Source organism: Staurois parvus, unplaced genomic scaffold (genome assembly GCF_062004578.1).
Source record: "Staurois parvus isolate SC_StPar_1 unplaced genomic scaffold, SC_StPar_1.0 ptg000075l, whole genome shotgun sequence".
In the NCBI taxonomy this organism is placed as follows: Eukaryota; Metazoa; Chordata; class Amphibia; order Anura; family Ranidae; genus Staurois; species Staurois parvus.
The window spans coordinates 1824497-1968675 of record NW_028317871.1 but is presented as its reverse complement, the minus strand read 5'-3'; the positions used below and the strand labels follow the sequence as shown (position 1 = coordinate 1968675).

Genomic DNA, 144179 nt, shown 5'->3' with positions numbered 1-144179 from the left:
GGCACTATTCTTCCCACTGACACCAATGTTGGGACGCTATCCCCTTCCCCCACTGACACCAATGATGGGGCACTATTCCTCCCCCCAACTGACACCAACAATGGGGCACTATTTCTCCCGCCACTGACACTAATGATGGGACACTATTCCTCCCACTGACACCAATGATGGGGCACTATTCCTCCCACTGACACCAATGATGGGGCACTATTCCTCCCACTGACACCAATGACGGGGCACGATTCTTCCCACTGACACCAATGATGGGGCACGATTCCTCCCACTGACACCAATGATGGGGCATGTTTCTTCCCACTGACACCAATGATGGGGCACGTTTCTTCCCACTGACACCAATGATGGGGCACGTTTCTTCCCACTGACACCAATGATGGGGCACTATTCCTCCCACTGACACCAATGATGGGGCACTATTCCTCCCACTGACACTAATGATGGGGCATGATTCTTCCCACTGACACCAATGATGGGGCACAATTCCTTCCATTGACACCAATGATGGGGCACTATTTCGCTCCATAAGACACACTTGGGGGGAAATGTCTGTGCGTCTTATGGAGCCGCCGTTGTATGTCCGCAGTCTCTGGTCATCTCCTGTACTGTGTCTGCAGTCTCTGGTCATCTCCTGTACTGTGTCCGCAGTCTCTGGTCATCTCCTGTACTGTGTCCGCATTTGTTCATAGTTTTTTTTTTTTTAAACTATAGTCCGGGCCTCCAACGGTCTGAGGGACAGTGAACTGGCCCCGTGTTTAAAAAGTTTGAGGACCCCTGCTCTAGAATATAGGTTGTTGGTTCGAGTTTAAATTATCTACTCTATACCTGGATGCTATTCCCTGGTCCCTGACTTGCTGATATCTCATTTGCCTATTATTATTATTCCAGAATAGATCTACTCTCTCTATACAATAATTTTTTTTTTTTTTTTTTTTATAAATATTTATTAATTTTTCAAATCATATACAAAAACATTTCAACATTTCTATTAAACTCGTTGTCTAAAAAACATTATTTTCTCCTCATAATTTTTTTATATATAACTTCCATTTTTTACCATCCCCCTCGCCCAAGAACCTCCCCCCCCATCCTCTTAACCCCTCCCTCCCCCCATACTCCACCTTTTCTCTTCTCGGATTAAGTCCATATTATTCTGTTATTCCTAAACCCGTTTCTAAACCTCTTCCTGGGAAATTATCTCATCATATATTTTTCCTTTTCTCTGTATTCTTCCCAGCCTTTCCATTTTTTATTGTACAACTCCAACTTGTCCTCATGCGTATAAAACAATTTTTCTGTCTCTGAGATCTGGTTTACTCTACCCCTCCAATCCTCCTCAGTTGGCACCTCTTTTCTTCCAAAACCTGGGAATCAGACTCTTTGCTGAGGTCAAATAATACCATATCCCCAAACTCTCATATGCTTTCACTGAGAGTTCTGAGATATGGAGGAGACATAATTCTGGATCCAATCCTATTTTGATTTTAGTGATTTTCCCTATCAAATACACTATCCTCCGCCAGAACACCTGTATTTCTGGACACTCCCACCACATATGATACCACGTGCCCACCTCTCCACAACCTCTCCAACACGTCTGTGAAATTTCCATATTCATCTTGTGCTCCACATTAGGGGTAATATGCCATCTATTCAAACACTTATAATTTATTTCTACTTCCCGCATGCTAATATTATCGTGAATTAGTGTAAGCATTTTCCTCTGTTCCTCCTCCTCTATCTTTCTTCCCATATCTCTTTCTCATTTCTCTATGTGAATTAATTTTGTGTCTGTGTCAAGATCCATTAATATCTTATGTATTTTTGCCATTCCATGTCTACCATTTCTCCGTGACTCAAATATTCTCTCAAATGGATTCCAGTCTTTTCTAGTTCTTATGGGCTTTGGAAGGCTCTCAAAAAAATACTTCAGTTGGTAATATCTTAGTCTATCCATCTTATTAAAGACTTCTCCCTTTCTTTCCTCCAAATCTTTGTATGACCCAATTTCCTCTCCTACCATTATATCGCTCAGTTGCGCCTCCTGTTTTATAATCCATTTCCCTGCTATGTTATCCTTACCTGGGGTGAAGAATTTTGTATTCCTAAGTGGTATTATTTGGGAATTATAAACCCACCCCTTTTGTCTGTGTAATAAATCCCATTCTTTTAAAACATTAAGAGTGTATATACTAGTGCTCTCCTCTAATTCCCTATATTGTGCGGGTAACCAAATACTTTTACTTAAACTTATTCCACTCAGTGCTTTCTCGATTTCAACCCAACTTTTATCCGGATTATGAATCCAGTTGAATATTCTCGCAATAAAGCCCGCTTTATAATATCTCCTGCAGTCTGGTACCCCCAGTCCTCCTCTTTCTTTACTTCTAGTCAACAGTTCATAGCTTATTCTAGGCTTTTTATTCCTCCATATGCATTTTATTATCATTTTCCTAAGTTCTTTAAAGTATGCCTCTGGGAGTTTAATTGGGATCATTTGGAATTTGTATAATACTTTGGGGACAATTACCATCTTTATCAAGTTTATGCGACCAATCCACGATGGGTTTCCATTTCCCACTTTCCTCAATTCCTCAATCTCATTTAATAGTGCTATGTAATTGGCTTTATATAAGATCTTAATTGAGGCTGATAATTGTATTCCTAGATATTTCAATTCTTTATCTCTCCAGAGGAACGGAAATTCCTCTTGTAATTTTTCCTTTTCGCTGTTTTTAAGGTTTATATTTAAGATTTCTGTCTTTGTCGGGTTAATTTTCAGGTTCGACAGTTCTCCATACTCCCTCAGTGCTTTCATTAAGTTTGGAAGTGATGTTCTAGGGTTTCCAACGTAAAACATCAAATTATCCGCATAAGCCACTACCTTATGTTCTCTATCTCCTATCTTTATTCCTTTTATGTCTATGTTCTTCCTAATCGTGGACAATAAGGGTTCCAATGATAGCACATACAACAATGGCGACAGTGGACATCCCTGTCTTGTACCGTTTGACATTTTAAAATACTCCGATCTTCCTCCATTTACCAATATGGTAGCGGTAGGGCTTCTGTATAACTCTCCAATCCACCCTCTCATTCTATTTCCAATTCCTAACATTTCCAGGGTATCCATCATAAAGCCCCAACTCAGCCTGTCGAATGCCTTCTCAGCGTCTATCGACATTAGTATCATTGGGGCTTTCCCTTTTTTACCCTCCTGTATAAGCAACAGTGATCTCAGAGCATTATCTCTACCCTCTCTTCCTGAGACAAATCCCACCTGATCTCTATGTATCCATTCCGGCATCAACTTTTTCAGTCTGTTTGCCAAAACCTTTGCAAATATTTTGATGTCTACATTTAGCAGCGCTATTGGTCGATAGCTCGCACATTGCGAGGGATCTTTATCTTCCTTCTGTATTAATACTATATTAGCCTGTAAAGATTCTCTCCTTATCTCTATCCCCTTCCCCAAGGCGTTCATGTAGATCTTCATCTTGGGTATTAAAAGCTCTTTATATTTTTTTTAGTATTTGACCGTATATCCATCCGGACCCGGACTTTTCCCTCCCGCCATGCCTTTTACCGCTGTTTTTATTTCCTCTGCCGTAATTTCTGCTTCTAGAGAATCGAGTTGTATTTCTCTTAATTTCGGTAGGCCTGCATCCTCTAGGGATGTCCTTTTTTTTTCCCTCTATTTACTGTTTCCGTTTTCTCGAACGTGTCCTGAGGTATGATATTATACAGCTCATTATAATACTCTTTAAATGTACTAGCAATATCCTTGGTTGAGTGTACAAATTCCCCCTTGGGATTTCTTATTTTCTCAATATAATTTTTATTTTTCTTCTTTCTTAAAGTTCTCATTAAATACTTTCCCGGCCTATCTCCCCACCTATACCTTTCACATGTTATTTTATTAAAGACTCTTCTTTTTTCCTCCTCCATTACATTCTCTAACTCTTCTTTCTTCTTCATTAACAACTGCATTGTCTCCTTAGATCTTTCCCTTTTATGCACTTGTTCAAGATCGTATATTTAATTTATTAATCTATCTATCCTCTCTCTCCTTTCTTTTTTGTCCCCAATGCAATGAGTAGACCTCTAATGTAGGCTTTATGTGCTTCCCACACCGTTGCAACCGACACATCCTCCGTTTCGTTCTCTTCAAAAAACCATTCAATTTCCCTCTTAATTCTCAGATCGAACTCTTCATCTGTGAGAAGAGCCTCATTCATCCGCCATACATACCCTTCTCTCCCTTCTCTACCCCATCTTAACTTCATTGCAACTGGGGCATGATCTGACAGGGTGCTACCTTCAATTTTTACTTCCTCCACCCACTCTATCATCCGATGTTCCACTAACATGTAATCTAATCTAGAATATGTCTTATGTACATGCGAAAAGAAAGTATAATCTCTCTCCTTCATATTCCTGATTCTCCAGATGTCCACCAGTTGACACTCATGCAACATTTTCTTTAACATTCTCAAGGACTTGCTTTCCTCCCTCCTCACACAGGAATTAGTGTCAATCTGCGGATCCATACAGATGTTAAAGTCTACTGCTACTATCATACACCCCCTTTTGAAATCCATTAATCTCTTCAACACTTCTCTCATAAACATCTCCGGCCTCTTATTTGGACTGTATATGTTTGCTATTGTACACTCAGTTCCCCGTAATTTACCTCTCAAAAACAAAAACCTTCCCTCCAAATCTGTTAATCTCTCCTCCACCTCAAACCTTATATCTTTTGCAAAGCCTATAGCAACTCCTTTTGCTCTTTTAATTGGTGAGTCCGCATAAAACCATGTTGGAAAGTGTCTAGTCCTCAATCTAACCTTTGATTCTATCTCTAAGTGTGTTTCCTGCAGGAATACTACTGAGGATTTTCTGTGATGTAGTTCTTTGAAAAGTCTGAATCTCTTTCCTGGGCAATTTAACCCCTTTACGTTATAGGTTATATATTGAATTTCTTCCATCTTACTTTTTTTCCTACGGGTTTATCCTTCCTCTTCCATCCTTCTCTTATCTTGCAGAGTATTACTACCCCCCTACCCTTTACCTTTCCCATGTCCCTACCTCCCTTTTCCACCAGCCCCTTCCACCCCCCCTCCCCTCACCTCCCCCCCCCCCCAGGCCTCCTTTGCCTTTGGATCATAATCCACTTCTGATCCCTATCTTAGGGGTTCGGCTCTGCCTATGACCTCTCACTTTCCCACCCTCCTCCCTGGTGTCCCTTTATCCATTGACTCTCTATTTCCTTTTCTGACTAGCTGCCACTTTCCTTCCCCAGGAGCGTATAACTCTCCTTCCTCTACTTCCCAGCCCAGTATATCTGGTCTCTGCAGTCCAAATTTATCACAGAAATCTTCCATATCTTCCGGAAATCTTAAAATTGCTGTAATTCCATCCCTCCAACTGATTCAGCTCATTGCACGACCCCATCTATATTTCACATTATGTTTTTTCAACACTTCTAATAGGGGTTTCAATGATCTTTTCCTTCTCAGAGTCTCTGCTGTTAAATCCGCAAACATTTGAATGTTTTTCCCTCCATATACAATACTTGGTCTTCCTTTAATCTTTTTCCATATTTCTTCTTTATCTCCATAGTTATGGAATTTAACAATTACCGTATTTTTCGCTCCATAAGACGCACCTGACCATAAGACGCCCCTAGGTTTTAGAGGCAGAAAACAGGGAAAAAAAATTCTGAACTAATGGACTGCATACACAGTACAGGGGATGACCAGAGACTGCGGACATAGTACAGGAGATGGACCAGAGACTGCGGACATAGTACAGGAGATGGACCAGAGACTGCGGACACAGTACAGGAGATGGACCAGAGACTGCAGACATAGTACAGATGACCAGAGACTGCGGACACAGTACAGATGACCAGAGACTGCGGACACAGTACAGGAGATGACCAGAGACTGCGGACATAGTACAGGAGATGACCAGAGACTGCGGACATAGTGCAGGAGATGACCAGAGACTGCGGACATAGTACAGGAGATGACCAGAGACTGCGGACACGGTACAGGAGATGACCAGAGACTGCGGACACGGTACAGGAGATGACCAGAGACTGCGGACACGGTACAGGAGATGACCAGAGACTGCGGACACGGTACAGGAGATGACCAGAGACTGCGGACACGGTACAGGAGATGACCAGAGACTGCGGACACGGTACAGGAGATGACCAGAGACTGCGGACACGGTACAGGAGATGACCAGAGACTGCGGACACGGTACAGGAGATGACCAGAGACTGCGGACACGGTACAGGAGATGACCAGAGACTGCGGACACGGTACAGGAGATGACCAGAGACTGCGGACACGGTACAGGAGATGACCAGAGACTGCGGACACGGTACAGGAGATGACCAGAGACTGCGGACACGGTACAGGAGATGACCAGAGACTGCGGACACGGTACAGGAGATGACCAGAGACTGCGGACACGGTACAGGAGATGACCAGAGACTGCGGACACGGTACAGGAGATGACCAGAGACTGCGGACACGGTACAGGAGATGACCAGAGACTGCGGACACGGTACAGGAGATGACCAGAGACTGCGGACACGGTACAGGAGATGACCAGAGACTGCGGACACGGTACAGGAGATGACCAGAGACTGCGGACACGGTACAGGAGATGACCAGAGACTGCGGACACGGTACAGGAGATGACCAGAGACTGCGGACACGGTACAGGAGATGACCAGAGACTGCGGACACGGTACAGGAGATGACCAGAGACTGCGGACACGGTACAGGAGATGACCAGAGACTGCGGACACGGTACAGGAGATGACCAGAGACTGCGGACACGGTACAGGAGATGACCAGAGACTGCGGACACGGTACAGGAGATGACCAGAGACTGCGGACACGGTACAGGAGATGACCAGAGACTGCGGACACGGTACAGGAGATGACCAGAGACTGCGGACACGGTACAGGAGATGACCAGAGACTGCGGACACGGTACAGGAGATGACCAGAGACTGCGGACACGGTACAGGAGATGACCAGAGACTGCGGACACGGTACAGGAGATGACCAGAGACTGCGGACGGCACAGGAGATGACCAGAGACTGCGGACGGCACAGGGATGACCAGAGACTGCGGACAGCACAGGGGATGACTGCTGACCTTTGGGGAGGGGGGGGAGCGGGTACCTGAATTTGACAGATACCCGCTCCCACTTCCGCGGAGTTGTTCTTTCATCTTACCTGTTCCTCTATCCAGCCGCGCGCTGTCTTCCCGGCTTCTGTAATGGCGCTCGGCATGACAGCCGGGTGCCCAGTGCGCATGAGCGAGAAGCACTTGCGCTTTGTGATTGGTCCGGCGGCTTCTGGGATCTGTCATGTGTCTCAGGTGCCGCCTTACCATTCACAAAAAGCACCGCTTCCTGCGCATGCGCACTTGGCACCCGGCTGTCATGCCCACACTACAGAAGCCGGGAAGACCGCGCTGCTGGATAGAGGAACGGGTAAGATGAAAGAACAACTCCACGGAAGTGGGAGCGGGTATCTGTCAAATTCAGGTACCCACTCCCCCCCCTCCCCAAAGGTCAGCAGTCATCTCTATAAGGTCCCGATGTAGAGCTGAGCGGCCGGCCCGGTATTCTGACACGGCGGCAGTGGAAATACCGGACCGGCTGCTCCATATTCGCTCCATAAGACGCACTGACATTTTCCCCCCTTTTTTGGGGGGAAAAAAGTGCGTCTTATGGTGCGAAAAATACGGTATATCTCTTGGTTTCTCTAATCCTTTTTCTTGTTGGTATTTCCCAATTCTATACACTCCATCCAATTTAAACATCACCGTATCCGATTTGTTCATTATGGAGTTTGCCAATTAACTCTTTCAAGTCTTCCCCCTGGGTCGGCTCTGGAACTCCTCTTACTCTAAGATTATTTCTCCTTTCTCTGTTTTCCTGTTCTTCCATCATATAAAGCAATCTTTTTTGTTCCTTTCTATTATCTGTTATCCATTTCTCTAATTTTGGGAGAATTTGGGTATGAATTTGAACTTTTTCCTCCGTTTCCTCCACCCTGGTTAACAATTGCTCCATATCTTCCCGTAATGTCCCCATCTCTTGCTTTATTGATTTTTCCAGGTTTTTAAACATCTTCTCCATTTCCTTTTTATTTGGTATTTGCAGGTCTCTTTCAATTTCTCTCGACTCTATACCTTCCGTTAAATGTTGACTATTATATACCGGTCCCAGGGACGGTCTCGGACTATTATCCAAACTTATTTCCAATTCACTCTTTTCACTTGCTCCCCGAGATCTTTCTGGGGTCAAATTCCCTTGTGACGTGTACTTCTTAATTGTACCAGTTTGGGGATTCTTAGCCCCACTCCCTTTAATATTTTTACCTTTCATGATGTTTTATTTTTTAACTTTTATTCTGAGAATTCCTCTTCTTCTTCTCCTCCAGGCCCTCCCAAGGGAGCCTCTATTTCCTTACTTCCAATAAGCTGTTATATATAATGTCTTGCTTCAAGCACTAGGAGATCCAATGCACAAATCCCATATATATATATATATATATATATATATATATATATATATATATATATATATATAAATAATCCAGCATATAAATCCAGTATATATAGGGAGTGTATAAAGAGAGTATAAGGGGACCTGCAGCGAGGCCGCAGTGATCACTCACCCTCCACGTTGGAATATGCAGTCCTCTCCTGTCTTTTCTTAGAGGAATTTCTGTGGGTCTCTTTAAACTTTGTCTTCCTTTCCGTGTTCTCCTCGGTTAAAGATAGTATTATGGTTGGAAATAGTATGCAGGTGATGGTATGAAAGTAATATGGAGACAATATGAAGATAATGATATAGGTATGGTGGTAGTATGGCAGGAGTATGGAAATGCCGGTATAGGTATGGAGGTAGTATTGAAGCAGTATGGAGATGTAAATATGGAGGTAGTTTGGAGGCAGTATGGAGTTGATGGTATGGGAATGGAGGTGGTATGGAGGTGGTATAGAGGTGTTATTTAGGCGGTATGGAGGCCGAATGGAGGCAGTATGCCGGCATTTCCCCCTTACATCGGTCGCCCGGCTACCATGGACGCCGGGACGCCGGCAATTTCCCCCACTCCCAGAGCTCCTCCGCAGCAGCCCATGTGTCTGAGCTACTGCGCCGCTGCGCTTGTCTCCTGGGCAACCCTGCGCTTCCTCCGGAGTTGTCGCGAGAATCACCAGGGGATCACCAGGGAAGAAGGAGAAGGAGCTCGGGCGTCTCACTTCAGGCTCACCACCACATCGTCCCCGCACCAGTTAGACAGAACTCCGCTCACCCGTTCGCTCTCCAATGCAGCCAGTCACGGTATTGGGACATCACAGGGAGGATAAACGGGGGAGGCTAACGAGGAGTGCTTAAACTACACTCTCCCGTGCCGCCATGTTCAGGATCCACCCCCCGACCCTCTATATACAATTATAACTACATTGTATATGACCACAGTGCATCTGAACTTATTATCTATTTTTTTTTCTTTTTCCCTCTTTCTATCATTTCCCCTCCATTCTTTCCCCTTTCCTCCCCTTATCTTTCTCTTTTTATTTGGTATACCTCAGTGGTTACAGTACTTTACCACAAATACAGGATCACCCACATATTAGCTGACTATTAGACATGTGTGGTTTGTTTCATTCCGAAACGAATTTCAGACTAATTTTTTTTGTTATTTGGACATTCGGGTATATCAGATGTGCGAATTACAAAAATAATGAATTTAATCGAATCCGAAATAACAAGACTAAATTCTGCCAAAGCTCTATTCAAAAAAAATTTGAAAGCTAAATCAAAAACAAATTTGAAAACAAAATCAAACAAACAAACATTCAAAAAAAAAAAATTTAAAGTGGAGCTCCACCCAAAAGGGGAAGTTCCACCTTAAGGACTGGTCCCCCGCTCCCCGTTAAGGATTGGCATCTTTGGGAAGGGGGAAAGCAGGTACCCGAAATTGACAGGTACCTGCTCCCACTTCCTCTGTAATCGCCTAGGAGAATGGAAGTGGAAGATATCCTCCCCCCTCCCTCCCTGTAGTCTTCTGGGACATGTGACAGGTCCCAGAAGACTATGGGACCATTCACAAAGTGCAGCGCTACTCACACATGCGCAGTGGGCACCCGGCTGTGAAGCCACAAGCTGTCACAGCTGGGTGCCCACACTGCAGATGCCGGCGCCGGGAACACAGGGCAGCTGGTAAAACGGGCTGCAGGGAGGACAGCATGGGATCGAGGTACAGATGAGTGTCCATTTTTTAAAAGTCAGCAGCTATAGTTTTTGTAGCTGCTGACTTTTATTTTTATTTTCACTGGAACTCCACTTTAAACTCAAATTTGAAAACAAGAATACAATTATAAAATCAAACGAAAATTCTTGAAACAAAAATTCTCAAATGAAAATCTATACCTGTATGGCCAGCTTAACGATTCAAAAATCAAATGAATATTCTTGAAGTTCTGAAAATCTACATGTTTATGGCCAGCCTTAAGCCCCGTACACACAATGATCATTTGCATTTTTCGAATGATCATCCGCTTTTTTTCGCATGCTAGTCTCACATTGAAAGTGAAAAGTGAAAAAGTTGTATTGTATTTTCAGATGACTTCGAATATTGTCACACAAATTGTCATGATCAGCTCCCGAAAGTTGTGTACTAACGATCCGAAAATTTTTGTACGATTTTCTTATCGTGTGTACGAGGCATTAAGCTGGCCATGCACATGTAGACTTTCGGCCGAGAATATTCCTAAGAAAAGTCGTTTGAAAATTCTTTTCACATTCAATGAATGGACCAATGTCATTTGAAAATTGTCTTTTGCTTTTAACATTCAATTTTAAAATGAATGTAATTTCTCAAAGAACACCACATACAGTGGCCAAAAATTCTTTTGATCGAGAAAAGTTTTCCTTTAAGCCTCTTCGAATTTTTCCATCACTACTGTCAAAAACAAACATCGATTTTACCCCACTAACAGTTAGAGAATCAAATGAATATTCTTGAAATTAATATTCATGGATGAAACTATACACGTGTACGGCCAGCTTAATTTTTTGAATTCGGTCATATATTTTCAAATTCGGTTGAAATCTTTTCGATTTCGAACAACTTTTCGAATTTTGTTGAATCAATTTCGAATTCGGTTGAACCAATTTCGAATGTGAACAATTTTTCAAATTTGGTTGAAATGTTTTTTGAATTAGTATACAAATTACCGAAATGAATCCTGAAAATGAATTGAATGTATTTACCGAATCCAACTACACACAATTTCTTAGATTTCGAATTGAAAATAAACAAATGTTTTTGTTTTCACATGTCTACTGACTATACATCATATTCATGTTGTACATTTATTGTATACTTATTGTCAACCCTGTACCAATGGTTCTTCTTGCTGAGAGCCTTACCAACTGATATTTGTATTTCTTTTGAGTTTTACAATCAAAACTTATTGAACAAATTGCACCCAGGGGCAGCACTCTCATTCTACCCTAGCAACAGGTGTTGTACTACACTGAGCTCAGTTGCTGCTGCTAGAGGAAGATAGAGAGTACACACTGCACTTGCATGAAATTTCAGTGGGCCAGAATGACTGCTCAGGGCTTACTTCTAACCTAAGGCTTTTCCTACCTTAACAGTGTGGAGGGGGGGGGGGGGGGTTGGATATCTGGAAGTTTTTGAGGGAAGGCAACACAAGGCCTAAAGAAATGAAGTGTAAAGAAAACATCTATAAAGTTTTGATTTACTGGTATAAAACCCCCACTTTTTTACATTCTTTTATCATGGCAGTCTCAGAGACTTGCTGGAGATGTATGGGTGATAGGGGGACACATATTCTGATTTTGCTCTCAAATCCAGGGACTTTGGCCTTCGGTCCAGAATATCCTGAATATGGTTCTGGAGATATCTCTACCACTGGATACCCTTCACTATCTTTGGGACTGCCATTTACTGAAATATCCAAAGGTTCTAAAAAAACGCAGTGCTCACATACTAACAGCAGCCAGGAGATTGATTCCTCGTTACTGGAAATCTAGCCCCCCTCATACAGGGTACAAAGTTAGGTATCTTTTCATATACCTAGTACCTTTCTATTCTATATGTCAATTATTTTTTTTGTCAAATTTGGTAGATTAACCCACAATATATCTTGTTATAATATTTCAGGTATTGGATCTACTAGATGCTTTATGACACAATTTATTTGCAAAAATCTGGTTTACTCAATCTAAGTCTAGTGACTTTTACTTATGTATTTATTGGTGTGTCCATGTAATGTTTATTGAACTGCATACATTATATTTCCACCATTTTTATTCTCTTTTCAGCCATTGTTTTGGCTTTTATTCCTGTAACTTTTTTAAAATGCTGAGTAGTGTAACAGTGGAAATGTACAAATGTAATATTCAATAAAATTATTTTATAATTGCAGTTTGGACATGAACATTTGTACAGCTAACCAACATCAACAAGGGCTATACATGAGTTTGTTAACATTTGACTAGTAAGACCCCATCCCCAACACCTGGACAGTATGGTTACTGAAGGGGGAAAGGTGAAATGGGCATTCTGAATACTAGGCAAAGTAGGCGATAGTCGGATATATTGGGATAGAGTGTTCCAGAGGATGTGGGAGGTTCTGGAGAAGTCCTGGAGACATAAATGGGGGGAGGAGACAAGGGAGCTAGAGAGAAGGAGGTCATGGGAGGAGCAGAGAGGACGGTTTGGGTGATATTTGGAGACAAGATTGGTAATGTAATTTGGGGCAGAGTTATAAATGGCTTTAATTGGTATTGTTAATGTTTTTAATTTTATTTGTTGGGCAATGGAGGGATTGACAGAGGGGAATGGCCAATATGGAATGGTTAAGAAGGTGGATGAGTCTGGCAGCAGCATTCATGATAGAATGAAGAAGGGATAGCCTGTGATTAGGAAGGCCAATGAGGAGGGAGTTACAATAGTCAAGGTGAGAGATAACAAGGGAGTGAATAAGTTTCTTCGTGGTTTCAGAGGTTAAGAATGGGCGTATCTTGGAGATGTTGCGGAGGTGAAGTCTACAAGATTTGGACAGTGATTGGATTTGGGGCTGAATGGACAGATGGGAGTCTAGGATTACACCTAGTACCCTGGCATGATAGGAGGGACTGATGGTTTATATTATTAATCTTGAGGGAGAAGTCAGGGGAGGGGGCTCAGGATGAAGGAAATAGTATGAGCTCTGTTTTGGAAAGATTTACTTTGAGGAAGTGGAGTGACATCCATGCTGATATGTCACTTAGTAAGTTAGTAATTTGAAAGGAGACTAAAAGGAGCATGGTGAGGAGTAGAAAGATATATTTGTGTGTCATCAGCATAGAGATGGTACTTAAAGCCATGGGAGTTTATCAAGTGACCAAGGGAGGAGGTGTAGATGCAGAAGAAAAGGGGTCCAAGGACAACCTTGAGGGACCCCTACAGAAAGAGGAAGTGGAGAGGAGGAGACAGAGTTGTAGGCAACTCTGAAGGAGCAGTGCGATAGGTAGGAGGAGAACCAGGAGAGAGCAGAGTCTCAGAGGCCAAGAGAGTGGAGTTTTTTGAGGTACAGAGTTGTAGGTAACGCTGCAGGAGCACTGCGATAGGTAGGAGGAGAACCAGGAGAGAGCAGAGTCTCAGAGGCCAAGAGAGTGGAGTTTTTTTTTGAGGAGGGGATGGTCAACAGTATCAAAAGCCACAGAGAGGTCAAGTAGCAAGAGTATGGAGTAGTGGCCATTGGTTTTAGCAGTTAGTAAATCATTAGTGAGTTTTAGAAGGGCAGTTTCAGTGGAGTGTATTGAGCAAAAGCCAAACTGTAAAGGGTCAAGGAGGTTGTTGTCAGTGAGGTAGGAGCTCAGGCGATTATAGACTAAGTGTTCTAAAACTTTAGAGGTAAATGGGAGCAGGGAGATGTTAAGTTGTTAAGTTGTTCAGATTGGTGGGGTCCAGCGAGGACTTTTTAAGTATGGGTGTGATCTGTGCATGCTTTAGAGGGGTGGGGAAGGCACCATTAGAGAGGGAGAGATTGAAAATGTGAGTGAGGGAGCATAGGACAGAAGAGGGTGACCGTAGTAGTTGAGAGGGGACAGGATCCAGGGAGCACGTGGTGAGACAGGCTTCTGAAAAAACTTTTGTGACCTCTTCGGTTCAAAAGAGGAAAGTGTTGAGGGAGGTTTAGTATAAGGTATGCTAAGTGGGATAGATGTCTGTGCAGTGGAGATTCTCCAACGAATTGCATCAATCTTGTTTTTTAAAGGATTTGCAATCTCATAAGCAGTGGGTGAGTTACTGGGTGGAGGTGGAAGTGGAGAAAGTAGAGAGTTAAAAGTAGAGAAGAGATCACGAGGATTGGATGACAAGGTATTAATAAGAGTGACAAAGTAGGCTTGTTTGACAGCATGGAGGAAGGAATTGTATGTGAAGAAAGCAGATTTATATAGGGTGAATGCTTGCTGTGATTCGGTTTTACACCACAATCGCTCCAATGCACGACTATGTCTCTTAAGATTTCTGGTGTCATCAGTCTGCCATTGTTGTAATGGTCAGGGCTTGATACTTTGTGTAGCAAGTGAGTCTAGTGTGGATGAAAGCGAACTGTTGTAGACAGCAGTGGCCAGGTCAGGGCAGGACAGGGGAGAGATTATTTCATAGCGGTGGTCAGTTGCAGAAGGGAAAAGAGAAGGGTTTAAGTTGTGAAGGTTTCTGCGGGTAATTGTTTGCTGCTTGGAGGGATAAGTATTTGAAGATGAGGACACTGTGAAGGTGATGAGATTGTGATCAGAGAGAGGAAAGGGGGTGTTTGTGATGTTTTAGGGAGTGCAAAGATGGGAGAAGACAGTCTAATGTATTCCCATCAGAGTGAGTGGAGGACTGTGTCCATTGTGTTAAAGCAAAAGATGAGGTTAGGTTGAAGAGTTGGGATGTAGCTGGGTTGTTGTTAGGGATCTGGGTATGACCAGAAATGTGTGGACTGACACAGGGAAGTAGCAGGCTTCAGGAACACAGGCGTAGTCAGGCTGGAGAGGTGGAATGGTCAGGCGGGCCGCAAGGTACTGTCAGGCACCGCCCGGCGGGATCTCTAGTGACCCACAGAACAGGATTCCCCAGGGCGCGGAGTCTAAGCCCCAGTCTGCCTTTTCACCAGAGCCCCTGATGGTGGGGATGGACTTGGCGCAGGACTGAGACCAGGTCGCGGCCCCTGAGTGCACCCAACTGTGGTAGAGGGGTCCGCCGAGGGTATGTACCGGGGGAAAGCCTGATGTGAAGGGGCTGGCAGGTTTGGACAGTAGTGACTGGATCTGTGCGGGATGGATGGATCGTCTGTGTAGCGTGAGGCGTAGTCAGGCAGGCCAGGTCAGCAACGTGCGGGCAGCGAGGTACCGGAGGAGCAGGCAGAGAATAGTCAGGGTCACAAGCCGGGTTCAGTAACTCATGGGCAGCACGGTACAGAGGATCAGGCAGAAGGATGGTCAGGCAAGCCAGGGGTTCAACAGGAGATGGTCAGCAGAGGTCAGGATCAAAGCAGGGTCAGCAACTAGGCAGGAACACAGGATACCAGGTACAGGGCTCATGGGAAACATTACACCATGGCCCTGATCACAGGCCTGGTCATTCCTTAAATACACCTCCTGCAATCAGCCCCAGGTGTTTGCTGACTGCAGGAGTGAGCTTCTGGCTGCTGAGAGCACCCGCTGGTCAGCCCTGGTACTGCAGCCCACACAGCAGGTGAGTCCCACCACCAGTGCTGAGTCCATTCCTGACAGTTGTTCACATTAATGAGGATGTTAAAATCTCCAAGAATGATAGTGGGTATTTCAGAGGAGAGAAAGTAGGGTAGCCAAGTAGAGAAGTCATCAAGAAAGCGCGACACCAGTCCAGGAGGCCGATAGATCACTGCAATCCTCAGATAAATGGAAGAAAACAGCCGAATGTAGTAAGTCTCAAAAGAAGAGAAGGATAAAGAGGGAGGGTTAGAGAGGACTTGAAAGGTGCTCAGTGGTGATAGAAGCAAACAACTCCACCTTCTTTCTGACCACTGGGTCTGAGTGAGTCCAGAAGGCCTCTATAGGAAAGTGCTGAGGGAGAAGCAGAATCTGATGTTTGAAGCCAGGTTTCTGTAATTGCTAGTAGGTTAAGAGAGTGGGAGACAAAAAAGGTAATGGACAAGTGTGCCTATTACAGACAGAGGGCATTCCAGAGAGCACATGAAAAAGGGAGGGTGGTTTTTAGACGCATGGGAATTGCGATTAAATTGAGTGGATTGCGGCTATTCCTGGAGGAAGGAGGGTGCCTTGTGGGGGGTGTGAGATACTCGAAGATAAGGGTTCAGGAAGATATCTCCAGAGGGTAGGAGAAGGAGGGTGTTTTGCACTGCAGCAGAACTGCTGTGTTCAACTGCCGTTTTGCACTCCAGCAGAACTGCTGTTTTGCACTTCAGCAGAACTGCTGTGTTCAACTGCTGTTTTGCACTCCAGCAGAAAATGCATTCACACAGGACAATGCCCCCATCTGCGACTGTACTCCACGTCTGATCTCCCCCATAAGCTGGTCTAAATTTATAGAGGGATGATCAAATGAGCAATTCTTCTCCGCCCCAATTAGGAACTGATAAGGAGCACATGAATTTGGGGGGAGGTTGGTCAATACCAGACCAGCCACAGGCCAAAGTAATAAAAGATGATTGATTCTCTGATCACAGAAAGGCAAAAAGGAGGAGGTGAGAATTGATCACCACAAATAGACAAAACGATATAGGACTAATTATCCAGAGTTATGCAGAAAGTAAGTGTGTAGCAGGCAGACAGGTAGATAGTTTAAGGTGTAGATCACACAGCAGAATTTAGCTGTGAAAAAGCAGAGAGGACAAGATCAGGAGGCTCTGTTCAACTGCTGTTTTGCACTTCAGCTATTGTACCTATAGCTTCGAATCAGACTAACAGTTTGATTACAATCCATGATAGACTTACTTTGTGCCAAATTCTGGGTTAATTTAATATTCTGGAATTATCAGTGAGTCTGACCAATAGATTTGAGGCTCTAGTGGTTAGATACCATTTGAGTAATGATGATGCATGCGCTCTTCTAAAAACATGGCTACCAGGACCTTTGGCAGTCCAGTTATCTACACAGGTTAATGATAACTTGGCCAATGCAGAGAAGCAATGGAAAGAGTTGCAGCATATTGTGAACAGGGAGGATAGAGATATGAATTATTTGCAGCAAATTAAATTTAGGAGAGATGACCCAATATTGTTCTGCAGTGAGTATCATGCATTGTATAAGAAAGTGTACAACTGTCCTGATTTATTGGGGGATAATGTAAGTTTTATATACTCTTTGGCCAATAAGTGCTATGTAAACTATCCCACTAAGATGGCTCTGAGGAATGCTAGTTCATACCAAAGTTTTACCAATATTCTGCAGGACTATTGTCAAGAGTCCAGTGATAAGGGAAATAGATCAAAAGCAGATGTATCAAGAAGGCAGAAAAAATTAAGCAGTTTTAGATGGGGTAAAATGGGAAACTTTTGTAGAACGCCTAACATTGCTAGCCTTGTGCAAGGAAATATAAAAATATCTGAGATGAAATCCCCCACCCAGGACAAGCACAGCATAGGACACAGGTCTGATATCATCAAAGATAACAGCCAGGAGAGATAACACCATTTTGAGGAAGAGATAATAAAAGATATTCCATATCCTCCACACAGCCAGCAGCAAGACTGGATGAACATTCCAATATTTGCCCCCTGGGCTAATCTACCCTTATGGTTTATATGCGTTTGGGAACAAGTTGCATTACCATTTTTCCTGAGTAATGTGCAACAGTTTAAAAATACTATCTGCTATAGGAAAATATGGCTAGTTTGGATAATGTAAGTTATGATTTTTTTTTTTTTTTAGATTGGCTGTCAGTACTTCAGGATTGATCAATTTTCAGATATATCCCATAGTTATGATTATTTTTTTAATTTTTTTGTGAATTTTTTTGATTGTTCTTAGGATCTATTGATGTTCACCTTTAAGACCCATTGCTTGTGTAAGAAAATATTTTAGTGGTCAGGTATACTCTATATGCTATGGCATGGTACCAATGTATTATGGTACCAAGGAGAGGAGACAATTTTTGGGATATTATACTTTTTTGTTAACTATTTTTATCATACTTTTTGTTTTGACATAACAACTATTTATTTTTGTGAGAAAGAATACTAGGGCTAGGACAAATTGAGACCATAGCCTGGTCTGAGCCTTGGGATAAGAGGGAGTTCCATGTGGGTATAGAAAGATATTAAAAGCTAAGAGTCTGATGCTGTGCTTGTGCTTTTATTTTCAGGACTCATGGGGCGACTAGACATATACATTTTGGGAACCTTGAAAAAGGAACAGCAAGCCATACTTGTGCTGGCAATTGGAATATATATGCATAGCTTTATATGGATGGCATAAGTAGAATCGCTTGTCGGGAAAATCTCCAGGAACACCTACTGTATATTACCACTTCCCGCCCAGCCAATAGGAAAATTATGGCTGGGCAGGGCTCTCATTGATCCGGAAGGGCAACATATGACATCCTTCCTGGATCGCTCCTTGCAAGTGCCCACAGAGCAGCGCTGTGGCGAGATCTGTCACAGGCTGTGTACTGGCCCCATTGCCAGTACCATGTGACCTGCTGTAAACAACCTCAACAGGTCACATGACAGTTGTAAACAATGGATGGCTTCCTTTCATACCATCCATTGTATACAAGTGTGTCTAGCTGTGAATGGTCACAATGATCACATGCACAGGTTGGACCAATCACAGCCCATGTGATTAGCTGTGGTCAATCACAGCTAATCCCAACAAAAAAACCTGAATGAATCGATTTCATTCAGTTAAATGCTTGCTTATAGCAAATAAATTCTTTGCTATAAGCAATCAAATTGTGTAAAAAAAAAAAAAAATACTGATCACTTCCCCAAAGTAGTACAATGTTACTATGGTAACATTGTACTACTTTGGTCATAGTGTAATATAAAAAAAAAAATCTTAAAAAAAGAGAATTTAAAAAAAATTAAATAATAATAATAGCTTTTTTTTTTTAAATTATCAATTTTGTTTCCTCGTACTGTCACCAGTCAGTGTCCCTGATTGCTGCCACACCAGTTATATGATGATGCTGTACTGCACTGGTGACAGTATGTAAAAAACAAATTATGAAAATAATTTTTTTAATTTCTTAATTTTCCAAAAAATTATGCCAAAAATATTACAACTTCAAACAACTCGCCATGTCTCTTATGAAATACGTTGGACTGTCTACTTTGCAAAAATGATTCATTTGGGGGATATCTGTACAGTTCTGACATTTTTGGGCCTCAAGAATTAGATTGGCTGTCAGTACTTCAGAATTGATGAATTTTAAGATATATCCCATAGTTTGCGAACTCTATAACTTTCCTACAGACTAAACAATAAATACTGATTTGGGTTATTTTCAAAGAAATGTAGCAGAATACATCTTGGCCTAAATTTATGAAGAACAATTATTTATTTGTAAACTTTTATAACAGAAACAAAGAAAAAAGTCTTTTTTTTTCCAAAATTTAGGAAAAAATAAAAACCCCAGTGGTGATTAAATAAAATAAAGCTCTAGTTGTGTGAACAAAATTATAAAAACTTTGTTTTGGTACAGTGTTGTATGACCGCGCAATTGTCATTCAAAGTGCGAGAGGGCTGAAACCTGAAAATTGACTTGTGCAGGAAGGCGGTAAAAGTGCCTGGTATTGAAATGGTTAATGCAGAGTTTATAAATGGTCTAGCCCAAGGAATACAATAAGAGATTTGGACTTTCCTCAGGCTCTGGCAGCATTGCTGGAAAGAACATAGTTTCCTGTTCTACTGTGTAAGTACATCACCTGGGAGATCCTGGATGTCTGATATGGACAATAGCGTATTTATAGCAACTGGTGAAGGAGATTATTAGACACAACAACTACCAATAATTAGAACGGTGCTTGGTAGTATGTGGAAGCAGGAAAACTGTAAACGCTGATTGCGAAGGACTGGTTAAATGCTTAAATATTTGTAATAATGAAGTTTAGTTTGGTATTATTATTGTCATGGAGGAAAAGGTATTTAACATACTTTAAGTGGTACCTAAGGGTAGGAAAAAAAAGGTTGCACAGTTTGTATTCTTCTCTTCATCGTACTTGCATCTTTTTAGGAAAATTCATGGGTGAAAGTGGAAGGAAGAGGAGAGGTTTAAAATGCTTGCTTAGGCATTAAGCAAAGAACTTAGCACTAGTGGTCAATACTTTGATATGTCCATGCTCAGCTTATTGTTGGGTACCTCTAACGGCCACAACAGTTATCTCTTGCAGTAGCTAATTTACTCTTTTGGGTAATGCAAAATGCGAAGAAGAAAATCACAAAATTCTCCAGTACACTGGAAAGTTTTGATAGAGGCACCAGACGTAAATAGCTGGTGTGTGGTTGCTGGCATACTCAGTGTGATCAATTGACATAAGTGATAGCTTAAAATATTTCCATCTATTGTGAGAATCGTGCTAGTATGGTTAGTATTGACGACTATTTATAATTCTCCCTTATGTTCATTGGATGACGTAATTCGAAAGGTATATTTTATATATATATATATATATATATATATATATATATATATATATATATATATATATGCACATATATATATATATATATATATATATATATATATGTATATAGGTTTAATATCATGTATATATTGTTTAAGTATGCATTGGGAGGGTAAGATTGGCGTTTTAAATGTATATAATGCATATGTAATGTTGGTGTGATTTTCATAAGGGAGAGGAGGGCATGGTAGCTATATCCATGTAGAATTGAGTGAATGTTAAATGAATGGTTTTCTTACATAAGGGCTTTCTGTCCAGAAAGGGACTACAATGGTAAAGAGGTCATCTTCAACGGAACGCCATCAGCCTAGGATCGGAGTGAGGTCGATATAACTTTTTTCATGTATCTTGTGGCAAATATTTGTGTACATTCAGACAACAGACCAGAAGATGTAATATTTGATAAAAATGTATATAATTGCAGTTTGGACATGAACTGAAATATGGACATTTGCACAGCTAGAGAACATCAACAAGAGCTACAGTATATACATGGGTTTGTTAACATTTGACTAGTAAGACCCCAGCCTCCACACCTGGACAGTGTGGTTACTGAAGGGGGAAGGGTGGCATGGATAGTCTGAATACTAGGACCCACTGCAGGGATATACTGCCCAGATGTAGCTAGAAGGACGGTTTACCTCCTGAGTTAGGAGATCTTGTAGCCATCTGAGCAAGAATTCAATTATAAGCCTTGGACAGGAATGACTTTTATGACCATTTGTTCAAGATATCACTAACTGCCATTACCAACCCCCAGCTGTGGGTGTGGGTCTCAACTGTAGTCAAAAATGGCCCTGGTATAAGGGATTGGAAGAGAATGAGTGAGGATGTGTGTGTAGGAGTTTATAGATCCGCCTCCTTCCCAGGTCCATCTCGCTACCCATTGTATTACCCCAATTTCTTATTTGTAAATATTATGTAGTTACAGGTGAAACTCGAAAAATTAGAATATCATGCAAACGTTCATTTATTTCAGTAATGCAACTTAAAAGGTGAAACCTAATATATGAGATAGACTCATTACATGCAACGCAAGATAGTTCAAGCCATGATTTGTCATAATTGTGATGATTATGGCTTACAGCTCATGAAAACCCCAAATCCACAATCTCAGAAAATTAGAGTATTACATGCAATCAATAAAACAAGGATTGTACATAGAACAATATTGGACCTCTGAAAAGTATATGCATGCATATTTATTTATTTCAGGTACTTATATAGCACTGTCAATTTACGCAGCGCTTTACACATATATATATTGAACATTCACATCAGTCCCTAACCCTCAAGGGGTGTACAATCTAAGGTCCCTAACTCACATTCATACATACACATACTAGGGCCAATTTAGACAGGAGCCAATTAACCTACCAGCATGTCTTTGGAGTGTGGGAGGAAACTGGAGCACCCGGAGGAAACCCACGCAAGCACAGGGAGAACATACAAACTCCATGCAGGAGGCGCCATGGTTGGGATCAAACCCATGACCCATTTACTGCAAGGCAGACGTGCTAACCACTAAGCCACTGTGTCTGTACTCGGTACTTGGTTTGGGCCCCTTTTGCAGCAATTACTGCCTCAATGCAACGTGGCATGAAAGCTATCAGGCTGTGGCACTGCTGAGGTGTTATGGAAGACCAGGATGCTTCAATAGCGGCCTTCAGCTCTTCTGCATTGTTCGGTCTCATGTCTCTCATCTTTCTCTTGGCAATGCCCCATAGATTCTCTATGGGGTTCAGGTCAGGCGAGTTTGCTGGCCAATCAAGCACAGAAATCCCACGGTCATTGAACCAGGTTTTGGTGCTTTTGGCAGTGTGGCCAGGTGCCAAGTCCTGCTGGAAAATGAAGTCAGCATCCCCATAAAGCTTGTCTGTGGAAGGAAGCATGAAGTGCTCCAAAATCTCTTGGTAGACGGCTGCGTTGACCCTGGACTTAATGAAGCACAGTGAACAAACACCAGCAGATGACATGGCTCCCCAAATCAACACAGACTGTGGAAACTTCACACTGGACTTCAAGCATCTTGCAGTGTGTGCCTCTCCATTCTTCCTCCATACTCTGGGTCCTTGGTTTCCAAATGAGATGCAAAAGTTGCTCTCATCAGAAAAGAGGACTTTGGACCACTGAGCAACAGACCAGGTCTGTTTTTCTTTAGCCCAGGTAAGACGCTTCTGACGTTGTTTGTTGTTCATGAGCGGCTTGGACAAGAGGAATACGACATTTGAAGCCCATGTCCAGGATCCATCTGTGTGTGGTGGCTCTTGATGCACTGACTCCAGTCTCAGTCCACTCCTTGTGAAAGTCCCCAACACTTTTGAATGGCCTTTTCCTGACAATCCTCTCCAGGCTGTGGTCATCTCTGCTGCTTGTGCACCTTTTTCATCCACACTTTTCCCTTCCACATAACTTTCTATTAATGTGCTTTGATACAGCACTTTGGGAACATCCAACTTCTTTTGCAATTGCCTTTTCAGGCTTTTCCTCCTTATGGAGGGTGTCAATGATGGTTTTCTGCACAACTGTCAGGTCAGCAGTCTTTCCCATGATTGTGATTCCTACTGAACCAGACCGAGAGACCATTTAAAGGCTCAGGAACTCTTTGCAGGTGTTATGGCTTAATTAGCTGATTAGAGTGGGACACTTTGAGCCTAGAATATTGCTCCTTTTCACAATATTTTAATTTTCTGAGATTGTGGATTTGGGGTTTTCATGAGCTGTAAGCCATAATCCTCACAATGACAACAAATCACAGCTTGAACTATCCTGCTTTGCATGTAATGAGTCCATTTCATATATTAGTTTCAGCTTTTAAGTTGCATTACTGAAATAAATGAACTTTTGCACGATATTCTAATTTTTCGAGTTTCACCTGTATATCCCTATTTGTAAATAAACCTAACCCTTGTTGTAAGAGTTAGTCATCCTTTTTGGAATCAAGACACCCCAAACAGAGCACATTTTGAAATAGAAAAAGTAAACAAACCCTTTAATTGCATTAATGTTAAGAACAAAATTGTTATATCAAGATAATGTTCCTACCCATTCTGCAATCTATTGTATATTGCAGGGTGAATCTAATTTTTACTGCTGTACACACTTTTTATATGTGTTGCAGGTGGGCGACAAAGGCAGCATTAGTCTTTCTTGGCACATAATCACTACTACTGTCTCAAGACTAGTTTGCCTTAAAATATGTGGCTCACATTTCAATCTAGGTCATTTTTGCTAGAGCGGAGCATATATGAATATAACAAGCAAAAATCTTTGTTTTTTTACATTACTGGGAATATAATCATCAGAATGTGCTTTTCAAAGGCCAGAAATACAGAAAGATTTGGGCACGTTCATGCATATTTAATACAGACCTAAATTCACCAGAGGGAGATACAGATACCAGACATTTTCAGCTTTATCTCGTACTATAAAGACGTTTTTCTTCAATGTTTCAACAAAATAAAATAGGAGCAATGTTGCATTATTTATGGTCTTTTTTCATAAAAAGTTTAATTTGGCATGTTGCATACATTATTTGAGAAAGTAAATTGTGCTATGCTGTAATACATTTCTTTAGTGATTTAATTTTTCAAAGTTCATGAAGGATACTTAATAGAGGGCAGTACTGTTGTCATGTCAGCTGATGGCATGGTGTTTATGCCCTAATTGAGAAATAATAGTGCTTAAATAGTTTAGACTTTGCAGGTTAATTTTTTTCTGATCAGCATGACTTCTAGCTTTTAGCTTCTATAGTTGTGATAACAGTTCATCACAGAATTTATTTAGGTTAAACATACTCCATTCTAATACACTAGAGTCATTATATGTAAAAGTATGAGTTAAGTCTGGCAGTCTCTCCTGATCTCTTAAAGTGATTTAACGGCTAATGCTAATTAGGTCACTTATATTGGATGCTACTTCTTGATGCTTAAAAGGTTTTGGTTTTTCAGAGTGTTGTCCTGTTATGTCCTAAGGTGGCTCCTCTCTCTTGTAAGGTTCATTTGGAGCCACACTTATATTTGTGCTTGTAGGCTGTGTGTGTCTCCACAAACACACAGGCATGGCATGCCATTTCCCTGCTCCCTGTACCTGCCTTTTCCAAGCTAGTGGATGGACAGCTGTTAGGAGACTGCCCTGTCCTTTATTGAAAGAAGGTTCAGTGAAGCAGAGCTGAGGATGTTAGAGCCACTTGTTTGGAAACATGAAGACTGCAAGTGCTTGGGCAAAAATTTAAAGAAATACTTCACTTTGTTTGATATGGAAATGCGTTTGAGTATTTGTTTTATTTTTTTTTAACTTTTATCTCATACTTTCGATTTGTGTTATTTCCTTTTCCAGAATTTTTAGAACCGTGTTTAACTTTCCATCTAATGATAAAAATATTTCAGTCCCTTCAAACGTTTCAAGCTCTGTGTGCTTTGAATTTCTGTATGTAAATCAGTAAATCCTTTAGCATACCATGTTTAAAGGGTATTATCATACTCATAAATCAATGCCACCTCCCATTCCTTTTTAAATTAATCAATTTTACCTCAAAGTGTAAATATTATTTTACCATGCTTCCCACCTGGGTATTATCATCACCACACCAGTGCAATGTTGTCTCTGCCTGTAACCTGTACTGGCCCTTAAATACATAAAATATATGTGTGTAACTTGCGAGCGACTAAAATATTTCTCTGGATCGCTAACATTTATGATATGCTCAAACTGTGTAAAAAAGACCATATAAATAAAAAATGTTGCACTCCCAATCTCTAACAAACTTACAAATTAGTGACTTCAAATTATATATCCATGAAATGTTCATTGACCATGTTTCTGCCTGCTCTCTGGACTGATTCTTTACCTGTTTGCTTATCACATCTCTGCCTGTCACCTGAACTGACCCATCTGCATGCCCCACTGAATATGTCTCTGTGATACATCCGCCCTGACCATCCTATGTGGATAGCTGCACTCCTGTTACCACAGAAACTCTTTTGTTCACCATTTGTGAGAGGTAGTCAAGAAATTATTAAATGTATGCCTCTGGAAAGCCTGAAGGTGCTTCTTGGAATTCGGGCCCCTCTATATGGCTATGTTGTGAAAATGTCTCATACATGTGATATCCTCATATTCAGAAGAAGCAGCAGAATGTGTTTTGTATGTTGCATGTTAGAATATCCTATTAATTTACAGTTTAGTTTAAAAAAGCTAAAATTATTTTAATGCATTTTCTAATAACTTGTAGCAAAAAATGAAGTCTTCAAAAGACTCACCACAACTCTTAGAAGATACCTTGGGGTGTTTACTCTCTAAAATTTGGTCATTTTGCAGGTGTTTCCATGGTGCTCTGTGGCCTCCAAAAATGTGTTAGGTAGTCAGGAAATGATGTGTATTTAACTGTATGCCCCTAGAAAACCTGACCCTAAAAAGCCTGAAGGTGTTTTGGAGTGTAATTCTAAGTATACCTATGCTGTGTTAGAAATAATTTAGTAATTGAATACATTTTAATTTTCTTTCTGCATTTTTCAAAAATTCGTGGCAAAGTATGACATTTTCAATACTCACTATGCCTTTCAGAAAATACCTTTGGGTGTTTGCTTTCTAATTGTAGTCATTGGGTGTTTCTCCTGTACTGGTACCTCAGGGACTCAAGAAAGAGTGAAAGGTAGTTAGAAAATTAGATGCATAATTTACTGCATGATTCTTGAAAGCCCAAAGGTGGCCCTTAGATTTTGGGGTCCTCTATGCATCTAGTCTGTGAAAAAAGTCTCACACGTGTGGTATCTCCATACTCAGGAGAAGTAACACAATGTGTTTTGGGGTGGGATTGTAAATAACTTCTTAAAATAAAAATGTTGTGAAAATAAATATTTAACTTTTTCCAAAAAATAGTGACAAAAAATTACTACTTCGAAAAGCACACCATCAAAAATGTGCGGTGCCGTGTCATGCACTGACCACATTCCGCATGCCATCTAAGCAAGAAATAGCAGAGAGGAGCAGAGGAGAGACATCAGCGGCGGCGTTCCCATGTGGGGGAGACTACAATGCACCAGCGTACAACGGGTGCAACAAGGAGGAAGCCAGCTCAGACCTCTCAGCAGCCCTGATTGGTACACCAGCATCCTCTCCTACAGCAGGCCAAGATGGCGCCGTTGTAGAAGGGGACGCCGTGAGGCAGTGGTCAGACTTCTAGACGGCAACAGCTTGCTTCTCCCCCATCTCCAGCCGAGCTAATGGGAGATCCCTTCTCACAATCTCAGGAGGATTCCCAGCTCCAGCAGTCACTTCAGGTGGGTGGACAGCAGTTCTCTCCATGTCACCAGTCCCTTGAGGGAGACATTATTATTATTATTATACAGTATTTATAAAGCGCCAATAGTTCGCTCAGCGCTGTACATTACAAAGGGGGACAGAACATGTGACAGAACAATACCAATACAATGCAAAACATCAGGGGATTGAGGGCCCTGCTCTTTCAAGCTTACAATCTAGGAGAGAGGGGATGGTGGAACAGGAGGAGATAGCTGTCGGGGATGGAGTGGTAGGAAGAGTGGAGGAGGTCGGCAAGTTAGCAAGGGGTGGTGTAGGCTTCCCTGAAGAGGTGGGTTTTCAGGGTGCGCCTAAAGGAGAGGAGAGTAGGTGATAATCTGATGTGTTGGGGCAGGGAGTTCCAGAGGATGGGTGACACCCTGGAGAAGTCCTGGAGGTGGGCATGGGAGGAGGAGACCAGGGAACTAGAGAGAAGAAGGTCTTGTGAGGAGCGGAGTGTGCGTGCTGGGCGGTACTTGGATATTAGGTCAGTGATGTAGTTCGGGGCAGTATGGTGGACAGCTTTGTACTTCAGCGTTAGGATTTTGAATTTGATCCGTTGCGCAACCGGAAGCCAGTGGAGGGATTGGCAGAGGGGGGTGGCGGAGACGGAGCGGTTGGAAAGGTGAATGAGTCTGGCAGCCGTATTCAGGATCGACTGAAGCGGGGATAGCCAGCGGCGAGGCAGGCCAGTGAGGAGGGAGTTGCAGTAGTCGAATCATGATATGATGAGGGAGTGGATGAGCTGTTTAGTGGTTAGGAACGTGCGGATTTTGGTGATGTTGCGGAGGTGGAGTCTGCACGAGTTTGTTAAAGATTGGACTTGGTGTCATTCTGGACTCCAACCTATCCTTCCAGCCCCAAGTACTCTGGCCTGCGGGGCGGGTTTGATGGTGGCGTTGTTCGATGTGATAGAGAAGTCAATGGGGGGTGGTGTCTGGGCTGGGGGCAAGACAAGAAACTCGGTTTTGGAGAGGTTCAGTTTAAGGAAGTGGAGCAACATCCAGTCTGATATGTCGCTCAGCAGGTGTGTGATTCGGGCGGAGACCGAGGGGGTGAGGTGGGGGGTTGGGAGATAGATTTGTGTGTCCTCAGAATAGAGGTGGTAGTTGAAGCCGTGAGAGTGCATGAGTTGGAGAAGGGAGGAGGTGTAGATGGAGAAGAGAAGGGGCCCGAGGACGGAGCCTTGAGGGACCCCAACAGAGAGGGGGAGTGAGAGGGAGGTGGTAGCATTATAGGTAACGCTGAAAGAGCGTTGTGACAGGTAGGATGAGAGCCAGGAGAGAGCAGAATCTCTGAGGCCGAGGGAGTGTAGTTTTTTGAGGAGGAGGGGGTGGTCAACTATGTCAAAGGCCGCAGAGAGGTCAAGGAGTAGGAAGCCGGACTGTAGGGGATCGAGGAGGTTGTTGTCATTGAGGTGAGAGCATAGGCGGGTGTAGACTAGGCGCTGGAGGAGTTTAGATGTAAATGGGAGCAGGGAGATGGGTCTGAGTTTGTTCGGGTCATTGGGGTCCAGGGAGGCCTTTTTAAGTATGGGGGTGATGTGTGCATGTTTCAGAGGGGAGGGGAAAGTGCCGGAGGACTGGGAGAGATTGAAGATGTGGGTGAGGGAGCGTAGGATGGAGGGGGAGGGAGGTCGTAGGAGTTGTGAGGGGATAGGGTCGAGGGGGCATCAGAGAGGATCTTGGAGACTTCCTCGATGGTAGTAAGGTCAAAGGTGCGGAGTGTTGGGGGGGCTTCAGTATGAGGAATGTAGGGTGGGGTGGAAGAGGAGGTCAGAGCAGTGGTGGGGACACGGGAGAGGGGTGATGAGGGGGTAGCTGAGTGAGGGAGAAGGGGTTGGAGGGAGTTTGAGCAGCGACGAAGTCCCTGCGGGTTATGTCGAGGGGGAGGGGGGATGAGGGGGTAGCTGTGTGAGAGGGGACGGGTTGAGAGGGCGCGGGAGTTGCGGCGATGTCCTTGTGAATTGTGTCAATCTTGTTTTTGAAGTGATTGGCAATCTCAAGGGCAGTGAGTGAGGTGCTGGGTGGAGGTGGGGGTGGCGAGAGTAGAGAGTTGAAGGTGGAGAAGAGTCGGCGAGGATTGGAGGAGAGGGCCTTGATGAGGGTCAGGAAGTAGGCTTGTTTGGCAGCGTGGAGAGAGGAGGTGTAGGTGTGGAAGGCAGATTTGTAGCGGGCGAAGGCTTGTTGGGCTTTGGTTTTGCGCCTTAGTCGCTCCAGGGAACGACTGTGTCATTTGAGGGTTTTGGTGTGATCGGTCTGCCAGGGCTGGAGCGGTCGGGGTCTGATGTTGCGTGTGGTTAAAGGCGCTAGTGAGTCAAGGGCTGTTGAGAGTGCGTTGTTGTAGGTGGTCATAGCCAAGTCAGGGCAGGACAGGGGGAGGATACTGTCATGGAGTTGATCAGCTGCAGAGTGGAGGGGGGCAGGGTTAAGGTTGCGGAGGTCACGGCTGGTAGTAGTGTGACATTTGGAGGGATAGGCGTTGGAGGACGAGGAGATAGAGAAGGTAATCAGGTCGTGGTCAGAGAGAGGGAAGGGGGTGTTAGTGAGGTTGTGGGGAGTGCAGCGGTTGGAGAAGACAAGATCAAGCATATTACCATCAGAGTGGGTGATAGATTGTATGCACTGTGCAAGTGCAAAGGAGGAGGTTAAGTGGAGAAGACGGGGATGTTGAAATCCCCAAGGATGATGGTGGGTAGCTCAGAGGAGAGGAAGAAAGGTAGCCAGGAGGAGAAGTCATCCAGGAAGCGGGGTATGGATCCAGGAAGCCGGTATATCACAGCAATATTCAGGGGGGTTGGGGAGAATAGTCAGACGCAGTGGGCCTCAAAGGAGAAGGATAGGGAGGGGGGGTCTGGGAGGACTCGGAAGGTGCTCTGCGGTGACAGGAGCAGACCAACCCCACCACCTTTATGACCGTTAGGCCTGGGTGAGTGGGTCCAGGTGAGACCGCCGTAGGAGAGTGCAGCAGGGGAGGTAAAGTCAGTGGCCTGGATCCAGGTTTCTGTGATCGCTAGGAGGTTGAGAGAGCTGGAAACCAAGAGGTCGTGGATGGCGGTAAGCTTGTTGCACACCGATCGGGCGTTCAGGAGTGCACATGAAAACGGGGGGGAGATTTTAGGGAGCAGGGGGACAGATACTAAGTTGCGGTGGGACGTGGAGGCGGGAGGGTGTTGTGCGGGTGAGGGAGGTGGTGAAGGGCCAGGATTCGGGGAGATGTCCCCCGCGGTTATGAGGAGGAGAAGGGTGAGAAAGGTGGCATGGGAGCGGGATGTGCAGGAGCGTGAGAAACTACTAGTGGAGTTGTTCGGGTCAGTGGGAGAGTGGAGTAATAGGAGGAGGTGGTGGGTGCCGTAGAAGGGTGAAGGAAGCAGTGAGGACACAATATACAATTGTTTGGGAGGAGCTGAGGGATATAGTGAATGGATTTTGGGAACGGAAGAGAGAAAAATGAGAAGGAGGAGTGGAAGAGGCATTTTGGGGAGGTGATGAGAGCAATAGTAGGGAGATGATAGCAATGAGGGGGAGATGTACAAGTTTTGGGGTGGAGCAGAGGGGCAAAAAAATGAGATTTGGGAACAGAGGATAGTAATATGGAAAGGAGAAGAGCGGATGTATTGTATAAAAGGTACACGGAGTGGGTCTCAGGCATGTAAGAGAGGTTTCCCAGGGTGTTTGCTTGAAGTCTGTCCAGCATGCAGTAGAGTTTCTTGCTGTTGTTGTGTCTTCCTGCTGCTTGAGTTCTCCTGCTTTAGTTCAACTGCTGTGTTTAACTGCTTCACACTTGTTCCAAGCCGCACTCAATCATAAGCAGCACCCCCATCAGAGACTTGGCCCCCATCAGTGATCTCCCCCCATGAGCTGATCTAAATTTATAGGGAGATGCTCAAATGAGCATTCAACTCTGCCCCAATTAGAAGCTGATAAGGCTCACATGAATAGTGGGGGATGTTTCTTAGGAACCAGGCTACAGTCGTAAACCTGAGTGCACCTAGAGGTGAGGACTGGTCAACATACACACAAATATAAATACACCATTTGTTCAGAATTTAACAGGAGTCAATGCGTTTTTCTAGTTAAGAGCGGAGGTAGGAGATAGATGCAGTTACCCAGAGAAGAACAGCAGGAGTCAATGCGTTTTTCTAGTTAAGAGCGGAGGTAGGAGATAGATGCAGTTACCCAGAAAAGAACAGCAGGAGTCAATGCGTTTTTCTAGTTAAGAGCGGAGGTAGGAGATAGATGCAGTTACCCAGAAAAGAACAGCAGGAGTCAATGCGTTTTTCTAGTTAAGAGCGGAGGTAGGAGATAGATGCAGTTACCCAGAGAAGAACAGCAGGAGTCAATGTGTTTTTCTAGTTAAGAGCGGATGTAGGAGATAGATACAGTTACCTGTGAAAGTAGAGAAGGCATAATTAGACTGCTGTGTTTAACTGCTTCGCACTCCTTCCAAGCCGCACTCAATCATAAGCAGCACCCCCATCAGAGACTTGCCCCCCCCATCAGTGATCATGGGGAGCTCAGACTCCCCAGCATCCTCTATGGACAGAAATATGGCAGAATTGGAACACATTATACTGAGCAAGACTAGCTCAGCTGAACAACCTCCTTTGGCACAACCAGTCACATACTCGGGGGACGTGGTTCTGATAGCGAGATTTTCCACATTATTACAGCAAGAATTATCTAAAGCATGCACCATTATAACCACAGACATTAAAAGAGACTTCCAAGGTATAGGGGATAGGCTGGACTCTATCGAATCCAAAATGGATGGTACGATTAAAAAGGTTAATCAGAACTCTAATTTGATCACAACTTTGCAGGATCAACTGGATCAGGCTCAGGCTAAGATTGAAGACCTTGAAAATAAATCCCAACGCTATAACTTCAGGATCAGAGGCCGTCCGGAATCGATCGTGGATCTAGAATCAGCGATACACAGCCTGATACAGAACCTGATCCCAGATATCTCGCCACATCAGCTGGAATTGGATCGTTTTCACAGGGCCTTAATGGCTGCAAGACCTGATGGTTTACCCAGGGACATCATCATTAAACTGCATTTTTACAGAATCAAAGAAAAAATAATGATGTCGGCCAGGACCAGACAGGATCTCCTCCTACAGGGACACCAGATTCAACTTTTCAATGACATGTTTCCACAAACCATCCAGAAGAGGTGCTCGCTGAAACCACTGTTGTCCCAGCTTATGAATCCCCAAATCAAATATCGTTGGTTATTTCCCTTCAGGTTTTGCTTTACATACAAGGGAAAACCATACTCTTTTTCTAGCCTTCAAGAAGGGGAAAGGATCCTCATGGATCTGGGACTGATCTCGCAGAACTCTCCCCCTGACAGATTACCTACATCTTCTCCCAGACCGGTCTCTCCTTTATGGTCACAGCCCCCAAGATCGACCAATAAAAAGGCTTGGATACCTCCCTGAGTACTTTGGAGGGGACTGCCATACTATGTCAGCCGCCTTAGGCGGAATTGTTGTTGAGGATGTTACTGGCCGAGGTTCAGGGTGCACTCGCCTCTAGTATGCAGGTTCAGGTGGTGATGGAAGGGATGGACCCTCCTTATAATATAGGATTTACAGTTCTTGTAATGGTTATTATCACAGTTGTTTAAAAGATCTCACATGTTCATGAGTGAGGAATGCTCTTACTGGGAAAGATAAGTTTTGACAAAGTATGTTTCTGATGGCTTGAAGCCTGAGTGGGCATATTTAGCCTCTCCCTGTGGGTAGCTCTCTTAATATGTTGAAAGTTAAGATGTGCCAGGGCGGAACTACATGCCACTTACTGCGAACTTGCGATTAGCCATTTGCTGAAGGCAACTTTGCACTTGATCTTGGGGTGCTGGTCCCCACAACCAGCCTTTGGCTTTTGCATTATAAAAGTATAACTTGAGAATGCTCTGTGGCCTGCTTAACGGCAGGAGACGGAGCAAAATTTTTGCTATTCTTCATGATCTTTTTTTAAATTTTTTTCCATTCTCTCTTTCTCTTAGCCTATTTTCATGTTCTCTCTCAGTATCTTCTTTTCTACAAGGATGCAGTGATTTGGGGGTCTATGAGGCGGTCCAGGGCAGAGGTTGAGGAGACTGTAACAGGCGAGTACAAACTGCCGAACCATTATGACTAAAATAGCCCCGATGGATTTTAAAGTACTCACGCACAATTTCCAAGGGTTTAATCCCCCTAACAAATGCACTATGGCATTTCAACAGTACCATAAACTAGGGATAGATGTCCTTCTGCTGCAGGAAACAGATTTTTCCCGGAAATCATACCCCAATTATCTGAACGCTAAGTATCCCACATATTTCCTATCCAATGGTTGCAATCTGTTTTGCCAAACATGTGCCCTTCACTCCTAAAGTGGTCATCTGGGATAAATAGGGAAGATATATTCTAACAACTGGGAAAATTAATGAACATGTAGTTACATTTATATCATATTATGCCCCTAATGTCAGTCAAATGTCTTTTTTCAGAGATATGTTGGGAGGTTCTGATGCCACATGCAGCGGGTCATATCATCTTTGGAGGTGATAGTACTACCTCATTGGACCACATTTTAGACAAATCTAATGGCCTCAAGCCTACATTGAAGCATTCCCCAAAACAGAGTCGAGTTTATATAGTGCCAAAGGGTTTGCTCAGCGCTGTACAATAGAGGGGGAACAATACATGAAACCGTACAGCAACTACAAACAGCACACGAGGGGTTAGAGGGCCCTACTCTTTCAAGCTTACAATCTAGGAGGGAGGGGGTAGTGGGTAGTGGTACAGGAGGAAGTGGCTGTGGGGGATGGAGTGGTAGGAGGAATGAAGGAGAATGGCAGTTAGGTGAGGGTGGGGTAGGCTTCCCTGAAGAGGTGGGTTTTCAGGGAGCGCCTGAAGTTGAGGGAAAGTGACAGTCTGATGGATTGAGGTAGTGAGTTCCAGAGGAAGGGGGAGGACCTGGAGAAGTCTTGCAGACGTGCGTGGGAGGAGGAGACCAGGGGGCAAGATAGAAGGAGGTCCTGTGAAGAGCGAAGGGTATAGGTTGGGTGATACCTGGGAATCAGGTTGGTGAGGTAGTTAGGGGTAGTGTTGTGAATGGCTTTGTAGGTCAGAAAGAGTAGTTTGAATTTGAAGCGTTGGGCGATAGGGAGCCAGTGGAGGGATAGGCAGAGGGGGGTGGCAGAGGTGGAGCGGTTGGTGAGGTGGATGAGTCTAGCCGCTGAGTTCAGGATGGTCTGAAGCAGGGAGAGCCTGCACTGGGGTAGGCCGGTGAGGAGGGAGTTGCAGTAGTCGAGGCGTGAGATAATCAGGGAGTGTACGAGTATTTTAGTGGTGTCTGGGGTAATGAAGGTGCATATTTTGGCGATGTTGCGAAGGTGGAGCCTGCATGTGTTTGTAAGTGATTTGACATGAGGTTGGAAGGAGAGGTTTGAGTCCAGAATGACGCCAAGGACTTTGGATTGCGGGGCGGGATTGATGGTGGTGTTGTTGGTAGTGATGGATAGGATGGGTGGGGGCGCGGGCAGGGGGGAAGACAAGAAGCTTGGTTTTGGAGAGGTTAAGCTTCAGGAAATGGAGCGACATCCAGTCAGATGTCGTTTAGGAGGTGAGTGATGCGGGCGGAAAATGTGGGGGTGAGGTGGGGGGTGGAGAGGTAAATTTGAGTGTCATCAGCGTAGAGGTGGTAGTTGAAGCCGTGGGAGTGTATGAGTTTGCCAAGGGAGGAGGTGTAGAAGGAGAAGAGAAGGGGTCCAAGGACAGAGTCCTGGGGGACCCCAACAGAGAGGGGGAGGGAAGGGGAGGTGGCACCATTGTAGGAACCGCTGAAGGAGCATCGGGATAGGTAAGAGGAAAACCAGGAGAGAGCGGTGTCTCTGATGCCAAAGGAGAGTAGTTTATTAAGGAGGAGGGGGTGGTCGACTGTGTCAAAGGCTGCGGAGAGGTCCAGGAGGAGGAGGACAGAGTAGTCACCTTTGGCTTTGGCGGTTAGTAGGTTGTAGATGATTTTGAGGAGGGTGGTTTCGGTGGAGTGTAGGGGGCGGAAGCTGGACTGTAGTGGATCAAGGAGGTTGTTGTCAGTTAGGTGGGCGCTTAGGCGGTCGTAGACTAAGCGCTCAAGGAGTTTGGAAGTGAGTGGCAGCAGGGAGATGGGTCTGAGGTTGTTTGGGTCAGTGGGGTCCAGGGAGGGCTTTTTGAGTATGGGGGTGATGTGTGCATGCTTTAGGGGGGAGGGGAATACGCTGGTAGAGAGGGAGAGATTGAAGATGTGGGTGAGGGAGCTGATGAGGGGAGAGGGGGGTGACCGGAGGAGTTGAGAGGGGATAGGGTCCAGGGGGCAGGTAGTGAGGCGGGCTTCTGAGAAGACCCTGATGACTTCCTCAGTGGTAGCGGGGCTGAAGGAGTGCAGAGCTGGGGGGGGTTACGGTAAGCGGGGACTTGGGTGTGGTGGGGGGGCAGTGCGGTTGCGAGGTCAGAGGAGGGAAGAGATGAGGGGGAGATGAGGGGGGGGAGGCTAGGTGGGGAGGTAGATTGCGAGTTGACTATGTCCTTCCGGATTGCATCAATCTTGTTGTGGAAATGAGTGGCAATCTCGCGGGCGGTGAGTGAGGTACTGAGTGGAGGAGGGGGGGGGGAGAGAGTAGGGAGTTGAAGGTGGAGAAGAGTCGGCAAGGGCAGGAGGAGAGGGTGTTGATCAGGTTTACAAAGTAAGCCTGCTTGGTGGCGTGGAGGGAGAAGGTGTAAGTGAGGAAGGCAGATTTGTAAAGGGAGAATGCACGAGGGGACCTGGTTTTATGCCATAGTCTCTCTAGCGCGCGACTGCGGCGTTTGAGGCATTTAGTGTGGTCATTCTGCCATGGTTGGAGCGGTCTAGGTTTGATGTAGCATGTGGTTAGGAGTGCCAGAGAGTCTAGGGTAGCTGACAGTGAGTCGTTGTACGTGGTGGTGGCTAGGTCAGGAGATGACAGTGGAAGGATGCTGTCGTGTAGGCGGTCGGCGGCCGAGTGGAGGGGGGCCAGGTTCATGTTACGGAGGTTGCGGCTGGTGATGGTTTGGCGCTCTGGGGGGGGGGGAGTTAGGTGAAGGGGAGATGGAGAACGCGAGGAGGTGGTGGCCAGAGAGAGGGAAGGGGATGTTAGTGAAATGGTTGAGGGTACAGAGGTGGGAGAAGATGAGGTCCAGGGTGTTCCCATTGATGTGGGTGGAGGATTGAGTGTGCTGTGTGAGCGCGAAGGAGGAGGTTAGGTGGAGGAGTTGGGAAGTAGCCAGGCTGTTGTCGTTGATGGGGATATTGAAGTCCCCAAGGATGATGTTCGGTAGCTCAGAGGAGAGGAAGAAGGGAAGCCAGGCGGCGAAGTCATCCAGGAAGCGGGCTATGCTGGGAGGCCTGTAGATCACTGCGATCCTTAGGGGGGTGGGGGTGAAGAGCCGGATGCAGTGAGCCTCAAAGGAGGAGAAGGTTAGGGAGGACGGGTTAGGGAGGACCTGGAAGGTGCTCAGTGGTGATAGGAGCAGGCCGACACCACCACCTTTGTGACAGCTCAGTCTTGGTGAATGGGACCAGACGAGACCTCCATAGGAGAGTGCCGCAGGGGAGGTGGAGTCAGTGGCCTGTACCCAGGTTTCGGTGATGGCTAGGAGGTTGAGGGAGTGGGAGATAAAGAGGTCATGGATGGCGGTAAGCTTGTTGCAGACCGAGCGGGCGTTCAGGAGTGCAACCGAGAGAGGGGGGATAGATGCGGGGAGGAGGGGCACAGGTATGAGGTTGAGGGGGTTACGGCGGCTGGCGGGAGCAGGGGGGTCCCTAGAGGAGGGGTGAGGTGGTGAGGGGCCAGGGTTCGGGGAGATGTCCCCAGCGGATAGGAGTAGAAGGGTGAGGAAGGTGGCATGGTGATGGGAAGTGCAGGAGCGTGTAGGTCTGATAGTGGTGGCACGTGGGTCGACGGGGGAGTGGAGTAGCAGGAGGAGGTGGTGAGTGCCATAGTGGGGAGAGGGGAGAAGTGAAGGGGCAATGTAGAGCTGTTTTGGGGGGGTAGGCAGGTAGAGGGAGGTGATTTTTGGGATGGTGGAGAGGAAAACGAGGAGGAGGAGTGCAGGTGGCATGTTGGGGTGCGTGGAGTGATGGTCGGGTCAGGGGAGGTGAAGGGATACAGGTCAGGGCAAGGTGATGTGGGGAATCTGTATCACCGTGGAGGAGTCCATTTGAGGCCTTCTGTAGGGGGAGAGTGAGGGTGGAGGGCGGCAGCTGGCTGACTGCAGTCTGTGGGTGCAGTATGCTGGCGTCCGTGGGTGCTGCGGCACGTCTTCAGTGGGTCCGGTGGTTCGGCGAGCGGAGGGGTCGTAGGGTGGGGGTGTTGGTAGGCACGGCGACTGGTGATGCTGGTGGCTTGGTGACTGGAGATGTTGAGGCCAGGCGTCAGGTGCTGAGGGCTCGGCGTCGGGAGGCGCTGAAGGGTGCAGCGTCAGGAGGTGTTGAAGGGTCGTCGTCAGGGTCGAGCAGGGCGTTGCATTAGCGATCGTCGGCCCTACGTGGTTTGCACTCCTCTGTGATTTGTTGCGGCCGGTAGGAGTTACCGTGGCTTCAGGGGTCGTGGTGGGCCACGAGTCGCCGGGGCTTCGCCAGAGGCAATAGCGTGCCGGAAGGCAGGGTGGTGGGCTAGCGGTCCCTGGTGGGGTGGTTGGCTGGTACTACCAGGTGGGGTGGTGGGCAGGCGATCCCTGGTGGGATGGTGGCCGTGCTATCCCTGGTGGGGTAGTAGTGATCCCTGGAGGGATAGTGGCTTAGGGTCCCTGGTGGTTTGGGGTTTCCGGTGGATGGTGGGATCCCTGAGTGTGTCCCTGGTGGCTGGCGGTGTGATGGTGGTTGGGCTCCCTGGTAGGTAGTGGGTGCCTCAGGTGTCCTGGGTCCTGGAGCTGGAGCGTCGGGGTGGAGGTGGATGGTGGGATGGTGGGATCCCTGAGTGTGTCCCTGGTGGCTGACAGTGTGATGGTGGTTGGGCTCCCTGGTGGGTAGTGGGTGCCTCAGGTGGAGTACCTGGTGTCCTGGGTCTGGAGTGTCTGTGGCCCCTTCAGGGTGTTGGTGGGGACCTCGGCAGCAGGCTCAGGGGTCCGGATGGCAGCAGATGGGGCGCGGGGGCGCCGGAGCTGGCGAACAAGCTGCTGCTCCGGGCGAGCTGGTACCCGGTGGTCGGGGGTGGACCCAGGGCAGGTGAGGGAGGCTGGCTGAACGGCGGGGACCGGGGAACGGAGCGGCAGCAGCCCGGGCTGATGCCCGGCGATCCGGGTCGGCCACGCCAAAAATCGAGGCCGCGGCTTCGGGTGCCGGGTAGGCCACAAGTCCCGGAGCTCCGGGATAAAGGTCCAGTGGCCTTCCCTGGCTGACGAGCAGGGACCGCAGAGTCATGGGGCCCCCGTCAGGGTCCGCTGCCGCCCAGATGGCAGCAGATTGGGGCTGATACATGATACAGATACATCTCCCACAATTACACGGGCTGCTCATAAGGCGACGATTCGGGGTAAACTTATTCAAATAGCTTCTAGGGCGAAATGGGACAGGGACCGGCTTATACATCAACAAGATGAAGAACTTCGGGAACTACTCAGACGTTCTGTAGGTTGTACTCTAGGTAAAGTGTGCATTTTTACAAACTCCAGAAATGCCCGCAGCGATAAAAGAAGAAAAGAATTAGCGAAGGGCAGGCATGACTAGGCCCAGAGTGGGAAGGAAGACGTGTGAGGGTTAATGATTGTTTAGAGTTGGTAAAGGATAGCTGGGGGATCTGGTTGGTAGAGGAGATTGTAGGTTGGGTCTCCTGCACTTTAGGGTGGGGTGTTCTGGGGAGGGGCGTCAGTTGGGAGCTGGACGTGGGAGAGAGAGCTTAGGAGAGTCAGGCACTGCCCGAGGTCAGTAGGGGGCCCCATGGGATCCCCCGGGTACCCTTTTTTTGTAGGCTTTTTGATTTTGGGCAGGGACACAGGGGACCCATGATCCATTATTGCCCGGGGGCCCCATGGGTTATCGGTCCGCCCCTGCCTCCTGCACACTGCTATGCATGGCTTTGCATGGCAGGGCCATGCGAGGGACGGGTGGGCCTGCTGCCTCCAGGGGGAGGGCCTGGCTGCAGAGCCTGGTCTCTGCTTTTCTGCAGGACCCGGGCTCATCAGAGTTAGTTGGGCGGGAGCGCCCATGTGCTGGGAGGTCTGCGCCTCCGGAGAGCTTTCCCCCGGTCTCCCCACAAGCCCCAGGGTTCGGCTCCACGATGGGAGCCCCACTCGGGACCCTCCGGCCCCCGTTGGCAGGGCGCTCTCCTGCCTCTGCTCCCGGGGAGGCCGGGAGGAATCCTTGTCTTCGGCGGAGTTCGGGGGGCAGGGTCACTCGTGGACGAAGCCCCCCGCCCGCACGGCAGTGAGGACGGGATGACAGCGGCTCCTCCGCTGACAAGGCACCTGTCAGGGAGGGTGCCCGGCGGGGGGAGATGTCCTGCTGCGGCTGCCGGGCTGTCTGGTGCTGCAGCCGGCGGGCCCCCTGGCAGCATGGAGCAGCGGCTCCATTAACAAAAAAAAATAAAAAATTTTGTCAGGTGCAGTGCTAGGCGGAGGGCTGGCAAGTGCCCAGGGTCGTCCGGGAGTGTGGCTGGTGCTGGGCGGCAGGAGCGGCACAGACCTGCGGGACCCGTGGCTCCTGGGACTGGGAGGCCATCCAGTCATCAAGCGGAGGAGGACCAATCGGAGGGCGAGCTGTCGGAAGCCGATCCGGGGGCGACAGCTGGTCGCTCGGCGCCGGTGGATTTTGGACGCGCGGCTGCTGGGACGTCTCCTGGGCAGCCTGGTGAGTTACCGTTTTTTTTTGGGTCTGCTCTCTTTTCAGCTGCTCTCCGGGACCTGTTGGGGGGCGGGCTTCTGCGGTGTCGGGGGGCGGCGTCATCTTGTTGGGTATTGGTGCGGGGGTCTGCGATTTACGGTCCGGCTGGGGACTTGTTGCGGCGCTTTGCACTGGGCGGTAGTGGGGGCTCTGGGCCTGCTTCTGTGTGATTCCCGCCTGCAGGTGGGGATGTTTGCGGGGGCCTAGGACAGGATAATGGGGACGCCCGGGGCCTGGTGTTTCTGCTTCTCCGGGTTAGGGTCAGGGGTGGTTACGGCGGTGTCCGGTGCTCTGGGCTTGGCGGCCCCATCCACGGTTTTGGGTGAGGGTGCAGGGGGTGCCAGGGCCGGGCGGTTTCGCAGTGTGCGTGTGGTTCGAGGGCCCGTTGGTGAGCATTGACATTCGGATGTACGAGAGTAGATTGGCTGAGGTGTGTATGTTGAGATCTTCACGCTCTTGATCTTGGAGCGTGCCTGTCGATGGGTTGACGAGGGCAGGCGGGAGGACGCGGAGAAGTGGCGTTCTTTTCGTTTTATCCCGCGTGCTTTTGCTAATTGGTTGCAGGCTTTCGCGATTGTGGCCAGTGTCATTGGGGAAACGGCCCCTGAGCATTGCTCGGCGCTTTTCTGTTCCCTTGACGCTATTAGCAAGGCTCACTTGGTTTAGGGGGATCGCAGGGCTACGGTGCGATGAACAGTTTCGGCAGCGTAGGGCGGTTCACCCGTCGTGGCACTGGGACCGTAAGGTCCGTGGCCTTTGGATGCGGCTTATGACTCCGCGAGGCCCTCTGGTCGGCTCTGTTTTCGGGGTAGGCCGGTTGTTTGTTCTCCCCGGGACAATCGGCCTCAAAGCGTAGGGGTTCTGCTGGCGGTTCCATTAGGGTGCTTGTCGTTTTGGAGGGTCCGGCCGTTTTAAGCACGAATGTTACGGGTGCGGTGACACCCATTCTTTGTGGCGCTGTTTCAAGCGGGGTAGAGGCCTTTCCGAAGAGTGTGTGGGTATAAAGGACGACGCCAGGGAGGGTGAAAAGGATGCGGCCGTTCCTAAATAGATACCTTGATCAGGCACCCGCCGTGCTGCTGGTGGCAAGGTTTGTTCGGAGGGTTTCCGCATCCCGTGTACTTTGACTTCGATTCCTCCTCTTAGCGCGGAACTCACGGTTGGCCTTGTAGTATGCAGAGGTGGTTTCGGCTAAGTTGCATAAGGAAGTGGGGTTAGACCGCATGGGCGGCCCGTTCATGCATGGAGTGGATGGTGTGGGATGTCTCGGGGGTGAATGCGGTCATCCGTTATTTAGATGATTTTCTTCCGGGGTATGTGCAGTTTTTGCTGGCCACTTTGCAACACATTGCACAACGTTTCGTTATTCCGCTGGCGTTGGACAAGACGGAGGGCCCATCTTCGGTGATTACTTTCCTGGGCATTGTTTGGATTCAGGAGCTGTGGAGTGCCGGCTGCCTGAGGACAAGCTGTTGGCCTTACAAGTTGAGATTCATGGGGTGCTGGGCAAGCGTAAGTTTCAGCTGCGGGCCTGGCAGTCGTTGTTGGGCATAGCTTACCTTCACTTACCGTATACTGCCGATGGGTTGTGTGTTTTGCCGCCGATTGGCGACGGTGGGTGTACCTCCCCTTTTACATTTTATTCGCTTGACTTGGGAGCATCGGGCGGACTTGCAGATTTGGCTCACCTTTTTGGATTCCTTCAACAGGCGAGCTCTGTGGATGTCTGGCCCTGGGAGCCATTTTGACCTGGATTTGTTCCCGGATGCGGCGGCTTCCGTGGGATATGGGGCTTTCTGCTGGGGTCGGTGGAGTGCGGCTCCGTTGCCTGCTTCCTGGCAGGAGGCGGGGGGTTTTTTCTTCGTATCTTGGTGCTGTTGGTATTTTTTCTGGTGGTGCTGGCGGTTGCAGTGTGGGAGGAGGATTTTCGGAAGTAAGGGTTCATTTTCGGTGTAACATTTTGGGGGTGGTTCAGGTCGTCAATCGGGTCTCGGCTTCTTTGCGGCCGGTGGTTGGCCTGCTTCGCCATTTCGTGTGGCGTTGCCTGCAGCTGACCATTTTTCTTCGTGCTGTGCGGCTCCCTGGGGTTGAGCACACTCTGGCTGTCGCTTTGTCTCATTTTCAGTGGGACACATTCCGAGGGTTGGCGCTGGGGGAGGAGCACCGCGGGGTTCCTTGTCCCGACTGGCTGTGGGATTTTGCCTTGGGGTCGTTGCAGGCTGGATCCGGTAGTTGGTGAGTGAGGCGACATGGTCTGCATGCTCGACTTAAATGGTGTGGGACCCATCGTTGGTATGGTGTGCCTGAGAACATTCCAGTTAACCGAGGTTTAACTGGAAGGTGGTGGTGCTGCACTGCGGACAGTTTGGTTGTCTCCGAGCTGGTTGGTTGCGGCTGGAGGCCTAGTGGCATATGGTTGTCCGCAGGTGCATTTTGACTGATGGGAGTGGTGGACCTGCTGCAGAGGGTCAATATTGATCTGTGGGGGCCTGAGTTGGGTTTCGCTGTGTTGTAATTTTGGCATGAAAATTAGAGCGGGGGGTGTCGGTTGCTGCGTTGGATTGCCGGTTGGCTGGTTTGGCCTTCTTCTTAAGTTGCAGGGGTGTCGGGGTTTTCACGAAAGTCTTTTTGAGTTTGACAGGCACTTCGGGGGTTCCCGTAGGGCTCATCGCTGAAGGGATTCACGGCGTCCGGTGTCCGTTGAGTTGTTAGGGTCTTGGTTTGTGCACCTGCGGTCTGAGTGTCTTTCGGGCTTCGAGGTGTTTGTTTCGGGTGGCCTTTGCGGTGGCCTTTTTGGGGCATTGCGTTTTGGTGAGATCAGTAGTCCGTCTCAATCAGTTATTGGGGTGTTATTGGGTGATGAGGTCGTGTGCTGGGTTTACTGGGGTGGAGGTGCTCGTCCATTGGTCTGGGACGGACCGATTGGGGCGTGGTGCATGGGTGCGGTTTTTTGCTCTTCCAGTATCTCATGTGTGCCCGGTGGGTTCGGTGCCGGATTTTCTATCCTATCGTCCGGTGGGGCAGGGGTCCTTTTTTCCAGCACGCTGAGGGGTCCTCTTATTTCACTTTCACTTTGTGTCAGTTTTCGGACGGTGTTTAAAGGCGGCTGGTTGGATGCGTCCTTGTGTGCTTCGCATTCGCTTTGGATGGGGGCTGCTACGGAAGCTGCCGGGTGGGGTTTGTTGGATATGGTTCACATGTATTGGTAGGTGGGATTCACGGAGATTTCGACTGTGCGTTCGTCCGCATCTGTTGGGGGACTGGTGGGGTCTCGTGTTCTGTTGTCATGGCCTGGGGGGAGTGTCGGTCCTGTCTGGGTGATGTATTGTCCTGGGGGCTGGATGGGTGTGCCGGGTATGTTGTGGGGACGTGTGCTGCAGGAGGGGCAGCGTTTGAATCGACGGGATGGCCCACTGGATGTCCTGGGGCTCCCTGCGGGTGGCAACGATCTGAAGGTCGACAAGGAGGTGGGGCGCATCTTTATCCGTAATGGGGGGCTGGTGGTCCGGCATCTGAAGCTGGATACTTGGAGGTATCTTTGGAGTGCTGGGGTACATCTGAATGCGGATGGATCGGATTTATGGTCTCTGGGTCTACAGGATGGAGTTCGGAGGGGTTTGTTTGTGGTGTGGCATGCATGGGTAAGGGCTCACCCAGCGTGCTGTGGCGGTGGTTGGTCTTTGGAGGCGGTTCTTATCTTGGAGGTACAAAATGGTGTGGGACCCATCGTTGCTATGGTGTGCCCGGGAACATTCCCAGTTAACCGAGGTTTAACTGGAAGGTGGTGGTGCTGCACTGCGGATGGTATGGTTGTCTCCGAGCTGGTTGGTTGCGGCTGGAGGCCTAGTGGAATATGGTTGTCCGCAGGTGCATTTCGGATCGTTTTGGGGGTGCCTTCAAAGACCAACGACAACTCTTTATGTTTTCTGTTATAAGGAATGGTTGATGTGTTTAAACTTGATTTGTTAATAAAAGGCCGTGCTGGCCATTTTACTCCAAAATTGGTGTTGTGTTTTCTGTAAGTATAGTAAGTAAAGGGGATTGGTATGGAAGGGTAAAGGGTAACGGTGGTGTAGTGGGGCCTGGATGAACCTATCTCGGGTGCACTAGTCATGTATTTGTTTTGCACCTTACCGATAATGCTAAATATGTCAGACTTAAGAATCTTCCAACAGCAGGTGTTACGGTTCCTATGGGGAAATAAGAGACCCAGGGTGAACAGACGTACACTTTTTGCTCCAAGATCTATGGGAGGACAGGGAGCCCCAGACCTATCCAAATATTTGTATGCGACCCAATTATTACACTTCCACTCCAAGCACATCTGCCCTTTGTGGATGCGGTTGGAGTCATCTCTTATCCCCAATACCCCGATCAGCCATTTGTTGTGGTTGAAAGCTAAAGATGGACTCGCAATATGTCCCACGTTATTGTTCTCTCTGTCTTTATGGGATAGATTGGCTAACACACATGGTTTTAAATCCCCCCATATGCCTTTGGCTCCTCTGCTGGGTAACCCGGCGTTTTCACCAGGCCTTTGCCCCTCTATCTTCGCATGGTGGACTAATAAGGGATTTCTTTGGTTGGCTGATTTCTGGGATCATAGAGTCCTCAGACCTAGGATAGTATTTCAGGAGCAACATCATCTCCCCACGAGGAAATTCTATTGCTTTTCTCAAATAACTCATTTTCTTTCCACTCTCAGACAAACTCTTGACCTATCCTCTCTGACCCCAATGGAACATTTTTGCAGGACTTTGGATAACCACACAGGTCATATTTCCATGATTTAAGCTATCCTCCAAATGTACTTTTCTATATTGCCCTATATGGAGAGGTGGGAACGAGACCTAGGGGTAGTTATGGAGGTAGCTGAGTGTAAATAAACTGGCGCAGTATAACTCTAAAAATTTCATTAATACCTCATTGATTGAAGCTAATTATAAAGGTATTCATGCGATAGTATCTGGTGCGCTTGGCTTCTTTTGTTCAGGGGGCCTCCTCCGGTTGTTTCCGCGGTTGCGGACAGGAGGGCACAGTTTTCCACATATGTTGGACCTGTAGCAAAGTCAAGCGATTTTGGATTCGCACATATAACTTTATATACTCACTGACTTAGGTCAATCTTACCAAATCACAGCTCTAGGCTCTCCTGGGGAAGCCGGTGGAGGGGGTACCCAGACATGTGAAATGCCTGATCGCATTTATATTTACTGCTGCCAGGATAGCTACTGCACGCTCCTGGCGATCCCCCTTGGTCTCCTTTGATCTTCTGAAGGCTAACTTGACCTGGATAATGGTCAACGAACGTTTGACTGATGTTCTTCAAGAAAGGATGGTATATTTTGAAAAAACTTGGATGCAATATCTTTCATATCCTAGGATGGAGGATACTAGATATGGGATTTTGATAAACATAAACCATCTTGTTCCCCACACCCGACTGTTGATGGGATCCTACTTCAACAAGCATCCTTTGTTTCTTTCTTTTCTCTGTCCTTTACTTCCCCTATCTCTACGTTCACTCTTCCTTTTCTGTTTTAACTCACCTCTGCTTTCTACAGGTCCCTAAGGGACCCCTTTGGTTACCATCAACAGAGATTTATTTTTCATATTAAAACATTGTATTTTGTGCATTGCCTGTTCCGGCCCGAAAGGGCTGCAGTTTGTATGGGATGGAGGAGGGGGGGATAAATGTACATCTTCTCTGTACTGATTTGTAATTTCTTATGAAAAACGAAGAAACACTATTGGAAAACAAATAGCACACCATGGCTCTTTACACTTTGAACTGTCTACTTTCCAAAAAGTGGGGTATTTGTAATATTCTGGCATTCTAGGATCTCAGGAAATGAGGCATTCAATACATCAGGACATTTTTTTTCACCAAGGAAATGCAGCAGAATACATTTGGACTACATTTATGAAGAAAGATGACCTATTTTCAAAATTTTATAACAGATTCTAGAAAAAAAAATGTTTTCATAATGTTCAGTCTTTTTTCCCTTATATAGCAAAAACACCACCTAAAGAAAACTCCATGGCCCTGATTCACTAAGATGTGAGTCTACTAGCAGAGTCTGACCATTCAGGCAGACTCAGTTCAATCAATCAGTCGTCTGAGCAGCGTCTAGCAAGCTCATTAACGAGCGTCTACTTTGCTATTAGTAAATGTGGTATCCAGTCTGGAACATTTTTAGGTGCAATACCGGATATGTTTGCTAGATGGCGCACAAGCACGGGCTTTATTAATATTGGCGTTTTTCTGATAACAAAAGAGAATCTTTAGAATGTAATAAATAGTACACCTGTATTAGAATTTTCTATTTTTTTTTTCTTTTTTTTTTTGCTGTTTCTCCAAAATGATCAGGAAACTAATGCATTTACTAATGAATGTCATACATTCTGTATTCAAATGTTAAACATTTTCACACTTATATCTCAAATAATTTATATACTTCTAATTTCCCAATATAATTATATATCTTCATTCTCTTTAATCACGTAACTATTCTATGTTAAAGACAAGTGCAGCGCTATAAATGCATGTGATCAATAATGAACGCATGTAAAAACCAAAAAGTGCAAAGAATTGCAACAATGATGTAAAATGGTAAATGGTGCTAAAATAAGTTCATAGAATCGTTCCTGAATAATGGAATGTCCTTCGTGTGAGAGTACCAACTCAGAGAGTGCCTATGAATGGCACGTGTGGTCTCTCCGTGACAGACAGTAGTGCATGAACTCGTGAAAGGTAAACCACCCTTGGGACTGGTCTACACTCACCAGAACAAAAGTATTAATGTGCATGGGTTATACACATCTGGGGGTGCAGCTGGCAGCTATGGGTTAGTCATCCAGCTCAATCCATCCATCCATCAGGGTGGGTGCCCAAATGGTCCTGGGGAGGAATTAGCTCAGCCACAGGAGCCAGAAAGGTGCTTAATAGTGTAGTACACTGTCACAGGGGTGGATGACCTTTCACGAGTTCATGCACTACTGTTCGTGGTTATATTTATCTTGTGTAATACTATTTTAGTAGTCTATATCATTTGACCAGTGCTCACTCTATCATTTTTAAACAATGTAACTATTCTACATTATAGCTCAAACTATGTCTCCCACAGTGGTTGAGTGGTTAGAGCTCAGAACTTACAGCACTTGGGTCATGGGTTCTAATCCCAGTCATGGCTACATCCCAAAAAATGGAGATCAATTTTCTGGGTTGTGTCAGTGCCAGGAATATTGATCAATCAATTATGATTTTGCCTAATGACTAGAAAGTGGATGAATGTTACCTATGTACTGTTCTTCTGCCAATTAGGAAATGTGCAAGTTTCATGCCGTGTATATTTCATTGTAACTTTTTTCTCTTTTAAATCTGTCTCCTTATACAACTTGACCCCTCCCCCACCCCATCATCACCTGTCCCATATGCAAATCTATGGATCACCACCCCACTCTTTAACTATCTATTTACTGATCAAGTGAATGTGTCTCATTTTCTATCAGCTACAGCTCAGATCTCACATTATACAATTGCTGATTGTATTTCACCACTAGTCTGATTGAATTCACAATTCCTGGTCAGTCCCGTTCCCTGACCTCTAATAACCTTTAGGACCAGTTCACACTACATGTGTTTCAGTTGCTTTTTCTGCATCACAAACGCACAGAAAGGTTATGTGGTTGTCAATGTCATAGTTCACATCAGCGCTTGCATTTTCAGTGCATTGCAGGTGCTGTAAACAAAGTTGACCACGCTGCATTGTTTCTGCACAGAACTGTACTGGAACACATTGAAACGTCCTTGAATGTACTAAAACGCACATGTCCCTAACTACATTGAATACAAAGAAAATAGAAAAAAAATAAGTGGAAGGGATACAAAAATGCAATGTAAACATGTCCAAAACGCATCCAAAATGTACTGGAACACACTAAACATGCATGCCAAAAGGGCATGAAAAAAACCCATCAGGAACACATCTAGACTGTTTCTATAGTGTGAACCGGCCCTTAGCACTTGTTCACACCATTGGTGGTGCAGAAACGCATGCAAGAACACACATTTTCCAGCACATCAAAGAAATGCAATGCCCTCTGTAGATGTGCGCAGGTACCATGATGAAAACGTTATTGCACCTACACACGTCTATTAAAAACAGCCCCATTCACAGCCACCAAAACGCATGGCACCACACTACTGTGCGGTTAGGTGCAACACACTTGGAAAATAACATGCCTGCAGTATTTTGGCATGTTTCCACATGTTAAGCAGCCCATTGAATTCAATGGGCTTTGGGAAAAAATAAATATAACAAACACAAAATGCCACATTGACACAGGTCCTCTGGCCTGCACAGCATGAATGAGTGGGTTGTTTATGTGGCTAGAGCCACCTGTTACACTATGGGGACACAGCAGCTGTATGAACACAGGTTTTAATCTGACAAGTGTGAAGGTGTGGGGAAGAGGCCCTGAATGCTCACTGTGTGTTCAGGACTGTACACCTGCAACCATATGCTTGTCAAATTAGGATCTGCAGTATTCACATAGTGTAACATAGGTTGCATGCTAATGGCGACAGCCACAAAAACCAAACACTGATTCACACTCTACAGGCCACAGCACCCATGTGAATGAGCCCCAAGACCTCAATTACACAACGTTTGATTTATTAACTCAGTACAGGTTTATCATTTGGATTGAACAGGAATTTGTTTGTGATTGTGTCCATGAAGAAAATGTTGTGTATTTTTACCATATATATAATTTGGATATTTTCTCTGGTGGTGGGGGCCTGTCAGGTATGCTGTATGGGGCCCCGTGATATCTAACAGTGGCCCTGGGTGTATGCTTGTGTCTGTGCCACCTGCATAGTTAGGAAGAACAATAAGTTCTTCTATGGAGTATCTTGAACCTCTGCTATGTACCTCAATGCATCTAGGGATCGGCCACGTTTTCCTATGAAAAATAACAAAATTCGTTGTAATGTTTCCCCTGAAGCAAGCATGAACTAACCCCTTCATATTATAAAGCAGACCGAATTGGCATTTTCCACAATTATGCACAGGCCAGATCTGTGTGCCCAGATAGGACCTCCCAGTGGCTATTCTATGGACAAGGTACACTTTTCTGTATGCCTGATCTTTATTGAGCTGCAATAGTCAATACGCTGCAATGGGCAGAAATATTTGGAAACAAACCACATGAGCTCAAGTATCCAAACGTGAATGTTCCTTCATAGCAAGCCTCCATGATGTACTGTATAGGCCTGGCCACTCCAAATGAATGCATTGTTCTGGTAGATCCTCCTATGACAGACTTTAGCTACTTGTGGAGGACATTGCACTGACTTTTCCTCAGATTGCATATTATCTGGCCATCTTAAGTCTCAGGAATACAATCAAGAGGATCTGACACTTTTTTAAGGTAACAAAAAATAGTCTTTAATTGACTCAACATAAAAATAAGCCAACATGGCTAAAACATATCTTGAAAATATGGGGACTCTGATATCCGGCGACAGTCCGTTCAGGAACGAGAAGCAATTCTGCACCCCTAAAACCAACATAGAGGAAAGGGATGGTCAAATTGCTGTGCTGCTTCCAAACCACCTCTGGCATGCCAGGGTCTTTATGCAGGTCCTCGATGCCAATTCTTGCCCGCGGCCACAAAATATCCACTGGCCACAAGTGAAGGTGAGTGGAGGATGTGATGGTGGATTTCTACCAGCTTCAACCGCAAGCAGTACCACTCCTGAAAAATGAGAGCAAATAATCATTGACACGTCATCATGACAGTCAATTCTCAGTGAAGGCTATCTAGAGTGTCTTTCCTTTTTTTTTTTTTTTGTTTACGAACGATTTTATTGTACATAAGTAGACAGTAAAACAACAGCACAGTATGAAAGTGATATTGTCCAAAAAAATAAGGCATATTTGAAATGTACAATACATAAAAGTATATTAACATAAGAAAGAAGATAGAGGAAACAAGAAAGTTATAAGTACATGAGATACATAAATGATAAAATAGATTGAGTGATACATCTATCAACAATACATGTCAGCCAATCTTCACCGGGGATGTTGTCAATCATGCAATAAATGTCTACAATCCCTCCATGACTCCCATTTTTTATCGTATAAGTGCATCTTATCCAGTAGTGTATAATGAATGCGTTCCATAAGCATTACAGCGTCAATTCTGTGCAAAACAGAGTCCAAGGGTACAACATTGGACCGCCAATGCAGGGCAATGGACCATAAAGTGGCAATACATAATGTATGTAGCAATCTCAGAGTGGAATCAGGGACCCCTGGGATATGAACCCCCAATAAACAGGTCTGTATGGACAATTGTATCGGGTTGCCCGATAGTGAGGTAGCCACCTCAGATATTTTACGCCAGATCAAAGATATATTCGGGCAATCCCAAAATATATGGACCAAAGTACCTGTGCGGCCACAGCCCCGGAAACATAAAGGGGATGTTTGTGGAAACAATGTATGTAGTCTGGACGGAGTATAATACCATCTGGTTAAAACTTTAAGGGCCGTCTCACAAACCGAAAGAGATCTAGAGCTCTTGCATATATTATCCACCATGGAGTCCCAATCCTCATCCGAAAAAGTGATACCACAATCCTCCTCCCACCTCTGTCTATACAAAGGAGGCGCATGAAAAAGACAGATCAAAAATTGGTGATAAAGATCTGAAATAAGACCCCTACCTCTAGGAGAATCACGGCTGACACACTCAAAAGAAGAGATCTTAGAAGATGGGGTAAGACCAAAGTGCGCATTAAAAAAGTGCCTAATCTGTCTATAACGAAGGTACTCACGAAGAGGAACATCAAATAACACACGCAGCATATCGAAGGTAATATAAGATCCTCCTCTTTGGAAATCTGATAATCTGATAAAGGATCGATCATACCCCCAACGAAACATGTGAGGGGAAGAAAAGGCTACAACAAAAGTAGGATCGCCAAAAAAAGAAGCACCTGGGGGAGTATGAGAGACTAAACTCAACTTAGCCTTGTATTTAGACCAAAGTGTCAGCGAGTGGGTCACTATAGAGTTATGAAAAGTAAGCGATCGGGGGGAGATTTTAGACCATAAAATTCCCGGTAAATAAAAAGGACGTATCGACTGAGACTCAAACTTAATCCATGGGATTTGAGAGTTAATAGTAGCCCATTGTGATAATTGCGCAAAACGAGCCGAGAGGTAATATAGCCAAAAGTTGGGAAGACCAAGACCTCCCGTCCGTTGTGAGCGATACAAAATGGATGAGGCAAAACGTGGATGCTAATTTCCCCAAATAAAATTGTTAATAGTCCGCTGAAAATGATCCAAAAACGTTTTTGAAACCGGAACTGGAAGTGCTCTAAAAAGATAAAGTAATTTGGGCAAGATATTCATTTTAACCGCCGTGACTCTACCCAGAAAGGAGATATGATAACCATGCCAAATCTTCAGTAGAGTAGAGAGACGTAACACACATGGTGGATAATTAGCCGTAAACATATCTGAGTATCTGGGAACAAGATTAATCCCCAAATAGGATATCCTGTCCTTGACCCAGCGAAATGGAAAAGAACTACGGAGAGATGCACTTAGGGAGTCAGGAACATTAACAGGCATAATTACCGATTTGGTAAAATTAACGGTGAGACCTGACACTTTAGCAAAATTAGGCAATACGACACACAAATTAGGCAAAGAAGTCAACGGGTTAGTAATAAAAAGCATAACATCATCAGCATACATGCTCAGCTTAAAATGTGAAACTAATAATGAGTAGCCAGAAATATCCGAATGTGATTTGATCGCCAAAGCTAAAGGTTCCAACACCAGCGCAGACAAAAGGGGCGAAAGAGGACAACCCTGACGGGTACCTCTACCCAATGTAAAAAAGTCAGAGTTACAGCCAGGAAGCCTTATTCTTGTTTTAGGAGAGTCGTATAGGGCATGTATGCCTGCCAAAAACCCATCACTGAAGCCCATTTTCTGTAGCAAGGAGAACAGGTAGGGCCAAAGAACACTGTCAAAGGCCTTGTTTATGTCCAAACTCATCAGCAGAACCTCTTTGGAATGTAAATTGGCATCTTGAATAACGTTTAGAGTGAGACGAATGTTATCAGTAATAAATCTGTCGGGAATAAAACCGGAGTGGTCTGGTGAAACCAAAGAGGAGATGATAGGAGCCAACCTGTTCGCCAAAATGCGGCTAAATATCTTCAGATCGTTATTCATTACTGAGATTGGTCTATAGTTTTGCGGCAAACAGTGGTCTTTCTGTGGCTTGGGTATTAGAGACATGTTAGCTAACAACATCTCCTCGGGGAACTTACCCCCCTGTAAAACATCATTAAATAATGTTATCAAGTATGGAGCCAATATAGAGGTGAAATGTTTAAAATAGCTAGCAGTAAATCCATCAGGACCCGGTGTAGTAGAGCGTTTCAGCGTACCTATCGCACATGTTATTTCCTCCAAAGTACAGGGGGCATTAAGAGAGGCAATCTGAGAAGGTGTGAGAGCAGGAAGGGGTATAGAATCTAGCCATGAATCTGATAGAGAAACAGAATCCGACTGTGGAGAAGCCAGTAGTTTAGAATAAAAATTTTCAAAAATACCCAATACTTCCCGAGGTAAAGATGAGATAGCACCTGAATTAGTACGCAATTTATACACGTGTGGGGGGCGCAAAGAATGGTTCAATTTCCTTGCAAACATGGTAGATGCTGAGTTGCTATGTAATAGGAACGAGGCCTTCGACCAGCGGAGGGCCTTTTCAGTTTTTTGGGAAAGTAGGGCATTCAGTTCCAAGCGTTTTTGGGACAATAGCTGTTTATTGAGTAAAGATGGATTAGCTACATGGCTTCTATAGTGTGCTTCTAATTCTCGGGTTAGAAGTAGTATCTGCTGCCAACATTTTTTATTTCTGGCCGAAGCCATAGAGATAAGTCGGCCTCGTAGGACCGCCTTGTGGGCTACCCAGAGTGTGGCTGGGGAAATATCAGGAGTTGAATTAGATTGAAAGTATTCCTTAAGAGACGTAACCACCTCCTGGCGAGAGTCAGTATCCGTTAACATAGAATCATTAAGTCTCCATGAAAAGGGAGTAGGTGCCAATCCCACAAACGTGATAGATAAGGCCATAATACTGTGATCCGACCAGGTGCTCAAGTGAATACTAGCTATCCTAGAATTAGCTAGCAAAATAGGGGTACAATAGATATAGTCTAGTCTAGCATAAGAGTCATGTGGGTGGGAATAAAATGTGTAATCCCTGGCACCCGTGTTATGCGCTCTCCAGGCATCCACCAACTGGAGAGCATCTAGTTTCTTAGTAAGGGATTTTGGGAAAGCTTGGGAAGTGTGCGAGGAGGAGCTACGGTCCAAAAGAGGATTTGCCACCAGATTAAAATCATCACCCACCAATAGATGGGGGGACAAAAATTTATCCAGAGCACCAAAAAATTTAGAAAAAAAGGTAGCTTGTGCTGAATTCGGTGCATAGACATTAGCAATAGTAAGTTCTCGACCTGAAAGGGTGCCTTTAAGAATGATAAACCTACTGTCCGGATCACGATACACATGTTGTACCTCAAAGGGGAATGAGTTATGTAGAAAGATGGCCACTCCCCTACTCTTGGAGGAATGCAGGGTATAATACCCCTGCCTATAGGATCTATGAAAATATGTCGGGTGCTTTGCAGCTGCAAAATGTGTTTCCTGTAATAAGATCATTTTGGCTCCCAGTCGTATATTGAAGAAAGGCTGTTTTGCGCTTGTTTGGTGAATTGAAACCCTGGACATTATGCGAAATACATTGAATTACCATAATAAACAGAGCTTACGACTATCATCATAAAAGTACACATTACAAGGATATCCCCTAAAATTATTTGGCTAGACATAGAAATCCGCAGGTCTACAGCAGACAGACGTACAGGTGGCAGAACCAGCCCAGAAGACCCCCCGGCCCCAATATGGGGGCCGTGACGTCTACAGACCGACACAATACCATCCTCATGCACTAAAGTTTTGAGAAAAGAGAGTACAAAAAACAATAGAGAGGAGATTTTAATAGCTCCTACAATTGAGAAGGTAACTGAAGAACATGGATCAGGCAGAAAAGTTATCATACCTGATAAAACAAAAAGTTCAAATCTTAAGGGGCCAAATGGGCCCAAACCCTGTCTCCCTAAAACATGGAAAACGGAGCTGCCACCCCTCAATCGGGCGGCGACACCTCCGGCCATGTCAGGAGGCAGGGTGGGGTAACGTGTCGAAGAGTTGTGAAACCATAAACCAATGGGCGTCATTAGGAGAGTCCGAGGACCCTTGTTATACCTTAACTCGTCCAGCTATCAATGCAAGGCACACATAATGCTTAGAAATACTAAATTATCACAGCAGTAACCATAGAAATACACATCCTGACAACGTAAGATATAAAGAGCAAAATCCGTGTCCCAATTCTTGGGAAAGTCATAAGAGACCATAGGCAGGACCAAGGACCGTCAAACAGTGGGTAGTAGGCAAGTGAGAATGGATCTGTTAGCCCGGATCCTGTCTGACTCTCCTTCTATCCCTCCGTGGAGAGGGGGTATGCCAAATGGGAGAGATACGAGGGGTGGAGGGCGGACGTTGAGGTGATGGGGCATCCGCTAGGCCTAATTTGGCCAAGATTGCTCTACCTTCAGAAGGGGATGTAGCCATATATGTGCTCCCATTATGCGGAACTATCAACTTAAAGGGGAAGCCCCATTTGTAGCGGATACGAGCTGAGAACAGAACCGTTGTAACTTCTTTCATTTTTCTACGCCTCTCCAACGTGGCCGGGGAAACATCCGGAAAGATTTGTAGAACCGAACCCTCAAAGGATATCGTTGGAGTATTGCGAGCAGCTCTGAGTATTTCTTCTTTGGTTAAAAAATCCTTCATACACAGGATAATATCCCTAGGCGGCTTGTCAGTAGGAGGCTTAGGGCGCAGGGCTCTATGAATGCGGTCACAGGCAAAAGACCCAGGATCACGATCCGGGAGGAGTGACTTAAATAATTTGGTCACGGTTAAGGAGAGGTCAGACATAGACTCCGGGATTCCCCTGATTCGCAGATTATTCCTGCGATTGCGATTATCAAGATCCTCAACCTGCACCTGCAGTTGAAAAAAGGCCGTTTGTAAATGATCATGCTCCTTGGAAAGTTCACCATAGGCCAGGCTAAGTTCATCGTGTTTGGTTTCTAAGCGGTCTGTCCTGGAGCCCAGCGCGGCTATTTCCTGAGAGAGAACATTAGTGCTTTTATGCAATTCTGATTGAAATTTGGCGGCTAGTTTGGCGTACATAGATTCCAAGCAGGACTCCAAGTCCCCTTTTGTGAGTTGCTGTGTATTTTCACTGACCAAGGCCGATAAAGGAGCTGTGGTATCCTGTGTGGGATCGGACAGGGATGCTCGCTCTGTATTGACTGGAGACATGCCGCAAATTTCGTGTGCCTTAAGTAGGTATGTTGTGAGGGACTTCTGGGCTTGTCCCTTTTTTTTCTTGGTGGACGGCATACAGGGAGTCTCCTGGGGGTGATCAACTGAAAATAGGATAATGAATGGAGATTATGACCCCAGGGGACCTATAACGCCCAAAATAGGTCTAGGGTTGTAGTTACATGAAAGCCGTCAAAACCATCTGCGAGGACATTATATGGTAAAAATATTTAATAAGCCATGGAAGGGTAGAGAGGTCATAGATCGCAGCAACCAACAGAGATATCACACCGGAGCAGGATGATGGCACCAGATCCCAACTTAAGATACAGGAGGGACAAATGGGAAGCAGAGGACCTCAAGTACCAGGCACAGGGCCCTCCAGGGAGACACCCTCCGGGGCGGTATTAAGGCCTCAGTAGGCCTCTGAGCCCAACAGGGGCTGTGGTCACTGAAGATGATGGGCTCTGGGGTCAGCAACGTGAGGCCCGCTCCCCAAATCACTGCAGGGGGATCTGATGACAGGAGGCCACCCGCACCCCCCACTCACTGTGACCGGATGAAGGAGGCTCCCGACAGGCACTGTAGGCCGCAAGTGCCGCTTCCACCGCGGGGAGCAGCAACACTCAGCGGCGTCTCTCCCCCAGCTCCAGCAATGCAGAGGGCGCTGCGGATGTCCCCTGGTGATCTCCCACAACCCGGATGGCAGCGGGTACCGACAGGAGTGTAGATGGGAGGCGCCGGAGCACCGGCCCACGCGGCCGTACCAGGCCGCGGACGTCTGCCGCCACGAGGGGCGGAAATATCGCCCGGAGTCCGCCCCCCAGGGATCGGGGATGCTACCCGGGCCCTCCGCCGTCTCTCTGTGATCCGCTGCTGCATGGATGGCAGCGGATTCAAAAGTTCGGCGCCGGAGCTCCGGATTATGCGGCCGCTCCGGTCACCATCTTGGACACGCCCCCCCGAGTGTCTTTCCTTTTTAACCATTTCAAGAGTTCAAGGAAACATTCTTGGAGCATCTACTGTGTTTGGAAAGGCCCAAGGTCCCCCCCTCCCCCAGGCACACTAATGCTTACTTGAAGTGGAGCCCCATCCTGATTTCATGATGTGCTTGAAAAGCTTGCCTCTCTGGTCTACGTGGCTCATGAAGGAGTGTTCTTGGGCTCACACCAAAACAAGGTGCTTGTTCTGGGGGCAATGGACAGGAGAGAGGGGCCAAGGAATGCTGGCATGGGAGCAGCTAAATGAATGATCTTGGCTGCTCTGTGGTAAGCGGCTGTTCAGAGCAGGTAAAGCAGTCCTTAGACGGGTTGAAAATTGGCTGATCTTCAAAATAAAAAACCCAAAAAGAAAAATCGATTGTTCGATGGGCCGACGTTACCAACGTTCTAAAAATTATCTGATTTTCAACCCGTCTATGGCCGGCATTAGTCTTACATGTTAATTATTGTAGTTTGGAACAATTGTTAAGATCACTTTTCCAAACCCACCTGTGACATCAGACAGCGAATTGCAACAGGCTTCCCAGGGTCGCCATCTGCCTTCCCCTCCAGCAGTTAATCAGCTGAAAGAAAAATAAACACATTTAGATACATAGCATAGGTTTTTTCCTTCAAAAATCTACAGGTGGCACAGACAATAGGCCCGCTCCTGGTTAAGGATTGTCACCTTTGTGTATAGAGTGGGACAGGTACCTGCTCCCGCTTCTGCTGCAATTGTAAATTGCCCTACTACCCCCTCTGTTGTTTTCTTGGAGGTGTCTGGTCCCTGAAGACTACGGGACCATTCCCAAAGTGCAGCGCTACTCAAGCATGGGTAGTGGGCACCTGCTTAGGATGCCAAAAGCTGTCACAGACAGGGGCACACATTGAAGATGGTGGTGCCAGGGCGAGAAGATGGCTGATAAAACCAGTCATGGTGAGTAACCTGCTGGATGGAGGGAGCGTTGAGTGTCTGTATTTGACAAGTCAGCAGCTACCTTTTTGATATCTGCTGAGTTTGATAGTTGGAAAAATCAAATGGAAAACCTCCAACTTGGAGGACGAACTTACATTAGGTCTAATCTTTGCTCTCCAATTTCTATATGCTCTGTCAAACTTACTTTCTTGTTCAATAAATAAGACCTGTATTTGGCCATCCTTGTGTGGATTATTCTTGGTAATATTGTAGTCTGTTACTAAGATTAATATTTTCCCACCTCAGATATACTAGCCAATTCAATGGATTGAAAAGATATAACTTAATTTAAGATAACGATTATACAAGACCAAAACAAGGACCCAATTGACTGCAACTGCAACAAATTTAATCTACCTATGGTAGAATACGTACATGTGAAGTAGCGGGTGATCAGGTCAGCTCGCGTGGCCATCCCATCATCTGTATTGGAGCTTCGGGACACGCGCAGCTGACGGACGTCTGGCTCCCTCTCCTCAGAAGTCTCCCAGGAATCATTCCTCGCCTGGCAGATGTTGTGTAGGAGGCAACAGGTGAGGATGATTCTGGAACACTTCTGAGGAGAGTATAATAACTCACCCCCAGGCCTGGCCAAACAAAAGAATCGGGATTTCAGCACCCCGATGGTCTGCTCCACGATGGCTCTTGTTTTGACGTGAGCCTTGTTATAATTTTTCTAGGCCAGGCTCTGGGGGTACCTGACTGGAGCCATCAGCCACGTCAGCTGCGGATAGCCGGCATCCCCTGCAAAAAAAAATCAAATGTGGTCAAGTCATTGCATTAGTATGGTTATATATTATATAGACGTTCAAACCGTACATTATTTCTGAGGTTGTTTTCTAGCTAGACACAATTGATAGCCTGTCTCCATTGTACAGTGACCACGTTCCTCATTGGTGATTGGGCGCCAGTACTGTAGCTCAGGAAAGGCACACAGGCAGGCAATCACTGGCCAGGAGGCGGAGCCGAGCGGCCACGCGAAAATCAAGGGAGGGAGAGGCCGAAGTGAAGGAAGGAGGACAGCTGACAGGTGTGCCGTGCAGACGGTACTGCTGCAACCAGGTATGCTGGCTGCAGCAGCACCATGCTGGAACAGGGGTCAGCTAGTTAAGTATCATTGGTGTCAGTGGGAAGAATAGTGCCCCATCATTGGTGTCACTGATAATAATGATGGGACATTATTCCTCCCACTGACACCAATGATGGGGTACTATTCCTCCCACTGACACCAATGATGGGGTACTATTCCTCCCCACTGACACCAATGATGGGGCACTATTCCTCCCACTGACACCAATGATGGGGCACTATTTCACCCACTGACACCAATGATGGGGCACAGTACAGGAGATGACCATTTTTTTTTTTAAACTATAGTCCGGCCCTCCAACGGTCTGAGGGACAGTGAACTGGCCCCCTGTTTGAAAAGTTTGAGGACCCCTGTTGTAGACTAATGCACTGTACACTGTCATGCAGGATACAGCAACGCATTGGACACTGTAATACTTTGTACACTGTAATACCGTGTACACCAACACATTGTAGAATGTAATGCATTATACATGTCCAGATATTCAAAGATTAACCATGAAGGCCTAGCTGGTTACCTATTTGCCGACCGCAGATAGCCTAATAACGCTACACTGCGTCCAGCCAGTTCTGGGTGGGCGTCATATGAGGTCCTGGCAGAACGCGCTCTCCTACGTGCCCCCAGCAATCTCCGTGATTGCTGTGTCCTACGGACACAGCGGATCACGTGATGTGGTAAAAGGCCAATCACAGCGGCTTTTTACCATGTGATCAGCCATGTCCAATGACACGCTGACCACAGGGAAATGCGATTGCCGGGTCTTGGCTGCACTTTCCTCACGCTGTCAGAATGTGGGGAAAGTACTGCCAAGAACCAGCAGTTATCAGAGCAGGGATCGGCACCGATCATCAGGGCACTGATGATCAGTGCCACCCACCTGTGGCCAGCAGTGCCACGCACCTGTGCTGCCTCATCAACGCACATCAGTGTTGATAAATTACCGGTTTACCAAATGTTATAATTGAAACAGTTGTTTTTTTTTTCATTATGTGATAGTTTGTGGTTTATCGAGCAAAAAGTAAAACACACAGCAGCAAGTCAATACCACACAAAGAAAGCTCTATTTGTGTGAAAAAACTGATATAAATTTAAGATGGGTACAATGTGGCATGACCGCACAATTGTCATTCAAAAGGTAACAGTGCAGAAAGATGAAAATTGGCCTGGACAGGAAGGGGGTAGGAGTACCCAGCAGGCAAGTGCTTAATATCATTGACCCATCAATACCCAGGAGCTAATGTACAGATAAGTAGCATGTGCACCAAGTGAGATTCTGCTAGGCCCCAACCAAAACATTGCAGTTACCTGTCCCTCACATGTTATGAACATATTTGCAATGGCCACACTTACTTTACAAATAAAGATCATCTCCTCAGTTGCGAACTGTTGTCTTGCCATGTCCAAATGCCAATCAAACTGCAAAAAAAATACAAAGAAACACAGAATCCTCCAACCACTCTCACCCACTTACACTCCCCACAACCACTTCCGGGTCCGCGCGAACGTGATGATGCACTTCCGGGAGGACAGCCGCTCGAGCACCACGGGGACAGCTGTTTGGCGCTTGTTCGCAATCACGCATTTAATGGCAGCAATCGCAAATGTTTGTCAGCAATCGCGCATTTGTATGCACGACTATGTTAGCTTTCGCAAATATGTGTTTCTCACTGAATTTTTTCTTTAACCTTGGCTAATATATATATTTGTTGCCAAAGGCCAAAAATCAACACAGTGTGGACTATTTTATTACTGTAAGTCAAATTGTAGAAAACCTGTAGCTGGCTGCACAGTGATTATGACGTATTCATTGGTACATAACAATATTGTGGTGCAAGAGGGTTTTTTTTTTTTTGTTTTTGTTTTGAAAAAGCCAGTTTGCACACACTTGCATATTCACGCTCTTACAAGCTACATTTGAGCAGATTATATAAGTATACAAAGTAACTATTAAGGTTGTTCATATATTGAACATAAAATAAACACAAAAACATCAGTCAAACATTTATTGATCAAATATATCTTCATTTATTTGGTCAGCAGGAACAAGTAGGTACAGTCAATATCTTGGTGTGAGTCACAAAAAAATAGGATTGATGTGGCGATAATAAAACACTCCTGCTCATAAGAGCTTACAATCTAAAGATACTTCTAATGAACTCTGCGTGCACAGGTTATAGCAGGAAACAAAGGGGAAGATGAATCAAGCAACATTTTTGTACACAAAACTTACTTACACAATCACTTAGTATAAAGAGCCATTCACAAAAAAGTCTACAGATCAAAATATCAAGAAAACAAGACATATGTGAAATAAAAAAAAACCCCTCCCACCTCTACAAATCCCCTACACATACATTTGTCAGCAGGTTTGTCAGAAAAATGCATTGCAGTCTAAATAAGCAAACAAAATTAAAACAAGAGCAGATTTTAAACAAAACGATTGACATGTGTGAGGCTTTCAATGCAAAGAGAAAAAACACAATCATTGTGCAATAACACACAAACACACTTTACAAGGCCAAAAATATGCAAACGTTTCAAACCCACTTCCAAACACAGCCTGAGTGGTGTCTGGGGCAATTCAGCACAAAATCTCTTCTTCCCCCAAACCACTACAAGCAAGGACTTAGTCAAAAACCACACGGCCTAGTAACAGGCCAAATCACTCACTACTGCACATCTTTATATAAGCTAGGTTGTATTTGGAGCACGCCAAACAAGGCCCCACACCCAATTAAGCCACACCCACCACTGACCTTAATTTGGTCAGTGAAAGTGTTTTCACCTGATGAATCCTCTTCCTACCTGCATTAACCCTTGGTATACAGGCCCCACCCCCAATGAAGGCCACACCCACCACTGTCAGTGAAAGTGTTTTCACCTGATGAATCCCCTTCCTACCTGCATTAACCCTTGGTATACAGGCCCCACAAATCAGAAAGAAATATACAGTGAAATGTACGTGTGCAGCATACAACAGAACATTGAGCAGGGATGTGAAAGGGAACCCCAATTGGAACCTTTATTGCTACTATGGTCACAATTCCCTCCAGATTCTCACATGAGTTAAAACAGTCACATGACCACATCTTGTATGCAATACTGAAAATGACAAATCGATTTGACTAGTATGGTGAATTTCCCATCAATTGGTAAAACACTCCAGAAATCAAACATCACCAAACATTACACTCTGGGCAAAGCTGATTTACAAATTATGCGGCTTACAGTAAAGTTGACCATTTCAATGCAATTTTCAAGACATCTGACACAGATCTCTATGCAAATTGCCACTAAAGTAGTACATGTACTACTTAAGAAATCAGTATTTGAAACACACCCATGTGGTCGCAGACAATAGGGTGCGACTTTGCAGACGATTTACAACTTACAAGCATGTTGTGCAAATCACATGCCAAGTCCCACTCAATGTGCATATTGGAGCATTCATATTGTTGTGGTTCAAACTTGGTCTGAGCCGCAAGTAATAATAAAGTAATGAATACACTACTTTTCATGCAATTTGCTGAGAGATCGGTGTCGAATGTCTTGCAAATTGCACTTGAAATCACCATGTACCCCGACTTTGAAATCATGCAACTTCTATGCAAGTCACATGATGTGACTGTGGTGTCAATAACACCACTTAGAAATCTGCTTTAATGTGACCAGGTGGCCCCCAGTAACATTGTTTGCGATTGCCATGCAATTGGCATGACAGGCAACTTGCAAATCGTAGACCAAGTCGCACCCTATTGGCCACTGTAGGCTCTGCTCACATCCAATTGGATTGTGAACTCGTGCAACTTCACTGTATGTTGGGCAATTGCCGCATCAGATTAGATGTGACAGTGGTGTTAGCCCCCAGTAACATTGTGTGCAATTTGCCATGCAAAGGGCAAGCTGCTGGCCATGCCAATCACATGACAAGTCACATCCAGGGTGTGCAATTTCAGGTGCAATTTGTGAATTGACATCATACCTGATATTGGATATAATGAATGTGAATGTGAGTGTATTAACATACGCCATTTGTTGCAGCGAGAGTTCAAAGGTATTTGAAAATTTTGGCCATTTATTAGCAGTTTAACATCTAGACTCAAATAGAAATCGCAATGCTACACACAACTGAAAATGCAACTAGTTAGTAATTCTCTAGAAAACACAGTAAAATTGGCAACTTAAAGAGTAATTTTCACTTGCATCTAGTGTGAACGAAGCAGGTAAATCAACAAAGGAAATAAATATTTGAAGGCGTGCGGTACCTGCCTGCTGGGATAAGGGTCTGCTTTGCATTTGGTGGAAAAATCCATGCCAGTATTTGTAACAAGTTTGATGTGTGGATTCACCAACCAAGTCTTTTCTCTCTCACTCACTCTTCTGTATGTCTCTCTTTATCACTCTTCAGTATGTATCTCTCGCTCACTCTTCTTTGTCTCACTGGCTCGCTCTTCTCTCTCGCTCACTCTTCTGTATGTCTCTCTTTATCACTCTTCAGTATGTATCTCTCGCTCACTCTTCTTCGTCTCACTGGCTCGCTCTCGCTCACTCTTCTGTATGTCTCTCTTTATCACTCTTCAGTATGTATCTCTCGCTCAGTCTTCTTCATCTCACTGGCTCGCTCTTCTCTCTCTCTGTCAGCTCTTTGCTTGCCAAATCCTTCACAAAAGTGGATGGAGTGTAAACCATCATTATCAAATCTATTAGTGATCCAGGCCCTTATCTTATTCCCATTGTATGACATTCACATGAGGTGCAGCTTTGAAGATGTTTCAACAGACAAGGCCTCATTCTAATTCACATTTTAGGGATCATTTAGACAGAAAGCAAAGATGTTGCCAGAACATCTATTTGAAGACAGCCGCACACAGAGATCATGCTACTTCCTTGCCGGGGTTGGGATTCAAACCGACAACCCTAGAGTTGTGAGGCAGTAGTGCTAACCACTAATCCATGGAGCTACATTGCTAACCCAGCCTGTATTTCTGTGTTGTGAATCAATCCTAGGTCCCTGGGCAAGGTCAGTGTAACTAGCCAGATATCTCCAATGTGACACAAATGTTGTGCTATGTTGCCAATTCAGATGTATGTTGGTTCTATGTATCCCAATACAAAGGATTGCAATACTAATACAGGCGTACCTCGGTTTACCAACGCCTCAGGGAACGTCATATTTGGGGTACAAATGCCAAACCATTTCAGTTAATTGGTCTGTTTACAAATGTTTGAATAATTTGGTATGGGCATGTGGCCTGGTATGGTTCAGGAGGGGGGGAGGCGCTCGCTCTTCCCCCCCCCCCCCTTCCTGACCTGCCGGGCTGCATGCTCGGATAAGTATCTGTTATGGATTTTGGGGGGTACCCCATGCTGTTTTTTATTTAATTTCAGCGTGGAGTTACCCCTTAACAACCATACGAGACCCGAAGGGCTTAGTATGGATGGGAGGGGGAACCCCACGCCGGGTTTTTTAAAAATTGTTTATAATTCCCTGCAATACTTTTACATTCAACTGTCAGTGGGGAACTCCGCCGACAGCAGAAACATGAGCGCTGCATTGGTTTTCGCTACTAAAATGCTGCATGAGTTGATAACATAACTCATGCGGGATTGTAGGAGTGACAGCCATGTGTTAATGTTTCAACTGTCAGGGTTCCCTACTGACAGCTGAATGTAAAATAATTTCCTCCCATCCATACCAAGCCCTTCGGATCTGGTATGGATATTAAGGGGGAACTCCACGCTGAAATTAAAAAAAAAAACAGCGTGGGTCCCCCTCAATATCCATACCAGACCCTTATCCGAGCATGCAGCCCGGCAGGTCGGGAAAGGGGGGGACAAGCGAGCGCCCCCCTCCTCCTGAACCATACCAGGCCACATGCCCTCAACATTGGGGGGTGCTTTGGGGCAGGGGGGGGCTCCCCCTCCCCCCAAAGCACCTTGTCCTCATGTCGATGAGGACAAGGGCCTCTTCCCCAGAACCCTGGCCGGCGGTTGTGGGGGTCTGCGGGCAGGGGGCTTATCAGAATCTGGAAGCCCCCTTTAACAAGGGGGCCCCCAGATCCCGACCCCCCCTACGTGAATGAGACTGCGGTACATGGTCCCGCGACTCATTCAAAAAAAAAAGGTGTGGTGTAAAAAAAAACACAGTACAGGGTCTTTGACAAGTCCTTTATTAAAACAATGTCCCCCGCAGTAGATCCAACGTCAATCACGGTGGCTGCGCAAACTGAAAAAAGAAAAAAAAAGAAAAAAGTTCCGGTCTCGTCAGAGGCTTCCAGCCGTCTGAAATAAAGGCTAGCTGACATTTCTTAAATAGGTTAGGGGCGAGGCCAGCCGGGGACATCATCCCCGCCCCTTACCTATTTGAGAAATGTCACCCTGTCTCTCCACTGAGGCTAACTAGCTAGCTGAATGCAGGAGACAGTCTGACAGTGCTTATATAGGTATGGGGCGGGGCCAGCCGGGAACAGCAAGCATGTGACATGGGGCGGGTCACAAGGTGCTTTGGGGGGCCCCCCTGCCCCAAAGCACCCCCCCATGTTGAGGGCATGTGGCCTGGTATGGTTCAGGAGGGGGTGGGGGCGCTCGCTCGTCCCCCCCCTTTCCTGACCTGCCGGGCTACATGCTCGAATAAGGGTCTGGTATGGATATTGAGGGCGACCCACGCTGTTTTTTTTTTAAATTTCAGCGTGGAGTTCCCCCTTAATATCCATACCAGATCCGAAGGGCTTGGTATGGATGGGAGGGGGGACCCACGCTTTTTTTTTATTATTTTGCAATAAAGGAAATTATTTTACATTCAGCTGTCAGTGGGGAACTCTGACAGTTGAAACATTAACACATGGCTGTCGCTCCTACAATCCCGCATGAGTTATGTTATCAACTCATGCAGCATTTTAGTAGTGAAAACCAATGCAGCGCTCATGTTTCAGCTGTTGGCGGAGTTCCCCACTGACAGTTGAATGTAAAAGTATTGCAGGGAATTATAAACAATTTAAAAAAAAACCCGGCGTGGGGTCCCCCCTCCCATCCATACTAAGCCCTTCGGGTCTCGTATGGATGTTAAGGGGTAACTCCACGCTGAAATTAAATAAAAAACAGCATGGGGTATCCATACCAGACCTGAAGGGCTTGGTAAGGATGAGAGGGGGGACCCACGCTGTTTTTTTTTTTTTTTTTATTGCGGACCTTTATTTTTACATTCAGCTGTCAAAATAATATTATCTAGACCTTCAAAATAAGTAAAATCATTACAGAAATAATTATAAAGGATAAGAAACAAAAATAGAATCACTAGAACTAAGGAAATCAAATTAGAATACATAAAGATATGCTTAGTGCTGTTTGTTTAACACAGTAGACACGACCGAGTGTCGGCTGTCAGAGGAATCCACAGTGAGATATTAGGCAGTGGCTAAAAAGCCAAAGCCCATGGCAGACACCTAAAATGTATTCTGCACATGCTCAGTTATATCGGCCAAAGACACTGCACGGGAGTCTAGATTTTTACTGTGTCTTTTTCCTTGAAAAAAACTATTTTTAACACATTCTTAATTTTTTTGGAAATAGCAGATATTGTTTAAAGTGAAGTCCTAATATTTGGCAAAGCAAATTTCTAAGTGAACATGTCTCTGCAGTGATTTTTCATGGTGTTAGACGTGCTTCTTAGCAAGTCTGCTTTGTGAGTCTGAATTCCGGGAGTGTGTCTTTTTGTGAATTAGATTGGGCATCTGCTTATGGGCGCTGCTCAATAGTAAATCTCGTTGTGGAGTAAAAATAGACAGTCGCCCATAAAAATTGTGCGTCCGCCCACGAATATGCACCCACGCCCAATAGTAAATCAGGGCCCATGTGTCTGAAAAAATATATAAATTTAATTTTGCAGTGTTGCATGTCTGAATAATTGTCATTCAAAGTGTGTCAGCGCTAAAAACCTAAACATGGCCTGGTCAGGAAGGGGTGAAACAGTCTGGTCCTGGGGTCGTTAAGGTAGTTATGTCCTACCATAACCTAATTTCCTTGGTACAACAACTTTCCCTGAGGATAGAGTCTAAGCTGTTGTTCAACCAGGGGACTACTTATGGGAATTTGGACTTCAAACTACCCCCAGTTCACCCAACAGGAACTTGGAGATGCAGAGCTGAGTGGGTACCTGGAGAGCCAAAGAGGTGGCTGCATAGAGTAGGGACTAGGTAGCACTGGTGGTAGGACTAGCAGCTGAACTGTACTGAAAACTGAAGTGTCAGTGCACACCTAGGATCATGTCAGCTTGAGGTAAAGATCAAGACTCATAGCTTAAGACAGTATGCTCAGGCCAGGCATGGACCCATCCCTGGTGCTTCTACCTTCCAGTGATCCTCTGGAAGATCTCTATAAGATATTGAAAGCACAACAAGTCACACAGAACTGCCTGGCCTAATACATTCAAGCTCTTAACTCTTGTCTAGTTCTACAAGCCTCCTTGGTTGCTCCAACTACATTTGCATAACCCTCACCACTTGTGCAAGCGCTATCTGAGCCTAATCCCTTGCCTTCAACCATGAATCCTCCTCCAATTTCTTATTACTCTAGGGCATTCTGTTTGAGCTGCAACCTCAGAATTTTCCCATTCATCATTCTAAGGTCGCCTATCTGACAAAATACATGGAAGGTGGCAGCTCCTTAAGAATCGATTTAAAGAACTAGGCTACAAGGTGAAGGGAAGGACCTCCACGGTGATATTTTGTGAAATATTGCCTGTGCCATTTGCAACACAGGAAAAACAGGGGGAACTTAAAGAACTGAGCATCTGGTGTTTGAGGGAAGGATTTGGGTTTCTAGAGCACTGGGCTGACTTTTCATTGGAATACAACCTATATGCTAAAGATGGTTTGCACTTAAATGGAAGGGTGTCTGCTGTGCTGGGGGAGAGCTTTATGAGAAGGCTGGATGAGTATTTAACCACTTCAGTACCCCACACTTTCACCCCCTTCCTGCCCAGGCCAATTTTCAGCTGGCAGCTCTGTCTCACTTTGAATGACAATTACCCTGTCATGCAAAACTGAATCCAAATGAGATGTTTATCATTTATCACAAATATTTATAATTTTAACACAAATATAGCCTTCTTTTGGTGGTATTTAATCACCACTGGGCTTTTTATTCTTTTGCTACATAAACAAAAAAAGACTGAAAATTTTGAAAAAAAAAGTTTTTCTTTGTTTTTGTTATAAAACATTGCAGTTAATAACCTTTTTTCATAAATTTAGGCCAATATGTATACTGCTACATTTCTTAAGTGAAAATAACCCAAATCAGTATTCATTATTTAGTCTGTAGGAAAGTTATAGAGTCTACAAACTATGGTATATACAGTATATCTGAATATCGATCAATCATGATGTAAAGAGCTCATTTCTCGAGGCACAAAAATGCCAAATTACAAATAACCTCCAAATGACCCCTTTTTGAAAAGTAGACAGGCCAGGGTATTTAGTAAGAGGCATGTGAGTGTTTTGAAGCTGTATTTAAAAGTCACAATTTTTTGGAAAATTAATTTGAAAAACATTTTTTTCTCTTTTTCTTTTTTCTTTTATGTTGTCAATAGTGCAGTACAGTGCCATTCTCTACCTGGTGTGGCAGTGATCAAGTACACTAACTAGTGACAGTATGTTTTTTTTAAAAAGTAATAACACCATTTTACCATATTAACACTGTACTACTCTGGGGAGGTGATCAGGGTTTTTTCTAAACACTATAAATTTCTTATAACAGTGATAATCACTATTATAAGCAACTGTTTTTTCTGAATGAAATCTGTTCTTTCAGTTTCTAATATTGTGTTGGCTGTGATTGGCCACAGCTAATAACATGGCACAGATTGGCCATGTCTGTACCATGTAAATACTGTGACAAATCACAGAGATCCACACAATTAATTGTATGAATGAAAGCCATCCATTGTGTTCTTTTCTCATGTCATCTGCTGTGACTGACTGACTGACTGACCTGTCGTCCGCTGTATCCAGTGGGAACAGCAGGTGACAGATTGTGCCGCAATGTGGCCCGATCCTGGGGGGATGTCAAATGACATCCACCCAGGATGGGAGAGCTCAGCTGTCATATTACAATAGGCTGGACATAACGCGGTTAAACTAGGATTGAGGAAGGATGGTGAATTAGAATATAATGGGGAGGGCTGAAAAGAAGGTTCAAATGTTACAAACAACCATTGGAAATGGTACTATTTGTACTAGAAAAAAAAATATGCAAAATGCATGTGCAAAATGTGACAATGAATTAGAGTGTTTGTTCACCAATGTCATACATCTACAAAGCAAAATAGGTGAGTTGGAAGCTTTGGTGCATAAAGGGAATTATGGTTTAATTGGTATTGCTGAAGCTTGGCTTCATTCTTCACATGATTGGGCTATTAATATTCCTGGCTATGCTTTTTTTTTGGAGAGACGGGTAAAATGAAAGTCCTCTGAAAGAGGACTTAGTTGATGGAGAGTGTGATGAGGCTAAAGCATTATTGGTGGAACTGCATATGGGTATGCATACTTCCAGTGGTGTCCCGAGGCAGGTGCGGGTGGAGCGGGTGACACCGGACCCGCTCCACAAAAAGGTAAGTTGTAAAGCAAGCCGACGATCCAGGATGGATTCAATCTATCCTGCGGGGATCGTCGGCTTTCTTTACAACTTACCTTTTCTTGGAGCGGGTCCAGTGTCACCCCGTATAGGTTGCATGCCAACGAGGGGGTGTCACCCAGTGTTACCGCACCGGGTGACACCTGCCCTAGGGACATCTCTGCATACTTCAAAGGTAATCATTGGAGTTTGTTGTAGGCCACCCAGTGTCAATGAGGAGGTGGAGACTCAGCTCCTTAGACAGATAGAAAGGGCTGCAATGGCTGGGACAATGACGATAATGGGTAATTTTATCTATCTTGAATTTAACTGGAATAATGGTACTGCTGCAACAGTTAAAGGGCAAAAATGTATATACCTATTACAAGCCAATATTATGGTACAGTTCATAGACGCCTTAACTAGAAATGATGCTCTGCTGGACCTGGTAATCTCAAATCAAGCAGAGCTTATTACTAATGTTCTAATAAAAGAACATATGGGTAGCACTGACAATTTCATTTAATGTTAGCTGTAAACAAAAAGCACATACTGGAAAGCTAAAAACACTTGCCCTCCTGAGGATTTACCCCCCTTCCTGACCAGGCCATTTTTTGCATTACGGTGCTGCGTTACTTTGACTGACAATTGCACGGTCATGCAGCACTGCACCCAAATTAAATTTAGGTCCTTTTTTTCCCACGAATTGAGCTTTCTTTTGGTGGTATTTGATCAACTGTGCTTTTTTATTTTTTTGCGCTATAAAGGAAAACAAAAAAAGGATTGACAATTTTGAGAAAAAAAAAACTATATTTTTACTTTTTGCTATTAAACATGTCCAGCAAAAAAAATTGTAAAAAATCAAATTTAGTCATAAATTTAGGTCAAAATGTATTATGCTAAAAAAAATCCAATACGTGTAAATTAATTGGTTTACGTGAAAGTTACAGCGTTTACAAATGGAAGTATAGATACTGGAATTTTTTTTTAACTAGTAATGGCGGCGATCAGCGACATATAGCGGGACTGCAGCGGGTATTCTGACACTGGGGGGAACTGACTTTGTGTCACTGACTTCCCCAGTGACACCAATACAGTGACCAATTCTAAAAAAAAGCACTGACACTGTACTAATGCCACTGGAAGGGGTTAACATGAGGGGTGATCAAAGGGTTAACTGTGTCCTGTTTCACTGTAAGCTGTGTCAAAGTGCTTCACTGTAATCAAACTGCTTTGCATGGCTGTGCTGTGCACAGCCATGCAAAGCAGTGTGCACTGCTTACATACAGTTCCCCTCAAAGTCGGAGATGTTCGGCAATCACCGGGCACCATCGAGTAATCACCGGCTAGGACCCGGTGATTGTCAGCCGAAGCAGCGAATGGTGGCGCGGGTAGGGTGGAAATGAAAACTCATGTATATATATGTGATTTTGTGCAGTATATCTGCTATAGGGCAGTCGGGAAGTGGTTAAGAGAGCAATTTTTTCAAGGCTGAGGACTACTCTCCAAGACTTAGACTGGGAGAATATTAGCTTCGAAGAACAGAGAATAGAAATGGGAATTCTTCAAAACAACTGTATGCGGATACACTGAAAGTATATTCCCATGGGCAACAAGTTTAAAAGGCTAAAAATAAAACCAATGTGGCTCACAGCCAAAGTCAAAAAATCTATAAATAATAAAGAGCTTTTAAAAAATATAAAAATGAATGAATACTATCATCATTTAAATGTTACAAAGAATATAACAGAATATGTAAAAAGGGAATAAAGGCAGCAAACAGTTATAATGATTGACAGATTGCAAAAGAGAGTAGAACAAACCACTCAAAAATCTTCAAATATATTAATAGTAAAAAGGTCAGGTCTGAGCCTTTTGGCCCTTTACAAAATAATCTCGCATGTATGGCTGGGGAGAAAGAGAAGGCAAATTTATTAAATACCTTATTCAGCATTTTGCATGCAAAGGAGGAGCATTTTGCATCGAGGAGCTCATGGGAGGGAATATTGACATCGAACACAGAAAAGAAATGGGAATTCTTCAAAACAACTGAATGCAAATACACAAATGCAAATATATTCCCATGATATATTCCCATGGGCAATAATTGTAAAAGGCTAAAAATAAAACCTATGTGGCTCACGGCCAAAGTTAAAAAAAACTGTAAATAATAAGAAAAGAGCTTTTAAAAAATATGAAAATGAAGGAACCCTATCATTGTTTAAACAGTATAAAAAAAATAACAGAGTGTGTAAAAAAGGAAATCAAGGCAGCAAAATTTCAAAACGAATTACAGATTGCAAAAGAGTAAGACAAGCCCGCCCCCCCCCCCAAAAAAAATCTTCAAATATATTAATAGTAAATAGATTAGGTCTGAGTATTTAGGCACTTTACAAAATAATCTAGAGAGGGTGATTGGAGACAAAGAGATGGCAAATTAATTAAATACCTTCTTCAGATGTGTGTATACAAAGGAGCATGGGGGAGCTCTTGTCCATAATGGGCATGGTATTGACACAGCTCCAGATGATCCACATTGGCTCACAATTGATATGATCTAAAAATACTTAGACAGAATTAAGGTGAATAAAGCACCTAGACCCATGGGTCCTTAAAGAATTGAGCTCTGTCATTTCAAAGCCTTTGTTTCTAATTTTTAGGGACTCTTTAAGGGCTGGCATAGTACCACTGGATTGGTGTAAGGCCAATGTGGTACTGATATTTAAAAAGTGGTCAAAAACTTTACCAATTAATTGTAGACCTGTTAGTTTAACTTCTGTAGTTGGGAAGATACTGGAGAGTTTAATAAAAGACCACATAGATGAGTTCTTGCTGGAAAAAAATAATTTAAGCCACAGACAGCATGGATTCATGAAAGACAGAAGTAGTCAAACAAATTTGATTTATTTTTATGAGGAAGTGAGCAAAACCTTGGCCAGAGGGGTGGCAGTGAACGTCGTATACTTGGATTTTGCAAAAGCGTTTGACACAGTTTCCCACACACGGCTAATGTGTAAGGTAAAGTCTACAGGCTTGGAAAAATCCATATGTAAATGGATAGAAAACTGGCTAAAAGATTGTATTCAGAGAGTAGTGGTTAATGATTCATACTCTGAATGGTCTAGGGTTGTCAGTGATGTACCCCAAGGTTCAGTGTTGGGACCCTCACTTTTAATACATTTATAAACGATAGATGACACCAAGCTGTGCAGTGGAATAACGTCCTTACAGGATGTCTCCAACTTACAAGCCGACCTCAATGCACTGTTTAATTGGGCAACTATGTGGCAAATGAGGTTTACTGTTGATAAATGTAAGGTTATGCACTTGGGGGCTAAGAATATGCATGCATCATACATACTAGGGGAGTACAACTGGGGTAATCAATGGTGGAGAAGGATCTGGAAGTTCTGGTAGATCACAAGCTTAATAATGGCATGCAATGCCAAGCTGCAGTTTCTAAAGCAAGCAAAATCCTCTCTTGTATTAAAAGAGATATAGACTCCAAAGAGAGAGATATCATTTTACCCCTGTGCAAATCATTAGTAAGACCTCATCTGGAATATGCAATTCACAAAAAGAACATTGGGGAACTGGAGAAAGTACAGAGAAGGGCAACCAAACTGATAAGAGGCATGGAGGAGCTCAGCTATGAGAAAAGATTAGAGGAACTGAATGTATTCTCTCTTGAGAAGAGGAGATTAAGGGGGGATATGATCAACATGTATAAATACATCAGCAGTTCATATGATAAACTTGGGGTAGAATTATTCAGCCTGAGGTCATCACAGAGGACAAGGTGCACGCTTTACATCTGGAGGAAAGTAATTTAATCTCCAAACATGGAAACGTTTCTTCATAGTAAGAGCTGTGAAAATGTGGAATAGACTCCCTCAAGAGTTGGTTCTGGCCAGCTCAGTGGATTGCTTTAACCCCTTCAAGTCCAGACACTTTTTCCCCCTTCCTGTCCAGGCCAATTTTCAGCTTTCAGTGCTATCACACTTTGAATGACAATTGCGTGGTCATGCAAGACTGTACCCATATGAATTTTTTAGCATTTTTTTGAGACAGATAAAGCTTTATTTTGGTGGAATTTATTCACCACTGGGATTTTAATTTTTTTTGCTATATAAATGAAAAAGTCCAAACATTTTGGAAAAAAGTGTTTTTCTTATAAAATTTTGCAAATAAATAATATTTCATCCTAAATCTTGGCCAAAAAGTATTCAGTTATCTTTTTAGTAAAAAAAAAAAATGACCCAAAATAGTTTATAACCAAAAATTATAATTTTTAAAACATGTTTTTTACATTTTTAATTTATTTTTTTATATTATTATTTGTTTTTTTTTTTTACATACTGTCACCCTAGCAGTACAGTGTCACCATGGTGACACTGTACTACTTGTGGGGGGTGATGAAGATTCTTTTTTTTTTTTTTACACTGATTGCTTTTACACCCATAAAGGCTGTAAAATCAATCATTTCTCCTTCTCTCTGGCTGCATTCTTGCAGCCATTGAGAAATACTGTGTGAGCTGTGATTGGTCACTGCTTGTCACATGGTACAAGGCTGTTTTGAATAGCCTTGTACCATGTGATCTCTGATCATTCACAGATTTCACACATAGTAAGCAATGATGTCAGAAGTGATCGGTGTACCACTGTGTCCAGAGGACACAGCGGGCACCAGATTGCAGTGCTGCGTGCTCCCAGGGAGCCACCCGCCCCTGCACTGCCACCATCCGGCCGTTTATATACAACGGCCGGATGTGAGGTGGTTAAAAAAGGCCTGGATTCTTAGTTGGATACACAGAAAATAACTGATTGCTATTTATAGGTAAAGATGATCCAGGGAATATCCAATTGCCTCTCGGGGGATCAGGAAGGAATTATTTCCCCTGCAGGAACAAACTGGATCATGCTTTGCCGGGTTTTTTTGCCTTCCTCTAGATCAACTGTGGGTGTACGATTATAACTTTTTTTTTATGGTTGAACTGGATAGACTTTTGTCTTTTTTCAGCCAGACTAACTATGTAACTATGACTTCAGAGACAGAAGGAGAGAGATAATTTTTCCCCTGCATAAATTATTTGTAAGACCACATCTAGAGTATGCAATTAATTTGTTGGTATCAGTTCACAAAAATGATATTGGGGAACTAGAGAAAGTGCAGAGAAGCGCAATCAAACTGATAAGAGGCATGGAGAAGCTCAGCTATGAGGACAGATTAGCTGAACTGCATTGGAGGAGAGGAAAATAAAGGGGGATATGATCAACATGTATAAATACATAAGTGAGCCATATATTTAAAATAGTTGTATATGCCTAAAGCGAAATTCCAGCTGAAAAAAAAAAAAAAGCCAGCAGCTACAACAATTGTAGCTTCTGACTTTTAAAATAGACACTTACCTGTCCCTCGGTCCATTCTTTCCTAAATGCACAAAATATAACTGAATATTTAAAGGTAAAGGTGATCCAGGGAATATCCAATTGCCTCATGGATTTTTTTCCCCTGCTGGAGCAAATTGGTTTGTTCTTTATTGATTTTTTTTTTTTGCTTTCCTCTGGATCCCCTGTGGGTATAGGATTGTGTATATGGAGGTTTTCTTTTTGTGTTTGTATGCTTTTTTTTCTGTGATTTGAACTAGATGGACTTTTGTTTTTTTTCAACCAGACTAACTATGTAACATACATGATCTCAACTTTAGCCAGTGACATTTTGACCTGGGAAAGAAAAGATCCTTTAACCCTTTCACTGCCAGAGCCATTTTTGCATTTTTTTTGCACACGTTTAAAAAATTATTTTAGGCCTGAAGATTACACAAAACCCCCAAGCATGATATATATTTGTCTGAAAGCAGACACCCTAGAGAATAAAAAAGTGGTAGTTCCAATTTTTTATGTCACACAATATTGCCTCGAAAGTCTAAGAAAAGAAACATTTCAGTAAAAAAACACACTAAAGTGAATTTTAGGGCAAACATGTGCAATACATTTTTGGTAAAAGATGAGGTTGAACCAAGTAAATAGATACCAAACATATAAAACCTTAAATTGGTGTGTGCCTGTGAAACGGCACCAAACTTCAGTACCCTATATTTTCTATAGGCTTCAAAAGCCCCTACAGGTCATCAGTTTGGTGTTATGGTGGAGATCAGGTGCTAGAATTATTGCTCCCACTCCGGCATGTGTTTTGATATGTAACATGTGTATCGCAATTGACATTTTCATGCATAGGTGCCCCCAACGCATGTGTTTGTGTTCATACATGCGTATAAGAGGGGGTGGGGGGACCTCAAATTTTTTGGGAGGGGATGTTATGTGCTTGGGTGTAACTTTATGTTTTGCAATTAAAAACAATGTTTTTGCTTAACTCTTTTGTTTTTATCACCTAGGGTAAAAAAATTGCATGTGTAATGATTTTTAGGTGACAGGTTCTCTTTAATGATATATGCAGAGTCTAAAAGGCCCTGCATGTCTCCTCTGGGATCCACTAAATGTATTGGAATGCAGATTGCAATGCAACATTTTTCTGAGAACCAGCAGCCTGCAGTGAAAGGGATTTTTCTTTAATGACCACTGGCAGGTTTAGGCCCCCGTTGGATCCATGAGGCTGCTCTCTGGGAGGAAGAAAAATACACATGCACACCAGGTCTTCCAGAGAGCAATCTGATTCTTTATTCACAATTTCCTCCTTATATATGGTAAGTTGTAACAGGAGAACATAGAATGGAATTTCACTGAGTAATTTGTTAAGGCTATGTATGTGACATCTGTAACAATTCATATTGCACAGATCTTGAATCAATTAGAAAGAAACCAATGGTATTTTCCCTTAAAGCAGAAGTGGTTAACTTTTAACTATATTATAGCAGAAGCAGGTGCTGTTAGTACAAAGAAATAATTGGTTACTTTTCATGCCTTGAGCAAAGCTAGATTTAAAGGATGAGTGGCTGCAGTTCTATAGCACGTAACTGACACACACACGACTATACATTTGATTATCTAGACAAAATATAAAATAGAGAAACAAAATGGAATATATAAATAAACAGAATGTATGGTGAGGAACATACATTTCCCTTCAATCCCCTCTTAAATCATTATTTACATACATGATTTTTATCCCCTCTTTTATAACATAGTTCTTTTGCTTCTTTCTGTATTTGGCTAGATAACTGTGGTACTCCTTATAGCCACATATGACCTCAACAGTGCCCAGGTCTTCTGGAGAGTATATGCAGTTAGTCACTATCCATACTGGGGTAAACACTAAAAATGTAATCAATCCCAGCAGAAGCCATAGTTTGCCAGAGTCCTTGGCTAGTAGAATGCTCATCTTGTTTATCTTCAGAGACTTTGTTACCGACTTCACTCACTCTTTGAGGATTTGTCACCTGCTTCATCTCCTTGTCGTGAGCTTCCTGACCAGCTCCTCTGATCCTTTTCACTCGGCTGGCATGGATCCAGGCTTGCTGACCTTGTACTAGGACAGCGGTCCTAGTCACCGCAATCACTCTGGTCTCTGGTCCGAACGGGTATCCGGATTTTCTGTTCTGGGCTAGTTTTTTAACCACCACGGGATCCCCAACCTGGAATGGGTGCGTTGGTACCTGTGAATCAGAAGGAGAGGTGCGAGCAACATTTCTTTCAACCATATCCAAAGTTTCAATCAATTTACGGACATACTCTTCCCTAATCTGCTCTAGATCTCCTGATTCTAGCAATAGTGGTGTTCTAGCCCATGGGATGGGAAACGGTCTCCCCATCAATACTTCAAATGGAGAATATACCGTCACTTTATTCGGTGTCATCCTGATTTCTGCTAATACAATTGGAAGTAGCTTTGTCCAGCCGACAAAAGTACCCCCAGTTACTTTCCTCAGTTTATCTTTTACAGTCCTGTTCATTCTTTCTACAATCCCTGAACTCTGTGGGTGATAGGGAATGTGGAATTTCCACTCGATTTTTAGGGCTCTCACTAGTCCCTGACAAACTTTTGAGGGGAAAGCAGGACCATTGTCTGAATTGATCTGTAGAGGGCACCCTCATCTAGGAATAATTTCCTGTGTGAGGATACGGACAACTGTCTGGGCATCTTCCTTTGTAGTCTTGAAAGCTTCTACCCACCTAGAAAACACATCTAAAATCACCAAAAGATATTCTTGCTTTTTTCCTATCTTTGGTATGTGTGTGAAATCAAATTGAAGGTGTGTGAAAGGAATGGTAGGGTATTGTAGATGCTCATGCTTAGGTTTATTTGGTATGTTTGGATTATTACGGATACAAACAATGCATCTGGATACAAAAGCCTTCACTAATTTGGGGAGACCTGCAATGTAGAAGTCTTGTAATAAAACTTCACAGGTGTTTTGCCAGCCCCTATGACCTATTCCATGATATTGTTCTATGAATAGGGGAGCACTAGCTGCAGGGATGCATGGCTTCCCCTCTTTGAGAAAGAGGCCTTTCCCATCTTTTTCTAAATCCTCCCCCGCCCAATCATTAAGATCTTGTTCTGATGCATATGTTTGGAGACTCAACAAGGTACTGTCCAGAAGTGTGATCTCCTGGGTCAACATAGGCATTTGTATCTCAGCTGCTTGTGTACTGCTTGTTTAGCTGCTAGGTCTGCAAGCGCATTTCCTTTTGCAATGTCAGTTTGTTCTCCTGTGTGTGCCTTACAGTGGATGATTGCTAGTTTTTTTGGCAATTGAATCGGTTGTAAAAGGTCCTTCACTAATGTAGAGTGTGAGATGCTTTTCCCATCTGCAGCTACAAATCCTCTGCTGGACCAGATTACCCCAAAGTTATGTGCTACGCCAAACCCATATTTGGAGTCAGTGTAAATGTTTACATTCTTTCCTGCAAAGAGCTGACAAGCTCTTGTAAGTGCTATGAGTTCTGCAGCTTGGGCAGACTGATAGGGAATTGCTTTGGCCTTTATAATTTCACCAGGCAGTTTTACTACCGTGTAACCTGCATGATAGGTGGTATCATTGGGTCTGGAGCAGGACCCATCTACAAAAACGTCTTGGGCATCTGATAGCGCGACAGATGACAAGTCTGGGTGGGGAGAGGTATCCTGGTGAATCAGATCAATACAATCATGTCGGGGAACTGGCTCATCTTCCTCCCCTTTTACGCCTAACAGAGCATTGAGAATGGGAGCGGGGCCCGATGTGGCTGAGGCATATTTAATAGTGAGGTTTGGATTGGACAGCAAAATGACCTCATAGCCGCTCAGCCTTTGAGAAGACATATGTTGGGTGTGTATATTTTTCAATAAAATGGCCACATTATGAGTAGTGTGCAGTGTTGTGGAATGTCCTAAGATGAATGACGTGGCCATCTCAACCGCCATCGCGCAAGATGCTAATGCTCTGAGACACGCAGGCATGCCTTGGACCTGAACTGGCACCACTTTTGAGAAAAAAGCTACAGGGCGAAGTCTGCCTCCGTGCTCTTGGGCGAGTACACCAGCCATGGTCTTACAATTGTCCCTTGCATACACATGAAACATTTTTACATAGTCAGGGAGACTAAGGCCAGGGGCGGTCACCATTGCATTTTTTAAATACACATAAGCTTTAACCATGTCATCTGACCACTTAACAATTTCTGACATTTCCTGGGTTGTGGCTTGTCTTAACAAGTTGTCATAGTAGGAACAGTCAGGTATCCACTGGCGGCAGTAACCAATGGCTCCAAGAAAGGACAGCATGTCTTTCTTGGTTTGTGGGCGGGCAAGACCCAGAAGAGCCTCAGCTCTTTTTGCACTGACTTTCCTTTCCCCCTTTGAAAGCACAAAATCCAGATATTCAACACTTGCTTTACACCATTGTAGTTTTTTCTTTGACACTTAGGCCTTGATTCACTAAGATGTGAGTGTACTAGCAGAGACTGACCATTCAGGCAGACTCAGTTCAATCAATCAGTCGTCTGAGCAGCGTCTAGCAAGCTCATTAACGAGCGTCTACTGTCTACTTTGCTATTAGTAAATGTGGTATCCCTTCTGGCACATTTTTAGGTGCAATACCGGATATGTTCGCTAGATGGCGCACAAGCGCGGGCTTTATTAATATTGGCGTTTTTCTGATAGCAAAATAGAATCTTTAGAATGTAATAAATAGTACACCTGTATTAGAATTTTCTATTTTTTTATTTCTTTTTTTTGCTGTTTCTCCAAAATGATCAGGAAACTAATGCATTTACTAATGAATGTCATACATTCTGTATTCAAATGTTAAACATTTTCACACTTATATCTCAAATAATTTATATACTTCTAATTTCCCAATATAATTATATATCTTCATTCTCTTTAATCACGTAACTATTCTATGTTAAAGACAAGTGCAGCGCTATAAATGCATGTGATCAATAATGAACGCATGTAAAAACCAAAAAGTGCAAAGAATTGCAACAATGATGTAAAATGGTAAATGGTGCTAAAATAAGTTCATAGAATCATTCCTGAATAATGGAATGTCCTTCGTGTGAGAGTACCAACTCAGAGAGTGCCTATGAATGGCACGTGTGGTCTCTCCGTGACGGACAGTAGTGCATGAACTCGTGAAAGGTAAACCACCCTTGGGACTGGTCTACACTCACCAGAACAAAAGTATTAATGTGCATGGGTTATACACATCACACATCTGGGGGTGCAGTGGTATGCTGGCAGCTATGGGTTAGTCATCCAGCTCAATCCATCCATCCATCAGGGTGGGTGCCCAAATGGTCCTGGGGAGGAATTAGCTCAGCCACAGGAGCCAGAAAGGTGCTCAATAGTGTAGTACACTGTCACAAGGGTGGATGACCTTTCACGAGTTCATGCACTACTGTTCGTGGTTATATTTATCTTGTGTAATACCATTTTACTAGTCTATATCATTTGACCAGCGCTCGCTCTATCATTTTTAAACAATGTAACTATTCTACATTGTAGCTCAAACTGTGTCTCCCACAGTGGTTTAGTGGTTAGAGCTCAGAATTTACAGCACTTGGGTCATGGGTTCTAATCCCAGTCATGGCTACATCCCAAAAAATGGAGATCAATTTTCTGGGTTGTGTCAGTGCCAGGAATATTGATCAATCAATTATGATTTTGCCTAATGACTAGAAAGTGGATGAATGTTACCTATGTACTGTTCTTCTGCCAAATAGGAATTGTGTAATTTTCATGCCGTGTATATTTCATTGTAACTTTTTTCTCTTTTAAATCTGTCTCCTTATACAACTTGACCCCCTCCCCCACCCCATCATCACCTGTCCCATATGCAAATCTATGGATCACCACCCCACTCTTTAACTATCTATTTACTGATCAAGTGAATGTGTCTAATTTTCTATCAGCTACAGCTCAGACCTCACATTATTATACGATTGCTGATTGTATTTCACCACTAGTCTGATTGAATTCACAATTCCTGGTCATTCCCGTTCCCTGACCTCTAATAACCTTTAGGACCAGTTCACACTACATGTGTTTCAGTTGCTTTTTCGGCATCACAAACGCACAGAAAGAAGGTTATGTGGTTGTCAATGTCATAGTTCACATCAGCGCTTGCATTTTCAGTGCATTGCAGGTGCTGTAAACAAAGTTGACCACGCTGCATTGTTTCTGCACAGAACTGTACTGGAACACATTGAAACGTCCTTGAATGTACTAAAACGCTCATGTCCCTAACTACATTGAATACAAAGAAAATAGAAAAAAATAAGTGGAAGGGATACAAAAATGCAATGTAAACATGTCCAAAACGCATCCAAAATGTACTGGAACACACTAAACATGCATGCCAAAAGGGCATGAAAAAAATCCATCAGGAACACATCTAGACTGTTTCTATAGTGTGAACCGGCCCTTAGGACTTGTTCACACCATTGGTGGTGCAGAAACGCATGCAAGAACACACATTTTCCAGCACATCAAAGAAATGCAATGCCCTCTGTAGATGTGCGCAGGTACCATGATGAAAACGTTATTGCACCTACACACGTCTATTAAAAACAGCCCCATTCACAGCCACAAAAACGCATGGCACCACACTACTGTGCGGTTAGGTGCGACACACTTGGAAAATAACATGCCTGCAGTATTTTGGCATGTTTCCACATGTTAAGCAGCCCATTGAATTCAATGGGCTTTGGGAAAAAATAAATATAACAAACACAAAACGCCACATTCATACAGGTCCTCTGGCCTGTACAGCATGAATGAGTGGGTTGTTTATGTGGCTAGAGCCACCTGTTACACTATGGGGACACAGCAGCTGTATGAACACAGGTTTTAATCTGACAAGTGTGAAGGCGTGGGGAAGTGGCCCTGAATGCTCACTGTGTGTTCAGGGCTGTACACCTGCACCCATATGCTTGTCAAATTAGGATCTGCAGTATTCACATAGTGTAACATAGGTTGCATGCTAATGGCGACAGCCACAAAAACCAAACACTGATTCACACTCTACAGGCCACAGCACCCATGTGAATGAGCCCTCAATTACACAACGTTTGATTTATTAACTCAGTACAGGTTTATCATTTGGATTGAACAGGAATTTGTTTGTGATTGTGTCCATGAAGAAAATGTTGTGTATTTTTACCATATATATAATTTGGATATTTTCTCTGGTGGTGGGGGCCTGTCAGGTATGCTGTATGGGGCCCCGTGATATCTAACAGTGGCCCTGGGTGTATGCTTGTGTCTGTGCCACCTGTATAGTTAGGAAGAACAATAAGTTCTTCTATGGAGTATCTTGAACCTCTGCTATGTACCTCAATGCATCTAGGGATCGGCCACGTTTTCCTATGAAAAATAACAAAATTCGTTGTAATGTTTCCCCTGAAGCAAGCATGAACTAACCCCTTCATATTATAAAGCAGACCGAATTGGCATTTTCCACAATTATGCATAGGCCAGATCTGTGTGCCCAGATAGGACCTCCCAGTGGCTATTCTATGGACAAGGTACACTTTTCTGTATGCCTGATCTTTATTGAGCTGCAATAGTCAATACGCTGCAATGGGCAGAAATATTTGGAAACAAACCACATGAGCTCAAGTATCCAAACGTGAATGTTCCTTCATAGCAAGCCTCCATGATGTACTGTATGGGCCTGGCCCACTCCAAATGAATGCATTGTTCTGGTAGGTCCTCCTATGACAGACTTTAGCTACTTGTGGAGGACATTGCACTGACTTTTCCTCAGATTGCATATTATCTGGCCATCTTAAGTCTCGGGAATACAATCAAGAGGATCTGACACTTTTTTAAGGTAACAAAAAATAGTCTTTAATTGACTCAACATAAAAATAAGCCAACATGGCTAAAACATATCTTGAAAATATGGGGACCCTGATATCCGGCGACAGTCCGTTCACGAACGAGAAGCAATTCTGCACCCCTAAAACCAACACAGAGGTAAGGGATGGTCAAATTGCTGTGCTGCTTCCAAACCACCTCAGGCATGCCAGGGTCTTTATGCAGGTCCTCAATGCCAATTCTTGCCTGGGGCCACAAAATATCCACTGGCCACAAGTGAAGGTGAGTGGAGGATGTGATGGTGGATTTCTACCAGCTTCAACCGCAAGCAGTACCACTCCTGAAAAATGAGAGCAAATAATCATTGACACGTCATCATGACAGTCAATTCTCAGTGCAGGCTATCTGGAGTGTCTTTCCTTTTTAACCATTTCAAGAGTTCAAGGAAACATTCTTGGAGCATCTACTGTGTTTGGAAAGGCCCAAGGTCCCCCCCTCCCCCAGGCACACTAATGCTTACTTGAAGTGGAGCCCCATCCTGATTTCATGATGTGCTTGAAAAGCTTGCCTCTCTGGTCTACGTGGCTCATGAAGGAGTGTTCTTGGGCCCACACCAAAACAAGGTGCTTGTTCGGGGAGCAATGGACAGGAGAGAGGGGCCAAGGAATGCTGGCATGGGAGCAGCTAAATTAATGATCTTGGCTGCTCTGTGGCAAGCGGCTGTTCAGAGCAGGTAAAGCAGTCCTTAGACGGGTTGAAAATTGGATGATCTTCAAAATAAAAAAACACAAAAAGAAAAATCGATTGTTCGATGGGCCGACGTTACCAACGTTCTAAAAATTGTCTGATTTTCAACCCGTCTATGGCTGGCATTAGTCTTACATGTGAATTATTGTAGTTTGGAACAATTTTTAAGATCATTTTTCCAAACCCACCTGTGACGTCAGACAGCGAATTGCAACAGGCTTCCCAGGGTCGCCATCTGCCTTCCCCTCCAACAGTTAATCAGCTGAAAGAAAAATAAACACATTTAGATCAATAGCAGAGGTTTATTCCTTCAGAAATCTACAGGTGGCACAGACAATAGGCCCAACTGGCCAGCTGTTCTACTTCCTCTTCACTCTCTTGCCCAAAGCCACAGCATTTCTTCATGTAATGTTTGATTGGCCAGGACAACTTGTCATGTTGACTACACACTGGCTAAAATGGCAACCAATGCTTGGCACCCACCCTCTACCCAATATCCTGCTACAGGGCGTCATGGGTGCTCGTACCTTGACGGTGTTGCCATTTTTCCTCGGCTGTCAATCCCTGGGTACTTGCTACTGATGACTCGGCTGTGCCCGATGATTCCCGAGCATCTCTGATGGGGAGGATAACTGCATGTAAACAAGACAGTTCTCCTCCCTGTCAGCTTATGCACACTGCTTTGGATGGATGTGCCCAGCACAGCCATCCTAAGCAGTGTCCTTACAGTGAAGCACACAGACAGCACAGAGTAAAACAGCACACAGGTAACCCTTGCCTCGCCCCACATGTTAACCCCTTCCTGCCCAGTGCCATTAGTACAGTGCCAGTGCTTTTTGGCCAGCAGTGATCACTGTTTTGGTGTCACTGGGGATGTCAGGGACAGCAAGTTAATTCCCCCCAGTGGCAAGAATGTCTGCCGCAGTCCCTCTATAAATTGCTGCTCCCCACCATTACCAATACAAATAACCCCATTAAAACAGGATCTATTCTACCATTTGTAGACACTCGAACATTCACAGTAGCAACAAAATTGACATGTATTGTGATTTTAGGCAGCAAAGACATGGAGCAGAATACATTTTGCACTACAGAAGTGGACATGTTTAATCTCAAAAAGGGAGAAAGATTGCTTGAGTCACAAAAGTGAATGGCTTGGGTGATCTAGCGCAAGTAATTACAAAACACACAGGTCACAAAATTAATCCAAATGAAAGCTAAAATTCTGGGATACAAAGGATTTACATTTCATTTGGGGCCAGCGTTGCATGACCACACAATTGTCAGTTCAAGTAACGCATTGCTTTGATGTTATAAATGGCCTGGTCAGGAAGGGGTGAAATCCTCAGCAGGGCATGTGGTTAACATCTGTGTCCGTGGGAGGGAGAGTCTGCAAACATGCCATTTACGGCTGTTGCAAGGCAAATAGCAAATCAGTTGATACAGCAGGGTGTTTGTGAGATGACTTACCATTAGTGACCTCTTGTAGCAAAGGATGTTCTTGCATAGGTCACCCCTGGGATTTAGGGAGGGCATAAAGCCGGAGCACAGACACGAGTGGTGTGACTGCAAAATGGCTGATTTGCTGCACCCAAAAGTGTGACCCATGTGGCCTGTGATGCTGCCCTGGGACATGAATATTCCTGCCAATAGAGTGGGCCCCCCTGGTGGAGCAAATCACTTACTTCTTGTAGGGTTCAGGGTAGCAAAGGATGTCCTGGGGTTTGAAAGTGATGCCCCCTTCTGATTTACAAATATAAAATTCATGGCCAGAGAACAATATGGGCTGGTTCACGAGCATTGAATGGGTGTTGGCTTTCGAGTAGTATAAATCTCATTGGCAGATTTGGCTCCTCTTACCATTTTTGAGCCAGTGATAGAAAAGACACTTCAAGCTGAGCTCCACCCAAAAGGGGAATTTCAACTTTAAGGCATGTCTCCCGCTCCTGGTTAAGGATTGTCACCTTTGTGTATAGAGTCTTTGAATGGGACAGGTACCTGCTCCCGCTTGCACTGCAATTGTAAATTGCCCTACTACCCCCTCCGTTGTTTTCTTGGAGGTGTCTGGTCCCTGCAGACTACGGGACCATTCCCAAAGTGCAGCGCTACTCAAGCATGTGTAGTGGGCACCTGCTTAGGAAGCCAAAAGCTGTCACAGACAGGGGCACACATTGAAGATGGTGGTGCCAGAGCGAGAAGATGGCTGATAAAACCAGTCATGGTGAGTACCCTGCTGGATGGAGGGTGCGTTGAGTGTCTGTATTTGACAAGTCAGCAGCTACCTTTTTGATATCTGCTGAGTTTGATTGTTGAACAAATCAAATGGAAAACCTTTAACTTGGAGGACGAACTTACATTAGGTCTAATCTTTGCTCTCCAATTTCCATATGCTCTGTAAAACTTTTACTTTCTTGTTCAATAAATAAGACCTGTACTTGGCTATCCTTGTGTGGATCATTCTTGGTAATATTGTAGTCTGTTACTAAGACTAATATTTTCTCACCTCAGATATACTAGCCAATTCAATGGCTTGAAAATATATAACTTAATTTAAGATAACGATTATACAAGACCAAAACAAGGACCCAATTGACTGCAACTGCAACAAATTTAATCTACCTATGGTAGAATACGTACATGTGAAGTAGCGGGTGATCAGGTCAGCTCGCGTGGCCATCCCATCATCTGTATTGGAGCTTCGGGACACGCGCAGCTGACGGACTTCCGGCTCCCTCTCCTCAGAAGTCTCCCAGGAATCATTCCTCGCCTGGCAGATGTTGTGTAGGAGGCAACAGGCGAGGATGATCCTGGAAGACTTCTGAGGAGAGTATAATAACTCCCCCCCCAGGCCTGGCCAAACACAAGAAACGGGATTTGAGCAGACCTATGGTCTGCTGGATGATGGCTCTGGTTTTGGCCTGAGCCTTGTTGTAGTGTTTCTGGGCCAGGCTCTGGGGGTACCTGACTGGAGCCATCAGCCACGTCGGCTGCGAATAGCCGGCATCCCCTGCAAAAAAAAGAACAAATGTGGTCAAGTCATTGCATTAGTATGGTCATACATTATATAGACGTTCAAACCGTACATCATTTCTAAGGTTGGTTCCTACCTAGACACAATTGATAGCCTGTCTCCATTGTACAGTGACCACGTTTTGTACAATGTGAATGTCAAAGTACTTTAGAGCATGAAGTCAGTGTTGGAATACATGGACCTTACTTATGTCTTTCTCACATTATCTGCTGATTGGTGCATATATGTATCCCCTTGTTTTTGGTTTAGGGCCTAGAGTCCACATCTATATGGCGCAAGTTGAATCTTTGGATGGGCTGAGAGGGTGTTCCCAGCACAGTTCTCAGTGGGGCTAAAGAAAGAGCTATATGTATGTGTGCAAAGGTTAGCTTTACGATCATGTTATTGCTATGATTGGCAAGCATAGTGGCCTCCTAACTGCAGGGTCTGGGCCTATAACAGCTATGGTAACATGCCTGCAATATTATAGTTCAAGTGTAGCCACAAACACACACAATAACTTGCCAAGAAGCCAGCCATCTGGCATTTGGCCACTTTCGAATTTTCGGAATACACCCGACTGCTGGAGGATGAAAGCATCATGGCACGACCCTGGAAAACCTGAGTTCACACTCCTAATCCGCTGTCTGGCGTCACAAACCAGTTGTACGTTGAGGGAATGGTACTGCTTGCGGTTGCGATAATCTCTTTCTTCTGTCCTAGGTGCTCGTATTGCAACATGGGTACAATCTATCGCACCCAGGACTCGTGGCATTTGTGCCCGACAGTAGAAATCCACCTTCACGCCATTCCACTCCTCTTCATTTTGTGGCCAGTGAATAAATTGTGGCACCAGGTCAAGAATGGCATATATGACCTGCATAAAAACCCTGGACACGGTTGGCTGACTCAATCCAACCACAAGTCCAGAGGTAGTTTGGAAGCTGCCCCGACCCAAAATGTAGAGGGTCGCCAGCAATTTGACCATCCCGGGTACAGTATGACTGCGCCTTGTGGTCGGCACAATCTTTTCCTCTATGAGGTCATAGAGGTGCAGAATTGATTCTCGTCCTAAACGGAACCAACGCCGGATATCAGAGTCCCGCATATTCTCCAAATTTGCTCTTTGAAAAAAAAGCCTTGGTTGGCGCAAGGGCAACAAAGCCTGTGGCATAGTTTCCTGCTGTGCAGCAGCAGCAGCACAAAAAAGCTGGTTGAAAACATCTACTGCCACATTGATACACTCATCGCACGCTTCATCCAACTCAGCAAGCCTCTCCTGCCAACTCATACCCACCATCTCTAACCAACAGTTTAGGCAGATTTCGCGCCTATTTATATGCACATGAAAATGACGCGCATGAATATGCGTCACTGGCGCACGACTATGCGTCACTGGCGCACGACCATACGTCACTGGCGCACGACTATAAATGAGAGCATGTGGAAAGTCAGTCTCCTCATGTCAGTCTTCTCAGATGTGTGGAGGAAGCTATCAGAAAGTAAGCTTACAAAGTTGTTTAAAAGTATGATTTCACTGATATTTGTTACTAGAAACAGCTTAAAATATGCTAGACAATTATTATGTGAAAACAAATGTATCCTTCTCTACTTAATTTACACATTTTTGGGATTGTATATGTGCTTTTCATTTAGCTCATTTTCAGCTGGTTGTAGCACCTGTAATGTGCCAGTGCCCAAAGCATTCACTTATCTTATAATGTGTTGTTTGCCTGGCCAAAAATTGCATTTTTGGCAAGACTTTTGCTCTTAATGTCTGACCTTATTCTCCCCACAATTCTCAACATCACACCAGTGCGAGTTGGTAAGTGTGGTCCCCACTAGGGCATGTGCTGTGTATGGAGAGCGGAAGCGTGACTTTGGCCCTCCTGTCTTTTGTCCCCCTTTGCAGTTTTTTGACGCATCACCCCCACCCCCAGGCAGGGGCTATTCATATTGGTAAGTGTGGTCCCCACTAGGGCATGTGCTGTGTATGGAGAGCGTAAGCGTGACTTTGGCCCTCCTGTCTTTTGTCTCCCTTTGCAGTTTTCTGATGCATCACCCCCTACCCCACCCCCAGGCAGGGGCTATTCATATTGGTAAGTGTGGTCCCCACTAGGGCATGTGCTGTGTATGGAGAGCGGAAGCGTGACTTTGGCCCTCCTGTCTTTTGTCTCCCTTTGCAGTTTTCTGACGCATCACCCCCTACCCCACCCCTAGGCAGGGGCTATTCATATTGGTAAATGTGGTCCCCACTAGGGCATGTGCTGTGTATGGAGAGCGGAAGCGTGACTTTGGCCCTCCTGTCTTTTGTCTCCCTTTGCAGTTTTCTGATGCATCACCCCCACCCCCAGGCAGGGGCTTTTCATATTGGTAAGTGTGGTCCCCACTAGGGCATGTGCTGTGTATGGAGAGCGGAAGCGTGACTTTGGCCCTCCTGTCTTTTGTCTCCCTTTGCAGTTTTCTGATGCATCACCCCCAACCCACCCCCAGGCAGGGGCTATTCATATTGGTAAGTGTGGTCCCCACTAGGGCATGTGCTGTGTATGGAGAGCGGAAGCGTGACTTTGGCCCTCCTGTCTTTTGTCTCCCTTTGCAGTTTTCTGACGCATCACCCCCTACCCCACCCCCAGGCAGGGGCTATTCATATTGGTAAATGTGGTCCCCACTAGGGCATGTGCTGTGTATGGAGAGCGGAAGCGTGACTTTGGCCCTCCTGTCTTTTGTCTCCCTTTGCAGTTTTCTGACGCATCATCCCCACCCCCAGGCAGGGGCTATTCATATTGGTAAGTGTGGTCCCCACTAGGGCATGTGCTGTGTATGGAGAGCGGAAGCGTGACTTTGGCCCTCCTGTCTTTTGTCTCCCTTTGCAGTTTTCTGATGCATCACCCCCACCCCCAGGCAGGGGCTATTCATATTGGTAAGTGTGGTCCTTCCTCCAGGGCATGTGCTGTCTTTGGAGGCCAGACACCTAACCCTTGCCCTTATGTCACTTTTTGTGTTTCAGATATATTCTGGTTGGATAGATTCCTGCTATCCCAGCACCCAGCCAGACCCCCTGCCCACCTGTCCTCCCATGGTGGGAGGAAGAGGCTGTGGACCCAGGGGGGGCCGTGGTGTCCGTCAGGGCACTGAGCCTTCCCCTGGGCCATTTGGCAGGGGGGGCATGGAGGGCCGGGGCTCTGGCGTGAGGGGGCGCCAAGCTGGTGGCAGAAGGAGCCAGGCTTCCCTCTGAGAAGAGGTGGAAGCTGTGGCTGCTGCCTCCCCTTCTAGTCCTGGTGAAGGGACATCAAGGGGAAGCAGACGGGGCTGGGGCCGGGGCCAGGCTCGGCCTCAAGCCCCTACTGAGGCCAGGTTTCCACCCTTCTCCCGCAGAGAGAACTGGGCCCTGATAAATGCCTTCATGGAAAGGCGAGAAGGCATTCTGGGGTCCAGCTCCTCCCGCAGCGGTCAGGCGGCCAAGGACCGTCTGTGGGAGGAGATTGCGGTGGTTGTGAATGCAGTGGGGATGGTACGCCGGACCCTCCCGAACATCAAGAAGCGTATGCGTGATCTGAGACGTCATTTGAAGTCAAAGGTGGCTGAGTGGGCTAAGCAGGGGCATGTTACCCACGAAGGTCTGGATCCCGCCTAAGCGCCTGTCTCGGGACGAACGAGGACTTCTCCCAGTCATCAGCATGTTCACGATTTTTGGGGTGACGGCTCGTGTAGACACTGATGACTTGCAGAGTGGTAAGTACACTAACCATGTCCATATTGTCTATAAAGTTGTGTTATCTTATTGAAAAGCAAAGTATGTGAAATAGTGTAGCTTTACATTTGTTGTTCATTTTGTCTTGTGTTGTAGCCCGTCCCGAGCCAGGTGCTGCCCCTGCTAGCCCCTCAGACGACGCATACGCTGATCCAGAGGTGTTCACTCCTGGTAAGTACTCATTGGGAATGCACCCCGTAATGTTGAACAAGCTGCTAAAACATCAAACATCTTACATGTCAATGTCCTATTCACAGCACAACATCAGCAGGAGGAAGAGGAGAGGCTCCACCCACTGCAGTCACACCAGGAGGAAGGTCTGGGTATGTATTAATGTGCTTGCCTAGAACAATCATAATCACTCAGGATGAGCCAATGAGCATCCTCTGAGGAATGCAGAACAAACCAAATGCTAAACTCTGTGTGAATACAAATACAGTTGCAAGAAAAAGTATGTGAACCCCTTGGGATTACGTGGAGTTTTGCATGAATTGGGCATAAAATGTGCTCTGAACGTCATCTAAGTCACAACAATAGAAGAACACAGTCTGCTGAACATAATACTACACAAACATTAGATGTTGCCATGGTTTAATTGCACATAACATGTAAACATTCACAGTGCAGGGAGGAAAAAGTATGTGAGGCCCTAGCTTAATGACTTCTCCCAGAGTTAATTGGAGCCAGGAGTGAGCCAACCTTGACTCCAATCAGTGTGATGATATTGGATGTGTTGCTGACAGCTGTCCTGCCCTTAAAAAACACACACCTGTTTTGGGTTTACTGGTTTCAAGAAGCACTGTCTGATGTGAACCATACCTCGCAGAAAAGAGCTCTCAGAAGACCTACGATCAAGAATTGTTGACTTGCATGAAGCTGGAAAGGGTTACAAAAGTATCTCCAAAAGCCTTGATGTTCATGTGTCCACGGTAAGACAGACTGTCTACAAATGGAGAAAGTTTAGCACTGTTGCTACTCTCCCTAGGTGTGGTCGTCCTGTAAAAATGACTGCAAGAGCACAGCGCAGAATGCTGCATGAGGTAAAGAAGAATCCCAGAGTGTCAGCTAAAGACCTACAGAAATCTCTGGCACATGCTAACATTTTTGTTGACACATCTACAATAAGGAAAACATTAAACAAGAATGGAGTACATGGGAGGACACCACGGAGGAAGCCATTGCTGTCCAAAAAGAATATTGCAGCACGTTTGAAGTTTGCAAAAGAGCACCTGGATGTTCCACAGCACTACTGGCAAAATATACTGTGGACAGATGAAACCAAGATTGAGTTGTTTGGGAAGAACACACAACACTATGTGTGGAGAAAAAAAGGCACAGCACACCAACATCAAAACCTCATCCCCACTGTAAAACATGGCGGAGGGAGCATCATGGTTTGGGGCTGCTTTGCTGCCTCAGGGCCTGGACGGATTGTTGTCATTGCTGGGAAAATGAATTCCAGAGTTTATCAAGACATTTTGCAGGAAAACGTACGACCATCTGTCCGCCAACTGAAGCTCCGCAGAGGATGGGTGATTCAACAGGACAATGACCCAAAGCATACAAGTAATTCAACAAAACAATGGCTGCAACAGCACAGAATACGCCTTCTGGAGTGGCCCAGTCAGAGTCCTGACCTCAACCCGATTGAAATGCTGTGGCATGACCTTAAGAGAGCGATTCACACCAGATATCCCAAGAATATTGCTACACTGAAACAGTTTTGTGAAGAGGAGTGGTCCAAAATTACTCCAGATCGTTGTGCAGGTCTGATCTGCAACTACAGGAAACGTTTGGTTGAGGTTATTGCTCCCAAAGGAGGGTCAACCAGTTATTAAGTCCAAAGGTTCACATACTTTTTCCTCCCTGCACTGTGAATGCTTACATGTTATGTGCAATTAAACCATGGCAACATCTAATGTTTGTGTAGTATTATGTTCAGCAGACTGTGTTCTTCTATTGTTGTGACTTAGATGACGTTCAGAGCACATTTTATGCCCAATTCATGCAAAACTCCACGTAATCCCAAGGGGTTCACATACTTTTTCTTGCAACTGTATATCTCCACAACACGCTGTATTTCTTTGGGCCTCCTCACTGTACTGCACTAAAAACCGTAGAGAAATCAATGTGAAAAAATGTTACCACACAGAAATGTGTCTCATCCCTGCCACATGTTGTGGGCCCAGTTTCCCCAGACCAATACAAGCAGATAACACCACAAAACCAAATGTGGGAACAAACAGAGTAATAAAGTTCCAAACACCACTAATTAGCTGACATCTCCTGAGCGTTTCAAATCAGACTCTCCCTCGTAACTTCAGAAATTCGCCCAGGCACAAACACATTCCACACATGTAAACACATACACGTAATCTGACCAATGTCAAAATGCTCAACTCTGACAGTCCCAGAATATCCAATGTGTTTGGTGTGCATATATCATGCCTGCTCAATATACAGGAAATGATGTGCTCCACTACAGGGACCCATCACTTCCCAATTGTGCCACTCAACTTCAGGTTTTTGCCCACACAAAGGGAAGGTCAAACACACTTTGGCCAACACTATGGTTGGCAGAACTGGCAACATCTCTCAAATTCTATTGTAATCAGTAAGTAAAATTTTAAAGCTGCGGGTCTCCAGGAAAATACATGGACAAAGTAAAGACTAAGTAAAGAGCTCATGCTTGTATACATTTCCATTCAATGAGTTTATTGGGCACCTTAAGGATGGTGATTTCCAGAGTAGTGTTTAAACACCTGTCACCTGCACTGTAGTTGTCATTGGCCTACAGTCCAGGGAGGTAATCAAATGACGCCCACCTGCATGCCCCTGGGGGCTCACACCTGCCAACTTCTGTGGCCTTTACCATTTGATCATGGCAGATCAATGCTCAATGCGTTTGCCAGTTATTGCCTGCACCTTCCTCACGCTGTCAATGTGAAGAATGTACTGCAAACAACTGACAATTTGTAGAGGATTTCTCGCCAATGATCATCAGGGCACTGATGATCATTGCCATGATGATCAATGCCCAGCCTTGCCACCAGTCAGTGCCGCCTATCAGTGGCCATCATTGGTGCAGATCAGTGCCACCTCATCATTGCAGTCTCATCAACAGCTCAGTGAAGGTGAAAACTTACCTGTTTGAAGAATTTGATAAGAGAAAACAAGAGAAACATAGTTTTCCCCATTCCGAGGTGGTTATGTATGTTTATGAACACCAAAAAAACACACAGTAGCCATTAAATATCCCCCAAAACAACCACTATTTGTCTGAAAACAATGTCAGATGAGTACAGTGTTGCCTGACCACAATTGTCATTCAAAGTGTAACAGCATTGAAAGGTGAAAGTTGTCCAGCCCAGGAAGGAATTTTAACTGGCCAGTAGGCAAGTGGTTTAAAAATATCTGTGCTGACACGTCTGCCAGTAATATCTAGTGGGCCCCTCTCCTGACTTGTTTCATCACGTCATCTGGGACATAAGCCCAGTAAAACTTTAGAGGTCAACATCTAGAAATGTAGCTACTCACCCAATTGTAAAGCTTAATGTGATGGCGTCCATTTTACCATAGCTCAAAATGCAGAGGCAAAATCAAAGACATACCAACATTGAGTATTTTTGGAGCCATTTTCCCCAAGCCAAAAAACACAGCCAGATCACAATTAAAAGCACACACAATTGCTAATTTTCCAAGTCACGAATAAGGAATCTCCAGGGGCAAATATTTTTACTGTGTCTTCCCTCCCCCCCCCCAAAACAAAGTAAATGAAATAATGTTTTTGGCCTCTCATGTAAACATGAGGCCAATAATTAGACTGCTTGAGCTTGGCACATCCCATTACTAGCAGGAAGAACTATTCGAGCTTGGCACATCACATTACTAGCAGGAAGATCTATTCCTTTGCCAGGCCTATCCACCCAGATCCTCTGCTTTTAAGTTGCCTTAAACCCAAAAGGCATCATAAAGACTAATTTATTGTTCATTGACAAATACACTATATTGGCAACACTGCTGGGATGCCTTCCTTTCTGCACACATGAACTTGAATGGCATTTCAATCTTAGTCCGTATGGTTCAATATTGAGTAGTCCCGCCATTTGTAGCTCAAAGAGCTTCAAATTGTCTGGAAAGGCTGTTTAATCTTATTGGATATTTTTAGACTGGCACATGAGATAATAATTTTCTTTTTCACACGGAGTTGTCATGAGACCTATGTTTTAAAAGTGATTCAAGGATTTTTGTATGCATTGGTCTTGATCTCTTCAGATCCACAGTTATATCAACAATTCTTTGGGATGCATTTACATGCGTTTGTGCTTTGTAAATATTTTGTGGCACTTTTATATTTGATTAGAGCATTTTGGGTTGGTATTTAAGCCTTTTTGGAATGTTGCCTTAAGAAATGTTATATCTTTGGATTAAATGTTTGAAGGCCAAGGTCTAAAAGCCTGCAGTAGCTTATCGGCATATTGTAGCCATCCTAACACATCTGCCTCCTTGTTTGGCAGGAAAGGTGCCCACTAATTCTCGTGGCCCCTGCTCCTGAGCCTTACCATGCCTCTTTCTACTCCCAAACAGTCTCGTGGCTTGTAGCTGCCAGTGTCCTATTTCTCTGGATAAACTGTTGTGAAAAACATAATGAGCAAACCCTCAAACCTTGAACAAAAATGTCAGATCATACATACAGCCAAACCTTTGTCTGTTGCTAATCATCTTGAAATCTATTTTCAGCTCTTCATGCCCCAGCTGACAGAGTGGGTGAACAATCTGCATCCGGTGTTGGGGTATGGGAACTGCTGTAATTGGGTGGGGATATTCAAATGCATGTTGCATGTGTATTTGTGAAATCTCATGCCCTTTTTTTTTTTTGTGGTGCAGGGACGTTCAGGCACTCCAATAGTTCAGCAAAGTCCGTCACCGACATCTGAACTGCCTCAACGTCAGGTAAGAGATGCTAAAGATGTTATCCATAATGAGTTACCCATTTAGAGTATAACTGTTCCTGGCTGGGCAGGATTTGGCAACGTGATGTGTAACTTACTTTTTTGGGATCATTGCTTAGTCATGAGCTGGAGAGAGTGATATGCATGTGACAATTTAGAATTTTAGCTGTTCACTTTGTCTAAATCCCAATCCAATCACATTACAGACCCAGAAGGTATAAGTCTGGGTAAAGCAGCCAAATCATTTATTTTGGCCAGATGTTCATCCAGTGTAATATGTCAGGGAAAGGCATTTGCCAATACCTGGTCCTAGGGGTGGGACAAGAACATGAGCTAGTGTTTGTTGTCGGATGAGCCCCCTGTCCTACTGTATGCTTGTGCTGTGCGTTAAACACTCTTTGAATAAATTTTTTTGTTTGTTTCTCCTTGAGCCAACATTGGATTCAGCTGGATTGGCACCTTATCCACCTGAACACAGCCCCCTTCTTGTGCTTGGGGAAAGGCTGGTGTCCAATCTGGAGAGATTATTGGAGCAAAGGAGGAATTATAGTCCCCCTCCTGATTTCGAACATTTACTGCAGCTCCAACACTCAACCCTGCTTCGAATTGCCACTGCAGTTGAGACTGCAATCATACAGCAAAATACCACACTACTGCAGGAAAACAATCACCTGCTGCATGACATCCGAGCCTTGTGTCAAGCAGGGCCTGATCAAAATGCACCATCAACCAGCGGCTCACAACCCTTGTATAGTCGTTTGGAGTCAATGCCAATGGTGCTACACAGTTCCCCTGCTGGAAGTGGTGGGGAAGCAGCAGGGGAACTACATATTGAGGTGTCTATTCAGGAGTCACCCACTCTGGAGGAGCCCTATCAAATCCCACCCCAGCCCCTAAATCCCCAGGTGCAGGATCAACCCGTTATCCCTCACACTTCATCTTCCTCACACTCCACTTTGCCCTTTGGCCACACCCCCACTTTCATAGCCCCTCACATTGTTCCTACACACACCACACAATACCACTACCTCCTTTACCAAACCCATTCTACACACTTCAATGCCCCTACCAACACACCCCTCCTAACCACACATTCAACCCCTTCTTCTGTAGTCCTTCCCTCTCACTCTTTCACAGCCCCACAACCAATTTACACCACCATCCAGCACCACTTTAGGTTATCCCCTTCCTCTGCCTCCACCCAATACCCTTTCCCAGGCCCTGGACACCCCCGCCCTCATACCCCCTGCCTTCATACCCCTCCCCCCGCTCTCATACCCCCCCCTCATACCCCTCCCCCCGCAGCACCCGAGGAGCCCGAGGCGCCCAAGCATGACCTCCCCCCCCCGCCTATATTTAAATAAATCTATAATTTTGTTCAAAGTGGCTGAACGTGTCTTGCATATTGTCAAATGTGTTTGGGCTAATAATGTGGAGTTGGTCATGTAGGAAATCCAACACAGGTGTTTTAGGTTTAGTGTTGCGGCCAGTAATTCTAAATAGTTAATGTTGATTGCATCATCAGACCCCAGCCCTTCTCAACAAACTGGTGACCGAAGGACTAGCCAATCTAAAACAGCGCTGTCAAGTGCGTAACAATGCTGCACCCTGCACAAACCTTTCCCAGCTAATGGACCACGCTCTGTGTTCCGCCAGCCTGGGAGCAATTGTTACTGGGTCAGGTTAATGACGCAATTAACCCTTCACATTGCCAACACCTCCTTTTTGCACAGAGAAAGAGGCAACTTGGCAATATCAGCAATACCACTATGATGGTAGCATAAGCATCGGTATACCACTGTCAACGCAGGCAGCGATATACTGAAATTTAAAACACACACAATAGTGCTCTTCAGAGACAGGGGTGCTTATTTTGCATTAAAGAGCTTTAAAAAACAGTTCAACACTTCCAGAAAGTAAGCTTTATAACTAAAAGATCAGAAGGGTGGAAGAAAAATATTTTCAGAAAAAGATGTAGTAGATGAATGGATAGAACAAAGAGAACAGAAGTTTAGAGGGATAAAGTACTTGGCTTTGGGTTAAGCAGATCATGTTTCACTGCCAAAAGGGGCTTATTTCCCAAAGTTCGTTCCTATGTTAAAAGGGAGATTCTACCATTTTCTCTCAAGTCAGCTTGGCTTAACGTCAAGCATCACAGCCTTTATCTAGGAACTCAGCAGGGTGTCTCCCTGAAGCAGAGAGCCAATTGCCTCATTTGTGTGGGTGTCAGGTGGAGACCCAAGCTATGACCAAAAATCACTCATTGATTATATTACGGTTCATAACTTAGCCTGGATACATAGAACATTCTATCCACGAGTAGATTAATACGCACAATCTTCTGCTAAACGTCTACATATGAGATACCTGCTTGGATGCTTAAGGAGATATCCTTTTCTGCTCTCCTGTATATGACAGCTAGGGTGTGTAATATACCAGGCGACTTGTCTTAAAGTGAGCCATCCCAATATGTGCTCCATGTTTGTGTAATTATTTCCTATTTAGAGACATAAAATTATATGTAAAACTGGATTTGGAAAATGTAAGTCTGTTTTACGATTCCTTGGAATGTCTTTTGAAGCTCAGCAATGGTTCGGTTTATGGCTTTATAACCCCTTCTCAAGCAACAGTCTCCCAGACAGAGGGGCGCCAGCTATTAAGGTTTATAGCCATGATGCCCTCTCAATGAGTTTGCTGCCTGTGATCTCTGTAATCATCGAGACCACATGTCACTCAACAGAGAGGGGGGGGGATATCAGAGGAATCGGATTTGGGAGAGAGAGAGAAACAATATGGAGGGGTTTGGAGCAAAATGGATGAGCACGTGCCTCTCTGTGGGCACAATTGCTACAGTTAACACTCCAAAAAACAGCACATATTAAATAACATTTAAAGTTGACACTTCCCAAGGAATTGGTGGTTATACTCTTTGGCCTTTCTGCTGTTTTGACCTGGTGGTGTGTCAAAGAGTTCTAGATGTTCCACATCAAACAAGTTCTCTGCCATATGTAGCAGTTGGGCATTGTCTGCTCTCAATTTGGCTGACCCAGTTGAGCCAAGGATTCTCAGTGGACTCTGTGGGCAAGGCTAACTTTCACAAAAATGGGGCAAAAAATTATTGCAGCTTGCTTGCAAATTGTTGTCTAGCTTTGCTCTTTATGGGATGCTGATTTTAAAGAAGACTCCTGCATCAAACACTTGCCTCCCCCAGAGACTGACACTGCTGTCCAAATACGTTCCCTGGGCTACTACATTGACACACACTATAGAAGAAGTGTGTCAATAGCCAGGCCACCACGTGCAAAACCAGGCCACGACTTACAAACATTAAGCCTGCCAAGGAAAGCTAGAGACACCTAAAAGTTGTGAGAATAAGAAAAAGGACTTTTGTTGTTTGGACTATCATTCTGCTTGACTTACTAGACCCAGACTAAGTTTGCTTTACACACCGTGTTACATCTTGCCTCGAGATTGGTTTGGGAGCATAGGATCTTACGCTGCCTGATTCTAGATGTGTGTGCCTATGGAATTTATGTGCCCAGTTGACACTTGTTCCTCACTTCATTCCCTTCCCACCTCCTGTTGACAAATTGGATCCAAGTGGTGTGTGTTGAGCAGAAAGTCAATTTGTCCCTCTTCTTTGCTGCGGGACATTGCATGTAAGTGGTCTCATCCATAACTGATAGTCCTTCCCAGAGCAGCTTTCAAGTCATGTGGCTTCTGTGTAATGCCAATCCCAATTAGAAATGAGGTGAGGAGTAACATCTTGACAGAGTTGCCCACAGGATCCACCCACACATTATCTACTTGGTTGCACCTCCCCTTTTGCCAGTCTTCACAACTACACTCCACCAAGCTACCTTGAAGTCCCTGGATGGAATGAAGAACTACTCCAAATGTAAACAATGTAACGTGAATGGAGTGTTCTGTGTAAACTCTTGCGGCATTTCACAAACGGCAGCAAACTAAGATTGGGAGTAGCTGCAGACAGCAAGCAGTCAACTTCAATCTTTATATATCCGAGTTTAGGATTGAAGGAGCTGGTTTACCTCTTTGAAACATGCAATCCTAAAGCTGGACTTGCCAGACTTTGTTTGGACATTAACAAAAATTCAAGGTAAGCAAGATTGGCCACTGCAGCTGGAGCTAGCCGTCTACTGCAATGCTTTAGGGACATGCAGATCAGCTCCAACTGCAATGAAAAAGATTGCCTACCTGCAAAGGCTAAAGAAGGCCACAACACAGTCCACTGTCAAATATAAATAACATTTATTTACAAAAACATTAAAACTGCTGGAAATAGGCCACGATGTCTGGCTGGTTCTCGGCTGGCCCCACCTCCAATGCCTGCTCCAGCGTCCCAATACGCTCACACACCCAGCCCATGAGGCCTCTTATGGCTGGGTGTTTGAACACTGTAGAAAAAGTCAGAAAAAATTTATTTGCTGCACTTAAAAAAGGAGACACTTGCTTCCAAACAAACAACAGCATTGAATACTTGTCTAACTTTGTCCATTATCCTGAAAGCACTCTATGCTGTTGTCAACTTATAATTGGAACACAGAGCTTACATCTCTTGCCTGGGAGGATTTCATGGGCCGGGGAGTGAGTTTGGAATCCTTAGGCCTAGATTAGAGAGTTTGCTCACTGACTACAAATATATCTGTGGGCAAAAGCAAAAAGGGCAATCTCATCAGTAAAGGCAACAGATGACTTTGGCACACCTATCTCCTCCACAGAGTTCCCAAAGACATCAATCCTAGATTTCTATTAGCTGCAGAGAGGGGAGGGGTGGGGCCCTACACACATGCTTCTCAGCCAGAGCACAGAGCTGAGCAAATTCTGTGAGCCTATTGGAGCCTAGTGGCCCAACTCCCTCCACACAGGTCCAGAGATTCCTATAGAGCTGGCAGTGTGATTAACCAGGTGTGTCCTTGAAGGGAGGCAGTCCATCTCCCAGGAAGCTGGATGTGTCAGCTGCATCTATTTGTAGTTATTCTTTAAGATAGTGGAGAGACCAGAGTGGAACAAACACTAGTTACTTGGGAAGCAGGTTTTGGATCACTGGAGTGTCAGGTTAGTGCTTGACTATTGTGTCATATTCTTTGTTTATTGCCCTTTCTTAATTAGAAAAACACTTTAATGTATGCCTATGTAGAACAACTCAGCTGTCAGGTCTAAGTGTGAATATTAAGCCCCTATCTGCCTGATGTGTTGTTTAGTGTGAATGTTTTATTTCTTTGTGGGGGGCATCCTATACACAGGATGAGGCCAAACAGTTTAGACAAGGGGGAGCTGAAGCCTTCTACATACGTTACATGTGCATATGTGTAAACAGTTCAGAAACTGACCTTCTGGGATGTCGGCCTCTACATCCAGAGGGGGCTGTAGCTCCCCCATAGCAGGTGGGGCATTGGGAAGTACAACTACATGAAGAGTAACAAAAAAAAGACACAAGAAAAAGTTGCGAGTCCTGACATTTGACAAACACATGGATGTTAAACAGTCACATAGTACAGGCCCCAGGTAGTAAGCCCTAGCCCTACCCAACATAGCAAAGTCCTCTTTCGGTTTGGGTTATTAAACTAGATGGCCAGAAGAGCTTAAGTCCAAATTCATTTGGCCACTTGTTGGCACCAACACTCCAGCAAGCTGCTGATATCCTACAATGTTAACATACTCTTTGGCTGTCCATTGACGATGTTTCAGATCACCTTAGGATGTAACCCAAAGGTCTTCCTTGCCAGTGGTGTGGTGCCAGCATTCCAATGTTGGAGAGGCTTGCTCTTGACAAGAGGAATTGGCTCACACACATCAGCTTAGCTACGCTTACACTACAGTAATAGTGGAAACACTCATTGGTCAGCCCTTGCAGCCATTCCCACTTTCCTTTCTGGGGTCTACAATAGAGTGACTTACATCATCCCAAAGCAAAGGTCACAGGTCGGCAGCAGACCCGAAGCTTCACAGGAAGACGTCACAAGGTCTAAGTCTTTGACAGTCTAGCTGTAAAAGGGCTTAGTCCATACAATATTCTCCTTCCCTATGCCAAAACACAAATGCCCCCTCGAGTGTTAACACATGCACACTGCAAGGTGGCATTTGTAGCTTGGAGCAGATTGGGAATCACAAAAAAAAAAATAAGTTTGGTGGCAGGCTTACCACCCTTTACCCAACACATCTCATGTGACACCCCCACACATAGACACTGTGTAAAAGCAAATATTGTAAAGTTGATCACATTCACACAAATGGGACATACCTGGGTCCTGGGGCTCAAGGGAACTGGAGGGGAGTTGGCCCTCCTCCAATGACTCCACCTCTTCCTCCTCCTCCTCCATCCATTGCCTCCTGGGGGCTCTGGAGTGCAGCCACTCCCTTTCTGAGTGCCAGTTGACTTGAAAAAAACACAAGCAAAAGAGCTCCACATGTCAGTATAATTCGAGGCTTTGTAAACTTGTGATGGATTTGGTAAAATGCCTATTTCGTTTCCTATTGAATATATATATATATACGCTATTTCTATAAGTTTTATAAATATTTACTTTTATACTTTAATACATATGTTGTGTGAATATAAGCCTGCTGGGCTTTGTGGTACTATAAGAAATCCTTGCTTAAGAAATGTCTGCTCACACACACAGACCCCCTCCCACCGTGTGATTTGGGGAAACAAAGGAATGTTTTTCTTCTCTATGAGATAAGACTGAAGAAGATCACACCTATACCATGAGGGAGATTGTTTTCGTGTGGAAATGACCAATCAAAGACTAATATAATGCTTATGCTGTTGTCACATGACTCTTGCATCATTCTGCATATATAAGTTCACTTTCTCATTATAATAAACTAGAAGTGTTCATAGACTGAACTTGTGTGTCAGCGTGAGTCCCTTCCAATGTGCACACATTTCAAAGCTAGCGTCATAAATTAGGACAGGAACAGATAAGCAGTGGACGATTTAAGTCCAAGACTAAAACAGCTGGTGCCGAAACCCGGGACTCCGAGTAATGAACCTGCAGCCAGCCGCCATGAAAAGGCGTTTGGTGTCAGTCAAACTGGACAGGCCGGAAATTGATCACCTCTCGGAGCATGGTAAGCTATATTTTGCTATCTTACCATTGCTTATCCTGTCTTTGTTGTTGATTCATACCTGTGCCTAGTACGGCTGCTAAAGGTCACTAAAGGCAGGTAACCTTGCTTGCCCAGAGTTTATTTAAATATACCTGCATGTGCTTATCTGTTACCTGGGTCTCTGTTGTGTGTTTTTATGTATCAGTCTTGAGGTGGAAGAGGAGTGGACCTACTGAGGGTTTTGACACATAATTTCTCTTGGGTGTGTGGTAACCTTGTGTGTTGACCACAAGAGAGGAGGTGTCGGGTTACGCGTCACTGTAGTGTGACAGCGGGTTGCCGTAACTGTTTGTGTGGGTTACGAAGATTTACTCAGTGATCTGTACTCATAGCCCACCAATATAGACTGCTATGTTATGTCCTAAATGTGTGTCTGTAAGTTAATGTTTGCCGTTCATAACAGAAGGTTGGGGTTTGTTAAGGGTTAAGGAAGGTCTGGACAGCAGCCTGTGAAGTGTCTTAGATTTGTTAGGAAGGACCAGAGACAGGAGGAGATGAGTCAGACGCTGATAAGACCCCTAGAAAGGAATGTTAGCACATGACCTGGTTGCACAGAGGGAGGGGGAGAAGTATGTTAAGGGATTAGTTAAATATTGAAAAGGATTACTGGCATGTCATATTGTGAAGGAAGTGAAGCAGTTAAAAAAAGTTATCTAAAGTAGCGAAAGTTTGTAAGCTGAAGGTCAGGACTGGCATAAATCATTGTAGGAACAGAGAGGAATGTTATGTGAAAAAAGGTTTGCTGAACGTGACAGAAGCTTGGTAAAAAAAAAAAACTGCAAAAGCGTTGCATAAAGGATAGTTGGAAGAAATTCAATAAAATGGCGATTGTATAATGTATCATAAAAGTGAAAATGGAAGCCCTATGATGATAGAATTCAGGACAAAGGAGGGGAGGGACAGCCCTGCCCTTTTGTCTAACGCCTACTTTATTCCTATAACCCCAGCCCAGCCCAGTACACTTCCTGATGGCAGCCATCTTGCTGCTCCTGCTTTGTCCCTTCCTGCCCAGCCCAGTACACTTCCTGATGGCAGCCATCTTGCTGCTCCTGCTTTGTCCCTTCCTGCCCAGCCCAGTACACTTCCTGGAGGTGGCCATATTGGTACATCAAATTAGACAAATGGAAGGCCAACGCCTTGAGTGAGCCGCCTCTACCCAGTGTGTCCGGTCTTACAAGTCAATGGTACATTCTACGTGGCACCGGATGTGCTGAGCAGAATCCCAAGTTGTCTATGGTCCACAGGACCCGAAGATATTGGACGTTTAAAAGGTACCCCCAATTATGGTGGAACTGAAGCCTGGAGCTCCCCTACCCAGGAAACCACAGTACCCACTGAAACCAGCGCAATCCAAGGCCATTTCGAAGTAGGTCAAGTCCCTTGTGGCAAATGGTGCACTCATACCTTGTACCTCTCCATGTAATACACTTTTGTTCCCGATAAGAAAAGAAGACATCCAAAGGAGAACCAGAGAAGTACAGGATGATACAGGACCTCCGAGCAGTGAATGAAGCCACTGTCTTAGAGACACCTATCGTTCCAAATCCCCACACTTTACTCACAGGGGTATCTCCAACAGCAAAGTATTTCACCGTGGTGGACCTGGCAAATGCATTCTCCAGCGTTCCCTTGTATCCTCCCTGCAGATACTTCTTCGTTTTTTTATCCATGAGGGGCAGCAATACACCTGGGCAGTTATGCCACAAGGGGGTGCAAAATTCCCTGAGCCAGTTTGCCAAAGCCATGACCACCATACTGGGCACGTGGCAAAAGGAACATTCGGCAGTGGTCCTTCTTCAATATGTGGATGACTTTTCCTCTGTGCTGATGACCTGCCCACGGCTGAAGAAGCCTCAGAGAGTTTACTATGTTACTTGGCACACCAAGGCTGTAAGGCCTCTAAACCGAAGTTGCAATGGTGCTCTACAACAGTCGTATTCTTGGGCCACTGCCTCTCACATGGAACAAGGCATCTTACGGAGGAAAGAGTTAAGGCCATCCAGAACTTGCCACTCCCTTTAGGCCAGAAGCCATTCCATGCCTTTCTTGGCCTCATATCCTACTGTAGGTCATGGATTCCTGATGCTTCTTGGTTTATGCAACCACTCTACGATGCTCTCAAGTCTGAGCCCTTTCATCTGTCCAAAGAGGCCGCCTCCAACTTTTTGGCTCTAAAACACTTACTTTCTTCAGCCCCAGCCCTAGGTCTACCAGACTACAAGAAACCTTTCAAACTGTTTGTGTCTGAACGCCAAGGCCATGCCACAGGAGTATTGGCCTAGTCCCATGGCGACTGCCTACGACCTGTAGGCTACTACTCATGCCGTTTAGACCCAGTGGCTAGAGGAGCACCGGCATGTCTGCGTGCAGTTTTCGCTGCTCAAGCTCTGCTGGATAAGACCTCTGATGTCGTACTGGGACATGAACTTTTTCTTCTGGCGCTGCATGACATTGCTGCCATTTTAAACCAAGTCCAAGAAGCTCCAACCTAAACATTTGTCCACAGCGAGGCCTCTTAGACTACAGTGTTCCCTCCAATTTCCTGTTAACGTCACTCTCCTACGTTGCCAAACCCTGAATCCGGCCACTTTCCTCCCAATTGCTGAGGGGGGTAATGAAGGTAATGAAGAAAGTGGAGAGGATAATGGAGCCACTGAGCCTCATAATTGTCTTGAAGTGATGAAAAATGGAAATCTTCCATCTTCCCACAGTGAGTGAAACACCTCTGCAGGATCCAGACTTCACTTTCTTTGTTGATGGTTCCAGATATGCAGATGAAGGAGGCAAATATTATACAGGATTTGCGGTCACTACTGCAGACACAGTCCTACAGGCAAGAGCCCTATTACGAACAATATCTGCACAGGGAGCTGAACTTCAAGCACTTACAACAGCATGCCAGGTGGTGGAAGAAAAAAAGGCCAATATCTACACAGACTCCAGATACGCCTTTGGGTGGCCCATGACTTTGGACCCATATGGAAGGCAAGAGGATTTATGACTGCGGCAGGTACGTCCATAAGACATGGAGCAGCCATTGGATGATTGCTGGAAGCACTCCTTCTACCCATTCAAGTGGCTATTCTGAAGGTAAAGCTCATGGGAAAATAAACTCCTCAGAAGCCAAAGGCAATAATCAGGCAAAACGAGCGGCCATGGGATCACCAGAAATGGAAGGAGAGGTGACCGGAGAGTGGGAACCAATATTCATTTTACAGACTTTACCTGTGGACAGAAATTATTTCAAGGAACTCCAAGAAGCAGCAAGTCCAGAAGAAAAAAGAAAGCTGGAGACGGAGAGGAGCTATTTTCAAAGACGGTCTGTTTGAGTGCAACAAGAGGCTTTGTTTACCCAAGAATATGTTTCCAGCTGTAGTCCAGTGGGCACACGGAGCAGCCCATCTGTCAAAGAGCCTCATGAACTCTTTTATCAACAAGTACTATGTAGCGCCTGGAATCACCACATTGACGAACAATTTTTTGCAGAACATGTTCCATCTGTGCACAATGCAATCCGGGACGCACAGAGAAGACACCACAGAAACACTTGGCCAAACCCCTATACCCTTTTCAAAGGATACAAATTGATCATATCCAGATGCCAAAGAGTGGGCGGTTGAGTACACCCTAGTGGTGTTCGACATGTTTTCCAGTTGGCCAGAGGCCTTTGCTGTAACTAACATGACTGCTAAAACAACTGCGAAGAAACTCCTCACTGAGGTTGTAGGCAGATCTGGGCTTCCAGAGGTGATAGAGAGTGACCAGGGCCCCGCCTTCACAGCTTCAGTAACCAAAGAAATATGGGCGGCATTAGGAGTCACTCTGGCGTTCCATACCCCCTATCACCCCCAAAGTAGTGGGAAAGTAGAAAGAATGCTAAAAATAGCCCAAGAGACTGGCATGAGTTGGCCAGACAGTCTGTTTATTGCCCTATTTAGTGTCAGATACACACCAAGAGAGAACACTTCCTATCCCCTTATAAGATTTTGTTTAGCTCAGCCCCCAGATTTGGTTGTTATTTTCCACAACAGTTGCAATTACAATTTGATGTGTTAACTGATTATGTGACTGTATTATTACGTAAATTAACCCGTATCCATGTCCAAGTGTTTTCTCCATTCCAGATTCTGAGTCAGATACAGGAACTCACAGCCTATTACCCGGAGATTGGGTATTAGTAAAGACATTTTGTAAAACATTCTCTTGAGCCAAGATATGATGGTCCATTCCAAGTTCTGCTGACCACAGCCCCTTCTGACAAGGTGGCCAGGAAGAATACTTGGATACACGCCTCCCACTGCAAGAAAGTCCCGAACCCTGAGGGAAAGGCGTCATCTACACCATGACAACTATGTTGTATATCCTTTTTCTTATAAGTCTGACAGAGGCTCAACAGGTGGATATCACTGAAATAGGTGACACCACTATATTTTGGTACAACTCATCCAACACTCATGTAGCTATTTTCACCTTTGATTTCTGTAGTATAGATCCCATGTGGTGCTATGACCATAATCTATATGATCTTGACATAACGAGCATGTTCTGATAGTAGTGACCAGGTATACATATATGTCATGGATTATTACTGGGGACCAAAAGATTAGAATCAGATTGGAAGGGATTTGGACTGGTGAGTATGCTCTTGCAAAGGTCATTATGCCTCTCCACATCCTAGCAGAAAATACCCCTGACCCAACGCCTGGCCGTAGGAGGAAACGAAAAGCTCCTTCTGGTAGTTTTGACCCACATGTGTATACAGATGCCTTTGGAGTCCCAAGGGGGGGGTGCCTAATAAATTTAAAGCCAAAGACCAAGTAAAGCAGGCTTCGAATCCCTGATTCCCATGATAACTGTTAATAAAAATGTAGATTAGATAAATTACATATACTACAACCAACAGAGGTTTGTGAATTACACCAGTTAGCCCCTACATCCTGCATGACATTTCAGAATAGAATGGCTCTGGACATGATTTTAGCAGAAAAATGATAGAAGGAACCGGAACATGTTGTACATATATTCCTGACAATACTGGCTCGAATGGTAAGGTTACTCTGTCTATAAAGAAATTGGAAGATCTGTCAGTTGAGTTGAAAAAGAATTCAGGTATCACAGACCCGTGGGATCAATATTTCAGTTGGATGAGTGGGTGGCAAAAGATACTTGCCCAAATATGGGTCACTGTACTAATAATTCTGATTCTCCTGGTCCTGGTTGTATGCTGTGTTATACCATGTGTGAGGAAATTGATGAGCAAAGCTGTAGATGACAGAACACCTACCTTCCTGAACCAGGAGCAAGAGGATCTCCATATGGTAGATGAAGGAAAACCTTGTACCCCATTATGGTCCCTCTCCGCCAATAGTAATCTCACAATTTTGTAGGGATAGCATCTGACTTCCTTATGTACAAAGTCTGTGGCAAGGGAGGTGATGAAATAGTCATCACTTGTCTAACGTACAGCATAAAAGAGTTCCAAGGTACATAAGGACAGATGAGCTAGGCCAGTGATGGCAAACCTATGGCATGCGTGCCAGAGCTGGCACGCAGAGCCATCTCAGTGGGCACGCCAGGAAGAAGAGGAAGAACGCTCTCTCCTGCGCATCCCAGGGGGCACGCACCGGGCGATCTCCGTGATCGCTGTGTCCTACGGACACAGCTGATCACGTGACATGGTAAAAGGCCAATCACAGCGGCCTTTTACCACGTGATCAGCCGTGTCTATTGACACGCTTATCACCGGGAAATGCAAATGCCGGTTCTCGGCTGCACTTTCCTCACGCTGTCAGATCGTGAGGAAAGTACTGCCGAAAACCGGCAGTTGTCAGAGCAGGGAACGGCACCGATCATCAGGGTCACTGATCATCAGTGCCCTGATGATCGGTGCCCAGCAGTGCCACACACAAGTTCCGCTCACCTGTGCTCAGCAATGCACCCACCTGTGCCCAGCAATGCACCCACCTGTGCCGCCCACCTGTGCCCAGTAGTGCCGCCCACCTGTGCCCAGTAGTGCCACCCACCTGTGCCAACCAGTGCCACCCACCTGTGCCCACCAGTGCCACCCACCAGTGCCCATCAGTGCAGCCCAGCAGTGCTGCCAGTCAGTGCCACCAGTCAGTGCCCTGCGGTTGTGCCAGTCAGTGCCCAGCAGTGCCGCCAGTCAGTGCCCAGCAGTGATGTCAGTCAGTGCCACCTATCAGTGCTGTCTATCAGTACCCATTATCAGTGTCGCCTATCAGTGCCACCAATCAGTGCCGCATATCAGTGCCACCTATCTGTGACACCTCATTAGTGCTGCCCATCAGTGCCACCCATCAATGATGCCCAGCAGTGCCGCCGGTCAGTGCCGTCTGTCAGTGCCTCCAGTTGGTGCTATCAGTCAGTGCCGCTTATCAGTGCCCATCATTTCCTGCATATCAGTGCATCATCAGTGCCTCCTCATCAATGCTCACCAGTGCTGCCTCATCAGTGCCACCTATCTGTGCCGCCTCATCAATGCCCATCAGTGCTGCCTATCAGTGCAGCCTCACCAACGCACATCAAAGAAGAAATATTACCTGTTTGCAAAATTTTAGAATAGAAGCAAAGGAAACCTTTTTATGTTTTTAATTTTTTGCTCTTTTTTCATTTATAGTGCAAAAAATAAAACACCCAGTGGTGATTAAATACCACCAAAAAAAGCTCTATTTGTGTGAAAAAAATGATAAAAACTGCATATGGTTACAGTGTTGCATGACCGCACAATTGTCTTTGTTAAGTGCAACAGCAGTGAAAGCTGAAAATTGTCCTGGGCAGGAAGGGGGTAGAAGTGCCGGGTAGGCAAGTGATTAATTCCAGTGTTGGCACTTTGAAATAAAAAAGTTGGTTTTGTGTTGCAGTTTGGGCACTCGGGCTCAAAAAGGTTCGCCATCACTGAGCTAGGCTTTATAGGGACAGAGGAAAATAGTCATTTTAAGGGGGGACTGTGATGGATTTGGTAAAATGCCTATTTCGTTTCCTATTGAATATATATATATACGCTATTTCTATAAGTTTTATAAATATTTATTTTTATACTTTAATACATATGTTGTGTGAATATTTTCTGCCTGCTGGGCTTTGTGGTACTATAAGAAATCCTTGCTTAAGAAATGTCTGCTCACACACACAGACCCCCTCCCACCGTGTGATTTGGGGAAACAAAGGAATGTTTTTCTTTTCTATGAGATAAGACTGAAGAAGATCACACCTATACCATGACGGAGATTGTTTTCGTGTGGAAATGACCAATCAAAGACTAATATAATGCTTATGCTGTTGTCACATGACTCTTGCATCATTCTGCATATATAAGTTCACTTTCTCATTATAATAAACTAGAAGTGTTCATAGACTGAGCGTGAGTCCCTTCCAATGTGCGCACATTTCAAAGCTAGCGTCATAAATTAGGACAGGAACAGATAAGCAGTGAACGATTTAAGTCCAAGACTAAAACAAACTTAAGAGTTTACTACAAACACACACACTGTTAAAACCAAGCATTACATTCTCTCAGACTTGAAGTACAAGGTGCAGACTAACTCCAGCTAAGTTTCGATAGTGTATGACCCTAGGGAGCCATGGATGTCCAAGAAAGTCGAACGTGAAATTCTGGCTCATGAACGTCCAAATAGAAGAGGGTGCACTCATGAAAATGAACAAAGTCCAATCTTTATGTCGGATATTGTAAGGGGTTGTGGTGTTAACAGCCACTGTGCCCTTAGCTGCAACCTTTTCAAAGGTTGACACAAGGGAAAGGCCTTAACCTTTGGATATTCAAAGACACACAACTCAGAACACTTCTCAAACACTAATAGCCGAGAAGCTCCTCAGAGATAGACTCTCCCACCCCTCTGCTAGTGTATTTTGGGGGCACATATCCTGTGTTGGATGGTCATTGTAAACTTAGTCAAAAGGCCAAAGTTTCTTGCAGCATGAAAGCCCCACTGCTTGGCATCCTCCTGAGGCTCTAAAAATACTGACCTGCTGCCAATTATCATCCCATGCTGTGCTAGAGAGCAGAACTTGGTCTCCAAAAGGTATTGATGTGTACAGGCCTACACATATTGAGCTAATAACTGCCTGGCCACTACACTAGAATCCACATTGGAAGCTGTATTCTCAAAACTGCTTGACCATGTGTGATAAGAAAGCAAGCAATATTACTTAAAGTCTTACTAAACCCACAACAGTCAAAGCAGTGTAAATATGCAGTAAATCATCCTTGTTATACTCGCTGTGTTAATTAAGGGGTTAATACTCTGTCTTGTGTAAGAAGGCTGTTTGATCCTGTCTTCTCTGCCCCTCCTCTTGCTGAAATGACCAACTGATACAGACTGAATCCGTAATCACATGCACATGCTCAGTTTGCTGTGCATTGCTATACTTTTTGGGAGTTGGTTTGGGGAGGGTGCATGTGATCAGCACAGGGCCAATCAGCACTGTTCACATAGAGGGCCAGAAGATTCACACCATCCTAGAGCAGACAGAAAAATACTCAAAGTTTAACAGAGCTCTGCTGAAGTCACAAGACTGCTCTAACTGCTGATGATAAAAGGCATTTAGCTTTTTTTATGGCCTTAAATACTTGCACTGCCATGTTCTGTTTTATTGCGGGAGACCAGACAGAGTGAATTCTGGGTACAGGGAGAGCGGATATAGTCAATGCAGGGTCTGTGTAGACCAGATAGAGTGAATGCGGGCTTCGGGGTTTAGTTACACTCTAAGCCTGACATACATAGATTAAAAGGGAAGTCCAGCCCAAGATTTTTGGACTGTACCTCTCCTGTGGATTACAGAAGTGTAGTTCATTTGGCACTCCTGCGACACATTTTCAGGGGACAGCTGCATTCTATTCACTGAAGTCACACAGCATGGCCAGACTGGATCAAGATCACGACTTTCAAGTAATGATATACTGCAGACTCCGGAGCAGCAACTGGATCAGCCTAGCCACGAATAACAAAGAGTTTTAGCCTGCCAGTGCCTCCCCCTCCACAGCACAGTAAGTGCTGGGGGGTTGAGCTGACAGCAAACATGTGATTGCAGATGTCACAGCGTGCCTGAACTCCCAGAAACCCCCACCCCCTCCTGGTGCCTGTGTCCCCTCACCCACCCCCTTCTCATCCTGTAGCAGCCTTTGAAGTTGGGCTGCACAGGATGAGAAGTGTCACTTCTCCCCCCCTGCTGCTTGTCACTTCCTCCCATCCTGCAAAGCCCCATGGGAGGAAGGTGACCCCCTGTGGCGGGAGTCACACCTCTCCTGGCCATACAGCCAGGAGAGGGATAGCCTCCCACCAGGGGGTTCCGGAGCAGGGCTGCCGTCCTATCGCTGCGCGCCCCCCCCGGAGGCTCTAGCACAGGTGTGAGGTTTCCCGCACCTGCACCCGCTGGAGACAAAGAGAGCAAGGCCCCTGTCAAGAGGGCGTGCCACATTGCCCGAGCAACACAGCGCTGGGCTGCACGTTGCCAGGACAACAGGGAGCCGACGCAGGATTCTCCCGGGTGTTTTGTCTGCTGCGAAGCTGCTGGGAGGTCTGCGCTGAGGTGAGACCCCCGCAGCCACTCTGCATAATACTCTGGGGATACCAGGATTATTAGCCGCTGAACACTCTGCTAATACTCGGGGCTCAGGAGGAGTACCAGCTGCTACACTGCCTAATACTGTGAGGCCAGGATTGCACGTGTTGCAGTGTGCTGTAGAAGTGGACCCTCTCCTGTGTGCTGATAAGTGTCGCCCCCTGTTGTAGGCCGCTGTGAGCCAGGAAAACCCCTGCCGGAACTGTGAGTGTTTCTGCCCCTGTTTTCCCCCCTGTATGGAAGGGCTGTGAACTCTCCCTCCTTTCCCTTCCCTGCCTGGATTACAATTTAACAGAGACTCTAAGTTTGCCCTTCTTGGGGCCAAATTACAATATTTTGGGGAGCCATCCCTGCTCTTCCCCTGCCCCGAGAACTTGGACGCTACCTTCATACCCAAATTGAGTGACTGTCCTAATTCAAGAAAGCATTGTGTGTTTATCATCTGCTCTGTGTGTTTGGTCCTGCCTACGCTCCATCACAGAAGAGTTACCACCCTTACAACCTAGGGGGGACAGATGAAGTATTGGACCAATGCTTCAACCACCTAGGTAAGTTGCAGTAGTGGAAACAAAAACAAGGCCGACTTAGATAAGAAACTACAGTCCAGCCAATATTAAGCAGTCAAATTAGCCTACAGCTATGGTCAGCATGATTGTACAGAAGGTAAATCACCAAACACATTGAAGGTACTTACAGTGGACCTGAGGGGGTGACTACTCCTCCCTCTGCTCTTCCTCCAGCTCACCCTCTTCCAATATGGCTGGAGCTACACAAACAACAAGAAAGAACAAAACCAACACATTGCAAACATCAAATTGACATAATGCACACAGAGAACAGGCATGCACATCCAAGGCACTTACAGTGAGCTGGAGGTAAGGGGACCTCCTGCTGCGGGACAAATTCTGGAGGTGGCTGGTGGGCCTCCTCCTCCGGAGAAAACCTTGCTTGAACTACACAAACAAGAAAGGACAACAATAACCCCTTTGAGAGAGCCAAGGACAACAAGGAACACAGAGAACAGACAAGCACATTCAATGAACTCACAGTGTGCCTCAGAAGAGGGATCCTCCTCCTCTCCCTCTTCTGACATGGCTGGTGGTGCTACATAAACAACAAGATAGAACAGAACACATTGCAGACATCAAAGTTACATAATGCACAGAGAGAATAGGCAAGCACATCCAAGACACTTACAGTGAGCTGGAGGTGAGGGAGTCTCTGGCAGCACAGGCGACCGTGGAGACAGGGGTGGTGGTGATGGTGGTGGTGGTGATGGTGATGGTGGTGGTGGTGATGGTGGTGGTGGTGATGGTGGTGGTGGTGGTGCCACCGCCGCCTCCTCCTCCTCCACTGTAGGCAACCTTGCTGGTACTACACAAACAAAAAAGAAGAAGAAGAAGAACAACAACAACAACCCCTTTGAGAGAGCCAAGGACAACAAGGAACACAGAGAACAGACAAGCACATTCAATGCACTTACAGTGAGCCTGAGAGGATGTGCCCTCCTCCTCATCCCCCTCTTCCAACATAGCTAGTGCTACATAAACAACAAGATAGAACACAACAAACACATTGCACACATCAAAGTTACATAATGCACACAGAGAACAGCCAGTCACATTCAAGGCACTTACATTGGCCCTCCTCTTCACTGTCTTGTTCTACAAAAAGAATAACACAGAACTGGAACATTACTAACCTAAAAACATGGCAGAAGTTTAGTCATTTCTCACAAACCTGTGTGCCAAAGCTAAGGCCACAGGGCTGAATGACAACTGTCCATTTCCTGGTGTCAGGCCACACATACAGGCACAATTGCGTTTGTGTCCCTAATTTGTTGTGTTTTGACTTTGGATGTACATCCACTGGGGCAGACTGCATCATTTTCCACAACTTTGTCCACCGCACTACAGCAGATAGCAAATCATGGTAGGAGGATGATTTGTTAATCTTGTTGATCATGCATTTGCTATGCAATGACATGATCACAATGTCAATTTAGATAGTAGGAACTCTTGGATGTCCTAATAGGATTGGACCACACTTATCACATGGTATTTGGACCAATCACAGCACCCTGGTCAATATGATTGGCTGTAGACTATATATACCAGATCACCAAAAAGGCCACATGGCAGTAATGTAAGCAAGTCAAGACAATGTTAAACATTTCCGTTAGAATGATTCCCAATGTAAGGACAAGCCAAGATTCTGAAATTCCCCCATCCCCAAAACTAACCAGAAATCCCCCCAGATGTCCCCTCTCTATAATACTGTATTTATGTGTTAATGTGTTAATAATAACGTACTATGCATTGTAGAATATTTCTCATGTTCTGTCATTTTATGGGGCCTCACCAAATGAGATTGGCTGTACATTATGGATTTGCTTTTTAGTCCAAAATATTCCATAATTTGTATACTCTGCAACTTTCAAACAGCATACATAACATACAAATATTGTAATTTAATGGGTCAAAAGAAGTCCAATTCTGTCAAATGTATAAACAAAATGTTATGACTGCGATTTTGATGGGATATGTTTGTGAACATCTAAGCCATAATATTTTTAGGCAAAAATCCCGCATCACAAACAAACAGCCATTGGGGATCAAATGACACCAAACACAGCTCTATTAGTGATTAACAAAAGGTTCTTGTCACAGTTCCCCTCCAGCCTGCTGTCCCTTCCTCCCCCCTTGCTCTCCTTTCATCATCCTCCCTCTCTTCCCCTTGCAGATTCCTAGGGTCCTGCACAAGCCTACATCAAAGGCTGTTCAGGAGGGGAGGAAACACCCACTGTGGTGCGGGTAGCACCTCTCCTCGGCAAAGCTGCCAAGGAGTCGGCTACCCCGCTGGGCCCGAATGGCACAGGCTGCCGGGGTGTCCCTGCGTGCCCCCCGGTGGGCACAGCGCAGCCACGAGGCTTCCCACACTCTGCGGGCGCCAGAGACAAAGGCCATGCTCCCTGAGCACGGCCCCAGTGAGCGGGGCGTGCCTTGTTGCCCCGGCGACCTGACGCTGGGCTGGCCATTGCCAGGACAACCGGGAAGCATCCTGCTCTGGCTTAAGAAGACTGGAGCAGGACCCAGTCCACTGTTGGTCCCCGGTATGTCGCCATGAGCAGCTGTTGGGAAGTCTGAGCTGAGGCCAGACCTCCCCAGCTCCAAGAACCCACTGAGTACTCTGCTGATACCTGGGGGGCTAGAGGTGCTTGCTATCTGCTGTGTGCAAGGGTACTCCTGCCTGCTACCTGCTGTGTGCCCGAGGATACTCCTGCCTAAACCGTGAATGCCCCAATCCTCCTGTCTGAACTACCCCCCTGGATCCCCCGATTTTCCCTGCCTGTACTGTCCCGTGGAACTCTCATACATTTTTTGCCTGGATTGCCCCATTGAACCTCCCTATTACTTTTGCAGGAGCTGCCTGCTTGGATTAATACATGCTTGGGCCATCGCTACACAAATTGCCCTATCATGGGCTGAATTACAATTGTTTGGAGCTACTCCCCTCTCCTCCCCCATTTTGGGTACCCGGATGCTAAATTCCTACCCTGATTGAGTGCTTTCCATATAACAATAACGCTTGGTGTGTTTAGCATCCTCCGTGTGTTCTGTCCTGCCTACGCTTCCGTCACAGTTATCATGTCATTTACAAGCAATGTGTGTGGCATTAATGTACAATTGACAGTCAGTGGAGATCAGTGTGGAGAAGCCAACAATGGTAAAGTCATGAGGTCCAAGCTTCTAGAGCTTGTGCTTACCTTCCACAATGCGGAGTCTCCGCAGGGGATGCCCCGCCTGTGGTTGGAAAAAGTGGACAGTGGCTGTCCTCCTGTGAGGCTTTTTTGCCAAGCAGACCACCGCCTGGCGCCCATCAGCTGTGGCTAGAACAAGTCAACAAAGACAACATTATTGCCAAACAAATTCAGAATGAATGTAGCAAAACATTTTTCACAATACAAAACTGAAAGTAAACTTTTTAATAACAACTTGACTTACCAGAGATTCGGCGGGCAACCTTTTTCAAAAATTGCGGGTTGTGCCGCTTCACATCGCTCCAACTGTGCTGGATTTGCAGCACAGTGGAGCGGTGGTGGAATTTCTGCCACAGCCGATGTTTGATGTGGCGCACGATGGTCTGCTTGGCAAAATTCGAACAGCCACCGTCATACTTGCGTAACAGCAGAACCTGTGGGTGACGGTCAAGAATTTAAATGTGAGAGGTTTGTGTAATCAAACATACCAAATATCAGACACAAAGCAGGGGATAATAGTCCCAAAAGGCAAGCTAAAACATGAACTATATCTACATGTGTGTGTGTATACACATACATACGTACATACAATATAATTGTATTGTATTGTTATTTTCAATGCATTCTCACCTGAGCAATGCATAATTGTTGGTAGAATTGCATAATTGTTGGCAGAATTGCACAATTGTTGCAGCACTTCTAAATTGTGCTCAGATGGTCTTTAAATACGCATTGTGCTCTTGTGTGCCATTCATTGTTAATGGCACCCCAAGTGCTGTTAGCAAACATGCATTTTGCTGCACATTTTGGCATTTAACAAATATGCTAGGCACGCACCTAAATGAGCATTGAAAGAAAACACAACACTCCATGGGCACAAAAGGGCAATTTATGCTTGTTTGGACATTTGAATTCTCATTGTGGTGTATTTTGTAATCCACTTTGTTGGTGCTTTTTGGTCATTAGATATGTTTTGTAAAACGTTGTTTGAAATTTGGATGTGCATGTTTGTCTTGTTTGAGCCTGTATTTTGGATTATTTTGTAACAGCATTTTTGTGTGTGTTCTGGCCACACATGCAAAATGCATGTCATTTTGGCTGGGACATTATTTGGTTAATTTTCACCACAAAGTTGAATGCAGATGTGCAGTTTGCCAAAGTATACGTACAAAACAACACCAAAAATAAAATCAAAAATACACTTTCCACAAATGCAAACACACATGTTTTGACCCCAAAAACACCTGTTAAAATCACCTGTGGCCAAGTGTGCACTCAAGTGCCTAAAGCAAAACAGGTTGTGTTGTAGCCGTCTCTGCATTGGGTTTTGCGCTGTTTTTTGTTTCTTATGTATTTTTTGTGCCTTACTGTTTTCATTTTTGTTGCTAGGCAGATGTAAAACGGCAAAACGCAGACAACATGAAATATGTTCTTGTCTGCAGTGTTTCCATTTAAGTATTTTGACAAAAACATGACACTTTTGGAGTTCCAAAAAGGCTCTGACCTTTTCCCAAAAAACAAGCCATGTGAAAAAGCACATGTGTAAACATATCCCATAGGAAATCATCTTAAAGCGGAGCTCCATCCAAAAGGGGAAGTTCCGCTTTAAGGAATGCTCCCCCATTCCCCCTTAACGATTGGCACCCTTGGGTAGCGGGTCCCCAAATTTGACAGGTACACGCTCCTACTTCCGGTACGATCGCCTAGACGTTTAGAAACGGAAGGTGTCCTCCCTCCTTGTAGTCTTTGGGAACATTTGACATGTGACCATTCATGAAGCGCAACTCTACTCACACATGCACAGTGGGTAGCCGGCTGTGAAGCCGCAAGCTGTCACAGCCGGGTTCCCACAGTGAAGATGCCGTCCTCCTGGAACCCAGGACAGCCGGTGAAAGAAGCTGCGGGGGACACACCACATGACCGAGGGAAAGGTAAGCGGCTGCTTTTTAAAAGTCAGCAGCTACCGTTTTTGCAGCTGATGACTGTTATTTTTTGATAGGTGGAGTGTAAATCCGCTTTAAATGTACTATACAGCATTTCTGACAAACGCGGCTTAAGATATGGTGTGGCCCTAGGGTCAATGTGTGTTTAGAATACTTCCAAAATGCACATACATAAACACTACATCCAAATGCATGTTCCATTTCTATAGCATGTTAAACAGAAGAATAACGCACTTGTTAACATGTTAACATGCGCAAGTAAAAGTAGACAAAATACACATACTTTTATTCTGGCTTCACATACATGCATTGTGGTCTAACACCGCACTCCTGGGCAAATCACATGCAATTTGTGTGCGTTGCAATTAGAGACAAACATTTTGCACACCTCAAATTGCACCGCATCCGGGCCAGAAATGTGCAGGACCCTTTTCCAGGGTATGCACATGGGTGTGACTAGGCATGCGATCCAATTTGGCAAATCGCAATACGCTTTGTGTACCAATTTTGGTGTGTTGTTAACTTCACCTAGAAAGCCGCAGCAGGTGGCATGAAGGGGTTGCGGTTGTGATGCGGTGCAGCGCTTGCACAGAAAACACTGCAAATTTCACATCGCATCTGTGTGAAACCAGAATGTGCCAATATGTGGCTTGACAAAGCACAGTGGTCAGTGCAGATTATTTTCAATCCATGTTTTTTTACACTTTTCATTCACTGGTTTAACTCAGGTGATCGTTGATCACAATTATCTCCAGAGATCACATGCAGCCCCTCAACCATCTACACATATCTCTGGAAATCTATACAGATCTCCTTGAAAAAAAGTCTCCTCTCTTCTTCGGAAAACAATTGTCCTCCACCTCATAAACAGGGGGACAGAGAAGACTTCTTGATAACTAAAATCAGATTAATTATCTGTGCTTCATAAACATACACCAATACTGCATATGCATTGTACTGTCGAAGGCATTGCACACTAACGCATTGCACACTAGAAATGTCAAATGCATTAGTGTGTACAGTGCATGAGTGTAAAATGCTTTAGTGCACACTGCAGTGTACAACGCATTGCACACTGTAATACACAGTACAATGTAATACCGTGTACACCCACACATTGTAGACTGTAATGCACTGTACACTGTCATGCAGGATAGAGCAATGCATTGCACACTGTGATACCGTGTACACCCACACATTGTAGACTGTGATGCACTGTACACTGTCATGCAGGATAGAGCAACGCATTGCACACTGTGATACCGTGTACACCCACACATTGTAGACTGTTATGCACTGTACACTGTCATGCAGGATAGAGCAACGCATTGCACACTGTGATACCGTGTACACCCACACATTGTAGACTGTGACGCACTGTACACTGTCATGCAGGATAGAGCAACGCATTGCACACTGTGATACCGTGTACACCCACACATTGTAGACTGTGATGCACTGTACACTGTCATGCAGAATCCAGCAACGCATTGCACACTGTAATACACTGTAATACCATGTACACCAACACATTGTAGAATGTAATGCATTATACGCAGTATACATGTCCAGATATTCAAAGATTAGCCACGAAGGCCTAGCTGGTTACCTATTTGGCGACCGCAGATAGCCGAATAACGCTACACTGCATCCAGGCAGCTCTGGGAGGGCGTCATATCACATCCTGGCAGAACGCACTCTCCGTGATTGCTGTGTCCTAAGGACACAGCTGATTACATGATATGGTAAAAGCCAATCACAGTGGCTTTTTACCATGTGATCAGCCATGTCCAATGACACGCTGATCACCGGGAAATGCATTTGCTGGGTCTTGACTGCACTTTCCTCACGCTGTCAGAATGTGTGGAAAGTACTGCCAAGAACCAGCAGTTATCAGAGCAGGGGTCTGCACCGATGATCAGTGCCCACCAGTGCCACCCAACAGTTCCGCCCACCTGTGGCCAGCAGTGCCACCCACCAGTGCTGCCTCATCAACGCACATCAGTGTTGCTAAATTACCGGTTTACCAAATGTTATAATATAAACAGGCTTTTGTTCATTATGAGCTATTTTGTTGTTTATCGAGCAAAAAGTAAAACACACAGCAGCAAGTCAATACCACCCAAAGAAAGCTCTATTTGTGTGAAAAAACTGATATAAATTTAAGATGGGTACAATGTGGCATGACCGCACAATTGTCATTCAAAGGGTAACAGTGCAGAAAGATGAAAATTGGCCAGGACAGGAAGGGGGTATGAGTACCCAGTAGGCAAGTGGTTAATATCATTGACCCATCAATACCCAGGAGCTAATGTACAGATAAGTAGCATGTGCACCAAGTGAGATTCTGCTAGGCCCCACCCAAAAAATTGCAATTACCTGTTCCTCACATGTTATTAACATATTTGCAATGGCCATACTTACTTTACATATAAGGATCATCTCCTCAGTTGAGAATTGTGCTCTCGCCGTGTCCAAATGCCAATAGAGTTAGCCAAAGTTAACAATCGCAAAAAACCTCCAACCACTCCTCATCCACTTACACTCCCCACAACCACTTCCGGGTGCGCGCGCCCGTGATGATGGACTTCCGAGAGGATAGCCGCTCGTGCGCCATGGGGTACACCTGTTTGGCGCTTATTTGTATGCGATCTCGCATTTTTGTACTCTATCGCGCATTTTTATGTGCGGCTATGATAGCTTTCGTGAATGTGTTTCTTAGTGATTTGTTTTTTTAACCTTGGCTAATATATATTTGTTGCCAAAGGCCATAAATCAACAGTGTGGACTATTTTATTACTGTAAATAAAATTGTAGAACACCTGTAGCTGGCTGCACAGTGAATGTGACGTATTCATTGGTACATAACAATATTGTGGTGCAAACGGGTTTTTTTTTTTTGTTTTGTTTTTGAAAAAGCCCAGTTTGCACCCACTTGCATATTCACGCTCTTACAAGCTACATTTGAGCAGATTATATAAGTATACAAAGTACGTAACTATTAAGGTTGGTCATATATTGAACATAAAATAAACACAAAAACAACAGTCCAACATTTATTGATCAAATATATCTTCATTTATTTTGTCAGCAGGAACAAGTAGGTACAGTCAATATCTTGGTGAGTCACAAAAAGAATAGCATTGATGTGGCGAAAATAAAACACTCCTGCTCATAACAGCTTACAATCTAAAGATACTTCTAATGAACTGTGCATGCACAGGTTATAGCAGGAAACTAAGGGGAAGATGAATCAAGTAACATTTTCATGCACATAAGATTTACTTACACAATCACTTAGTATGAAGATCCATTCACAAAAAAAAGTCTACAGATCAAAATATCAAGAAAACAAAGCATGTGCAAAAAAAACCCTCCCACCTCTACAAATCTCCTACACATACATTTGTCAGCAGGTTTGTCAGAAAAATGCATTGGAGTCTAAATAAGCAAACAAAATTAAAACAAGAGCAGATTTTAAACAAAACGATTGACATGTGTGAGGCTTTCAATGCAAAGAGAAAAAACACAATCATTGTGCAATAACACACTTTAAAAGGCCAAAAATATGCAAACATTTCCAGCCCACTTCCAAACACAGCCTGAGTGGTGTCTGGGGCAATTCAGCACAAAATCTCTTCCTCCCCAAACCACTACAAGCAAGGACTTATGCAGGCCATAGATGGGGAGAAAAAACGGCAGATTTTTCTTTTAAAAAACGAAAATTCGGTCGTTCAAGCGGCCGACGTTACCATCAATGGTAAAAAAAATTAGCCGATTTTCATCCCTTCTACAGCTGGCAAAAAGTGTCCCTGCAGAGAGCTCCGCTATTTCTGACAGTTCTCTGACAGTTCCTTCACATGTACAGCGGTTGAAACATTGTATCTATTTGTTTCCATTTAGGATACAGATGTTTTTATTCGGAAACAAATAGATACAATGTTTCAACCGCTGTAAATGTCAAAGAACTGTCAGAGAACTGTCAGAAATAGCGGAGCTCTCTGCAGAGATACTTTTTGCTGGACTGGAATTCTTCTTAATATCATCCTACTTCTTCTTCTTCTTCATCCTCATCCTCTTTTTCTTCATCATCCTCATCCTCTTCTTCATCATCCTCATCCTCTTCTTCTTCTTCTTCATCCTCTTCTTCTTCTTCATCCTCATCCTCTTCTTCTTCTTCATCTTCTTCTTCATCCTCACCCTCTTCTTCTTCTTCATCTTCTTCTTCTTCATCCTCATCCTCTTCTTCTTCATCTTCTTCTTCATCCTCATCCTCTTCTTCTTCTTCTTCTTCTTCTTCTTCTTCTTCTTCTTCCTCATCCTCTTCTTCTTCCTCACCCTCTTCTTCATCCTCATCCTCATCTTCTTCTTCCTCATCCTCTTCTTCTTCTTCTTCTTCTTCTTCATCCTCATCCTCTTCTTCTTCATCATCCTCATCCTCTTCTTCTTCATCCTCATCCTTTTTTTCTTCTTCTTCTTCTTCTTCTTCATCCTCTTCTTCTTCTTCTTCTTCATCCTCATCCTCTTCTTCTTCATCTTCTTCATCTTCTTCATCATCCTCATCCTCTTCTTCTTCTTCTTCATCTTCTTCTTCTTCATCCTCATCCTCTTCTTCTTCTTCTTCATCTTCTTCTTCATCCTCTTCTTCTTCTTCTTCTTCTTCTTCCTCATCCTCTTCTTCTTCCTCATCCTCTTCTTCATCCTCATCTTCTTCCTCATCCTCTTCTTCTTCTTCTTCATCCTCTTCTTCTTCATCATCCTCATCCTCTTCTTCTTCTTCTTCATCCTCATCCTCTTCTTCTTCATCCTCATCCTCTTCTTCTTCTTCTTCCTCATCCTCTTCTTCATCCTCATCTTCTTCTTCCTCTTCTTCATCCTCTTTTTCATCCTCTTCTTCATCCTCTTCTTCTTTTTCTTCTTTTTGTCTTCCTCTTGCAGGTCACTGCTCATGCGCAGATTTTTTATCGGTAAAACATCGGCCGATTGGCCCATTAATGCCGCGAAAATCGGCCGATCGGACGATTTTTTTCCAACTTTACCAAAAAAAAAAACGGCCAAAATCCCGAAAAACGGCCGACCAAATCGCCCACTAACGATCCGAAAATCGGCCGATTTTATTTTCGGCCGACAAATCGGCCGATTTTCGACCCATCTATGGCCTGCATTAGTCACAAACCACACGGCTTAGTAACAGGCCAAATCACTCACTGCTGCACATCTTTATATAAGCTAGGTTGTATTTGGAGCATGCCAAACAAGGCCCCACACCCAATTAAGCCACACCCACCACTGACCTTAATTTGGTCAGTGAAAGTGTTTTCACCTGATGAATCCCCTTCCTACCTGCATTAACCCTTGGTATACAGGCCCCACAAATCAGAAAGATATATACAGTGAAATGTACGTGTGCAGCATACAACAGAACATTGAGCAGGGATGTAAAAGGGAACCCCAATTGGAACCTTTATTGCTACTATGGTCACAATTCCCTCCAGATTCTCGCATGAGGTGAGACAGTCACATGACCACATCTTGTATTCAATACTGAAAATGACAAATCGATTTGACTAGTATGGTGAATTTCCCATCAATTGGCAAAACACTCCAGAAATCAAACATCACCAAACATTACACTCTGGGCAAAGCTGATTTACAAATCATGAGACTTACAGTAAAGTTGGCCATTTCAATGCAATTTTCAAAGACATCTGACACAGATCTCTATGCAAATTGCCACTAAAGTAGTACATGTACTACTATAGAAATCAGTGTTTGAAATGCACCCATATGGTCGCTCTAATAGCAGACAATAGGGTGCGACTTTGCAGACGATTTACAACTTGCATGTTGTGCAAATCACATGCCAAGTCCCACTCAATGTGCACGCTATTGGAGCGTTCATATTGTGGTTCAAACTTGGTTGGAGTCGCAAGTAATAATGGAGTAATGAATACACTACTTTTCATGCAATTTGCTGAGAGATCGGTGTCGGATGTCTTGCAAATTGCACTTGAAATCACCATGTACCCCGACTTTGAAATCATGCAACTTCAATGCAAGTCACATGATGTGACTGTGGTGTCAATAACACCACTTAGAAATCTGCTTTAATGTGACCGGGTGGCCCCCAGTAACATTGTTTGCGATTGCCATGCAATTGGCATGACAGGCGACTTGCAAATCGTAGACCAAGTCGCACCCTATTGGCCACTGTAGGCTCTGTTCACATCCAATTGGATTGTGAACTTGTGCAACTTCACTGTAAGTTGGGCAATTGCTGCATCGGATTAGATGTGACAGTGGTGTTAGCCCCCAGTAACATTGTGTGCAATTTGCCATGCAAAGAGCAAGCTGCTGGCCATGCCAATCACATGACAAGTCACATCCAGGGTGTGCAATTTCAGGTGCGATTTGTGCATTGACATCGTACCTGATATTGGATATAATGAATGTGAATGTGAGTGTATTAACATACGCCATTTGTTGCAGCGAGAGTTCAAAGGTATTTGAGAATTGTGGTCATTTATTAGCAATTTAACATCTAGACTCAAATAGAAATCGCAATGCTACACACAACTGAAAACACAACTAGTTAGTAATTCTCTAGAAAACACAGTAAAATTGGCAACTTAAACAGTAATTTTCTATTGCATATAGTGTGAACGAAGCAGGTAAATCAACAAAGGAAATAAATCTTTGAAGGTGTGTGGTACCTGCCTGCTGGGATAAGGGTCTGCTATGCATTTGGGGGAAAAATGCACGCCAGTATTTGTGACAAGTTTGATGTGTGGATTCACCAACCAAGTCTTTTCTCTCTCACTCACTCTTCTGAATGTCTCTCTTTATCACTCTTCAGTATGTATCTCTCGCTCACTCTTCTTCGTCTCACTGGCTCGCTCTTCTCTCTCGCTCACTCTTCTGAATGTCTCTCTTTATCACTCTTCAGTATGTATCTCTCGCTCACTCTTCTGAATGTCTCTCTTTATCACTCCTCAGTATGTATCTCTCGCTCACTCTTCTTCGTCTCACTGGCTCGCTCTTCTCTCTCACTCTCGCTCACTCTTCTGTATGTCTCTCTTTATCACTCCTCAGTATGTATCTCTCGCTCACTCTTCTTCGTTTCACTGGCTCGCTCTTCTCTCTCACTCTCTCTTCTGTATGTCTCTCTTTATCACTCTTCAGTATGTATCTCTCGCTCACTCTTCTTCATCTCACTGGCTCGCTCTTCTCTCTCGCTCACTCTTCTGAATGTCTCACTTTATCACTCTTCAGTATGTATCTCTCGCTCACTCTTCTACGTCTCACTGGCTCGCTCTTCTCTCTCGCTCTCGCTCACTCTTCTGAATGTCTTTCCTTATCACTCTTCAGTATGTATCTCTCGCTCACTCTTCTGAATGTCTCTCTTTATCACTCCTCAGTATGTATCTCTCGCTCACTCTTCTTCGTCGTCTCACTGGCTCGCTCTTTTCTCTCGCTCACTCTTCTGTATGTCTCTCTTTATCACTCTTCAGTATGTATCTCTCGCTCACCCTTCTTTGTCTCACTGACTCGCTCTTCTCTCTCTCTGTCAGCTCTTTGCTTGCCAAATCCTTCACAAAAGTGGATGGAGTGTAAACCATCATTATCAAATCTATTAGTGGCCAGCCGGGAACAGCAAGCATGTGACATGGGGCGGGTCACTCGGATGATGTCCCCGGCTGGCCCCGCCCCATACCTATATAAGAAATGTCAGCTAGCCTTTTCTTCACAAGGCTGGAAGCCTCGGACTGGAGCAGAACTTTTTTTTTTTTTTCGTGTCCCTGCCGCCGCCGCGATTGACGTTGGAGCTACTTCGGGGGACATTGTTTTAATAAAGGACTTGTCAAAGACCCTGTACTGTGTTTTTTTTACACCACGCTTAGTTTTTTTGTGAATGAGTCTGCGGGACCATGTACCGCAGACTCATTCACGTAGGGGGGGGGCCTGGATCTGGGGGCCCCCTTGTTAAAGGGGGCTTCCAGATTCTGATAAGCCCCCCGCCCGCAGACCCCCACAACCACCGGCCAGGGTTGTGGGGAAGAGGCCCTTGTCCTCATCAACATGGGGACAAGGTGCTTTGGGGGGGAGCCCCCCTGCCCCAATGCACCCCCCCTCATGTTGAGGGCATGTGGCCTGGTATGGTTCAGGAGGGGGGGCACTCGCTCGTCCCCCCCCTTTCCTGACCTGCCGGGCTGCATGCTCGGATAAGGGTCTGGTATGGATATTGAGGGGGACCCACGCTGTTTTTTTTTTAAATTTCAGCGTGGCGTTCCCCCTTAATATCCATACCAGACCCGAAGGGCTTGGTAAGGATGAAAGGGGGGACCCACGCTGTTTTTTTTTTTTTTCTTTATTGCGGACCTTTATTTTTACATTCAGCTGTCAAAATAAATATTATCTAGACCTTCGAAATAAGTAAAATCATTACAGAAATAATTATAAAGGATAAGAAACAAAAATAGAATCACTAGAACTAAGGAAATCTAATTAGAATACATAAAGATATGCTTAGTGCTGTTTATTAAACACATTAGACGCGACCGAGTGCCGGCTTTCAGAGGAATCCACAGTAAGATTTACCATTAGGCAGTGGCTAAAAAGCAAACGCCCATGGCAGACATCTAAAATGTGTTCTGCACATGCTCAGTTATATCGGCCAAAGACACTGCACGGGCGTCTAGATTTTTACTGTGTCGATTTCCTTGAAAAAAACTATTTTTAACACATTCTTAATTTTTTTGGAAATAGCAGATATTGTTTAAAGTGAAGTCCTGATATTTGGCAAAGCAAATTTCTAAGCGAACATGTCTCTGCAGTGATTTTTCATGGTGTTAGACGTGCTTCTTAGCAAGTCTGCTTTGTGAGTCTGATTCCGGGCGTGTCTTTTTGTGAATTAGATTGGGCATCTGCTTATGGGCGCTGGTCAATAGTGAATTTGGTTGCAGGGTAAAAATAGACGGTCGCCCATAAAAATTGGGCGTTCGCCCACGAATATGCGCCCACGCCCAATAGTAAATCAAGGCCTTAGTGTCAGTGCCAGTGTGTTTAAGGTAAAAAAAAAATGAAGTAAACTGATTTTCGAGGGGCTGCTAGTTCCTCACCCATAAAGGGAAGTTGCTACTGAACCACAATGACTGACTGCTTTCAGGAAAAGAACAGTCCAGGTTCTACCTTTGTACATAGGAGTGAAGTGTTCCCCTTCCATTGTTCAAGCCAAACTGGGTATCCCATAATCCCTATCCCCTACCCAAGTTGATTTCCCCTAATAAAATAACAAACCCAAGCCCATGGGCCTATCATTGTCTCTGGATGCAAGTTGGTGTGAGAAATACCTGTTGCCTGGCTGTGCAGGCTTAGGGATACTCACAACACAGTGGCCCTCACTAGGGTAGCGCTACATATGCACAGAGCTGAAGAAGGTATTTAATAAATTTGCCTCCTCCTTGTCCCAGTTACCCACTCTAGATTATTTTGTCAAGGGCCTACATGCTCAGACCTGACATTTTTACTGTTAATATAGTTGAAGAATTTTGGGGGGTTTATCCTGCTATCTTTTGCAATTTGTAGTTCGTCAATTTTTGTGGACTTGATTTCCTTTTTACATATCCCGTTATATTCTTTGTAATATTTAAACAATGATAGTGTTCCTTCATTTTTATATTTTTTAAAAGCTCTTTTCTTAATATTTATAGATTTTTTAACTTTGGTCATGGGCCACATAGGTTTTATTTTTAGCCTTTTAAACTTGTTGCCCATGGGAATATATTTTGCAGTGTGTTTGCATAGTCTTTTTGAAGAACTCCCATTTCTGTTCAGGATTCATCAATGCCAATATTCACTTCCAGTCTAAGTCTTGGAGAACAGCCCTCAACCTTGGAAAATTTTTCTCTCTTAAAGTTGAGTGTTTTTATCTTTCCCATATGTGCTTGTTGTTTACAGCTAACATTAAATTAAAACATGTTATGGTCACTGCTACCAAGATGTTCTTTTATATGAACATTAGTAATACGCTCTGCACGGTTTGAGGTTACCAGGTCCAGTAGAGCATCATTCCTAGTTGGGGCCTCTATGAACTGTCCATTGGAATTGTCTTGTAATAGGTTTATAAATGTTTGTTCCTGCAGTGCAATTAGTAGTTAGAATCCCCCATTATTATCACTGTCCCAGCCTTTGCAGCCCTTTTGATCTGTGCAAGGAGCTAAGTCTCTACCTTCTCATTAACAATGGGTGGCCTATAACAAACTTCCAATTACCACCTTTGTAGTGCGCACACCCATGTGCAGTTCCATCCATAATGCTTCAGCCTCATCACACTCTACATCAACCAGGTTCTCCTTTAAGCACATTTAGAGATCGCTTCTCACCACCACCTTTCCTTTTTACCCTGCCTCTCCAAAAGAGAACATAGCCAGGAAAATTAATAGTCCAGTCATGTGAAGAATGAAGCCAAGATTCAACAATATCAATTTAATCATAGTTCTTTTAATGCACCAAAGTTTCTAACTCACCTATTTTGCTTGGCAGACTTCTGGCATTGGTAAACAAACACTTTAATTCATTGTGACATTTTGACACATATTATGCATGTTTTTTATTTTAGTACAAATATTACCTATTCCAATGGTGGTTTGTAACATGGGAACCTTCTTATCAGCTGCCACAGGTCTCCTTCCATCTTTCCCCATTCCACCCATCAGTAGGGACTGACCCCTCTCTGATTTACAATCCCCATTATAATCTAATTTTCCCTCCCCTCTCAATCCTAGGTTAAATATTCCTCCAACCTTCCCATAAACCTCTCCCCCAGTACAGCAGCCCCCCTTCCATTTAGGTGCAAACTATCTTTAGCATATAGGTTGTACCCCAATGAAAGTCAGTCCAGTGCTCTAGAAACCCAAATCCAAGACAGCTGGGTCCTGCCCAGCCCCTCCCAGCAATTTATCAACCCAGTCCACTGCATGTTGAACCCTGGCACCAGGGAGACAGCAAACCATTTGGTTGAGGCGATCCTGATGACAAATTATTCTTTAATTTCTGATTATATAATGTTCTATTACCACCAACTGTCTAGGCCTTCCTGCACTACCCTCACCACCCCTCCTAGATGGGCTGCTCTCTCAGCTTTTAGGGATAGCAATGACGTCCAGGGCTGCTACTTCTGAGCTTGCCACCCCTACCCACATAATAAATTTTTGCGTTTGGGTTTAATACCACTTTAATCTATATGCAATCCACCAAACCACAGTGCAATTACATAAAGATTAACAAGGAAATTAGATCAAGCACATAGACACCACAATACAACAATCTCTATAGGGACATGAATCCTAGCTTAGTACACAGAAGTGACCCAATTAATTTAATATCCCAAAGGTGGGCAGTGCATAAAAGATATGAGAAAATATGGCATTTGCATATTAACTAAGAGGGATGAAAAAAAGAGAAATAAACTGCCAGTGGGAGCACATCAAGAAATTTAGCAATCCGCATTGCTCACAACAGCTTCCATACAAATCACACTATCCATATCTCATGCTCCTCAATTTATGGAGATATTTGGATTTGAGATGGACTCTAACCCTTGGCCAATCATCCCTGTAGGTGTTCTATCCTCACCGTTGAGGATAGTTCTGTGTTCTAAAGTGGTCATGTGTTAATTGAGCCATGAATGGTTCTAATTGGACTGGGGATACGCTTATCAACATCTATTTGTCAGTGTCAGTGGTTATTTATTTCGATAACAACAATTCCAATCACCATGGCTTTTGTGAGCAGGTTCTATAAAACCATTTCTCTCAGAGATTCTGTACTACTGACACATGTCATTTCATATGTACACACATGCTCAAAGTGTGTATTTTCAGAGATAGAGAGATTAAATGCATTTCACAAATCTTTGATATAAAGTCAATTGGTAGATGACTGGAAGTCTTCTGTTTGTATAGACCTGTTTCCCTGTTGGACTTGTAGAAAAAAGGCTAGAGCTTCACTTTTAGGCTCAGTGAGGTGGTGACAGTGCATTTATTTATTTTATTTACCGTATTTTTCGGCGTATAAGATGACTGGGCGTATAAGACGACCCCCTACTTTTCCTGCTAAAATATAGGGTTTGAGCTATACTCGCCGTGTAAGACTACCCCTCTTCCAACGCACACCAAATAAAAATGAAAAAACATCAGATTTGATTTCAATATGGTATGCTATTTCAGTATGGTATTCCAATGATGGGGTGCTATTCCTCCCACTGACACCAGTGATGAGGCACTATTTCATCCACTGACACCAATGATGGTGTGAGGAATAGTGCCCCATCATTAGTCAGTGGAAGGAATAGTGCCCCATCATTAGTCAGTGGGAGGAATAGTGCCCCATCATTGGTGTCAGTGGGAAGAATCATGCCCCATCATTGGTGTCAGTGGGAGGAATAGTGTCCCATCATTGATGTCAGTGGGAGGAATAGTGTCCCATCATTAGTGTCAGTGGGAGGAATAGTGTCCCATCATTGGTGTCAGTGGGAGGAATAGTGCTCCATCATTGGTGTCAGTGGGAGGAATAGTGCCCCATCATTGGTGTCAGTGGGAGGAATAGTGCTCCATCATTGGTGTCAGTGGGAGGAATAGTGGCCCATCATTGGTATCAGTGGGGAGAATAGTGCCCCATCGTTGGTGTCAGTGGGGAGGAGGAATAGTGCCCCATCATTGGTGTCAATGGGGGAGGAACAGTGCCTCATCGTTGGTGTCAGTGGGGGTGGAACAGTGCCTCATCGTTGGTGTCAGTGGGGGAGGAACAGTGCCTCATCATTGGTGTCAGTGGGGGAGGAACAGTGCCTCATCGTTGGTGTCAGTGGGGGAGAGGAGCGACTGTTCCTTCTTCCAGTTCGGCCGCTCGATTTTCGCGGGGCCGCTCGGCTCCGCCTCCTCGCCGGTGATTGGTCGCCTGTGTGCCTTTCCAGTGCTGGCGCCCAATCACCGGTGAGGAGGCGGAGCCGAGCGGCCACGTCACCATTGAGCTGCCGAACTGAAAGAAGGAGCAGCCGCGCTTCCTGGACCGGATCGTCGTGGGACCGGAGCCAGGTAAGGTACAGCAGCCCCTCTGCCCACCCCTGTACTTAGTGTCCGTTGGAGGAGGAGGGGGGGCGGCGCCGCGCCGCCCCTCGAAAAATTGCCGCCCTGACACCGGCTCGCACCGGCGTATAAGACGACCCCCGACTTTTCAGAAGATTTTCAGGGGTTGAAAAGTCGTCTTATACGCCAGAAAATACGGTAGTTCAGATATTTCTATAGCGCCTTCAATTTACACAGCACCCTATATATATATATATATATATATATATACATACACACACACATTATGTATATAATATACATTCACATCAGTCTCTGCCCTCAAGGAGCTTACAATCTACGGTCCATAACTCACTTTCATACATACAAGGGCCAATTTAGACAGGCACTCATTACCCTACAATCATGTCATCATGTCTTTTGAGTGTTGGAGGAAACCAGAAAACCTGGAGGAAACCCACACATGTACAGGGTGCACATGCAAACTCCAGGCAGGTGGTGCCATGGTTGGTATTCGAGTTGACGACCCTAGTGCTACATTTACCCTTATCTATCAATACAAGGATTTGAGAATGTTTATCTAGGTGTCATTTCTGGTCTACAGGCCTGCTCTTTGCTTTCAAATTCTAATTTGGGAACATCTGTCCACTATAGATTACTAGAAAAAAATAGTGGAGCTCACTCCAATAACATATGGGAGTGAGCAGACATCATAGCTATTTGTAATATCATCCCATTTCTATGTGCTTAATATTACAACATAATTTGTTCATTTTATTCCTACCTTTGCAGTTATGTTTATGTAATATTTTTTAGAAAATAATAAACAGTATATCAATAAATAAACATACATATCAACAACATATAAACATTCATATACATTTTACTTTTAATAATATGGTACTGTTTACATCACAAAAATGGATTTATAAATTGTTAAATATAATAATAACTTCAGCGGTCTGAAAATGAATTGAGTTGAAGTGGCACAGTTACAATGCCTTTGCTTCAATATGCTTCCAATAATAAAACTTGAATCAAACTTGTTTAATAAAATGCATTAAATTCTTCTCACATTAAGATGAACGTGGTATCTATTTAATAGTGTCAGCTATTTACCCAGATTAGAACAAGCCAGCATTCACATGTAAATGAGTGTATCTATGTTTAGGCTGAGTTCAGTGTATTCCTCTGAAGATCCTTTAACTACTCTCTGGATTATCAATACAAGCAAGTTTAGGACTATCATACCTATTGTCAACCTACCCCCTCCCTGTTTTTACAGGAACAATGAAGAAGAATCTCTGGCAATGAAAGGTAACCATAGAAGCAGTTCAACCCTAAACTATAGTCGCTTGTATTTTATTTATCTCAGTAAATTGGCTATTTTTCTGTACCGCTGTTTATGTTCTTTCATTGCCAGGCCACTTTTAAACTTGGGTGGCCAGATAATTTTTGCAGTTTTTCACTTTATTTTTCTCCCACAGTTTTCAGAGTTTGTTAACCAATTCCCCTCCGAAAGATTTACTTCCCTTCCTGACCAGGAACTTTTTTGCTATTTGGCGCTGCACTATTGCAACTGGTAATTGCGCAATCATGCAACGCTGTACCCAAATGAAATTTATGTCCTTTTTCACACAAATAGAGGTTTCTTTGGTGGTATATGATCACCACTGGGGTTTTTATTTTTTTGTGATATAAATAAAAAAAGACAGAAAATGTAAAAAAATAACAACACTTTCTACTTTCTGTTATAAAAAATATCCAATAAACTCAAATTTAGTCATAAATGTAGGCCAAAATGTATTCTGCTACATGTCTTTGGTAAAAAAAAAAAAATACGTGTATATAAATTGCTTGTGTGAAAGTTATAGTGTCTACAACCTATGGTATATATTGGAATTTACGCAGCTTATACTTTCCGACTGCCTTGAAATGACTCACATTTCTTGAGATGCTAAAATGCCAAGGCAGTAAAATAAAAACCCAAATGACCCCTTTTTGGAAAGTAGACACCACAAGGAATTTGCTTAGTGGCATGTTGCATCCATGGAATATTTTATTTTTTGCCATACATTTTTGGAAAATGACAAAACATTTTTTTTTTTAACACAACGTTGTAACTTGAATGATATATTGCCCACACATGCTATGGGTATATGTGGTATATAGCAGGGCTTAAAATTTTGAGTCTACTACCTACTAGCTAGGCACAAACCTTACTCCCCACCAGTTGCCCCACCCAACCTTGCCCAGGTCCGCCTCCAACCACACCCCCGGACCATTCCCCAACCCCAGCCCTGCCCCCAACCGCACCCCCTTAAAGCTTATGAAATTACATTTTTCTTTTGAATAATGAGTCTGTTCCATTCTCAAAACACTGACTATGTGTGGCTCTAAACGGACAGCTAAACCCTTGTCAGAATCCCCAGCAAACAGAAGCCCACTGCTTGTGTTGTCTACCAAAGAATCCAACTTTATTTTATAGGTGAAACTGAAACACAATACAATGACAGCATATCAGTATACATAGAATAACTAGTGTAGCATAAATGACAGATGACACAGAAGAAAGGCACTTACAGGTGATGATGTCTCAAGCCCCTTGGGAGAGAATCAGGCACATGCATCCACAGTGAATGGCAATCTAAAAATGGCTGAAGAACTTCCTAAACCAAAAGTCATTTCCTGTCTGAGAATGTACATATCTAGAGGAGAACTGCCATTCATGTTTGCCACTAGATGGCAGTGGTACACTACATATCCCATATAAGTAACTATAATTCAATTAGCCTGTGAAGGCAACACACTCCCTGCCTGATATAATATATTATATCACTACCTATACATAGCTACTGTACAGGGAAAACACATAATAAGAAAATACATTCCGGCCTAGATTGGTAACATAAACTAAAACATGAGTCCACAACATATCAGGGTCTTTTGGCTATGGTACTTCAAGCTGATAGCCCACATGAAGAAATAGTTTAGTCCATAAACCCATCTTCGGATTGGAGAAGCCACCCAAGGCCAAACTATCTCCAACCCCAATAGGTAAAATCAGAATATTGAAAAACGTGTAAATAAGTGAGCGCCTTCTAAATAGTAGCAGCTGTACACCAAAGGCACCATATAAAACCTTCCAATACACAGTAATATAGCCAAAACCCTATGACTAAGAGCTCCTCGCTCGAAACGCGTCAGAGTCGGCTGCAGCTGTTTGACGCTAATACCGCCGGCACCACGAGGGGTCCCGGCGGCAACTTATTACTGGGTCAGTAGTTCATTTTAATATTATCCCTTACATTGTACCTGACTAGCATCTGTCTCTGTGTGTGGGAATAAAGTATCCTAAGACATATTGCACTATTGGCCCCCTCTGTTTTTTCTGAGCTCCTCGGGGAGCCAGGTGCATCTACAGAGTGGTCATCGCCTAATGAGAAGGCTGTATGCAGAGTATGGAATAACGAAGGGGACCTGACCTGATCTGACCAGACCTCTGATGACATATTGGAAGTCTCTATATTATATAAAGGCGCATAAAGGTTGCGAATCTGGTGAGTGCGTAATCTGTATCCTCACTGTTTCACCGTGTGCACAGTCTATGTCGTTTGGAAGTCTATAGATCGATTGAGATCTTGCTCACATCTTCACGTTGGACTTATCTGTGGACACAGCAGTTTTTTCCTCACGTTATATTAGCCACCGTATAGTGGCATATATATGAGTGCACAGCATCACTTTACATTTTTTGCATGATTTTGTACATGTGTATATATGTTCATTTATTTGTGCTTTAGCGCTGCACCTTTTTGTATATTATCTCCAACCCCAATTGTAATCCACAGGATGGAATTTAACTCAATGGCGAATGTCTCGTCTGAACGCTATCAGTGAGGAGCTCTCTGCTATGTATTGTGCCAGCTACACAACAGAAATGCTATTCAAATAAGAACAATGACATCTGAAACTGGTCTAGTATACACTTTAGCAGTCCCTTGTTTCGTCACTTTGACTTCAACCTTTCTGACATTACCATCTTTACTTGGCAATGTATTTGTGACAATTCCCACAGGCCAGTTGTTTCTGCTTTCTTGACTATCTTTCAATAAAACAACATTTCCATCTTTGACGCTGGGACTGGTCTCAGTCCATTTCTTGCGACTTTGTAAGGTACACAGGTATTCTCTCCTCCATCTCTTCCAAAACATATCAGCCAGGCATTGGACTTGTTTCCATTGCTTTACATGAAGTTCTGTTGTACTAAAGTCCCCATAAGGGGCCGATAAAGAGTCTACCTTTTGGGTCAAGAGCATGGCAGGCGTAAGAACTGTAGGATTATCTGGATCTGTAGATAGTGGTACCAAAGGTCTTGCATTAATGATAGCCATAACTTCTGCCATGAAAGTACTGAAAGTCTCATGAGTCAAACGAGTAGGTTTATCTTGGAGTAACATTGCATCTAAAATGCGCCTAGCTACACCTATTAATCTCTCCCAAGCACCTCCCATGTGAGATGAGTGTAGAGTGTTAAAGATCCATGTGCATCCTTTATCTTGAAGATAGTCTAGAAGTTCTGCATCATTTGAGCATATATGCAGCTCTTTGCATGCTCCTACAAAGTTAGTACGTCTATCAGAGCGAATCAACTTAGCTGGACCAGGAACAGAAAAGAATTTTCCTAGAGCATTAATGAAACTGGATGCTGACATGGACTCAACCAAATTCTATATGCACTGCTCTTGTAGAAAGACATGTGAAAAGAACAGCCCAGCATTTGCTGTCAGCACTGCCTCCTCTAGTTTGTCGTGTTACAACTGCCCAGGGGCCAAACAAATCAACACCCACACTAGTGAAGGGAGGTTCAGGATTGACTCTATCTTTTGGCAACTCTGCCATCTTTTGGCTTTCCAATCTCCCTCTGAGCTTACGGCACACGACACATTTGTGAATGATTGCAGACACTAGACGTTTTCCACCAAGAATCCAGAAACCTGCAGCTCTGATTGCACCTTCTGTTATGTGCCGCCCTTGGTGAACTATCTGGTTGTGATAATATCTTTCGATCAATGTAGCAATGTGGTGATCATGAGGAATGATGACAGGATGCTTCTCCTCATCTGACAGCGTGGCAAAGGATAAACGGCCACCTACTCTCAATAGTCCATCTTGATCTACAAAGGGACTCAGTTTTGTAAGACGGCTTTGTTTTGAAAGTGTCTTTTGTTGTTCAATACAGTCATATTCTTGTCTGAAAAATGCGTGTTGTACAGAAGAAATTATAACTGTTTTGGCCTGTGAAAGTTCTTCTAAACTGGCTCTTTCATGGAAAACTCCCCAGCTTCTGGGTTGATCATCATTGGTTTTCTTCTGGAAGCTTTTGGCAACATGAATTAATTTTGCTAAAACCCCGCTTAGTCTCTTCCAGTTGGAAAATCTTTCGAAACAATGTGGCTGTAGTCTGGTGTCAAAGGCTTTAGTACTGAAGTTTACTACTTCTGACCTAGTTTCAGGATCAGCTTCAGGATCCACTAAAGGATAAACATTGTTGTCATCAGGATTATCTACAGCTGTCTGATACAGAAAAGGTGGACCTGAGAACCATATAGAGTTCTGAAGGCAAGGTATCTGTGTAGGCCTGGTAGCATAATCTGCAGGATTTTGTTCTGAGGGTTACGTAGAACCACTGCTCTGGACTGGTTGTTTGTCTGATCCTATTCATCAGATTGGAGACATACAAGAAGAATCTCTTTGAAGTGTTGCAGATATAGCCTAAAACTGTTTTACTGTCTGTAAAGAATTTCACAGCATCTAGGCTCAGGTCTATCTCATCTCTCACTAGCTCATACAGTTCAACCGCTAGTACAGCTGCACATAACTCTAGGCGTGGAATTGTATGTGCCGGCCTAGGGCTCAGTTTGGATTTTCCCATTACGAATCCAACATGACAGACATTTCCTGCATCACTTACCTTCAAGTAAGCGACTGCACCTATTGCTATAACAGAGGCATCTGAAAAGATGTACAGTTCTCTCTTGCAGGCCTGTGACAATGAAACAGGAACATAACATCTGGATATTTGAAGACATTGTAAAGCTTGTAAAGACTCTGTCCATTGGACCCACTCATGGAGTCTCTCTTGTGGAAGTAAGGCATCCCACTCACTTTCTCCACTTGACAGTTCACGAACTAAGGCCTTACCTTTTATGGTGACTGGTGCTACAAACCCGAGAGGATCATAGAGACTGTTTACAGTGGATAGGATCCCTCTCCTTGTAAATGGATTTTCTGCTAAAGAAACCTGAAACACAAAGCAGTCTTTATCTAGATCCCAGCTTAGGCCTAAACTCTTCTGTAGAGGAAGGGTGTCTGTTCCCAGGCACAGGTCTTTGAGATCTTTAGCTCTATCTTCTGCAGTGAAAGCTTCCATGACTTGTTTGCTGTTAGAGGCAATCTTATGTAGTCGCAGATTAGACTCTGCCAGCATCTGTTTTGCTTTGTTGAGAATGTCGACTGCTCCTTCAGGTGTGTTAGCTGAAGCAAGTCCATTGTCTACATAGAAATGTCCCATCACAAAGTGTTTGGCATCTTGACCATAACATTCTGCACCTTTCTGGGCAGCTTTGCGCATGCAGTATATGGCAACAGCAGGAGACGGGCTATTATCAAAAACATGTACTCTCATTCTGTACTCTGCCACCTCTTCAGCTATGTCGTTATCCTTGTACCACAGGAAACGCAGGTAGTCACGATGGTCCTCTCTCACTAGGAAACAATAAAACATCTGTTGCACATCACCTGTGAAAGCAATAGGCTCTTTCCTGAAGTGTAAGAGGACACCCAGAAGTGTGTTATTTAGATCTGGGCCACTCAGTAGTACATCATTCAATGAAACACCTCCATGTTGAGCACTGGAATAGAACACAACTCTTATTTGTGGATGGTAAACGCCAAACATTGGCAGATACCAGTGTTCTTTACCTTCATCCAGTGACGGTGCTACTTCAGCATGATTATTATCAAGCATCCTTTTGATGAATTCTGTAAAGTCTTTTTTCACTTCAGGCTTTCTTTGCAAGGTTTTACGTAGTGTGTTCAGGCGCTTCATGGCCTGCTCTCTGTTACTGGGTAAATATCACCTTGGTGTGCGAAAGGGTAAGGGAGCTACCCAATTGTTGTTTTCATCTTGGAAAGTCTCTTTATCCATGATATGGAGAAAATCTCAATCATCTATAGACATTGCTTGTTTGTCGTCATCTTTTGTTCTCTGGAATACTGAGTTCCCTAAAGTGTCAGACTCAATGCCACTACTAATGTCTCTATTGAATATATGAAGAGAGGGACGAGCGCTGGATATGATAGGATTCAAGCTGCTAGCATATAGGTAAACCTCGTATACCCCATTCATCAAAATTCAAATAAAAAAATGCAGCGCTTGAGTGTATAATACAGGGAATTAGCATAAATAACAGATTTAAATGTTCATATTTCAACATGCACCAGATTCCACATTCTTAAATTGTTAAAACAATAATCAGATGAGTAATGAAGATCTATCCGTCTAATCAAGGTGCATATAGTGATGGTGATGCTAAAATCATAAGTTCTGTGATGTATCCAAAGAAATCCGTGACTTCCGTGATAGGGGAATGACTGTATAATGCACTAACCAGATAGCGCAAGTACATGCGCATTGGAGTATAATGACCTACTCCTGGTCACAGCCAGATGGTCCTCAGCGTGAAGCCCTCAAGGACACCAGTGCACCACTCTTGCCGTCTCCTACCACCAGGGGGGGTGCGCTTCTTTACAGTAACACGAAATCACTTTGTATCCTCTATCGCCAGGATTGGTGTACTTTCTTATCAGGAGATCATCTCAGGGGCTCAGCAATAAGACCCAAAAGAAAGAAATCTTGATAGTGTAGTATTTTATTCAAAGGTAAAAAAGTAAGTAATACACTTACATGGTAATGTCCAAAAAGCTGATGCATAGAATCCAAAAAGATGGCCGACAGTCAGATGCATGAAACCAGTGGATAATAAATGGTGTGAGAGGTGTCCTTATCCCTAACGCGTTTCGTGGCAATGGCACATTATCAAAGGGAATGTCTCTATTGTAACTAGAAGGAAAGTCACAGTATAGTTTTGGGATGTTAAGGGTTTCGGCATGGACTTAGAAGGGATGTACGCCAATTCAGTAGCACAGATGTCTTTGAAGTACTGACACTGTCAGGCCGATGTACTGTTCCTAGACAAACTTCTCCTACTATGACCCACCCTAGGTCAAGTCTTTGGGCATAGGGGGCATTAAAGGGCCCATTAATTTGTTGGCGTACCTTATGTACTTGTAGAATGTCTCTCCCAAGAAGTAGAAGAATAGAGGCTTCTGTCTGGATAGCTGGAATAAGGTGAGATATTGAATTGAGATGAGGATGATGACGGGCTACTTCTGGTGAAGGGATCTCTGTTTTATCATCCGGTATCATATCACACTCTATCAAAATGGGAAGTGAGAGATGGACTCTCTTGTCAAGAGACTCAATAGTAAAGTCAGTAGCTCTTCTTCCTGAAGTTTCTATCATTCCTGCACATGTCTTTAGGGTATATGGGATAGCACTTGATGTAATGTTGAAGGCATCGAAAAAGTCTGACCTTGCCAGTGACCTGTTACTCTGTTCATCCAGAACTACATACATCTTAACTGCCTTCTCCTTTTCCCTGTGGGGTACACTGTTTCTAGGCAGATCTTGGCACATGAGCATGGACTTGTACTGTCGCCACAGATTTCAGTGCATTTGGACATTACTGGGGTAGCTGAATTATCCTTTTGCTCCCTGCCCTCATCTTTCCACTCTTCCGCGACCTCTAGTGGTTGATGCAATGTATCAGGGTGTAAAGCTGTGATGTGTCTGTTACTGCCACATTCTGAGCAATCCGCTTGTATTTTGCAGTCTTTTGCTACATGCCTAGTGGATCCACAACACTTGAAGCAGATGCCGTTTTGTCTAAGAAAGGCTATCCTTTCCTTGATGGGTTTACTTTTGAACCCTTTGCACTTGTTTAGAGGATGGGGCTTTTTATGAAGTGGGCAAAGTCTGTCAGGACCTTCAAAGGTGTTTACCTTGTAGCTGCTTGGACAGCCTGGGTCCTCAGAGGGAACCGTTGTCTTATGGGCGATCACTGAAGTCCTATTGTAGGGTCTAAGTGGCTTTTCTGCCTTTGGCAGTTGACTGCTGGTGATGAAGGAAAAGCTGGGATCACTCCGGATCCTTGCTTGCTGCTGTACAAATCTAGAAAACACAAAGAAAGGGGGGAAGGGGACATCATGTTCTTCTTTGTATTTGGCTCCAACACTCACCCATTTTTCTTGCAGGTTGTGAGGTAGTTTCTCCACTATTGGCTTAGTACCGCTGGCGGTATCTAAATGTGCAAGTCCTCTTAGATAGCCTTCTTTTTTGGCACACTGGACTTCCCAAAGAATATCACCCAGCTCTTGCAGTTTCAAGTTGTCTTTGCTGTTTAGCTTGGGGAAAGACTCAAGTCTTTTCATTAGAGCACCTTCAATTGCCTCTCGTGATCCATATCTTTCCTCTGGCCTTTGCCAGGCCATATCAAGTCCTGCTGGAGGGTTAAATATATGTATCATGCGCATCCTTCTTGCATGTTCTGCTGACTCCGTCCCAAGCCATTTTATCGTCAAGCCCGAATTAACCATTTCTTTTCGGATAAGATATTTAGTGACATCTTGTGTACTCTGGTGTTTGGATTGCTGTAGTAAGGATTCATTTTTAATCGCTCTGGTACTGCTGGCCTCACGGGTTTGTTTTTGTACACTCAGGGGTTCTGCTGGTCTTGGTTTAAATTCAGCTGACTCTGGATTGGGGAACTGTTTTGTTTCATTGCTGCTTGAAAGTTCTTGGACATACTCCCTTGTGCGTTCTACTGAGGAGAGGGGTTTCTCAGGCACATATGGGCCTTCGTGGATAGACCCACTTCCATACCGTTCCATTTTGGCATAAGCTGCGGCCTCTGCTGCGGCGGCGGCGGCTGCACACTGACGCTGAAGAATATGCAACTTTGCTTCTTGTTCTGATTTTTCTTTTTCTTTCTCAGCCCTTTCCTTTATAATGGCAGCCTCTGCTGCTGCAGCGGCGGCTTCTTTCTTAGCAATTTCCTTCATAACGTTGGCCTCTTTCTCAGCGAATTCTAGCTGAACACGAGCTGCCTCTGCTTTGGCTAAAAGGGCACTTGCTGATGAAATCTGACTGGACCTTGCTGATCTAGACTAGTGTGAGCGTGCATCATCTTGCTGGACACTTGACATGCTCTCCCTGCCTTGATGTTTTCCTGGTGGCCGATCTTCAGCCTTATACTGCCTTCCTGATCTTAGACTCATTGGCCTTGATTCACTAAGATGTGAGTGTACTAGCAGAGACTGACCATTCAGGCAGACTCAGTTCAATCAATCAGTCATCTGAGCAGCGTCTAGCAAGCTCATTAACGAGCGTCTACTGACTACTTTGCTATTAGTAAATGTGGTATCTCGTCTGGCACATTTTTAGGTGCAATACCGGATATGTTCGCTAGATAGCGCACAAGCGCGGGCTTTATTAATATTAGCGTTTTTCTGATAGCAAAAGAGAATCCTTAGAATGTAATAAATAGTACACCATATTAGAATGTTCTATTTTTTTATATTTCTTTTTTTTGCTGTTTCTCCAAAATGATCAGGAAACTAATGCATTTACTAATGAATGTCATACATTCTGTATTCAAATGTTAAGCATTTTCACACTTGTATCTCAAATAATTTATATACTTCTAATTTCCCAATATAATTATATATCTTCATTCTCTTTAATCACGTAACTATTCTATGTTAAAGACAAGTGCAGCACTATAAATGCATGTGATCAATAATGAACGCATGTAAAAACCAAAAAGTGCAAAGAATTGCAGCAATGATGTAAAATGGTAAATGGTGCTAAAATAAGTTCATAGAATCATTCCTGAATAATGGAATGTCCTTCGTGTGAGAGTACCAACTCAGAGAGTGCCTATGAATGGCACGTGTGGTCTCTCCGTGACGGACAGTAGTGCATGAACTCGTGAAAGGTAAACCACCCTTGGGACTGGTCTACACTCACCAGAACAAAAGTATTAATGCGCATGGGTTATACACATCACACATCTGGGGGTGCAGCGGTATGCTGGCAGCTATGGGTTAGTCATCCAGCTCAATCCATCCATCAGGGTGGGTGCCCAAATGGTCCTGGGGAGGAATTAGCTCAGCCCCAGGAGCCAGAAAGGTGCTCAATAGTGTAGTACACTGTCACAAGGGTAGATGACCTTTCACGAGTTCATGCACTACTGTTCGTGGTTATATTTATCTTGTGTAATACCATTTTAGTAGTCTATATCATTTGACCAGCGCTCGCTTTATCATTTTTAAACAATGTAACTATTCTACATTGTAGATCAAACTGTGTCTCCCACAGTGGTTTAGTGGTTATAGCTCAGAACTTACAGCACTTGGGTCATGGGTTCTAATCCCAGTCATGGCTACATCCCAAAAAATGGAGATCAATTTTCTGGGTTGTGTCAGTGCCAGGAATATTGATCAATCAATTATGATTTTGCCTAATGACTAGAAAGTGGATGAATGTTACCTATGTACTGTTCTTCTGCCAATTAGGAAATGTGCAAGTTTCATGCCGTGTATATTTCATTGTAACTTTTTTCTCTTTTAAATCTGTCTCCTTATACAACTTGACCCCTCCCCCACCCCATCATCACCTGTCCCATATGCAAATCTATGGATCACCGCCCCACTCTTTAACTATCTATTTACTGATCAAGTGAATGTGTCTAATTTTCTATCAGCTACAGCTCAGACCTCACATTATTATACGATTGCTGATTATATGTCACCACTAGTCTGATTGAATTCACAATTCCTGGTCAGTCCCGTTCCCTGACCTCTAATAACCTTTAGGGCCAGTTCACACTACATGTGTTTCAGTTGCTTTTTCGGCATCACAAACACACAGAAAGAAGGTTATGTGGTTGTCAATGTCATAGTTCACATCAGCGCTTGCATTTTCAGTGCATTGCAGGTGCTGTAAACAAAGTTGACCACGCTGCATTGTTTCTGCACAGAACTGTACTGGAACACATTGAAACGTCCTTGAATGTACTAAAACGCACATGTCCCTAACTACATTGAATACAAAGAAAATAGAAAAAAATAAGTGGAAGGGATACAAAAATGCAATGTAAACATGTCCAAAACGCATTCAAAATGTACTGGAAAACACACACTAAACATGCATGCCAAAAGGGCATGAAAAAAACCCATCAGGAACACATCTAGACTGTTTCTATAGTGTGAACCGGCCCTTAGGACTTGTTCACACCATTGGTGGTGCAGAAACGCATGCAAGAACACACATTTTCCAGCACAGCAAAGAAATGCAATGCCCTCTGTAGATGTGCGCAGGTACCATGATGAAAACGTTATTGCACCTACACACGTCTATTAAAAACAGCCCCATTCACAGCCACAAAAACGCATGGCACCACACTACTGTGCGGTTGGGTGCAACACACTTGGAAAATAACATGCCTGCAGTATTTTGGCATGTTTCCACATGTTAAGCAGCCCATTGAATTCAATGGGCTTTGGGAAAAAATAAATATAACAAACACAAAATGCCACATTGACACAGGTCCTCTGGCCTGTACAGCATGAATGAGTGGGTTGTTTATGTGGCTAGAGCCACCTGTTACACTATGGGGACACAGCAGCTGTATGAACACAGGTTTTAATCTGACAAGTGTGAAGGAGTGGGGAAGTGGCCCTGAATGCTCACTGTGTGTTCAGGGCTGTACACCTGCAACCATATGCTTGTCAAATTAGGATCTGCAGTATTCAAATAGTGTAACATAGGTTGCATGCTAATGGCGACAGCCACAAAAACCAAACACTGATTCACACTCTACAGGCCACAGCACCCATGTGAATGAGCCCTCAATTACACAACGTTTGATTTATTAACTCAGTACAGGTTTATCATTTGGATTGAACAGGAATTTGTTTGTGATTGTGTCCATGAAGAAAATGTTGTGTATTTTTACCATATATAATTTGGATATTTTCTCTGGTGGTGGGGGCCTGTCAGGTATGCTGTATGGGGCCCCGTGATATCTAACAGTGGCCCTGGGTGTATGCTTGTGTCTGTGCCACCTGTATAGTTAGGAAGAACAATAAGTTCTTCTATGGAGTATCTTGAACCTCTGCTATGTACCTCAATGCATCTAGGGATCGACCACGTTTTCCTATGAAAAATAAAATTTGTTGTAATGTTTCCCCTGAAGCAAGCATGAACTAACCCCTTCATATTATAAAGCAGACCAAATTGGCATTTTCCACAATTATGCATAGGCCAGATCTGTGTGCCCAGACAGGACCTCCCAGTGGCTATTCTATGGACAAGGTACACTTTTCTGTATGCCTGATCTTTATTGAGCTGCAATAGTCAATACGCTGCAATGGGCAGAAATATTTGGAAACAAACCACATGAGCTCAAATATCCAAACATTAATGTTCCTTCATAGCAAGCCTCCATGATGTAATGTATGGGCCTGGCCCACTCCAAATGAATGCATTGTTCTGGTAGGTCCTCCTATTACAGACTTTAGCTACATGTGGAGGACATTGCACTGACTTTTCCTCAGATTGCATATTATCTGGCCATCTTAAGTCTCAGGAATAGAATCAAGAGGATCTGACACTTTTTTAAGGTAACAAAAAATAGTCTTTAATTGACTCAACATAAAAATA

At 44.5% G+C, this 144179-nt stretch overlaps 2 protein-coding genes across 3 annotated transcripts; both read right to left on the bottom strand.

The window, feature by feature from the left end:
* Positions 1-49359: 49359 nt before the first annotated feature.
* LOC149469310 (uncharacterized) lies at positions 49360-88674 on the bottom strand. The gene is made up of 7 exons (XM_089669409.1): positions 86622-88674; positions 85983-86105; positions 85718-85948; positions 76467-77083; positions 57765-58065; positions 56924-56997; positions 49360-49689 (listed from the first exon to the last, which is right to left on the bottom strand). The coding sequence occupies exons 1-6, from the start codon at positions 87406-87408 to the stop codon at positions 56990-56992; spliced, it is 2067 nt and encodes a 688-aa protein (XP_089525535.1). The 5' UTR covers positions 87409-88674; the 3' UTR covers positions 49360-49689; positions 56924-56989.
* Positions 75743-116642, bottom strand: LOC149469309 (uncharacterized). Of its 2 annotated transcripts, XM_089669413.1 has the most exons (13): positions 115550-116642; positions 115312-115434; positions 113183-113209; positions 113029-113085; positions 112743-112919; positions 112593-112649; positions 112409-112498; positions 112240-112311; positions 101074-101208; positions 100163-100237; positions 85736-86105; positions 83287-83360; positions 75743-82691 (listed from the first exon to the last, which is right to left on the bottom strand). In XM_089669413.1, exons 4-8 carry the CDS (start codon positions 113075-113077, stop codon positions 112259-112261), a joined length of 426 nt encoding a protein of 141 aa, XP_089525539.1. In that variant the 5' UTR covers positions 113078-113085; positions 113183-113209; positions 115312-115434; positions 115550-116642; the 3' UTR covers positions 75743-82691; positions 83287-83360; positions 85736-86105; positions 100163-100237; positions 101074-101208; positions 112240-112258. The 2 variants fall into 2 exon arrangements, with proteins under 2 accessions (XP_089525539.1, XP_089525541.1); XM_089669415.1 differs by lacking the exons at positions 75743-82691; positions 83287-83360; positions 85736-86105 and adding an exon at positions 99077-99226.
* Positions 116643-144179: the final 27537 nt, after the last annotated feature.

Coding starts and splice junctions, on each gene's coding strand:
- LOC149469310 (XM_089669409.1), bottom strand. CDS start 87,408: ATGGTGGGTATGAGTTGGCAGGAGAGGCTTGCTGAGTTGGATGAAGCG. Junction 86,106..86,621: donor GCTTCTTGGCAAGTTATTGT/GTGTGTTTGTGG, acceptor TTTTTTTTGCAG/GGGATGCCGGCTATTCGCAG. Junction 58,066..76,466: donor AGGTGACAAATCCTCAAAGA/GTGAGTGAAGTC, acceptor AGCCTGGCCTAG/AAAAATTATAACAAGGCTCA.
- LOC149469309 (XM_089669413.1), bottom strand. CDS start 113,077: ATGTTGGAAGAGGGGGATGAGGAGGAGGGCACATCCTCTCAGGCTCAC. Junction 112,650..112,742: donor TCCCTCACCTCCAGCTCACT/GTAAGTGTCTTG, acceptor TTGTTTATGTAG/CACCACCAGCCATGTCAGAA. Junction 112,312..112,408: donor CCCCTTACCTCCAGCTCACT/GTAAGTGCCTTG, acceptor TTGTTTGTGTAG/CTCCAGCCATATTGGAAGAG.